At 34.6% G+C, this 121715-nt stretch overlaps 6 protein-coding genes, 2 non-coding genes and 1 pseudogene across 8 annotated transcripts; 2 read left to right on the top strand and 7 right to left on the bottom strand.

Annotated features, from left to right (window-relative positions):
• Nucleotides 1-24368: 24368 nt before the first annotated feature.
• Nucleotides 24369-30166, bottom strand: LOC110641199 (cationic peroxidase 1-like; annotated as a pseudogene).
• A 7015-nt stretch (nucleotides 30167-37181) lies between these two features.
• LOC110641187 (peroxidase 22.3-like) lies at nucleotides 37182-38604 on the bottom strand. The gene is made up of 3 exons (XM_021792822.2): nucleotides 38299-38604; nucleotides 37996-38190; nucleotides 37182-37879 (listed from the first exon to the last, which is right to left on the bottom strand). The coding sequence occupies exons 1-3, from the start codon at nucleotides 38515-38517 to the stop codon at nucleotides 37331-37333; spliced, it is 963 nt and encodes a 320-aa protein (XP_021648514.2). The 5' UTR covers nucleotides 38518-38604; the 3' UTR covers nucleotides 37182-37330.
• Nucleotides 38605-43314: 4710 nt separating this feature from the next.
• On the bottom strand, nucleotides 43315-44780 carry LOC110641201 (peroxidase 2-like). The gene is made up of 3 exons (XM_058143496.1): nucleotides 44494-44780; nucleotides 44196-44390; nucleotides 43315-44052 (listed from the first exon to the last, which is right to left on the bottom strand). Exons 1-3 carry the CDS (start codon nucleotides 44701-44703, stop codon nucleotides 43504-43506), a joined length of 954 nt encoding a protein of 317 aa, XP_057999479.1. The 5' UTR covers nucleotides 44704-44780; the 3' UTR covers nucleotides 43315-43503.
• Nucleotides 44781-48844: 4064 nt separating this feature from the next.
• Nucleotides 48845-49300, bottom strand: LOC131178429 (peroxidase RIP1-like). The gene has a single exon (XM_058143384.1). It carries the CDS (start codon nucleotides 49298-49300, stop codon nucleotides 48845-48847), a length of 456 nt encoding a protein of 151 aa, XP_057999367.1.
• Nucleotides 49301-51692: 2392 nt separating this feature from the next.
• Nucleotides 51693-53165, bottom strand: LOC131178546 (peroxidase 22.3-like). Its single transcript, XM_058143495.1, has 3 exons — nucleotides 52872-53165; nucleotides 52568-52762; nucleotides 51693-52451 (listed from the first exon to the last, which is right to left on the bottom strand). The coding sequence occupies exons 1-3, from the start codon at nucleotides 53088-53090 to the stop codon at nucleotides 51903-51905; spliced, it is 963 nt and encodes a 320-aa protein (XP_057999478.1). The 5' UTR covers nucleotides 53091-53165; the 3' UTR covers nucleotides 51693-51902.
• A 22929-nt stretch (nucleotides 53166-76094) lies between these two features.
• On the bottom strand, nucleotides 76095-77649 carry LOC131178545 (peroxidase 2-like). Its single transcript, XM_058143494.1, has 3 exons — nucleotides 77363-77649; nucleotides 77048-77242; nucleotides 76095-76904 (listed from the first exon to the last, which is right to left on the bottom strand). Exons 1-3 carry the CDS (start codon nucleotides 77570-77572, stop codon nucleotides 76356-76358), a joined length of 954 nt encoding a protein of 317 aa, XP_057999477.1. The 5' UTR covers nucleotides 77573-77649; the 3' UTR covers nucleotides 76095-76355.
• Nucleotides 77650-86067: 8418 nt separating this feature from the next.
• LOC131178934 (small nucleolar RNA R71) lies at nucleotides 86068-86175 on the top strand. Its single transcript, XR_009147941.1, has one exon. It is a non-coding gene; the product is annotated as a small nucleolar RNA R71 (small nucleolar RNA).
• Nucleotides 86176-100322: 14147 nt separating this feature from the next.
• On the top strand, nucleotides 100323-100429 carry LOC131178859 (small nucleolar RNA R71). The gene has a single exon (XR_009147867.1). It is a non-coding gene; the product is annotated as a small nucleolar RNA R71 (small nucleolar RNA).
• A 3935-nt stretch (nucleotides 100430-104364) lies between these two features.
• Nucleotides 104365-105874, bottom strand: LOC110649699 (peroxidase RIP1-like). The gene is made up of 3 exons (XM_021804379.2): nucleotides 105546-105874; nucleotides 105252-105446; nucleotides 104365-105150 (listed from the first exon to the last, which is right to left on the bottom strand). The coding sequence occupies exons 1-3, from the start codon at nucleotides 105762-105764 to the stop codon at nucleotides 104602-104604; spliced, it is 963 nt and encodes a 320-aa protein (XP_021660071.2). The 5' UTR covers nucleotides 105765-105874; the 3' UTR covers nucleotides 104365-104601.
• Nucleotides 105875-121715: the final 15841 nt, after the last annotated feature.

Here is a 121715-nt window from a genome sequence, read left to right as displayed (position 1 = left end):
CAAACCTTATGAGGAGAATGATAACCAGGAGGAGGATGCATATAAACCTCTTCTGTTAAATCACCATGAAGAAAAGCATTTTTGACATCCATCTGGAAAAGTTTCCATTTACGAACTGCAGCAATAGCTAAGAGACTGCAAATAGATGTTAATCGGGCCACTGGAGCAAAAGTTTCTTCATAGTTGATACCATACTCTTGAGTGTACCCTTTGGCTACTAAGCGAGCTTTGTAGCGTTCAATAATTCCATCAGAACGGGTCTGGATTTTGTAAATCCATTTGCAACCAATAGGGGTCTTGTTTGGTGGAAGATCAACTAAATCCCAAGTATGAGTTTTCTCTAAAGCACAAGTTAAATCGATCATAGCTTGCTGCCAAAGAGGGTCAGTACTTGCCTCATGATAAGAACGAGGCTCATGAAGGGTTGCAATAGTAGAGTAACAGTGAAAATCAGAAAGATAATGAGGAGTTTCTCTTACACGGGTAGAACGACGAAGAGTAGTGCTAGGAGGAGATGCAGGTGCAGGTACTGGATCAAAAACTAGTGCCGATTCAACAAGGGCAGGTGTAGTTGGGCTAATATTGAGCACATCACAATCACCCGGATCAGGACTTGGAAACAGCTCTTTGGAGGAGTCAGTGAAAAATAGAGAGTCAGTATTGACAAAGTGGTGAAATTTGGAAAGAGAAGAGAACATAGTATTTTCCCAAAAGGTAACATGACGAGAGATGCGTAACTTATTAGAAACAGGATCCCAACAACGATACCCTTTGTGTTCAATGCCATAACCAAGAAAACAACATAGACGAGCACGGGGTTCTAATTTGGTATGTTCATGAGGTTGTAAAAGAACAAAAGAAACACATCCAAAAGGTTTAAGGATGGAATAGTTTGGAGGTATCCAAACAACTTTTAAAAAGGAGATAAATTATGAAGAACCAAGGTAGGAAGACGATTAATAATATAAACAGCATGAAGAGCTGCTTCTCCCCAAAATTTTTCTGGACATGAGGCAGAAAGAAGAAGAGTACGTACAGAATCAAGAATATGGTGATGCTTGCGTTTGGCTCGCCCATTCTGTTGAGAGGTGTGAGGACAAGAACGTTGAACAACGGTGCCTTGTTGACTAAGAAACTGAAGTAAAGAAGAATCCCGATATTCCATGGCATTGTCTGTTCGGAGAATTTTAATGTCACAAGAGAACTGAGTTTTAATCATTTTTGCAAATGTGATGTAAATTTGTGATAACTCAGATCGATGTTTCAAAAAATATATCCAAGTAAACCGAGAATAATCATCAATAAATATTACAAAATAACAAAAACCATTTATTGAAGAAATAGGAGAAGGACCCCAAATGTCAGAATGAATTAAACCAAAAGGAGTGTCTGAAGTAGTATTATTATGAGAAAAATATAATGCAGGTTGTTTTGCAAGCTGACAATTTAAACAATTAAATGACTCAAACTTAGTAGACCCTAATAATCCACGAGAAATTAAAGGTTGAATTTTACTGGTAGAAGCATGACCAAGACGAAGATGCCATTGGTGAATCGAGGAATTAGGGATTGTAGCTGCAGACACAAATCTCTGAGGAAGATGTAAGCTCAAATAATCGACCCACTCTGCGACCCTCCCCAAGAATCTGTCCCGTTTGTGGATCCTGTACCTGGGCACCATGGTGAGAAAAAATAACATTTAATCCTTTTTCACACAACTGACCAACAGAAATAAGATTGAGTGCCAAATTAGGGATATAATAGGTGTCAAGGAGATGAAGATTTGAGGTAGACACATGACCAGTATGTGTGATGTTCATTTTAGTACCATTTGCAGTATGGATTGGTGGTAAGGAAGATATAGGTTTTGCAGAAGACAAGAATTTAAGATTAGTGGTCATATGATTACAACATGCAGAGTCAAAAAGCCAATAAGAATTACCCGGAGTGGCAGACATGGCAGCAGGAGAATTAGAAGAGATAACCTGTTTGAATAGTGCCTCAAGATCACTCATGGTGATGGCAGTAGAGCCCTCGATGCGACAACGGCGATGTGAGAGGAAGATCCAGGCTTTGAGACATTCTTGAATTTAGAATGCCCTCCTTTTGGTCTTGGAGGACGTGTGGGACAATATTCAAGAATATGACCGTAACCATGACAATATTTGCATTCTATAGTAGGACAATATGCAAAAGCATGACCAATTCGATTACAATTCTTACAGAGTTGATTGCCAGATTTCTGATGTGAGGATCGAGTAGTTGCAAGAGCAGCTTCAAATTGAGGAGTTTTATCCAAATTGAGACGAGTCTCTTCAAAAATAATCTCTTGAATAGCAGTTTCCAATGATGGGAGTGGATTTCGATGTAGTAGGGACGCTCGAACGGCCTCATATTCTGATCGAAGAGCCATTAGAACTTGAATGAGATGAAGATGATCTTCACTGATTTTGGCCTGAGATATTTGATTCCAAATAGGTTGGACTTGGGCAAGAAAATCATTCACAAATTGACCTGCTTCTTGTTTCAGATTATGAAGAGTAGTCCACAACTGATAATAGTGGGCAAGTCCAGTGGTCTGATATCGATTAGCCAAAAAATCCCAGATTTCTTTTGCAGAGTCATAATTAGCAAACTGGATGTGGATGGACGAGACAGAGGTATTGCGAAACCAGGTGATGATCTGATGATTTTTACTATCCCAATCCTCAAGACGGTCAGCAAATTTTGCATCAGTTTCATCGTTCTCTCTTGTCGGCGTAGTGATATCTCCGGTAACAATACGCCAAAGCTTGCGACCTATCAAAAAACTTTTCATTCCTTGAACCCAAAGATTATAGTTGGAACCAGTCAGAACTGTTGTAATAGGTTTTGAAATATCAGATTTCTCCATTGATAGCTGTCGACACCATATTTTGGCCGATCCCCAGAATCAATAAACTTTGAAACCGATCCCCAGTACTAAGTCTCCCTTTGACAGCTAACCACATTTCCGATCCCTCCTTGCTAGATAACCACATTTCCGATCCCTCCTTGCTAGATAACCACATTTCCGATCTCTCCTCACAAGGAATTGAATCAATGCTAAGTCCTCACATCAGTCTAAGCCTTACCGGTCTATTAAATCACTCACCGATCTCTCAAACCCTGTCGAATCTTCAGACCAGTCAAGTGTATTCCCGATCTGTGTTGATAAACACTAGGTCTTTGTTACCGATTTTATTGCCGATCTCCCTTTCAAAAGTTTAAGAATAATCAAAGGTTCCGTTCCGGTTTAATGATAATTCCGATCTTAAATGTTCAAGCCAAATTTCTAATTTTTACTCAAGTCCCGTTTAGAGTTGGTTCTCTACCGATCTCATACTCATTGTGTTTTCCCGATCTCTCACACTGAGGTTAATAATCACTTTCAGTTATTTCAACATACTCAGACAATCAAGTGTTTAATAATTTAGAAATTTTCCGATCACAACCATTCATCGGACAAAAGAGGCATTCCATTTCATTTCATTTCAAGAATTTGTACAAGTTATTCAGCTGGAGGATCACCCCCAGCCTGATCTACATTTTGCCCATCTCCCCTCTCACCCTCAGCCTCCTCCTCACTCTCCTCACCTTCATCCTCGGGAGCCAGGTTGGCCATCCAAGAGAAGTCCTCCTCAGGGTAACGCTTCTTGAGCTCAGCCAGGAGATCTCTGTGGGCTTTCACATAAGCACCGGCCACTCCTGTCACCATCTCTTCTTCTTTTGCCTTAAGCTCCTCAGTAAGTTGAGCGATGTGAGCAACTTCATCGGCCCGGAGCGCTTGTACTTCTTTAAGAGCATGATCCCGCTCAGCTAGAACATAAGCTTGCTCGACCAACTTGTCCTCATAATACTTCGATCGCCCCTCCTGCCCTGACAGATGATGACAGACTGCTAGTCCACTTCTTTCATGAGAGCCTCTCCGGGGCAGCCCTGAGGTGGTGCATTCAGTTGGACAGGAGCAAACTGCGCTCCTGGAAAGATTTGGCAGATGCTTTCTTGAAGCAGTATAAGTTTAATTGTGATGTGGCCCCCACAAGGAGGGACCTCCAGAACCTGGTACAGAAAGACAGGGAAAGCTTCAAGGAGTATGCCCAGAGATAGAGAGAAAAGGCGGCAGAAGTACACCCCTCGGTGACTGACAATGAACTATGTTCCCTGTTCATTGAGACATTGAAGGCCCCCTATTTCAATTTGATGATTGGGAACACTTCCAACAGCTTCTCTGACATCATCCAGGCCGGTGAAAGAATAGAGGCCAATTTAAGAATGGGACGACTGCAGGAGTTGACTGAGAACCCTGCAAAGAAGACTGTCAATTTTGGCAAGAAAAAGGAGGGTGATGTGCATTCCATCACCCGGCAAAATAATTACTCCCCACTTCCCCAAAATAACTACCGGCCATATCCTTCCCCTCATGGCCAAACCATCGCAAATATTCCGCCTCCTTTCTCGAATTATCCATACCCGCGCCCACAGTATCCCCCACCTACAAATTACCAACCTAGACCACCTCCTCCTCCTGCTCAACCGAGACCACCACAAAACAACCCAAGACCACCAAGGAACCCTGATCCTCCTCTTCCCCTCTCGCTCAGTGAAATATACCGATACCTTATCGGTATAAACCAAATTGTATCAGTTCCCCTGGACCCAATTCAGCCTCCATATCCCAGGTGGTATGATGCCACTGCCCGTTGTGAGTATCATGGAGGAGCACAAGGGCATTCAACTAACAACTGCGGGGCACTCAGAGGGAGAGTGCACGCTTTAATTCGTAATGGGTGGTTGAAGATTGAGGGAAATGGTTCCCTCCCCAATGTTACCTCAAACCCATTGCCCAATCATGATACAGGCAGTGGCGTGAATATGATAGAACCTGGGGATGAAAGCAAAGAATTCACCTGATGAACCATCCATTGATGTCATCCACCTGGATTCCTTGTATGAGGCTCTGGTCTCGCCAATAGCTGAGGGGCAAGAGCTAAACAACTGGACAGCAGAGGACATCCCTGTACTCAATTTCGAGTAAAGTACCTTTGGTTATCTACACTTGATCATTTTGTCCATGGTGGCAAGTGTAACTCTGTAAATGGACCTTTTTCTTATGGCATAAATATTAATAAATTAATAGCGTATTTTAAATCCAATTCTCTCTTTCTTTCCTTTTGAATTCCATCCTTATAATATGTTCTATTTTCATTCATTCAGGACCATTCATCAATTAACACCTAAAAATTCAATAGACTCAGAAATTCCTCTGGTTAATTTTGAAATCCCCATAACTGCCATTACTTCAAGTGAATCTGAGGAAGATCTTACAGAAGAAAGAGGTGAAAGGGATGAACCTTCCCTAGTGCCTTGCGGAGATGAAACACGCACCATAAACTTAGGCACTGAAGAAGTAAAAAGGGAACTTAAGGTAGTGGAGAGTGAAGAATTGGGAGATATGATCAGTTTGCTTAGAGAATTCCTGGACGTATTTTCCTGGATCTATGATGATATGGTTGGCTTGGACCCCCAGATAGTGGCACACAAAATTCCCCTTATTCCGGGGACAACCCCGGTGAAACAGAAACTAAGAAGAATGAATCCTGACACACTGCTCAAAGTTCGGGATGAAGTTAAGAAACAGTATGATGCTGGATTCCTGGAAGTAGTCAAATACCCCCAATGGATAACTAACGTTGTCCCGGTAATGAAGAAGGACGGGAGAGTTAGGGTGTGCGTTGATTACAGGGATCTTAATAGTGCAAGCTTAAAGGATGATTTCCCTCTCCCCCACATTGATGTGTTAGTAGACAATGCTGTGGGATTGGGCAGGTGTTCATGCATTGATGGGGCATCTGGGTACAATCAAATCCCAATGGATGAGGAAGACAAAGAGAAAACCGCTTTCATCACTCAATGGGGGGTATTTTGCTATCGGGTCATGCCTTTCGGGTTGAAGAATGCCGGCGCCACCTACCAACGCGCTATGGTCACATTATTCCACGATATGATGTATAAAGAAGTGGAGGTGTACGTGGATGATATGATCATCAAAGCTAGGGGAGAAGAGAGCCACGTGCAGGTGATGAGGAAAGTATTTGAGAGACTCAGGAAATATCAGTTGAAACTGAACCCTGCCAAATGTATATTCGGAGCTAGGTCAGGGAAATTGTTGGGATTCATAGTGAGCGAGAAGGGAATAGAGGTAGATCCAGACAAGGTTCGAGCTATTCAAGAGATGCCATCCCCAAGAACAGAAAGGGAGGTGCGCAGTTTCCTGGGGAAATTGAACTACATATCAAGATTTATTTCCAATCTCACCGCTAAGGCCGAGCCTATTTTTAGACTGCACCGAAAGAACAACACCACTCAATGGGATTCAGTTTGTCAAGAGGCTTTCGAGACAATCAAGCGGTATCTGTCAAGCCCACCAGTATTGGTTCCACCTGTATGGGAGGCCTCGATCTCAGATATGGCAGTCCAACAGGACTCGATGGGATGTGTTTTGGGACAACATGATGATACTGGCCGAAAGGAGAAGGCTATCTATTACCTGAGCAAAAAGTTCAATGATTGTGAGTCAAGGCACTCCTTCTTAGAAAAGACTTGCTGCGCATTAGCCTGGATAGCAAACCGCCTCAAACACTACATGTTGAATCACAAGACATGGCTCATCTCCAGGATGGATCCTATCAAATATGTATTCGAAAGCCCATTCGTGCCAGGTAGGATAGCCAAGTGGCAGGTCATACTCTCCCAATATGACATAGTCTATATGACCCGGAAAGCGGTGAAAGGTAGCGTGATCGCTGACCTCCTAGCAGAAAACCCTATCCAGGATTATGAAGCTCTGGATTTTGAGTTCCCTGATAAGCATATTAATGAAGTAGACTGCGAAGAAGAGGGGCCAACCGATGTATGGGAAATGTATTTCGACGGAGCTGTCAATTTGTCCGGTAATGGAGTTGGAGCTGTATTGATATCCCGGGATGGAAAACACTTTCCGATGGCTGTCAAGTTGAGATTTGACTGCACCAATAACGTCACGGAATACGAAGCTTGTGTGATGGGTCTACAGGCTGCCATCGAAATGAAAATCAGGAAGTTGGAAGTATACGGAGACTCAGCCCTGATTATTTATCAGGTCAAGGGAGAATGGCAAACTAAGGATCCGGTGATCCCTTTATCGTAAATACTTCATCGAGTGATTAAGAAATTCGAAGAAATCTCTTTCACTCATCTTAGTAGAGACAAGAATCAATTTGCTGATGCCTTAGCTACTCTAGCTGTTATGGCTCAAATCGAAGAAGGGCAGATGACTCAGATATTGAAGATTAAGGCAAGGAATGAGCCAGCTTATTGCTTCATGATTGAAGAAGAACCAGATGGTGAACCTTGGTATCATGACATCCTGGTCTACTGCAAAACCAGAGAATTCCCTTCGGGGGCAAGCAAGAACGAAAAGAGGATGATTCGGAGATTAGCATTGGGATACTTCCCCAGTGGAGAAACCCTATACAAGAGGAGCTCCAACGGCGGATTATTGAGATGTGTGGATGCAAAAGAGGCGAAGAAGATCCTTTTTGAGACTCATGAGGGAAATTGTGCAACCCATGCCAATTGGCACATGATGGCTAAGCAAATCATGCGACGTGGGTATTTTTGGACTACAATGGAAAAGGATTGCAACGAGTATTTCCGAAAGTACCATAAGTGTCAGATTTATGCGGATCCGATAAATGTGCCACCTCACAAGTTGTTCAACCTTGTCTCACCGTGGCCTTTCGCAATGTGGGGCATCGATGTGATTGGTCCCATCAACCCTAAGGCATCCAATGGGCACAGGTTTATCCTGGTAGCAATCGACTATTTTTCTAAATGGGTCGAAGCCACGTCATACGCCCATATTACACAGAACACGTTTCTCAAATTCCTCAGAAACAATATCATCTGCCGGCATGGTCTCCCCAATGAAATCGTCACTGACAACGCCAAGAATCTCAATGGTCCAAAGATTTAGAGATTGTGTGATCAATACAAAATCTGACATCTCAATTCTTCCCCATACCGTCCCCAGATGAATGGAGCTGTGGAAGCCGCAAACAAAAATCTCAAGAGGATAATCCAAAAAATGACAGTCACATATAGGGATTGGCATGATATGCTTCCCTACGCCCTTCACGCATACCGGAATTCTGTAAGAACCTCGACCGGGGCAACTCCATACTCACTGGTTTACGGGATGGAAGCAGTATTACCTATTGAAGCTAAAATTCCTTCCCTAAGGATTCTGAAGGAATCAGGGATTGATGAGTCAGAATGGATCCAGTCAAGGTTGGATCAGTTAAACTTGCTGGATGAGAAAAGGTTAACAGCAGCATGTCATGGGCATTTATACCAGAGGAGAATGGCTAAGGCATTTGACAAAAGCGTTCGCCCACGCGAATTCCAACTCGGGGACCTGGTTCTGAAGAAAGTGCTACCGAATCAAAACGATCCCCGGGGCAAATGATCACCAACCTACGAGGGACCCTATGTGGTTAAAAAGGCATTTTCTGGAGGAGCCTTGATCTTGACCCAAATGGACGGTAAAGAATTCCCAAGACCTGTGAATGCTGACACCGTCAAGAGATACTATGCCTAAAAAAAAAAAAAAAAAAAAAGGGGTAGGAGAGAAAACCCGAAAGGGCACTCCTAGCAAAATGTGTGAAAGAAGGCGAAAACCCCGAAGGGGCGCTTTCTGTAAAATGAGTGAAGGATGAAAACCCGAAAGGACGTCCTGAAAAAGCGAGCCTAAAAAAAAAAAAAAAGAAGAGGGGAACTAGGGGTGAAAACCCGAAAGGGCATCCCAAGAACCAAAAGGGAGAAATAAGGAATAAGGCAGGAAACCGAGGATGGAGAGGAAACTGTCACGGCACGAGGCTTCAGAGAACTTGAAATAATGGCAGTTAAGGGATTTCAAAGCCAACCACAAGGAATATGTGAGATCTATCCTTGTACCCTTTTCCTTTGAAACTCTATATTTGTTTTTATAATAAAGTCATACTTCGTTCCCTGTGTTTTTATCTTCCCTTTATACTCACTCTTTAACATTATCTTTCTGCAATCTCGTTATATAATGCGCTATTAATCAGTTAAAATTTTTGCCACAAGATTAAGATTTGACAATTAATAACCTCACGTACTTTACTATGAGATTTGCAGGGAATGAAAAAAAAAAAAAAAAAAAAAACTAGAGGTGAAAACCCGGAAGGGCGCTTCTAGTCATATAGACGAAGGGGAAGTGAAAACCCGCAAGGGCGCTTTTCGGAGAAAGTCAAAGAACAGAAAAGGGTCATTTGAAGAAATGGGGTCATAGGTCAAGTCTTGCAACTCGTCCTCCATTAATCATTGGCCTTCGGGATTCTGTTAAGTACACTTCATCGGGGAAGAACTTCTTGTGTCCGGATTAGGCTTGCTTTGTAAGTACAATTTACATTTCCTGTTATCAACCTCTAGTTCCTTGATCTAAGTTGATTTTAATTTCCTGCAATTTAAAATTCCTGCTATCAACCTCTGGTTCCTTGATCTAAGTTGATTTTAATTTCATGCAATTTAAAATTCCTGTTATCAACCTCTCGTTCCTTGATCTAAGTTGATTTTAATTTCATGCGATTTTAATTTCCTGTTATCAACCTCTGGTTCCTTGATCTAAGTTGATTTTAATTTCCTGCAATTTAATTTCCTGTTATCAACCTCTAGTTCCTTGATCTAAGTTGATTTTAATTTCCTGCAATTTAAATTTCCTGTTATCAACCTCTGGTTCCTTGATCTAAGTTGATTTTAATTTCCTGCAATTTAAAATTCCTGCTATCAACCTCTGGTTCCTTGATCTAAGTTGATTTTAATTTCATGCGATTTTAATTTCCTGTTATCAACCTCTGGTTCCTTGATCTAAGTTGATTTTAATTTCCTGCAATTTACATTTCCTGTTCTCAACCTCTGGTTCCTTGATCTAAGTTGATTTTAATTTCATGCAATTTAAAATTCCTGTTATCAATCTCTGGTTCCTTGATCTAAGTTGATTTTAATTTCCTGCAATTTAAAATTCCTGTTATCAACCTCTGGTTCCTTGATCTAAGTTGATTTTAATTTCATGCAATTTTAATTTCCTGTTATCAACCTCTGGTTCCTTGATCTAAGTTGATTTTAATTTCCTGCAATTTAATTTCCTGTTATCAACCTCTGGTTCCTTGATCTAAGTTGATTTTAATTTCATGCAATTTAATTTCCTGTTATCAACCTCTGGTTCCTTGATCTAAGTTGATTTTAATCTCATGCAATTTAAAATTCCTGCTATCAACCTTTGGTTCCTTTATCTAAGTTGATTTTAATTTCATGCGATTTTAATTTCCTGTTATCAACCTCTGGTTCCTTGATCTAAGTTGATTTTAATATCCTGCAATTTAAAATTCCTGCTATCAACCTCTGGTTCCTTGATCTAAGTTGATTTTAATTTCATGCAATTTAAAATTCCTGCTATCAACCTCTGGTTCCTTGATCTAAGTTGATTTTAATTTCATGCAATTTAAAATTCCTGCTATCAACCTCCGGTTCCTTGATCTAAGTTGATTTTAATTTCATGCGATTTTAATTTCCTGTTATCAACCTCTGGTTCCTTGATCTAAGTTGATTTTAATTTCCTGCAATTTAAAATTCCTGCTATCAACCTCTGGTTCCTTGATCTAAGTTGATTTTAATTTCATGCAATTTAAAATTCCTGCTATCAACCTCTGGTTCCTTGATCTAAGTTGATTTTAATTTCATGCGATTTTAATTTCCTGTTATCAACCTCTGGTTCCTTGATCTAAGTTGATTTTAATTTCCTGCAATTTAAAATTCCTACTATCAACCTCTAGTTTGTTGATCTAAGTTGATTTTAATTTCATGCAATTTAAAATTCCTGCTATCAACCTCTGGTTCCTTGATCTAAGTTGATTTTAATTTCATGCGATTTTAATTTCCTGCTATCAACCTCTGGTTCCTTGATCTAAGTTGATTTTAATTTCATGCGATTTTAATTTCCTGTTATCAACCTCTGGTTCCTTGATCTAAGTTGATTTTAATTTCCTGCAATTTAAAATTCCTGCTATCAACCTCTGGTTCCTTGATCTAAGTTGATTTTAATTTCATGCAATTTAAAATTCCTGCTATCAACCTCTGGTTCCTTGATCTAAGTTGATTTTAATTTCATGCAATTTAAAATTCCTGCTATTAACCTCTGGTTCCTTGATCTAAGTTGATTTTAATTTCATGCAATTTAAATTTCCTGTTATCAACCTCTGGTTCCTTGATCTAAGTTGATTTTAATTTCATGCAATTTAAATTTCCTGTTATCAACCTCTGTTTCCTTGATCTAAGTTGATTTTAATTTCATGCAATTTAAAATTCCTGTTATCAATCTCTAGTTCCTTGATCTAAGTTGATTCTAATTTCATGCGATTTTAATTTCCTGTTATCAACCTCTAGTTCCTTGATCTAAGTTGATTCCAATTTCCTGCAATTTACATTTCCTGTTATCAATCTCTGATTCCTTGATCCAAGTTGATTTTAATTTAACTTCTGTTGCCGATTTCTAGGTCACTAACTTAGGTATGCTTTAGTTCCCTAACCTCGAACACCTAATCGTCCAAAATACGGGTCTGAATCTTTACATAATTCCTACACGGGAAATTTTTCCCTTTAATAGAAATTATGTAAAGAGGGGCAGCTGTCGACACCATATTTTGGCTGATCCCCAGAATCAATAAACTTTGAAACCGATCCCCAGTACTAAGTCTCCCTTTGACAGCTAACCACATTTCCGATCCCTCCTTGCTAGATAACCACATTTCCGATCCCTCCTTGCTAGATAACCACATTTCCGATCTCTCCTCACAAGGAATTGAATCAATGCTAAGTCCTCACATCAGTCTAAGCCTTACCGGTCTATTAAATCACTCACCGATCTCTCAAACCTTATCGAATCTTCAGACCAGTCAAGTGTATTCCCGATCTCTGTTGACAAACACTAGGTCTTTGTTACCGATTTTATTGCCGATCTCCCTTTCAAAAGTTTAAGAATAATCAAAGGTTCCGTTCCGGTTTAATGATAATTCCGATCTTAAATGTTCAAGCCAAATTTCCAATTTTTACTCAAGTCCCGTTTAGCGTTGGTTCTCTACCGATCTCATGCTCATTGTGTTTTCCTGATCTCTCACACTGAGGTTAATAATCACTTTCAGTTATTTCAACATACTCAGATAATAAAGTGTTTAATAATTTAGAAATTTTCCGATCACAACCATTCATCGGACAAAAGAGGCATTCCATTTCATTTCATTTCAAGAATTTGTACAAGTTATTCAGCTGAAGGATCACCCCCAGCCTGTTCTACATTTTGCCCGTCTCCCCTCTCACCCTCAGCCTCCTCCTCACTCTCCTCACCTTCATCCTCGGGAGCCAGGTTGGCCATCCAAGAGAAGTCCTCCTCAGGGTAACGCTTCTTGAGCTCAGCCAGGAGATCTCTGTGGGCATTCACATAAGCACCGGCCACTCCTGTCACCATCTCTTCTTCTTTTGCCTTAAGCTCCTAAGTAAGTTGAGCGATGTGAGCAGCTTCATCGGCCCGGAGTGCTTGTACTTCTTTAAGAGCATGATCTCGCTCAGCTAGAACATGAGCTTGCTCGACCAGCTTGTCCTCATAATACTTTGATCATCCCTCAAGTTCAGATATGTAGTCCCGAGCGGATGATAGTTGGGATCGGAGGGAAGCTGCTTCATGACCTATCCTCTCGACCTCTTTACCCAGCCGATGCGCCTTCTCCCGGATCATGTGCTGATTCACCAAACACTCAACGTTCAAGCTCATAGATCTGGTCAAGATATCATCAAGGCTATCCGGAGACAGCCTATCCCGATCTTCTCGAAGGCAGATAGAGCATGCCAGCACTTTAGCAAAGCCCGGATTCTCTCGGACCGTTCGACTCTTCTCTAGTGAATTGAGTAGTACTTGAGCACCGCGAGAAAGGGGCCTCGCCTGTTGTTGGGAAGGACCCCCTTCCGCCCCCGAAGTAACTGGAGGAGGTGGAGGCGGCTCTTCTTGACGAGGAGGAGATCGGATCACTTCTACCTCGGGGATCGGCTGCCCCGAAGGCTGAGACGAGCCTTCTTGTATTTCCCCAGGCTCATGACCGGGCATTTGAAGCAGCTCGGATCGCTTCATCTCCCGCACCTTCCGGGAGATCTCCCTCTTTCGCTTCCAATTCTCCTTAGAAGCTTCGCCGCTTGCCATACCTGCACAGAGAATAGGTCAGTGAGATCGCTAAGGCCTAAGATCAGAGATCACAGAAAATACCCAGGCCGAGGTCAGAGAGTTGGAGCCCGCGATCTTCGCCGGTGATCAGCTGCATCGTCCAGTGATGCAGTTCGGCTGTCACTGCATCCAAATAAGAAAATTTATCCCTAGCTGCTTGATCTTTCAATTCCATCACCACGGCTCCCTCTTCCCTATTCAGGGCGAGATGCTTCGGATGCGAAGGGCCCAAATGTAGCCAGCTTCGAGGGAAGCCCTCGAAGTCGTTCGGAATTTTGCTCCTCAGAATAAAGAAGCGATTCTTCCAATTCTTCAGGGAGGAAGGCAGATTGGTAAAGAGCCCACAACGAGGCTTCGCCTGGAAGAACCAAGACTGCCGTCCTTTCTACGGTCAGCCTATGTAGTTCGGTAAATACTTTAGCTGTAGGATGGAGTCCCTTGGCACGGCAGAGCCCCCTGAAAGCCACCAGGATCCGCCATGAGTTCGGGTGAACTTGGGCGATGCACACTTGGTGAAATTTTAAGACCTCTTTGAAGAAATCGTCTAGAGGGAACCGTAGATCGGCTTTTAATTGTTCTTCGTAGACCATGATCATATCATTCTCTTCGAAGAAGTGATCGGCACGAAGATCGCCGTGGCACTTAATTAGCTCGTACGAATCAGGCCGAATGTTGTATTCTTGGCTAAACGATTGTAGGTCGGTTTCCTGAAGGATCGACGGTAGCTCGTCCATAGGAAGACTTTCCCTCCCTGAAGAATGTACATGCCTTGAAGATGTTGCTTGCCCCTGAACTGGGGCAGAGGCCCTAGCAGGTTCAGTCCGAACGCTCGGTCCGACCACCTCTACCTCATCGGATGACCACGAGACCTGAACGGAAGGGGGGCTTGCCGCTCTCTGACCCTCGGCGCCGCTCATTTTCAAAGGAAATAAAGAACTTAAACTAAAAGAAAGATCAAAGCCCTTACCGAAATCTGATCGGCGTCGGAAGAACTTGAGAAAACGAGAGAATTTTGAAGTTGTGAGCGAGAGACTGAAAATGACATACGGGAGCAACTGGCTAACCCCACCCCTATTTATACTCGTTCGAGCATTTAATGCTCACAATGTTCCAGGCACTGCATCCGGTAGCGGGACTCGCCAGCTATTCTGACACATCTCACGAATATTCCCAAGATTCCATGAAGAGATCGGTTAATTATAGAGCGGCAGATCAAGGTGTTTTGAATTACGGATCGGATAAGTGTCATTCAAATGAAGAATCAGATCGGGTAATCACATAAAAGATTGAAAAATAATTAATGCAATAATAATAATAAGATGATAATCGACAAAATAAAATCTTTATTTCCAAAAGATCGGATTACGTCATTTCGGTGATCTCTAGGGATCGGATTACACTAAAATTGGACTACATCATTTCGGTGATTTCTAGAGATCGGATTACATTGAAAATAAAATACATCATTTGGGCGATCTTTAGAGACCGGTGGAACATCCCATCTAAAGGGCCTATGTCAAAAGCCAACATTGTGGCTGATCCAAAGGGTGTCACCGACCAGAGCCGAGCCGCTGTCGGAACACCCAATGTGGAGGAAAGCCGCTGTCGGAACACCCAATGTGGTAAGAAGCCGAATAAACTTGGAAGAGCAACCGCCAAGGGTCGGCGGAACATTAGCAGTTTTCTCGGCCGAAATCGGTTCGCCGATTATACCGGTCGAACGACTCGAGATCGGCACGATCGAGGTCCGCGATCCAGATCGGTTAATTGGTCCAGTTCTCTCACCATTATCAGATAAGGTTATCACGATTATTCGATCACCGGGATCGTAAATTTTCAGTCGGGGAATAGAGAGGTCCATCGGAAAGGGATCAACAGCCACAATCGTGGCCGGAACTACTGCCGGAGCAGTTAGAACAGGAAAGTAAGAAGGAAGGGAGAAAAATCAAATAAGGAAAGTCTCTTCTGTCAGGGGTATATATAGGGGAAAATCGGGCATTTATTGCTAGGCAGAAAACGAAGCGGACACTTCGGGAATCGAGAGGAATTAATGCTTTGACCGGACCGGGCCTGATTAAGGGAAGGATTGGAATAATAGAGATCGGAAGATGGGAGACCAGTATGAAAGATCGAAAAAGGAGCGTATTAAGAGGATCAAAAAAGAGGAGAGATCGGAAAGCAAAGAGAATAAGACAAATCCCAATAACTATCGCCAGAATCAGAGCCGAGGTAGTTAAAGCGTTGCAGACAAGATCTCCACTGCACGCCTGAGAATCGCCCGCAATGCTGACAGGTGCCAGAGTATGTCATGACAGTCCTGTACATCTCAATCGCCACCGTTGATCCCACTTGTAAGGACGAGCCAGGAGCCCTTGGATCAAAGAGGAAGACGACAAGGCCAGCGCCTTTCATTCCCAGTCCTTGGATTGCCCAGGTCAGCAAAGTTTGGGACCGTCAGATTAGAAAAAGAAAAGGACAAATATTCTGGAGAGGATCTCAGCCGTTCATTTTAATTCTCTTTAATTCTCAAGCATCCGATCATGTCCTTTGAAATCTTGACCCTCCATCTCCCTCAAGATAAATCCTGACCCTTCACAGGGAGCACCCGGTCCCTATAAATACCTACATGAAAAACTGTTCGGGGGGAACAAAAAAAGAAAGAAGATTGTTACTATAGCGGAAGAACTCTGAAATTTAATTCAGATCGTTACTCTGCTTTCATAAGAAGAACTTTTGGAACCAGTTTCCTGAAGTGTTTTCTTAAAAAGATTTTGAACACCGAAACTCTTCATTTTCGGCTCGTTCATTATCCCGTAACGTTCACATTTTCATTTCCTTGTTATCTTCATTTTCCCTTCCATCGTCCATTTAAACTCGGGTACAAATCTGACTCGATTGAATTTAGAGAAGCACTCTTTGTTCCAAGGCGGACCTTAATCTCCCGGCTATCAACTCGCAATCTTATTGCTATTTGTCATCTCGTAGTTATTTCAATAGATTTGGCCCCCTTACAGGTAAGTGCTCATATTGCCGTTTTTATTAAGTGTTCGTTTTTATTTTACGCATTTCCATTATTCTTTTTATGTATGTAATTTTCTCCAAGTTCATATTGTGCTAAAAAAAAACCCAAAGAATGTTATTCCCGAGTTTACTTCTTTATTGATCAGTCTATTCTTTTCGTTAATCTTTGTTATTCCTAAATGCAAGTCTTCTAGTCCCTAGTAGCGCATAAGTGGTTGGATAAAACATAGGTAACTGTATTTTAAGGGTCTCTTTAAAAGAGAGGGTCTAAATAACACGTCAGGGAAATGGCAAAATTGAATTACTAGGCTGACGTAGAAGGCGATCCGGCATAACTCCATAAGGCGAAATAAAAACCAAATCTCAGATAAGTAAAATGGAACAGATAGGATACTAGTAAGGTGACCACATGGAAGGTCGATAAAATTCAGTCCGGCATCCCTTATTTAGTCATAAAGTACCAATGAGTTAAAAGAAGCCTTATTACAACCCTTGGCATCTTTGAATACTAGAACTCTTAAACTTAGGCTCTTATGATATATAGCTGTGATCAAATTTCGAAGGGATCGGAAGAGTCTTTATCCGAGTCCCATTAAAATAAAAGGAGATCGGAGGAGAGTTCTTACCCGGTTCTCAAACTAAAAATGTTAATAAATATTTAAAAGGAGATCGGAGGAGAGTTCTTATCCGGTTCTCAAACTAAAAATGTTAATAAATATTTAAAAGGAGATCGGAGGAGAGTTCTTACCCGGTTCTCAAACTAAAAACGTTAATAAATATTTAAAAGGAGATCGGAGGAGAGTTCTTATCCGATCCTCAAGCTAAAATTTTAATAAATATTTAAAAGAGATCGGAGGAGAGTCCTTATCCGATTCTCACTTAAAAACTTTAACAAACATTTAAAAGAGATCGGAGGAGAGTTCTTATCCGATTCTCAACCCAAAATTTTAATTAAAAGAGATCGGAGGAGAGTTCTTATCCGATTCTCAATCCAAAATTTTAAAAGTGATCGGAGAAGAGTTCTTATTCGATCCAAAATTCGAATCTTAATCTAAAAGAGATCGGAGGAGAGTTCTTATCCGATTCTCAAATTGAATTTTAACCAAATAGCCCCTTCAAACAAAATTAACACATAATAAAGAACTCACTAAGGTTGTCTCATTTACTTATGTATCCGGTAATCAATTTAGTGAAAAATCAAATATTCCTTTTGTTAAAAGGATTAACATTTCCATTCAAGCCCTCCTAACTAATTTATAAAGAATGCAAAGTTAAATCTACTTACTTATTAAGGATTTAGGTGGGTGCCTAACACCTTCCCCACCCGTTTACGGACCCCGAACTTAGAATCTCTGTTTTGAAGTGGTTCAATTTATCTTCACTGTCGCAAAGGGATTTCGCGGTCGCCTGGACGATCACTCACCGAAGTGGGAAAAGTGAGGAGTCGCCACCTTAGTTTTGAGGGAAACTAAAGAAAACCATTTGGGAAGATAAATTAAAAATGAAACCATTTCAAAACAGAGATTCTAGGTTCGGGGTCCGTAAACGGGTGGGGAAGGTGTTAGGCACCCCACCTCGTCCCTTAATAAGGGTAAGTAGATTTAATTTTGCGTTCTTTATAAATTAGTTAGGAGGGCTTGAATGGGAATGTTAATCCTTTTGGCTAAAGGAACATTTGATTTCTCACTGAATTTGGATCACCCAGATACACAAGTAAATGAGACCACCTTAGTGAATTGACGTTACGAATTTTTTAGTTCTGAGATTATTTTGCGTATGGGTTAAGATTTGGTGTGAGAATCGGATAAGAACTCTCCTCCTATCTCTTTTAAATTAAAATTTTGGGAGGGAGATCGGATAAGAACCCTCCTCTGATCTCCTCTAGACATTTATTAAAATTTGAGTTGGGACCGGATAAGAACTCTCCTCCGATCTCTATTTAATGGTTATTTATTAAAACTTTGAGTGGAGACCGGATAAGAACCCTCCTCCGATCTCTATTAAATGGTTATTTATTAAAACTCTGAATGGAGACCGGATAAGAACCCTCCTCCGATCTCTATTTAATAGTTATTAAAATTTTGAGTTGAGACCAGATAAGAACTCTCCTCCGATCTCTTTTAAATTAACAGGAGCCCGAAAGGGACTTTTCCGATCTCCCGGATTTTAATTTCAGCTACATGACATAAGAGCCTAAAGCTAAGGATTCTGGCATTCGAAGATGCTGGGGATAAGGCTTCTCGATACCTTTTGGCTAGATGGGGAAAACTAGACCTGATTTACCGACCTTTCATGTATTCATTTTACCAATATCTATTAATGATCGATCTATTCTGTTTTGTTTATTTTGGTTTTATTCCACTTTATGACCTCTTTGTCGAATTGCTGTTTATGTCAGCCTAATAGTTTGGCTATCTTCCTGACTCGTTATTCAGGTTCTTTCTTTTAAAAGGGATCCTTAAGTTGCAGTTACCTACGTCTTACCGGACCATTTACACGCTACTAGGAGCTAGAAAAACTTGCATTCAGAAACGACGAAGATTAATAAAATAACGGACTAATCACTAAAGAGATAGCTTGAGAGTAACATTCTTTTGAGTCCCTTTTGCACAAAATGAACTTGGAGATAATCACATACGTAAGAAGAACAAAGAAAGTGCGAAAAATTAATGTAAACACTTAGTAAAACAGCAATATGAGCTCTTACCTGTGAGGAGCCAATTTTACTGAAATAGCTATGGGGTGGCAAATAGAGATAAGACAGTAGACTGATTAGCTTGAGAGCCGATGTTCGTCGGGAAGTGAAGGGAGCTCAGCTAAAATATAATCAGATTAAGATAAAGCCGAGTGGAATGAAGTTTAGCTTAGACAGTGGGGATGAAAACAGAGATGATAAAGGGCTGAAAGTGAGGGTGTGACCAGATAATGAACAAACTGGAAATGTAGAGTTCCAGTATCCAGAATCCTTTTCAAGAAACACTTCAGAAAACTAGTTTTAAAAGTTTTTCCAATCAACACTTCAGAGTAGCGGAATAACAAACTAAATGAAGTTTTTAGAGTTCTTCCGCTATAATAACAGCCTCTCCCTTTTTGTCCGTCCGTCCTCTGAACAGTTTTTTCATGCTGGTATTTATAGGAATCGGGTGCTCCCCATGAAGGGTCAGGATTTATTTTGAGGGAGATGGAGGGTCAAGATTTCGAAGGACATGATCGGATGCCCAGGAATTAAAGAGAATCAAAATGAATGGCTGAGATCCCTCTTCAGAACGTTTGTCCTTTTCTTCTTTCAATCTGACGGTCCCAGATCTTCTTGTCCGGAACGATCTAAGGGCTAAGAGCGAAAGACGCTGGTATTGTTGTCTTCTCTCTTGATCCAAGGGTTCCGGGTTTGTCCTTATAAGTGAGATCAACGGTGGGGATTGGGATGTACAAAACTGTCACGACATACCCTGGCACCTATCAGCATTGCGAGCGATTCTTAGGCGTGCGGTGGAGATCTTGCCTGCAACGCTTTAACTACCTCGGCTCTGATTTTGACAACGGTTATTTGGGATTTGTCTTATTCCTTTTGTCTTCCGATCCCTCTTCTTTCTGATCTCTTTCACACGTTCTTTCTGATCTTTCATGCTGGTCTCCCATCTTCCGATCTATTATTCCGATCTTTCCCTTCCTTAGGTCCGGTCTGGTCAAAGCATTAATTGCCCATCGATTCCAGAAGCGTTCGCTTCGTTTTCTGCTCAGCAATAAATGCTCATTTTCACCTATATATACCCACAATGCGAGACATTTCCTTCATCTGATTTTCCTCTCTTCCTTCTTACTTTTCCTGTTCTAGCTGCTCCGGCGGAAGTTCCGACTACAACTGTGGCTTTGATCTTTTTCCGATGGACTTCTTTACTCACCGACTGAAAATTTACGATCCCGGTGATCGAATGACCTTAACTGATGATGGTGAGAGAACTGGATTTGACCGATCTGTATTGCGGACCGCGGTTGTACCGATCTCGAGTTGCTCAACTGAGTTCATTCGGCTTCTCATCACATTGGGTGTTCCGACAGCGGCTTTCCTCCACATTGGGTGTTAAATGGCGCCTCGGTTACGATGGTGACACCTTTGGATCAGTCACAATGTGACATTCCGATCCCTAGAGATCGCCCAAATGATGTATTTTGTTTTCAATGTAATCCGATCTCTAGAGATCACAGAAATGATGTGATCCAATTTTAATGTAATCCGATCCCTAGAGATCGCCCAAATGATGTAATCCGATCTTTTGAAAATAAAGACTTTATTTTGTCGGTTATCATCTTATTATTTTTGCATTGATTATTTTCCGATCTCTAATGTGATTATCCGATCTGGTTCTTTACCTGAATGACACTTAACTGATCCTTTATTCAAAATATTTAACTTATTATGCCGATCTCCAATTAACCGATCTCAGAACATTCGGATATTTGAGAGAAGTGTCAGAACAGCTGTCGAGTCCCACCAATCGATGCGTTGCCTAGAACCTCGCGAGCATTAAATGCTCGGACTAGTATAAATAGGGGTGGGAGGGTTAGCCAGTTGTTCTCTCATTCCATTTTTAATTCCCTGCTCACAACTTCGAAGTTCTCTCGTTTTCTCAAGTTCTTCCGACGCCGATCAGACTCCGGTAAGGGCTTTGATCTTCTTTTTTAGTTTAAGTTCTTTATTCCTTTTGAAAATGAGCGGTGCCGAAGGTCAGAGAGCGGCGAGCCCTCCTTCCATTCAGTTTTCATGGTCGTCCGATGAAGAAGAGGTAGTCGGGCCAAGCACGCAAACCGAACCCCCTAGGGGGCGGATCATACCATCAAGGCGTGCACCTGTTTCAGGGAGGGAGACTCTCCCTATAGATGAGCTACCGTCGGTTCTTCGAGTATCCGATCTGCAATCGTTTAGCCAAGAATACAACATTCGGCCTGATTCGTACGAGCTAATCAAGTGCCACGGCGATCTTCGTGTCGATCACTCCTTTGAAGAGAATGACATGGTTATGGTGTACGAGGAACAGTTAAAGGCCGGTCTTCGGTTCCCTCTAGATGACTTCTATAAGGAGGTCCTAAAACTTCACCGAGCATGCATTGCTCAAATTCATCCTAACTCGTGGCGGATCTTGGTAGCCTTTCGAGGTCTATGCCGAGCTAAGGGAATCAGACCTACGGCTAAGGTGTTCGCCGAACTGCACAGACTAACTCGTCGAAAGGATGACGAACACTGGTTCTTTCAGGCGAAGCCTCATTGCGGGCTCTTTTCCGATCTGCCCTCATCCCTTAAGAATTGGAAGAACCGTTTCTTCATTCTGAGGAGCAAAGATCCGAGCTGCTTTGAGGACTTCCCCCGTAGCTGGTGGTACCAGGGGCCTTTGCTTCCGAAGCATATTACCCTGAACCAGGAAGAAAGCTTAGTAGTGATGGATCTGAAGAGTCTGGCCGCCACTCAAAAGTATTCTTGTTTGGATGCGGTGACTGCCGAGTTGCATCATTAGACTATTCAACTGCTCACCGGCCAAGACCGCGAACTTCTGCTCCCTGACCTCGGCATTGGTATTTTCTATATCTCAGCTCTCAGGACCTTAGCGATCTCACTGACCTTTTCTTTGTGCAGGTATGGCGGGTGGTGAGGGTTCTAGGAAACGGAAGAAGGACAAAGAGATCTCCCGGAGAATAAAAGAGATGAAGCGTTCGGAAATGCTTCGAACACCTGGTCATGAATCTGGGGAAGTACAAGGGGACCTGCCGACCGCTGAAGCTGTCCGATCTCCTCCTAGATTAGAAGAGCAACCTCCGGCTCTTCCAGTTGTTCCAAGCACGGAAAGGGGGCCTTCTCAATCTTCTGGGAGGACCTCTTCTCGTGGCGCTCAAAAGCTAATCGAGTCCCTGAAGAATAACCGAACTGTTCGGGAGAACCCCGGTTTTGCCCAAGTCTTGGGGTCTTCCATCTTTCTTCTGGAGGATCGGGACAGGCTATCCTCGAACAGCCTTGATGATATCTTGACTTAATCCATGAGCCTGAACGTGGAGTGCCTGGTGAATCAGACCATGGTTTGGGAAAAGGTTCGTGCAGGTAAGGAGATCGGGAAGAAAAATCGAAGTGGCTTCCTCTGATCCCAACTCTCATCCGCTCAAGATTATATATCTCAAGTTGAGGGGCGGGCGAAGTTTTATGAGGACAGGGTGGCCGAACTGAATCTTGTTCTGGCTGAAAGGAATCGGGTTCTCGGAGAAGTCCAGGCGCTACAGGCCAACGAAGCTGCTCAGGTCGCCCAACTCATCGACGAGCTTAAAGAGAAAGACGGGGAGCTTAAGGAGAAAGATGAAGAGATGGTGACGGGAATAGCCGGGGCCTATGTGAATGCTCACAAGGACCTCTTGGCCGAACTCCAGAAGCGTTACCCAGGGGAGGACTTCTCTTGGATGGCCGAGCTGGCTCCTGAGGGCGACGATGAGGACAGTGAGGAGGAAGCCGAGGGTGGGAGAGAGAGTGAGCAAAATGTAAATCAGGCTGGGGGTGACCCTCCAGCTGAATAGCTTGTACAAAAAATGAAATGAAATGGGCTCTCTTTTGTTCAATGAATGGATGTGATTGGAAAATCTCTGAATTGCCTTAGTATTTGATTGTATGAGCATAGCGAAACAAGAACTAAATGCAATTATTAATCTAAGTATAAGAGATCGGAAAGCACAATAAGCATGAGATCAGTGGGGAAGAAATGCTGAATGGGACTTGATTAAAACTGAAAATTTAACTAACACTTAAGATTGGAATCCTTTTTAAACCGAACCAAAACCTTAACTCTTAAACTTTCGAATGGGAGATCGGCAATAAAACTGGTAGGAAAAGATCTAGTGCCAGTTCATTTATCAGGAATATACTTGACGGGCCCTGAGTTTCGACAATGGGTTTGAGAGATCGGTGAGCGCTAGACTGGTAAAGCTTTGACTGATGCGAGAACTTAACAATTTGATTTAATTCTTTGCGGGGAGAGATCGGAATTGTGACAGCCTATCAAAGAGGGATCGGAAATGTGATTAGCTGTCCGAAGGAGACTTAGTACCGGGGATCGGTTTCAAAGTTTTATTGATTTTGGGGATCGGTTTCAAAGTTTTATTGATTTTGGGGATCGGCCAAAATATGGTGTTGACATTCACAAATGGTTTTCTTTAGTTTCCCTCAAAATTAAAGTGGCGACTCCTCATTCTTTTCCACTTCGGTGAGGGTTCGTTCAGGCGACCGCAAAACACCTTGCGACAATAACAAGATGAGGAGAAAAAAAAAAGGTATAATAATAGGTATGAAAGAATGAACCAGAACAGGTTGTAGAGAGAGCAGAGAGACCCCAAAAACTAGAAATAAAAGCTTTATGGCTCTGATACCATGTTAGAAGAAAGAATACAAGTAATGAAGGAAAGAATTGTGTATTTGTCTGTGTCTCATTTACAGAGATATTACATCTATTTATACATGAGAATATGAACTAATTTGGACAAGAATAATAATTGCTATAATTATGCTACACAAATCTCCTATAATCATGCTAATTACTGTAATTATGCTACACAAATCTCCTATAATCATGCTAATTGTTGTAATTATGTTACACAAATCTCTTATAATCATACTAATTGCTGTAATTATGCTAACAATAATCATCACAAATTTTAGATCCATGCATCTGGTAAATGAAAAGGAGTTTCTTTTATTATTATTTTAAATAATTTCGAATTAATTTTGTATTTGATAAGTACAAGTACAGAATGGCAATGAATATTTGATAAATACAATTCAACAAATTCAACTTCCAAGGTTTTACTTTCTCTCCCAAGTATGTTGTTCAGAAGAAGAGATGGATAAAACCATATTTAAACTTAACAAATACTAAATCAAAGAATTGTGCAAAAATTAAAAAAAAAAATAAAGGAATATTATTCTCGTACTTCAGCAAAAAATTAAGTGGTGTCCAGAGAAAATTTCTCATCAGTTCACCATCTTGCAGTTCAAACGAACTTGACCTTGATTTCCAGTCAGTGGTTTTATATTGCCCATCTTAACCATAGAGTTGGCAAAATCATTCCAGAAAGCTGGCGCATTTGAGCTATAAGTATTCACAAGATTATCAGTAGAGCCACCATTGAAGAGTTATTGATCAGAGTGAAGAAGCCCTTTCTTATTTTTCAAGTTGGTGAAGTAAGCAATGTCAAAGCATGCAGGTGTTGGGTCTAGAGGTGCAAGGTTTCCATCACCTCCATTAGGTGGACAAGTTGATCTTTGCTTTTGTGCAAATTTTGGGTCAATATTAGTTTCATTGTAGATCCTATTCTTGAAGGCACCGCACTTTGAGAAACCTAGAGTATGGCCACCAGATAGCACAACAAGGTCTTTCTCGTCGAGACCTTGCTTCTTGAAGCCATTAATGAGCTCAAGAAGGTCTGCAAAAGGTGATGGGAGGTCGGTTTCATGCGGTCCTACTAGTCGTGGTGAGTCTCTCCTCCCCAGTTGCACCTCCCATGTTGGGCCACCAAGCTGCGCATTTTAAAAAGAAAAAAAATATTAAAACATTAACAATGGAGGAGATAATTTGCTTCTATTTGTGCTTAATTTCAATTCTTTCATGTCAATATATGCAAAGAATAGAAAATGGATTAATTAGATATATAGATATATACCGCAACTACTGTAATCGCGGTCAGAATGCTAAGATGTCTGCACAAGAGACCACTGCACCTCCACAGGCTTTGTCCACCTCTGACTTAATTTGATCGATAACTTCAAATCCCCTAGCAGAATTTGCATTAGGGAGGACATTCTTTTCACTGTCAATGGTGGGAGAAGGATCCAAAAGAATTGAAGCATCACAGCCCTATACAATAAAAACCCAATACAATTCATATAAAAAAAAAAAAAAAAACTAAATTTACGAAGAGAATTTTTCTCAACTATGTCTATATATATACATACATTAACAAAACAATCGTGGAAGTACAGACGCAATAAGGAAGCACCCATGCGTCGTTCTCTGTACACTGCAGCCTCAACAACTCTTTTGATAGTTGGTAAAGCATTGGGACTATTAGCATAATTACAACAATTAGTATGATTATAGGAGATTTGTGTAGTATAATTACAGTAATTAGCATGATTATAGGAGATTTGTGTAGCATAATTACAGCAATTATTATTCTTGTCTAAATTAGCTCATATTCTTATGTATAAATAGATGTAATATCTCTGTAAATATGACACAGAAAAATATACGATCCTTTCCTTCATTACTTGTATTCTTTCTTCTAACATGATATCAGAGCCGCAAAACTTTTATTTCTAGTTTCTGGGGTCTCTCTTCTCTCTCTACAACCTGTTCTGGTTCATTCTTTCATTCTTGTTATTATACCATTTTTTTTTCTCCTTATCTTGTTATGAATGGAGAAATATGATATTTCAAAACCTATAGCAACAGTTCTGACTAGTTCCAACTATAATCTTTGGGTTTAAGAAATGAAAAGTTTTTTGATAGGACGCAAGCTTTGGCGTATTGTTACCGGAGATATCACTACGCCGACAAGAGAGAACGATGAAACTGATGCAAAATTTGTTGACTGTCTTAAGGATTGGGATAGTAAAAATCATTAGATCATCACCTGGTGTCACAATACTTCTGTCTTATCCATCCACATCCAATTTGCTAATTATGACTCTGCAAAAAAAATCTAGGATTTTTTGGCTAATCGATATCAGACCACTGGACTTGCCCACTATTATCAGTTGTGGACTACTCTTCATAATTTGAAACAAGAAGCAGGTCAATGTGTGAATGATTTTCTTGCCCAGGTCCAACTCATTTGGAATCAAATATCTCAGGCCAAAATTAGTGAAGATCATCTTCATCTCATTCAAGTTCTAATGGCTCTTCGATCAGAATATGAGGCCGTTCGAGCGTTCCTGCTACATCGAAATCCACTCCCATCATTGGATACTTCTATTCAAGAGATTATTTTTGAAGAGACTCATCTCAATTTGGATAAAACTCCTCAATTTGAAACTGCTCTTGCAACAACTCGATCCTCACATTAGAAATCTGGCAATCAACTCTGTAAGAATTGTAATCAAATTGGTCATGCTTTTGCATATTGTCCTACTATAGAATGCATATATTGTCATGGTTACGGTCATATTCTTGAACATTGTCCCACACGCTCTCCAAGACCAAAAGGAGGGCATTCTAAATTCAAGAATGTTTCAAAGCCTGGATCTTCCTTTGTCACTGTTGTTGCTGCTATTGAGGGTTCTACTGCCATCACCATGAGTGATCTTGAGGCACTATTCAAACAGGTTATCTCTTCTAATTCTCTTGTTGCCATGTCTGCCACTTCGGGTAATTCTTATTGGCTTTTTGACTTTGCATGTTGCAATCATATGACTAGTAATTTTAAATTCTTATCTTCTGCAAAACCTGTATCTTCCTTACCACCAATCCATACTGCAAATGGTACTAAAATGAACATCACACATACTGGTCATGTGTCTACCTCAAATCTTCATCTCCCTGACACCTATTATATCCCAAATTTGGCACTCAATCTTATTTCTGTTGGTCAGTTATGTGAAAAAGGACTAAATGTTATTTTTTCTCCCCATGGTGTCCAGGTACAGGATCCACAAACGGCATAGATTCTTGGGGAGGGTCGCAGAGTGGGTTGATTATTTGAGCTTGCATCTTTACATCTTCCTCAGAGATTTATTGCTGCAGCTACAATCCCTAATTCCTCCATTCACCAATGGCATCTTCATCTTGGTCATGCTTCTGTCAGTAAAATTCAACCTTTAATTTCTCATGGATTATTAGGATCTACTAAGTTTGAGTCATTTAATTGTTTAAATTGTCAGCTTGCAAAATAACCTGCATTATCTTTTTCTCATAATAATACTACTTCAGACACTCCTTTTGGTTTAATTCATTCTGACATTTGGGGTCCTTCTCCTATTTCTTCAATAAATGGTTTTCGTTATTTTGTGATATTTATTGATGATTATTCTCAGTTTACTTGGATATATTTTTTGAAATACCGATCTGAGTTATCACAAATTTACATCACATTTGCAAAAATGATTAAAACTCAGTTCTCTTGTGACATTAAAATTCTCCGAACAGATAATGCCATGGAATATCAGGATTCTTCTTTACTTCAGTTTCTTAGTCAACAAGGCACCATTGTTCAACGTTCTTGTCCTCACACCTCTCAATAGAATGGGCGAGCCAAACGCAAGTATCGCCATATTCTTGATTCTGTACGTACTCTTCTTCTTTCTGCCACATGTCCAGAAAAATTTTGGGGAGAAGCAGCTCTTCATGCTGTTTATATTATTAACCGTCTTCCTACCTTGGTTCTTCATAATTTATCTCCTTTTGAAAAGTTGTTTGGACAACCTCCTGACTATTCCATCCTTAAACCTTTTGGATGTTTTTCTTTTGTTCTTTTACAACCTCATGAACATACCAAATTAGAACCCCATGCTCATTTATGTTGTTTTCTTGGTTATGACATTGAACACAAAGGGTATCATTGTTGGGATCCTATTTCTAATAAGTTACGCATCTCTCGTCATGTTACATTTTGGGACAATACTATGTTCTCTTCTCTTTCCAAATTTCATCACTCTGTCAATACTGACTCTCTATTTTTCACTGACTCCTCCAAAGAGCTGTTTCCAAGTCCTGATCCAGGTGATTGTGATGTGCTCAATATTAGCCCAACTACACCTGCCCCTATTGAATCTGCACCAGTTGTTGATCCAGTACCTGCGCCTGCATCTCCTCCTAGCACTACTCTTCGTCGTTCTACCCGTGTAAGAGAAACTCCTCATTATCTTTCTGATTTTCACTATTACTCTACTATTGCAACCCTTCATGAGCCTCGTTCTTATCGTGAGATAAGTACTGACCCTCTTTGGCAGCAAGCTATGAGCGATTTAACTTCGTGCTTTAGAAAACTCATACTTGGGATTTAGTTGATCTTCCACCAAACAAGACCCCTATTGGTTGTAAATGGATTTACAAAATCAAGACCCATTTTGATAGAACTATTGAACGCTACAAAACTCGCTTAGTAGCCAAAGGGTACACTCAAGAGTATGGTATCGACTATGAAGAACTTTTGCTCCAGTGGCCCGATTAACATCTATTCGCAGTCTCTTAGCTATTGCTGCAGTTCGTAAATGGAAACTTTTCCAGATCAATGTCAAAAATGCTTTTCTTCATGGTGATTTAATAGAAGAGGTTTATATGCATCCTCCTCCTGGTTATCATTCTCCTCATAAGGTTTGCAAACTTCGGCGAGCCTTATATGGATTAAAACAAGCTCCCAGGGCCTGGTTTGCCAAATTTAGTTCCACTCTTGCTCAACTTGGTTTTCTCTCTAGTCCACATGATTCTGCATTATTCACTCGCCGAACTAACATTGGTATTGTTCTTCTGTTACTTTATGTTGATGATATGATAATAACAGGAGATGATTCATCTGGTATTTCAGAGTTACAACATTATCTCAATCAACATTTTGAAATTAAAGACCTGGGTTTTCTCAGCTATTTTTTGGGTCTTGAAGTTTCTAAAAATTCTGATGGCTATTATCTATCTCAAGCCAAGTATGCATCCGACTTACTTTCTCGAGCAGGCATCACTGATAGCAAAACAGTATCAACCCCATTGGAGCTCAATTGCAAACTTACACCTCTTGATGGCACTCCTCTTGATGATCCTACTTTATATCGACAGCTTGTCGGGAGTCTTGTTTATCTCACAGTTACTTGACCTGATATTTCATATGTTGTTCATCTGGTCAGCCAGTTTATGTCTGCTCCTTGCTCAACTCATTTCTCTGCAGTACTTCGAATCCTTTGTTATATCAAAGGCACTCTTTTTCATGGTTTGCACTTTTTCGCTACCTCCTCCCTAGTATTATCTGGCTACTCTGATGCTGATTGGGCTAGTGATCTGACAGATCGTCGCTCTACAACTGGTTATTGTTTCTTCTTGGGTAATTCTCTTATCTCTTGGCGTAGCAAAAAACAAACTGTTATTGCACGTTCTAGCACAGAATCTGAATATCGTGCTCTTACTAATGCTACATCTGAATTACTTTGGTTACAGTGGTTATTAACTGATTTGGGTGTCACTCATTCTTCTGCCACAATGCTTCATTGCGATAATAGAAGTGTCATACTGATTTCTTATAATGATGTATTTCATGAGCGTACCAAATACATCGAAATTGATTGTCATTTTATACGTCATAATGTTGCTCATGGCACTATATGTTTGATTCCTGTCTCCTCTATCAGCCAAATCGCTGATATATTCACCAAAACGTATCCTCCAGCTCGCTTTTAGGATCTCTTAAGCAAACTCAAGTTGGCACCTATGCTACCACCTTGAGTTTGAGGGGGGGTGTTAGTATAATTAAAGCAATTAGCATGATTATAGGAGATTTGTGTAGTATAATTACAGCAATTAGCATGATTATAGGAGATTTGTATAGCATAATTACAACAATTATTATTCTTTTCTAAATTAGCTCATATTCTCATGTATAAATAGATGTAATATCTCTGTAAATATGACAAAGATAAATACACAATCATTTCCTTCATTACTTGTATTCTTTCTTCTAACAGGAACAAACTCCATTATAGTAAGAGGGAGTTAGTGAGGAAGAAGCTGTTGCAACGAGAACCAAAATAAGGTACCCACAAAGACGGAAGGTGCTACTTGAAGCCATTTGGTTAATTCTAACAGCGTACTATAGTGAACGTGTAAATGCTAATTCTGGATTCGAAGGCGAAAGATGTAGTGGTAGGTTTTGTGTGTCTAGTGGGCAAGGAGATATGGGTATATATATATATATAGATATGAAGAGCATATGTAAACTTGAGTTTGACTTGGGCGGTGGATGTGACTATGTCCATGCAAGGGAAGGGAATGAGTAGTAGGCATTGTTATGATTTGGTCTTTGTATATTCGCAAGTTGTGTAGGTAGTAAGAATTAGCTGCTCTATTTCGTTGAAACCCGCCAAGTTTCTCCACTTTATTAAGCCAGCCTAAACGCGTAAGCAATTGGAAATGCGTAATTATGACTTCTCAATTTTATATTAATGTTGTTAATTTAAGCCATATTGGTATCTAATGGGGCAATAATAAGTCCATTTATGGTGACATGTAAATGAATTGACATGCTTGCTCGTGTGACCTCAATAATTGACATTAGTCACAATTTTTACGAGGAGAGGCAATTAATATTGGCTAATTATTAGATACACATGAAATATTAAAAATAGTGCTCTCTCTTTAATAGAAAAGTGAGTCATCTCTGTAATATAGAAAGTGAGTCTTACATGATTATGAGAAATGATAGATATGCACTAGGTACACTTAATAATTTCTCATTAATATTTCTAAGCCTATTAGTGTATCTACTTTGATTAATGTTACAACTAATAAGTTAGCTTAATTATTAAGGGAGTTTAACTAAAAATATCAAATTATGATCATCTAAAGAGTCTTTTTTTTTTTTAAGATATAAATAGTTTATTTTTAATAAAAAAAAACTATGGGTTTCATATATACCAAAAACTAATAATTATAATAATTATTTTACATCATTGAGTCAATAGGTAAATGATCAATGTTTTTATTTCATAGTATAGTAAGGTTAAAGATTTGAATTCTAACAGCCTTCATCTCTATTAATTCCTAATGATTTTCGAAATGAAAACGATATAAATCATTTTACATTAACATCGCAATAGTAAACGTATAAACGTATATATTGTTAAATTTATCATCAGCCAATTCCATGTCAACCTTACGGGATGTCAGATTTAAATGTCAACGCATATATTGTTATTTTTTTCCTTATATATACGCATGCTAATAAATTTTTTTTCCAACGGTAATAACTTCATTAATATAAAAGAAATCAATACATTCAAATTGGTTAACCAACTTTATAGAATAATAAATCATTATAAATAGTAAGAGAATATAATGACCGTGTGTGTGTATATATATATATATATATATATATATATATATATATATATATATAATCTTTCTTTGCTAGAATAGGAAGCCCTATTTATTAATCCATAATTGATTAGTAATCAAATTCGAATTAAAAAAAATATAAATATCATTTTTTTTAGATAAAATAACATATTTTTAGGGATTCATACGATGCCTATTATTATTATTCTTTTAATCATTATTAGTCTAAACAAAGTTAGTTATATCTTTCTGGCTTTGAAATATTTGGTGAATGCATGTGTATGGGAAGATGAGATGCTCTAATTAATAAGATTTAGGGGCAGTATTGTTAGAACATGTCCCACATGAGAAAATCACGCTATTTCCAAATAGTCAACCAAAATTAATGATGAACTCAATTCAATATAAAATCGAAATATAAATATTTGGTACTCATATATTTAATAAATAGGTCTTATCTTGATATTACTTTTAAATAAATATTGGATGAAACCTTTTAGGGTTTTTTTTTTTTTTTTTTTTTTTAAAACCTGTCAGAGTTGATTTCATCAAACAACGTGTATCTATATACAGACACCATGATAATTGATACACATACATAATCCCACCCCTACAGCCCTACTCCTATATGTATATATATAAATTGAAGATACAGAATATATAATAGAATTCATCTATCAAATATATGAATATCATATATTTATATTATAAATTTGTCGCAGATCAGATCTAACAAAAACTTCTCATATAAAAATATGGCTTGAGAATAAGGAATGCATAAGCTAATTCTTGAGGTGGATAATTAAAATGTTGTGGGAATGCTTACTGTTGCAGTCCACGAAAATTTTTTGTGGGTATAAATTTGTAAAACATAAAATAAATGGGTCTGAGGTTTATTGGATATGAATCCATTGAAGACCCTCCAACGCTCAAATAAGAGTTAATATGAAAGAATAATATATCAAATTGATTAGGAAGAAGAATATATCTTCATAGATGATCTTATCTCTTTATATAGGATATAGATAATGGTTGGTTATAGTAAGTCAACTATATAATTATATGAATATTATTAACTAACATAATTATAAGATTATATTTCTATTTATAGTGCATAATTATAGGCATTTTTATATTTGGAAATCCTACTAATATTGTTTATCTTTAATCAATATTCTTTCCTTTTATTGAGTAAGTCTTACAGTGGTTGAATTGACTAAATGAATCTTATGGCTAAATCATTAAATATAATTAGACTCATAGGCTATTCGAAAACCTGAGTTACTGAGTCTATATATATATATATATATATATGTTTTGGGGAGCTACATCACTTACTTGTAGAAAGGAGGTGAACGGAAGCAGCAAGAGTAATTAATTAGTTTATTAAAGGATATGGCGATTGCTATAAAAATTAAGAGGTAGAGGTTATCACAAATGCCGAATTGATTGGCTAATTTCGTAACGTAGTTATTGCTAGGCAATATTATCTTTCAAGACCGTCATGTGGGTATGTTTACTTAATTTGATTTTGCAGGGCTTTAGTGGTGTAGCTTGTTCAAGTGATATTGTGTTGCCTAATTTTGAGCTTTTTCCCCATAGAATTAAGAAAATCCACCATATATATACCTGCAAAGATTGTTCTTAATTAACTACATTCTAATGTATTTATTTATCTAATTTATATATTATAGATAATTTAAAATTATGATGAGTTTTTCGAGCCAGTCATAGCTAACTATTTTCACTGGTGGTTATCTTTTTCTTTTTCTCTTTCTCTTTTGTTTTTTTTTTTGTTTTTTGTTTTTTGTGTTTTTCCTATAATCTCAAGATTTATATCCTTTTAGAATAAATTTATATTTATCCTCAATTTATTTTTATTGATAAATATGATTTTTGTCACCTAATTTAGTATGATTTAATGTCTTATCTTTTGTGAGAATTTGGTATATTTCCTCTTTTTGTGAGTATTTGTTGTTTCCTTTGTTTTTTAGATAGGAATACAATGATAACAAATATAAATTTTCCTTTCATAATAATATCAAAATTTGATTGTTTCTAGATTGGGTTCATAGAAAAATCTTGGAGTCAAATAGTGGTAAATTACCACCGAGTGAAACATGTTTCCCGCCGAATGACCAAATCAAATATTCTGTCAATAAGATTAACTCTTTTAAATTAAGATAATCGCTATTATATTTTATATAAATTACTTATTTTAAATTTTTTTATGTAAAATTATAGTAGTATAAAATTTTATATTTTAGAATTATATTCTGTATCCATTAAAATTTTATATTTTAGAATTATATTATGAATCCATTTAGTAAAAATTTTGCACCTTTTATTTTCTAAAAAAATTATGATATGATGAATATAAATGGGTGAACTCGGGTAATTGCTTTGATATTGATTATTAATTTAGTAGGTGAAATTGAAGTGTATATAATGCAATTAAGTCAATATTAATTTCAATTAAGTTCATAATTAATAGGATTTAGACACAAAGTTTCCAACTCTAAAAATATTTAGTGAGTGCTCATAGGTTTTTTAATTGATTACAACCAAACCAACATGGCAAACCGGCACATTCTTTGAAAATATGAAATTTAATTTAAAATAATATTTATTCTTGATTTAAATTATTCCATGACTTAAATTTATTTAATACTCACGACCTGTCATTACAAGAAACATGGTATGAATACAATCCAACAAGAAAATACTACTTGCTGTATCCTAAAATTAAAAATTAATTAATTAACACTTACAAAAAAACAATTAATTCAATTAACAGAGACTCTGTGCCATGCATATACCAGAGAATTAAGGATATATAATTTTCTCTAGCGTGCATGTATTATTTAGCATCAAAGTTGTAAAATAAATTCAACACTTCAAAAAAAAAAAAAATTATCTTCCGCAAATAGACAGCAATCACTTAGTTCACCTTCCTGCAGTTCAAACGAATTTGTCCTTTGTTTCCTGTCAGTGGTTTTATGTTTCCCATCTTAACCATAGACCTAGCAAAATTGGCAGAGAAAGCTTTGCCATTTGAGCTGTAAGTTTTTACTATACCATCAGTGGAGCCACTATTAAAAAGTTGATGATGCGAATGAAAAAGACCCTTTTTCTTGATCAAATTGGTAAAGTATGCAGTGTCAAATCGTGCAGGCGTTGGGTCAAGAGGAGATAGGGTCGAGTTGCCATCAGTGCGTGGACAAGTTGATCTTCGCTGTTGAGCAAATTTAGGGTCAATATTAGTTTCACTGTAGATTCGGTTCCCGAAGACAAAACATTGTGCAAACCCAATACTGTGGCCACCTGAGAGAGCAACAAGAGAGAGCAACAAGATCTCTCTCGTTGAGACCTTGGTTTTTGAAGTTGTTAATAAGTGCAGGAAGGTCCACAAATTTGCACAATCTTTCTTAATAATTTAATTCATGAAATTTTATTTTATTTACAATTTAATCACTATATTTTTAAAATTTAGACCTTATTAAATTAAAATTTTTTAAATTTAAATTATTAAAATATGAATTAATTATTTTAAGATCCTTAAAAATTTTAGTTAATTATAAAATTATTCATATATTTTATAAATTAATCCTTAAATATTATAACAATTAGAAAAAACCCTTATAACTTTGTAAAATGTTAATTATGTCATTATTATTTTAATAATATATAAATAATTATATATAGTTTTTAATTTATAATATTTTTAAATTATATTATATTATTATATATAAAAAAATAAAAAAAATGAATTTGGATGTAAATTGTTATTAAAATAAAACTTCAATAACTAAATTATTTTTATATTAAAAATAGAGTTAAAAATATTTTAGTATTTTTGCTAAATTTAATAAGGAATTAATCATAATTATAACAATAAGGAAGAACTAATTTGTAGGTTTAACCAAATCTCATTGATTAAATTACTAATAAAATAAAATTTTGGAGACTAAATTATTTTTATATTGAAATAGAATAAGGGCATTTTGGTTATCTATTCTAGAAATAACAGTAGCTTAATGGGTGGATCTTAATCTTGGTACTGGAGCTGATTTTCACACAAACTTTATTGGTAAATCGTTCTTATTGTGAGAGTTTTACCTGAATATAACTCTCGTCTCAAAGATAAATAAGTTTCATTTGCATGTATACAACGTGTTTAATAAAAAAAATAATTTGATAAAATTTAAATTCTTACATCTGTTTTTTTTTTTAAATTATTATTACAAATGTACCCACAAAGACAGAAAATGCTACTGAAGCCATTTGGTTAATTAATTCTATCAGCGTAGTATAGTGAATGTGTGAATGCAAATTCTGGACTCTTAAGGCGAATGATAAGGGTATGGATATAAGGGTATTTATATGAAGAGCATATGTAAACTTTAGGGTGACTTGGGCGGTGGATGTGACTGTTTCCATGCAAGGGAAGCGAATGAGTAGTGGGGATTGTTTTGATTTGGTCTTGTACATTTGCAAGTTGTGTAGCTAAGCAAGTGTAAAGTATTAGCTGCTATTCGTTGAAAGCCGCAAAGTTTATCCGCTTAAGTAAACCAACCTAAAGGCGTGATCAATTGAAAATGCATAATAATGACTTCTTAATTTTATATTAATGTTGTTAATTTAAGCTTTTTGGGGGAATAATAAGTCAATTTATGATAATGAATTGACATGCTAGCCCGTGTGAAGGATCTCAATAATTGACATTAGTCACAATTTTATGAGAAAGACAATTAATATTTCTAAACCTATTAGTGGATCCACTTTGAATATTACTGTTACAGCTAATAAGCTAGCTTAATTTTTAAGGGAGTTTAATTAAAAATATCAAATTCTGATCATACATAAAGAAAAGTAATTTCTCTTATTTTATGGGCAAAAAATTTTTTTATTTTTAAAAAAATAAAAAAATGGATTTTATATACTGAAAATTAATATATGATATTAATTATTTTACATAATTAAGTCAATATATACCTGTAAGGACTGTTCTTAATTATTTGCATTCTAATCTATACATCCATCTAATTTGTAAATGACACATTATTTAAAATTATGATAAATCATATGTATAATGTTAAATTCACATAATAAGCAAATTTTCAACGAATTAATATCAAAAAATAAATCAAACAGGAAAGAGATGAGACAGATACTACAAAACATATGAAGATAATGCCATTGGCACCATCATTGGTACAAGGGTATAAATCTAAAACAGCATCTGTTTTGAAAGGAGCTACTTCACAATGCAAAATACCATCAACTGCCAGAAATTAACGTACTCAAAACCAATTGTTATATATATATATATATATATATATATATATATATATAAGAACGATGAATTCAGGATGGTAACTAAGAACATTGTCACTGTTGATAAGATTTCCTTGCACTTTCCAACTTCGTCCGCCATTGTCTTCAATTTTCCTCTTTCAAATATCCATTGATCATTGGCAACTTACGGAAAGTTTTTGACCCCTGCCTTCCTGGCCTCACTATAGGGATAATAACATTTCACAGAGCCTAAATTGTTAAAAGAATTTGCAATCTCATCAACATAAGCAAATATATATGTATTGGTCGGATAACTATAAGTACTCTCAAAATTTTTGTGAGTGCTCAAAGGTTACTTAATAACTACCAAACCAACATGTCAAACTGGCACATTCTTTGAAAACATGAAATTTTTAAAATAATCTTTATTCTTGATTTGAATTATACCACAACTTAAATTGATTTAATACATACGACCTGTCATTACAAGAAACAAATGGGATGAGTGAAATCCAAAAAGAAAATACTATTTTTTTTTAGTAAATTGCAATCCAACACTTTGAAAAAATATTTTAATCTTCCACAAATAGACAGCAATCGCTCAGTTCACCTTCCTGCAGTTCGAACGAATTTGTCCTTCGTTTCCTGTCAGCGGTTTTATATTCCCCATCTTAATCATAGACCTAGCAAAATCGGCAGAAAAAGCTTTGGCATTTGAGCTGTAAGTGTTTACTAGACCATCAGTGGAGCCGCCATTAAAAAGTTGTTGATCCGAATGAAGAAGACCTCTTTTCTGTATTAAATTGGTGAAGTATGCAGTGTCAAATTGTGCAGGTGTTGGGTCCAGAGGCGATAGAGTCGAATTGCCACCAATGCTTGGGCAAGTTAATCTTCGCTGTTGTGCAAATTCAGGGTCAATATTAGTTTCATTGTAGATTCGGTTCCTGAAGACAAAACATTGTGCAAACCCTATAGTATGGCCACCAGAAAGAGCAACAAGGTCTCTTTCGTCGAGACCTTGGTTTTTGAAGTTGTTAATAAGTGCAGGAAGGTCCATAAATGGCGATGGGATGTCACTGTCTGCCTTTGCCCTGCTAGCGGTAGTTGAGTCTCTCCTCCCAAGTTCCACGTTCCATGTTGGCCCTCCAAGCTGCATATTTTTCATATATATTAGCCATCACTAATTGCCATAATTTAGGTTCTACTTTTATATATCATACATGTTTAATTTTCTGCAACAAGCATTAGAGATAATATAGCAATTACCGCAACTACAGAATCGCGGGCTACGACCGCCAAAACGTCTGCGCAGGAGACCACGGAGCAACCACACACTTCGTCCACTGCCTGCTTAATCTGGTCGATAACTTCAAATCCTCTAGCAGAGTTTAAGTTAGGGCGAGCATTCTTTTCACTGTCAATAGTGGGTGAAGGATCCAGAAGAATTGATGCATCACAGCCCTGCATGTATTACCATAAAAGCCAAATCATTAATAAATTATAATTAATAACTTGATTAATTATCATGAAATGATCAAATTTAAATGAGAAATTGGGAAAATGCAGTACATTAACAAAACAGTCGTGGAAATGCAGGCGTAGTAAAGAAGCACCCATCCGCTGTTCTTTGTACACTGCAGCCTCAACGAGTCGTTTAATGGTTGGTAAAGCTTCGGGACACACGCTGTCATAGTAATAAGGAGAAAGCGAAGATGAAGATACACTAGCAACAGCAGCAGCCAATATAATCAAGGCAGAAAGATAAAAGATGCCGCCATGCGAAGCCATGCTTATTGCTTAGTAATTGATGAATTGTGAACTCTGAAAAACTAAGGTGACAGCAAGGTATGTATGAGATTAGGGTGCTTCTTCCGTATTCATCAATGGTTGGTATTTATAGATAGGGAAAGACAAGAGTTTGGTTTCTTTTTCTTGGACTTGGCCAACTCCTAGATGGCTTAGCTTCTGAGAATCTAAGAGTTGCAAGAAACCTTCGGATTCTATCCATGGGGAAATATTAACTGTAGTTTTAAGGAATTGTTTGATCTGGTCATGTATTTTAAAATTTCTCCGTGTACAGACTGTCTAATGTCTGCCTTGATATGTTAACAACCTCTCATTTCTCCGCAATAAATAAATCTGAATTTGATAGATTGGAAATATAAAATTTTTGGCCACTTGTCTGGGCAGGTGAGCTTTTGTTAGAAGCAGCATCTCATCCACATTGATATGGTCAGCACATTCCTATACTACTAATTGATAGTGTCTTAAACAATGTATTTAGTAAGATCGCTGCATTAGAATCAGATAATGTAATGCAGCACATAAACGTCGACCAAAATTATAAATTAAGAAAGAAGAGAAGTTTAAATATATGCTAATAAACCTCCACTGGTTAATGGCTCCGAAGGAGTAGGTCAGTCATCCATATGTGAAATTTCCATAGCATTTGCTTCTCCAACAACTATTTTGTCATCAATTACATTTGCATAATGATTTTAAGGCATGACCAAGTAAAAATGATATTAATAAAATAAAAAAAAAAATATATATATATATATATATATATATATATATATATATATATATATATATATATATATATATTTTTGTTAAACATAATTATTCATCAACACTGCCATTAAGATATCATTAAGCTTAATTTATGCCTTCTTAATTCTTCTAAAACTTCTTATCTAAACTTAATCCACCATATATTCAATATATACACATATGAGATTCATATATTTAATGAGTATATCTCATCATACATTTTGTATTTTGAATCCATAATAAATAAAGTTTAGACAAAAAAAAAATCTTAATTTCTCTTAGGTTGAAGCCGCGTATTATTTATTGTTGAATTGTTTCTGGACAAAAGTTTGGGGTTGGCTATTAGTTGATTGCTTCTCAAGTAACTTCATTCTTGTTTATTCAAAACCTTGTCATGAAATTTTTATTTCTTTTTTTATTTTATTCTTTTGGGTTATGAGAGGGAGTGTCAATTCAAATACTACCCGACCAAATTACAGGCCTTGTTAGCTAATTTCTCTTCCAAAACTTGAACCAGTCATGCAGAACTCCTTAGTTCTACTGGCATGATAGCATATATACGAAGTTTGTTAGTATACCATATATGGACGGATGGATCAATAAAATTGTAGCAATTAGTTAATTGTTGACCCCGTGTAGCTCAAAATGAGCATTGATTTTGATGATAACAAAACTCAAACAGAATCTATCTAACCCAACTTTAAAGTGATGTGTAGATTCTTTGTCTTATTCCTAAAGTATCTTTGAAGTTGCATCTAAGGAGAAATGATACTCAAAGGCATTTCAAGACAAATTCAAAATGAGAAAAGAACAAGACTATGGAAGCCAAGACTCAAAGAAAAGGTATGAAAGGCATAGAGATTGAGTCTTAGGTCTTTTGTGAAAAGAATAGATGAGAACTTAGTCGAATGGAGCTCAAAAATGAAATTTTATTTTCTGATTACTTTTTCTCATCATGACCTTGGACACTACTATTGAAACATTTTTTTTAAGGTCTAAATCATTTTACATTGCAAGTTGAGACGTGCAGCTGTTGACTTAGTTTGCTAACTGATTTGCTAAAATTTTTAGTTTGCTAATGTGTTTGCTAAAAAATTAGTTTACTAACCAGTTTACTGACTGCTACCAATATTTCATTAGTTTACTAATTGATCAGAGCTGCTCAACTTCGCACAAAAGGATAAAATAACGGCCATTTTGTCTTGGGCAGTGTGTATAACGTTCCAAAAGGGTTTCAAACGGTCTAAAATGATTTGGGATTATAAATACACATTCTTTACTTCATTTGCACTTGATAAAAGCTTACATTTGAACTCCAACTTTGATTTTTCATTTATTGCTTTCATTCAAGAGCTTTAAAGTCTTTGAGCTACCATTGGCAAATCAACTCATCTCTTCTTTATAGTTTGATTTGTATTGAGTAAGAGTGAGTGTTGAAACATTAAATTGCATTTAAGAGAGGTTGTATAAGCACCTATTGAAGCTTGAGAGAGTAAGTGCTTGTGATAGCACTTGTGAAGGTTTCAAGCTACCTTGGTAAAAGCTTGGTGTTGAAAAGTTGTAAAGGGCTTTTGGTCTCTTGCCTTCAAAAGAGCAAATAGTGGAGAGAAGACTCAAAGAGGGTTCTTTGAGAGAGTGGATGTAGGCTAGTTAAGCCGAACCACTATAAAAATCGTTGTGTTTGATCTCTCTAACCTTGACCTCCTTATTTTTGTGCAATTTAAATTTTACTTTTTATACATGATATTGAATGTTGGTTGAATAGATTGAATTGATAAACTTGAGGACATATTAAGTGACTTGAGAAATTAGTTGTATATTGTATGATGCATGTTTTGTTAGATATTGCCATATACATTGATTGAGGCTTGAATTGCAACTTAGGAACACATTGTTGAAACACATATTACTTTCATTATATATATAGAAAAGCATCTAGTTGAACAAAGCCACAATTTTTTATTAGACTACAAGTAAGAGCCGAAAAATTGTTAAAGTCCAATTCACCCCCCTCTTGGACTGTTTTGGGACAACATTAATGCTGTTATATATTTGATTTAAGAGATCTCTTAATTTTTTTATTTTAAATTTTTTGTTACATAAAATGCTAAGGGTGTTTGGATAATTATTATCTTTATAACTTTTAAATCCCTGTTGATATTGTTTGGATACTTAAAAAGATTAGATTAACTTTTTATCTTATTAATATTTATACCTTCTTAGGGAGTTAAATATTGACCTTATGATCAATATCCAAATAGGTGAATTAAGATATTTATTAATCTTTAAAAAATAGAACCAATAACTGATGAGTAACTAATATAATATACTTCTGTAATTTATATCAGCTTTATTTTTAAAACTATTATTTAATTTTATTTTTTATTTAGAATATATTATTCTTTTACATGTAACTCAAAAATAAATATTATTAATATTATTTGATTTTATCTTTTTTATTTACAGTCTTAACACTTTAATTAATGTATTGCAATTTTGTTAAAATATTTTCTATTAATAATAAAAAATATAAAATATTTATTTATTATGAAAAAAATACACTTTTTTTATCTAAAAACTTAAAATTATAAGAATTTTTTTCTTTATCAACAATAACAACTACTTTATTATTTTTTAATTTTATAATTATATTTTTAAAATTATTTAATTATTTTTTAAAGAAATTTAATTACTTTCTTATTTCAATAGTATAATAAATAATATGATAAAAAAATCAATAAATAAATGATATAATATATTAAATTAATAACCATATTTATTTAATAATAACATAAATAATAAATTTATAATTTTATATTTATTTTAATAATAAAATAAATTATATGAAATATATTCTCATTAATAATTATATATATTAATAGCAACAATTAAATATAGTTTTACCAAATACTTAATATAAATCAGCTATCATTATTTACCAACTATCAACTATTAGCTAACAATAACTACTATCCATTAATATATATCAACTGTATTTAATAGTTAAACCAAACATACTCTGAGTTATCAAGTTGGGATTATTTTCTCTTGGCTGTCATGCCGAATAATGATTCATACTTGGGCTTGCTGTACATTCTCATGGCTAATCCAGTTAAATGTGGGCCTCTTTGAATTTTATTTTATTATTCTTTTGTGTATTAATAAAAATGAGCTTTCTTTTTCATTAATTATAGTAAAAGTATTCTCAAATTAATTTACAACTAATATGTATTAAGATTAATTTTTTAAAAGTGATATTAAGAGTGTATTTTCTATATTTTTCCAATGTATTTAATATTATTATTTCCAAAATTCTTTTACATAAAATTAAACTTTGATCGATAGAGAAAAAAAAAAAAACTCACATCTAATAATTAGAGTGGCTAGAATAACTTAATAGGTACTTTGCACTTACAAGTTAGAACATCAATTGCAAGCCTCACTTTAGAAAAGGAATCCTAGATCCCGAAAGTCAAGCAACATTATCATTCAAATTATTAAAAAGAAAATAAAATTACTATAGAGGGATAAGTATATATATATATATATATATATATTTCCAACAAAAAGAAAAGCATACATTTTAGCTTTAGCAAATGATTGGTGAAAATCATACCTAATCGCTTTCAAATACTGCTTGAACAAAGAAGCTTGAGGACGTCCACAAGCTTCTTTGTTCAAGCAGTATTTGAAAGCGAACGTCCACAAGCTTCTTTGTTCAAGCAGTATTTGAAAGCGATTAGGTATGATTTTCACCAATCATTTGCTAAAGCTAAAATGTATGCTTTTCTTTTTGTTGGATATATATATATATAGCTAGGCCAATCATATATATATGCTGACAGGGGTTTGAAGTAGTCCACTTACTTCATTAATAATAATAATAATAATCATCACAAATTTTATATCCATGCATCTGGTAAATGAAAAGGAGTTTCTTTTATTATTATTTTAAATAATATCGAATTAATTTTGTATTTGATAGTTACAAGTACACAATTGCAATGAATATTTGATAAATACAATTCGACAAATTCAACTTCCAAGGTTTTACTTTCTCTCCCAAGTATGTTGTTCAGAAGAACAGATGGACAAAACCATATTTAAACTTAACAAATACTAAATCAAAGAATTGTGCAAAAATAAATAAATAAATAAATAAAGGAATATTATTCTCGTCCTTCAGCAAAAAATTAAGTGGTGTCCAGAGAAAATTTCTCATCAGTTCACCATCTTGCAGTTCAAACGAACTTGGCCTTGATTTCCAGTCAGTGGTCTTATATTGCCCATCTTAACCATAGAGTTGGCAAAATCATTCCAGAAAGCTGGCGCATTTGAGCTATAAGTATTCACAAGATTATCAGTAGAGCCACCATTGAAGAGTTGTTGATCAGAGTGAAGAAGCCCTTTCTTATTTTTCAAGTTGGTGAAGTAAGCAAGGTCAAAGCGTGCAGGTGTTGGGTCTAGAGGTGCAAGGTTTCCATCACCTCCACTGGGAGGACAAGTTGATCTTCGCTTTTGTGCAAAATTTGGGTCAACATTAGTTTCATTGTAGATCCTATTCTTGAAGGCACCGCACTTTGAGAAACCTAAAGTATGGGCACCAGATAGCACAACAAGGTCTTTCTCGTCGAGACCTTGTTTCTTGAAGCCATTAATGAGCTCAGGAAGGTCTGCAAAAGGTGATGGGAGGTCAGTTTCCGCTGCGGTCCTACTAGCTGTGGTTGAGTCTCTCCTCCCCAGTTGCACCGCCCATGTTGGGCCACCAAGCTGCGCATTTTAAAAAGAAAAAAAATATTAAAACATTAACAATGGAGGAGATAATTTGCTTCTATTTGTGCTTAATTTCAATTCTTTCATGTCAATATATGCAAAGAATAGAAAATGGATTAATTAGGGATATAGATATATACCGCAACTACAGAATCGCGAGCTACAACTGCTAAGATGTCTGCACAAGAGACCACTGCACCTCCACAGGCTTTGTCCACCTCTGACTTAATTTGATCGATAACTTCAAATCCCCTAGCAGAATTTGCGTTAGGGAGGGCATTCTTTTCACTGTCAATGGTGGGAGAAGGATCCAAAAGAATTGAAGCATCACAGCCCTATACAAAAAAAACCCAATACAATTCATATATATATAAAAAAAAAAAAAAAACTAAATTTGCGAAGAGAATTTTTCTCAACTATGTCTATACATATACATACATTAACAAAACAGTCATGGAAGTGCAGACGCAATAAAGAAGCACCCATGCGTCGTTCTCTGTACACTGCAGCCTCAACAACTCTTTTGATAGTTGGTAAAGCATTGGGACAAACTCCATCATAGTAAGAGGGAGTTAGTGAGGAAGAAGCTGTTGCAACGAGAACCAAAAGAAGGTACCCACAAAGACTGAAGGTGCTACTTGAAGCCATTTGGTTAATTCTAACAGCGTACTATAGTGAACGTGTAAATGCTAATTCTGGATTCGAAGGAGAAAGATGTAGTGGTAGGTTTTGTGTGTCTCTTGGGCAAGGAGATATTGGTATATATATATAGATATGAAGAGCATATGTAAACTTGAGTTTGACTTGGGCGGTGGATGTGACTATGTCCATGCAAGGGAAGGGAATGAGCAGTAGGCATTGTTTTGATTTGGTCTTTGTATATTCGCAAGTTGTGTGGGTAGTAAGAATTAGCTGTGCTCTATTTCGTTGAAACCCGCCAAGTTTCTCCACTTTAGTAAGCCAGCCTAAACGCGTAAGCAATTGGAAATGCGTAATTATGACTTCTCAATTTTATATTAATGCTGTTAATTTAAGCCATATTGGTATCTTATGGGCCAATGATAAGTCCATTTATGCTGACATGTAAATGAATTGACATGCTTGCTCGTGTGACCTCAATAATTGACATTAGTCACAATTTTTAGGAGGAGAGGCGATCAATATTGGCTAATTATTAGATACACAAAAAATATTAAAAAATAGTACTCGCTCTTTAATAAAAAAGTGGATACTCTCTGTAATATAAAAAGTGAGTTTCATATAATTATGAGAGATGATAAATATGCACTAGGTACACTTAATAATTTCTCATTAATATTTCTAAGCCTATTAGTGTATCTACTTTGATCAATATTACAGCTAATAAGTTAGCTTAGTTATTAAGGGAGTTTAACTAAATATATCAAATTCTGATCATCTAAAGAGCCTTTTTTTTTTTAAGATATAAATAGTTTATTTTTAATAAAAAAAAATTATGGGTTTCATATATACCAAAAACTAATAATTATAATAATTATTTTACATAATTGAGTCAATAGGTAAATAATCCATGTTTTTATTTCATAGTACAGTAAGGTTAAAGATTCGAATTCTAACAGTCTTCATCTCTATTAATTCCTAATGATTTTCGAAATGAAAACGATATAAATCATTTTACATTAACATCGCAATAGTAAACGTATATATTGTTAAATTTATCATCAGCCAATTCCATGTCAACCTTACTGGATGTCAGATTTAAATGTCAACGCATATATTGTTATTTTTTTTCCTTATATATACGCATGCTAATAAATTTTTTTCCAACGGTAATAACTTCATTAATATAAAAGAAATCAATACATTCAAATTGGTTAACCAACTTTATAGAATAATAAATCATTATAAATAGTAAGAGAATATAATGACCGTGTGTGTGTGTATATATATATATATATATATAATCTTTCTTTGCTAGAATAGGAAGCCCTATTAATTAATCTATAATTAATTAGTAGTCAAATTCGAATTAAAAAAAATATAAATATAATTTTTTTTAGATAAAATAGCATATTTTTAGGGATTCATACGATGCCTATTATTATTATTCTTTTAATCATCATTAGTCTAAACAAAGTTAATTATATCTTTCTGGCTTTGAAATATTTGGTGAATGCATGTGTATGGGAAGATGAGATGCTCTAATTGATAAGATTTAGGGGCAGTATTGTTAGAACATGTCCTACATGAGAAAATCACGCCATTTCCAAATAGTCAACCAAAATTAATGATGAACTCAATTCAATATAAAATCGAATTATAAATATTTGGTACTCATATATTTAATAAATAGGTCTCATTTTAATATTATTTTTAAATAAATATTGGATGAAACCTTTTAGAGTCTTTTTTTTTTTTAAACCTTTCAGAGTTGATTTCATCAAACAATGTGTATCTATATACAGACACCATGATAATTGATACACATACATAATCCCACCCCTACAGCCCTACTCCTATATGTATTTATATAAATTTAAGATACAGAATATATAATAGAATTCATTTATTAAATATATGAATATCATATATTTATATTATAAATTTGTCGTAGATCAGATCTAACAAAAACTTCTCATATAAAAATATGGCTTGCGAATAAGGAATGCGTAAGCTAATTCTTGAGGTGGATAATTAAAATGTTGTGGGAATTGTTACTGTTGCAGTCCACGAAAATTTTTTGTGGGTATAAATTTGTAAAACATAAAATAAATGGGTCTGAGGTTTACTAGATATGGATCCAGTGAGGACCCTTCAATGCTCAAATAAGAGTTAATATGAAAGAATAATATATCAAATTGATTAGGAAGAAGAATATATTTTCATAGATGATCTTATCTCTTTATATAGGATATAGATAATAGTTGGTTATAGTAAGTCTATTATATAATTATATAAATATTATTAACTAGCATAATTATAGAATTATATTTCTATTTATAGTGCATAGTTTTAGGCATTTTTATATTTGGAAATTTTACTAATATTGTTTATCTTTAATCAATATTCTTTCCTTTTATTGAGTAAGTCTTACAGTGATTGAATTGACTAAATGAATCTTATGGCTAAATCATTAAATATGATTAGACTCATAGGCTATTCGAAAACCTGAGTTACTGAGTCTATATATATATATGCATGTTTTGGGGAGCTACATCACTTACTTGTAGAAAGGAGGTGAAGGGAAGCAGCAAGAGTAATTAATTAGTTTATTAAAGGATATGGCGATTGCTATAAAAATTAAGAGGTAGAGGTTATCACAAATGCCGAATTGATTGGCTAATTTCATAGCGTAGTTATTGCTAGGCAATATTTTCTTTCAAGACAGACATGTGGGTATGTTTACTTAATTTGATTTTGCAGGGCTTTAGTGGTGTAGCTTGTTCAAGTAATATTTTGTTGCCTAATTTTGAGCTTTTTCCCCATAGAATTAAGAAAATCCACCATATATATACCTGTAAAGATTGCTCTTAATTTACTACATTCTAATGTATTTATTTATCTAATTTATATATTGTAGATAATTTAAAATTACGATGAGTTTTTCGAGCCGGTCATTGCTAACTATTTTCACTAGTGATTACCTTTTTCTTTTTCTCTTTTTCTTTTGTTTTTTTTTATGTGTTTTTCCTATAATCTCAAGATTTATATCCTTTTAGAATAAATTTATATTTATCCTCAATTTATTTTTATCGATAAATATGATTTTTGTCACCTAATTTGGTATGATTTAATGTCTTATCTTTTGTGAGAATTTGGTATATTTCCTCTTTTTTGTGAGTTTTTGTTGTTTTTTTTGTTATTTAGAAAGGAATACAATGATAACAAATATAAATTTTCCCTTCATAATAATATCAAAATTTGATTGTTTCTAGATGGTTCATAGAAAAATCTTGGAGTCAAATAGTGGTAAATTACTACCGAGTGAAACATGCTTCCTGCCTGAATGATTAAATCAAATATTTTGTCAATAAGATTAACTCCTTTAAATTAAGATAATTGCTATTATATTTTATATAAATTACTTATTTTAAATTTTTTTATGTAAAATTATAGTAGTATAAAATTTTATATTTTAGAATTATATTTTGTATCCGTTAAAATTTTATATTTTAGAATTATATTATGTATCCATTTAGTGAAAATTTTATACTTTTATTTTCTAAAAAAATTATGATATGATGAATATAAATGGGTGAACTCGGGTAATTGCTTTGATATTGATTATTAATTTAGTAGGTGAAATTGAAGTGTATATAATGCAATTAAGTCAATATTAATTTCAATTAAGTTCATAATTAATAGGATTTAGACACAAAGTTTCCAACTCTAAAAATATTTAGTGAGTGCTCATAGGTTTTTTAATTGATTACAACCAAACCAACATGGCAAACCGGCACATTCTTTGAAAATATGAAATTTAATTTAAAATAATCTTTATTCTTGATTTAAATTATTCCATGACTTAAATTTATTTAATACTCACGACCTGTCATTACAAGAAACATGGTATGAATACAATCCAACAAGAAAATACTACTTGCTGTATCCTAAAATTAAAAATTAATTAATTAACACTTACAAAAAAACAATTAATTCAATTAACAGAGACTCTGTGCCATGCATATACCAGAGAATTAAGGATATATAATTTTCTCTAGCGTGCATGTATTATTTAGCATCAAAGTTGTAAAATAAATTCAACACTTCAAAAAAAAAAAATTATCTTCCGCAAATAGACAGCAATCACTTAGTTCACCTTCCTGCAGTTCAAACGAATTTGTCCTTTGTTTCCTGTCTGTGGTTTTATGTTTCCCATCTTAACCATAGACCTAGCAAAATTGGCAGAGAAAGCTTTGGCATTTGAGCTGTAAGTTTTTACTATACCATCAGTGGAGCCACCATTAAAAAGTTGATGATGCGAATGAAGAAGACCCTTTTTCTTGATCAAATTGGTAAAGTATGCAGTGTCAAATCGTGCAGGCGTTGGGTCAAGAGGAGATAGGGTCGAGTTGCCACCAGTGCGTGGACAAGTTGATCTTCGCTGTTGAGCAAATTTAGGGTCAATATTAGTTTCACTGTAGATTCGGTTCCCGAAGACAAAACATTGTGCAAACCCAATACTGTGGCCACCAGAGACAGCAACAAGGTCTCTCTCGTTGAGACCTTGGTTTTTGAAGTTGTTAATAAGTGCAGGAAGGTCCATAAATTTGCACAATCTTTCTTAATAATTTAATTCATGAAATTTTATTTTATTTACAATTTAATCGCTATATTTTTAAAATTTAGGCCTTATTAAATTAAAAAATTTTAAATTTAAATTATTAAAATATAAATTAATTATTTTAAGATCCTTAAAAATTTTGGTTAATTATAAAATTATTCATATATTTTACAAATTAATCCTTAAATATTATAACAATTATAAAAAAACTCTTATAACTTTGTAAAATGTTAATTATGTCATTATTATTTTAATAATATATAAATAATTATATATATTTATTAATTTATAATATTTTTAAATTATATTATATTATTATATATAAAAAATTAAAAAAATGAATTTGGATGTAAATTGTCATTAAAATAAAACTTCAATAACTAAATTATTTTTATATTAAAAATAGAGTTAAAAATATTTTAGTATTTTTGCTAAATTTAATAAGAAAATAATTGTAATTATAACAGTAAGGAAGGACTTGTAAGTTTATTAAAATGTCAAATGACTAAATTACTTTATTTTAAAATTATAAGAACTAATTTATAGGTTTAACTAAATCTTATTAATTAAATTATTAATAAAATAAAATTTTAGAGACTAAATTATTTTTATATTGAAATAGAATAAGGGCATTTGGTTATCTTTTCTAGAAATAACAGTAACTTAATGGGTGGATCTTAATCTTGGTAGTGGAGCTGATTTTCACACAAACTTTATTGGTAAGTCGTTCTTATTGTGAGAGTTTTACTTGAATATAACTCTCGTCTCAAAGATAAATACGTTTCATTTGCATGTATATAACGTGTTTAATAAAAAAAAAATAATTTGATAAAATTTAAATTCTTACATCTGTTTTTTTTTTTTTTTTAAATTATTATTACAAATGTACCCACAAAGACAGAAAATGCTACTGAAGCCATTTGGTTAATTAATTCTATCAGCGTAGTATAGTGAATGTGTGAATGCAAATTCTGGACTCTTAAGGCGAATGATAAGGGTATGGATATAAGGGTATTTATATGAAGAGCATATGTAAACTTTAGGGTGACTTGGACGGTGGATGTGACTGTTTCCATGCAAGGGAAGCGAATGAGTAGTGGGGATTGTTTTGATTTGGTCTTGTACATTTGCAAGTTGTGTAGCTAAGCAAGTGTAAAGTATTAGCTGCTATTCGTTGAAAGCCGCAAAGTTTATCCGCTTAAGTAAACCAACCTAAACGCGTGATCAATTGAAAATGCATAATAATGACTTCTTAATTTTATATTAATGTTGTTAATTTAAGCTTTTTGGGGGAATAATAAGTCAATTTATGATAATGAATTGACATGCTAGCCCGTGTGAAGGATCTCAATAATTGACATTAGTCACAATTTTATGAGAAAGACGATTAATATTTCTAAACCTATTAGTGGATCCACTTTGAATATTACTGTTACAGCTAATAATAAGATAGCTTAATTTTTAAGGGAGTTTAATTAAAAATATCAAATTCTGATCATACATAAAGAAAAGTAATTTCTCTTATTTTATGGGCAAAATTTTTTTTTATTTTTAATAAAATAAAAAAATGGATTTTATATACTGAAAATTAATATATGATATTAATTATTTTACATAATTAAGTCAATATATACCTGTAAGGACTGTTCTTAATTATTTACATTCTAATCTATACATCCATCTAATTTGTAAATGACACATTATTTAAAATTATGATAAATCATATGTATAATGTTAAATTCACATAATAAGCAAATTTTTAACGAATTAATATCAAAAAATAAATCAAACAGGAAAGAGATGAGACAGATACTACAAAACATATGAAGATAATGCCATTGGCACCATCATTAGTACAAGGGTATAAATCTAAAACAGCATCTGTTTTGAAAGAAGCTACTTCACAATGCAAAATACCATCAACTGCCAGAAACTAACGTACTCAAAACCAATTGTTATATATATATATATATATATATATATATATATATATATATATATATATATATATATATATATGTTAATCTGAGGCACGTAGAAGAATGATGAATTCAGGATGGTAACTAAGAACATTGTTACTGTTGATAAGATTTCCTTGCACTTTCCAACTTCGTCCGCCATTGTCTTCAATTTTCCTCTTTCAAATATCCATTGATCATTGGCAACTTACGGAAAGTTTTTGACCCCTGCCTTCCTGGCCTCACTATAGGGATAATAACATTTCACAGAGCCTAAATTGTTAAAAGAATTTGCAATCTCATCAACATAAGCAAATATATATGTATTGGTCGGATAACTACACGTACTCTCAAAATTTTTGTGAGTGCTCAAAGGTTACTTAATAACTACCAAACCAACATGTCAAACTGGCACATTCTTTGAAAACATGAAATTTTTAAAATAATCTTTATTCTTGATTTGAATTATTCCACAACTTAAATTGATTTAATACATACGACCTGTCATTACAAGAAACAAATGGGATGAGTGAAATCCAAAAAGAAAATACTATTTTTTTTTTAGTAAATTGCAATCCAACACTTTGAAAAAATATTGTAATCTTCCACAAATAGACAGCAATCGCTCAGTTCACCTTCCTGCAGTTCGAACGAATTTGTCCTTCGTTTCCTGTCAGCGGTTTTATATTCCCCATCTTAATCATAGACCTAGCAAAATCGGCAGAAAAAGCTTTGGCATTTGAGCTGTAAGTGTTTACTAGACCATCAGTGGAGCCGCCATTAAAAAGTTGTTGATCCGAATGAATAAGACCTCTTTTCTGTATTAAATTGGTGAAGTATGCAGTGTCAAATTGTGCAGGTGTTGGGTCCAGAGGCGATAGAGTCGAATTGCCACCAATGCTTGGGCAAGTTAATCTTCGCTGTTGTGCAAATTCAGGGTCAATATTAGTTTCATTGTAGATTCGGTTCCTGAAGACAAAACATTGTGCAAACCCTATAGTATGGCCACCCGAAAGAGCAACAAGGTCTCTTTCGTCGAGACCTTGGTTTTTGAAGTTGTTAATAAGTGCAGGAAGGTCCATAAATGGCGATGGGATGTCACTGTCTGCCTTTGCCCTGCTAGCGGTAGTTGAGTCTCTCCTCCCAAGTTCCACGTTCCATGTTGGCCCTCCAAGCTGCATATTTTTCATATATATTAGCCATCACTAATTGCCATAATTTAGGTTCTACTTTCATATATCATACATGTTTAATTTTCTGCAACAAGCATTAGAGATAATATAGCAATTACCGCAACTACAGAATCGCGGGCTACGACAGCCAAAACGTCTGCGCAGGAGACCACGGAGCAACCACACACTTCGTCCACTGCCTGCTTAATCTGGTCGATAACTTCAAATCCTCTAGCAGAGTTTAAATTAGGGCGAGCATTCTTTTCACTGTCAATAGTGGGTGAAGGATCCAGAAGAATTGATGCATCACAGCCCTGCATGTATTACCAATAAAAGCCAAATCATTAATAAATTATAATTAATAACTTGATTAATTATCATGAAATGATCAAATTTAAATGAGAAATTGGGAAAATGCAGTACATTAACAAAACAGTCGTGGAAATGCAGGCGTAGTAAAGAAGCACCCATCCGCTGTTCTTTGTACACTGCAGCCTCAACGAGTCGTTTAATGGTTGGTAAAGCTTCGGGACACACGCTGTCATAGTAATAAGGAGAAAGCGAAGATGAAGATACACTAGCAACAGCAGCAGCCAATATAATCAAGGCAGAAAGATAAAAGATGCCGCCATGCGAAGCCATGCTTATTGCTTAGTAATTGATGAATTGTGAACTCTGAAAAACTAAGGTGACAGCAAGGTATGTATGAGATTAGGGTGCTTCTTCCGTATTCATCAATGGTTGGTATTTATAGATAGGGAAAGACAAGAGTTTGGTTTCCTTTTCTTGGACTTGGCCAACTCCTAGATGGCTTAGCTTCTGAGAATCTAAGAGTTGCAAGAAACCTTCGGATTCTATCCATGGGGAAATATTAACTGTAGTTTTAAGGAATTGTTTGATCTGGTCATGTATTTTAAAATTTCTCCGTGTACAGACTGTCTAATGTCTGCCTTGTTATGTTAACAACCTCTCATTTCTCCGCAATAAATTAATCTGAATTTGATAGATTGGAAATATAAAATTTTTGGCCACTTGTCTAGGCAGGTGAGCTTTTGTTAGAAGCAGCATCTTATCCACATCGATATGGTCAGCACATTCCTATACTACTAATTGATAGTGTCTTAAACAATGTATTTAGTAAGATCGCTGCATTATAATCAGATAATGTAATGCAGCACATAAACGTCGACCAAAATTATAAATTAAGAAAGAAGAGAAGTTTTAATATATGCTAATAAACCTCCACTGGTTAATGGCTCCGAAGGAGTAGGTCAGTCATCCATATGTGAAATTTCCATAGCATTTGCTTCTCCAACAACTATTTTGTCATCAATTACATTTGCATAATGATTTTAAGGCATGACCAAGTAAAAATGATATTAATAAAATAAATATATATATATATATATATTGTTAAACATAATTATTCATCAACACTGCCATTAAGATATCATTAAGCTTAATTTATGCCTTTTTAATTCTTCTAAAAATTCTTATCTAAACTTAATCCACCATATATTCAATATATACACATATGAGATTCATATATTTAATGAGTATATCTCATCATACATTTTATATTTTGAATCCATAATAAATAAAGTTTAGACAAAAAAAAAAATCTTAATTTCTCTTAGGTTGAAGCCGCGTATTATTTATTGTTGAATTGTTTCTGGACAAAAGTTTGGGGTTGGCTATTAGTTGATTGCTTCTCAAGTAACTTCATTCTTGTTTATTCAAAACCTTGTCATGAAATTTTTATTTCTTTTTTTATTTTATTCTTTTGGGTTATGAGAGGGAGTGTCAATTCAAATACTACCCGACCAAATTACAGGCCTTGTTAGCTAATTTCTCTTCCAAAACTTGAACCAGTCATGCAAAACTCCTTAGTTCTATTGGCATGATAGCATATATACGAAGTTTGTTAGTATACCATATATGGACGGATGGATCAATAAAATTGCAGCAATTAGTTAATTGGTGACCCCGTGTAGCTCAAAATGAGCATTGATTTTGATGATAACAAAACTCAAATAAAATCTATCTAACCCAACTTTAAAGTGATGTGTAGATTTTTTGTCTTATTCCTAAAGTAACTTTGAAGTTGCATCTAAGGAGAAAGGATACTCAAAGGCATTTCAAGACAAATTCAAAATGAGAAAAGAACAAGACTATGGAAGCCAAGACTCAAAGAAAATGTATGAAAGGCATAGTATTAGAGATTGAGTCTTAGGTCTTTTGTGAAAAGAATAAATGAGAACTTAGTCGAATGGAGCTCAAAAATGAAATTTTATTTTCTGATTACTTTTTCTCATCATGACCTTGGACATTACTATTGAAACATTTTACATTGCAAGTTGAGACGTGCAGCTGTTGATTTAGTTTGCTAGCTGGTTTGCTAAAATTTTTAGTTTGCTAATGTGTTTGCTAAAAAAATTAGTTTACTAATCAGTTTACTGACTGCTACCAATATTTCATTAGTTTACTAATTGATCAGAGCTGCTCAACTTCGCACAAAAGGACAAAATAACGGCCATTTTGTCTTGGGAAGTGTGAATAACGTTCCAAAAGGGTTTCAAACAGTGTAAAATGATTTGAGACTATAAATACACCTTCTTTACTTCATTTACACTTGATGAAAGCTTACATTTGAACTCCAACTTTGATTTTTCATTTATTGCTTTCATTCAAGAGCTTTAAAGTCTTTGAGCTACCATTGGCAAATCAACTCATCTCTTCTTTATAGTTTGATTTGTATTGAGTAAGAGTGAGTGTTGAAACATTAAATTGCATTTAAGAGAGGTTGTACAAGCACCTATTGAAGCTTGAGAGAGTAAGTGCTTGTGATAGCACTTGTGAAGGTTTCAAGCTACCTTGGTAAAAGCTTGGTGTTGAAAAGTTGTAAAGGGCTTTTGGTCTCTTGCCTTCAAAAGAGCAAATAGTGGAGAGAAGACTCAAAGAGGGTTCTTTGAGAGAGTGGATGTAGGCTAGTTAAGCCGAACCTCTATAAAAATAGTTGTGTTTGATCTCTCTAACCTTGACCTCCTTATTTTTGTGCAATTTAAATTTTACTTTTTATACATGATATTGAATGTTGGTTGAATAGATTGAATTGATAAACTTGAGGACATATTGAGTGACTTGAGAAATTAGTTGTATATTGTATGATACATGTTTTGTTAGATATTGCCATATACATTGATTGAGGCTTGAATTGTAACTTAGGAACACATTGTTGAAATACATATTACTTTCATTATATATATAGAAAAGCATCTAGTTGAATAAAGCCACAATTTTTCATTAGGCTACAAGCAAGAGCCGAAAAATTGTTAAAGTCCAATTCACCCCCCTCTTGGACTGTTTTGGGACAACAAATTGGTATCAGAGCCTGGGTTCTCTTGCTTAGGGTGTTACAACCTTAGAGTGATCCATAATGGCTGGTTCATCTAGCAATACTGCCGGTATACCCGCACCATTAGCTGAAGGCTACTCAATCACTAGACCACCACTCTTCAATGGCACTAATTATTCATTTTGGAAAGTAAGAATGAGAAATTTCATACAATCTATAGATATTGATGCATGGAAAATTATTAAAAATGGTCCACATGTTCCTCAAAAGAATGGTCCAGGAACTACAAAAGTTCCAAAACTTGAAGATGAATATGATGACAATGATTGGAAGAAAATTTTCTATAAATGCTAAAGCTATTAATATTTTGCATTGCTCACTTGACCTTAATGAATACAATCGTATTTCAGGATGTCAATCTGCTAAGGAAATTTGGGATAAGCTTGAAGTCACTTATGAAGGAACTGATGTCGTCAAAGAGTCCAAAGCAAACCTTCTTATTCGAGATTATGAGCTATTTGAAATGAGGCCAGGAGAATCAATTGCGAATATGAGTACAAGGTTTACTGATCTTGTAAATCTTCTCAAAGCGCTTGGTAAAAAATTTGAGGAAGCTGAACTTGTGAAGAAAATTCTTAGATCACTTCCAAAATCTTGGGAAGCAAAACAACAGTTATCCAAGATACCAAGGATTTCAAAACATTCACTTATGATGAACTCATTGGATCTCTCATTGCACATGAAATGGTATATAAAAAAGATAAAGTTGAAAATGAGCAAAAGAAGAAGAAAAGCATTGCTCTCAAGTCAAACAAGGATGAAGATAAGAAGAAAGGAGTTGCATTCAAAGTTGACTCAAGTTACAACTCAAGTGCTTCAAGTGATGATGATGATGAAATGGCTATGCTTGCAAGAAAATTCAAAAGAGCTTTCAAGAAGGGAGGAAGCAAATACAAGAAATTCTTGAAAAAGTATACTCCCAAGGATAAACACTTCAGGGATTCAAAAGAAGAAATTGTATGTTATGAGTGTCACAAACCTGGACATATCAAGCCCAAATGTCCATTACTCAAAAAGAAGAAAGGAAAAGAAGATAGGAGCAAGAAAGCTATGAAAGTAGTATGGAGCAACAATGAAGAATCTTCAAATGATGAATCAAGTGACAAAGAAACTGCTCTTCTTTGTATGATGGCACTTGAAGAGAAAGTCGAGAGTTCACAAAAGGAAGAAGAAAGTGACAATGAGGTTGTTTCAAAGGGATGAAGGAAAGTGATAAATGGTATATAGATAGTGGTTGTTCAAAGCACATGACCGGTGAAAAGGACAAGTTTTCAGAAATTACAATGAAAGATGGAGGATATGTAAAATTTGGAGATAAAGGGAAAGGAAAAATAATTGGAAATGACACAATTGGAACCAAACCTTGTATTGAAGATGTGTCGCTTGTTGAAGGTTTGAAATACAACTTGCTAAGTGTAAGCCAACTCTGTGATAAAGGTTTTGAGATAAAGTTTACTTCTTCTCTATGTACAATCAATAACTTAGATAATGATACATTGTTCATTGCCAATAGATCTAATAATGTTTACTTGCTTGACATGAATAATTTTGAAACTAATCATGGTACATGTCTAGTATCTCTTGATAACTCTAGTTATTTGTGGCATAGAAGACTGGGTCATGCAAGCATGCATACACTCTCAAAATTATCTCAGAAAGAACTTGTTAATGGTCTTCCTAAGATTAATTATGAAATGAATTTCAATGTAGAGCACGTGCACTAGGAAAGCATACTAGAGCATCTTTTAAATCTAAAAATATTGTGTCTACCACTAGGCCACTAGAATTGCTTCATCTTGATTTATTTGGACCCGTAACTCCAACTAGTCTTGGTGGGAAGTCATATGCTTTAGTTATTGTTGATGACTATTCAAGATATACATGGACATTTTTCCTTGCTCACAAAGATGAAACTTTTGAAAAATTCACCTCTTTTAGTAAAATGGTTCAAAATGAAAAAGGCTTTTGCATCTCATCTATAAGAAGTGACCATGGAACTGAATTTGAAAATCATTTATTTGAGAAGTATTGTGATAAATATGGAATCAACCATAATTTTTCAGCTCCTAGAACACCACAACAAAATGGAGTTGTAGAAAGAAAAAATAGGACTTTATAAGAAATGACTAGAACTATGTTGAATGAAAATAATTTGCCAAAGTACTATTGGGCTGAAGCTGTTAATACATCTTGCTATGTGTTGAATAGAGTTTTGATTAGACCAATTTTGAAAAAGACCCCCTTTGAGCTGTGGAAAGGAAGAAAACCAAATATCTCATATTTCAAAGCATTTGGTTGTAAGTGCTATATTTTAAATAACAAGAAGGATAACTTGAAAAAATTTGATGCTAAATCCGATGAAGGAATCTTTCTTGGGTATTCAACATAGAGTAAAGCCTATAAAGTGTTCAATAGAAGAACTTTAGTTATTAAGAAAACCATTCATGTTTTGTTTGATGAGACTAACCCTTCTATCGAAAGGAAAAATGTTTGTGATGATAATAATGAGCTGGTTTTTGGAAAAGAAAATATAATATCAAGTCAAGAAATGGAACAAATTGATGAAAAAGATGAAGAAACTCAAGGAGAAACTACAATAGATGTCCATGATGCCAATGAAGATCAAATCAATGAAGAAATGCCAAATTTGGAAGAATTACAAGTAAATGAGCCCCAACATGAAGATTTACCTAAAGAATGGAGATTCCATAGAAATCATCCCCAAGAAGACATTATTGATGATCCATCTCAGAGGATGATAACTAGAGCACAATTGAGAAGATATTTTGGTAATGTTGCTTTTGTTTCACAAATTGAACCTAAATGTTTTGAAGATGCTCAAAATGATGAAAGTTGGATTCTTGCCATGCAAGAAGAACTAAATCAATTTGAGAGAAATAAAGTTTGGAATTTAGTGCCTAAACCAAAAATCATTCAATAATTGGTACTAAATGGGTTTTAGAAATAAAATGGATGAAAAAGGCAATGTTGTTAGAAACAAAGCTAGACTAGTGGCTCAAGACTACAACCAAGATGAAGGGATTGATTTTGATGAAACATTTGCTCCAGTTGCTAGAATTGAAGCTATTAGAATGTTGTGTGCCTTTGCATGTTACAAGGATTTTATGCTTTATCAAATGGATGTCAAGAGTGCATTTTTAAATGGTTATATTAATGAGGAAGTGTATGTTGCACAACCTCCAGGCTTTGAAAATCATGAGCATCCAAATCATGTTTATAAACTTACTAAAGCCTTATATGGTTTAAAACAAGCTCCTAGAGCATGGTATGAAAGGCTTAGTAAATTCCTTTTACAAAATGATTTTCAAAGAGGCAAAGTGGATACAACACTTTTTATTAAGAAACATCATAATGATATGCTCATTGTGCAAATTTATGTTGATGATATAATTTTTGGTGCTACTAATGAATCTCTTTGCAAGAAATTTTCTAAGATTATGCAGAATGAATTTGAAATGAGCATGATGGGTGAGCTCACATTTTTTCTTGGACTTCAAATTAAGCAAATGAAAGATGGCATCTTCATAAATCAATCAAAGTACATCAAGGATATGCTAAAGAAATTTAAAATGGAAGATTTGAAGAGCATGGGCACTCCTATGAGTTCAACAATAAAAATGGACAATGATAAAAAAGGTAAAAAGTGGATACCAAGCTTTATAGAGGTATGATTGGCTCTCTTTTGTACCTTACTGCATCTAGACCAGACATACACTTTAGTGTTTGCATGTGTGCAAGATTTCAATCATGTCCTAAAGAATCCCATCTAAGTGCAGTTAAAAGGATCTTTAGATATCTCATTGGCACACACTCAATTGGTTTATGGTATCCAAAATGTGAATCATTTAATCTTGTTGGTTATAGTGATTCCGATTTTGCTGGAAGTAGATTGGATAGAAAAAGCACTTCAGGTACTTGTCAATTTCTTGGTCTTGCACTAGTTTCTTGGCACAGTAAGAAACAAACTTCAGTAGCTTTATCTACAGCTGAGGCAGAATATATAGTCATTGGTAGTTGTGTTGCTCAAATTTTATGGATGAAACAACAATTGGAAGATTTTGGTTTAAAATATAATCTTGTTCCAATTAGATGTGACAACACAAGTGCCATAAACTTGATCAAAAATCTAGTCCAACATTCAAGAACAAAACATATTGAGATCAGACATCATTTTATTAGAGATCATGTTCAAAATGGAAATATCAAAATAGAGTTTGTTGCCTCTGAAAATCAACTTGCTGACATTTTTACAAAACTACTTAATGAAGAAAACTTTTGTAAAATTAGAAGAGAAATTGGTATGTGTGAACCACTTGCTTGAGTGATCTGCTATGATATAAGGTTGCTGAGAAATTTTTAAAGAACATTAGCTAACTTGTTTGTGTACTCGAGAAATCAGTTTACTAAGTTGTATGCTAATGTTACGTGACTAAAATTAGTTTGCTATATCGTGTATTGTTCAAATTTCAAACCAAAAGGTGATTGTGCTTGAAATTCTCTGCGTGTCCAGCAGTGCACTTATCTTTTCACATTTGATATCACATTCTCAGTGCTGTGTCAGACATATAGAAATATATATTTGTGCATATAAAGATAGATAGACTTGTTTGAAATAATAATAATAATAAAAAAAAGAAAACAGGCTCAGATAAAGTACACTGGAATAGAAAAGCGCGGGACTCAAGAGAACTTAAATCCTCTGCCACACGAAACCGTCACCCTCTCTCTCCTCTGCATTGATTCACGACATTTCACCTCCAAAACAAACCCATTTTCTTTCCGGCAAAACAAACCCATTCTCATCTATCCGCTCATCTCTCTCTTCTCTTCTTCGTTCTTCACTTACCGAAAAGCCATTGTCAGATTTCACCATTTTTTTTATGTTGATGGCTCGCGCAAAACGCAAATCCCCTGTTGCTGCTGCTGCTTCGTCATCCTCATCAGCCTCCGACGATATCCCTGTCGCCACATTATGAAAGAAATTGAAGGGAAAGAAGAACTTACCTGAATCGAAATCAACCAGTGCATATTCCGACCCATCCACGCCTGTCGAACCCATTGTGTCAGCACCAGAAAAGAAAAAGAAGCGAAAAATGCGAGGGATTGGTACCCAACGCAAAAATGGTGCTTCCAAATCTTTGGGTTCAGTGGACAAGGCATTGCTAGATTGTAAATTTGTCAAATGGGAGTACTTTGGACAGGTAAATTTTCAATTCAAAGAACTTTTTGAGTTTCAAGGATGGATGGATGTTTGTGAATGTACAAATGAGTATTACCCTAGACTTGTTCAAGATTTTTATAGGACTTTAAGAACAGTTGATGATGAGGACAAATTTGAGGTTGTTTTGAATGACAGTGTATATGGTGTCTCTGTTGAAATGATAGCTACGGCTTTGAACTTGCCTAATGATGGAAATAAAATTTCCACACATAAGGATGTTGCTAGGGTGGCAGGCTTTAATTTGGTTGAATTTGAAAATGAAGTATTCCCTGCTAACACTGCCACACATGAAAAGTCCACTAGCACAAAAGCTTTTCAACATATCAAAATCATTCACAGTATGGTGAACTACATTTTCTGTCCCAAATCTGGTAGCTATGGTTATTTGAGTCACCTAGACATGTGTATTATGTGGCACATTGTTAACAAAGTAAGGATGAATTTGGCTTATTTGATTTTCAAAAACATGTGCAAAGCTTATGGGATTGGAAAACTGCCTTATGCACATCTCTTGACTGCTGTGTTTAGAGAGCTGAATATAAATGTCTCTAGGGAAAGTTCTAGGACTGATTTGATTGTGCTTAGAGAAATTCACTCTGACACTGATGGAAGAAAGAAAAGGTTTGAAAAGGGTGGTTCTTCCTCAGCTAAGGTAGGTTCTGATTCTACAAATGAATTTATGAGTGAGCTTCAAGGGCTAAAAGCTGCTGTTAATGATCAGTTTAGTTCAACTCATCAGTCCATTGAACTTTTGAGAAAATTTATGGATGTGGTTGACTACAAAGTGAGTCACCGCTTACTCAAAATGAGGAATTAAAAAGGCTAATTGTGGATCTTCAAGAGCCAAGGAAATCTGGTTTCCCAACTAAAGTTAAGGCTGCTACTCAAGTCTCTGCTGATCAGGGTGAAAGTAATAAGGTTGGTGAGTCTCCAGCTGGTGTGGCACATGAAAGTGACCAAGTAGCTGAACCTGAGCTTGAACCTGCAGTAGAAGCCCCTGTTGATCATGCTAGTGGACAAGTCATTGAACCTGAAATTGGTTCTACAACTGGTATACCTACTGAGCCTGATAGTGAAAAGGTTGTAGAACCTGAAGGTGAGCTGCCTGTTGAACCTCCAAGCGCACCACCTGTTGAACTCCGCCGCCCCTCTACGCAGCAATAAGAAGCCTCTCTAAAGGATCACCAAGCTAGTGCTCCATCTCAACTCTCTACAGCTGCTGTCCCTGCAGCCAAGAAAGGTAGAAAAAGAACCAAGTCGACCGTGTCAAATCCATATCAGTCACTAGCTGCCACTCTTCAACCACCATCTGATGAAGATGAGCCATAGAAGGATGAACAATTGGTTGTCCAAGAATCTCAGCCTCCTGCTGCTAAACCCACCAGGAAGAAGTTGGTGCCTTCCAAATCCACTCGAAGGAGCAAAAGACTTAAATGATTCCCATCTAATCTGGATTTTTAGTTTTCTATTTGCATTTTTAGTTTACTAGTCTGTTTGCTACTATGGGTTTTTAGTTTGCTACTGTTCACCTTACTGCATTTAAATTTGGGCTAACATGATTCTTTTTGGGTTATTTTCTCCTATTTCCTTTTTGATTGATGACAAAAAGGGGGAGAATAGGATGGATATGGTTATATGTGTTTATACTTGTGTTGATGGACATGGATATGTGTTGATACTTGTGTTAATGGATATGGATATTATGTGAATAGGTGTTTAAAGGATGGATGTGTTGATACTTAGATATGTGTTTATACTTGTGACAAATGGAAATGCTTTTTGAGAATATTGTGAACATGCTTTATAGCATAAACTCAGGGGGAGCTTATGTACAGAAAATAGATTTCTTGGAAATTATGTGCATATATTTAGGGGGAGCATTTTCAGCATACTATACTGCTTGGATTTACATACTCACATAAACTTTCACACACTTTTATTTTTTATTGTTGACTCAATTGAGTTTTGTCATTATCAAAAGGGGGAGATTGTTGACCCCGTTGATGCATACATTTTGCATAGTCATTTAGGTTTAATTTCATAGCCATTTTATTTGATTATTAGTCAATTTTTAGCTAATTTCATTAGTTAATTAGTTAGTTTTTCATAATTGTCAATTATAGATTAATTTGTAATTTTTACTTTGTTTTGTAGGAAAAATGGTGTTTTGGAAGGACTAAAAAGAAATTTTGCCATTGAGGAGTTATCTCTACAGCCAAAGATGTCAAAAACAAGTTTTAAAGTTGAAATATGCATTGGCCAAATTGCGCATAACTTGCCGCATAAGCCATACAGATCTGCATAAGGAGAAAAATCACTGTTCCAATACCTGCCGAATTGTGCATAAGGAGAGTGCATGGCTTATGCAGATTCATGCCCCCTTATGCAATCTCACGGAATTGTGCATAACCTATGCACCTGGTCATGCAGCCGCATAAGTGAGCAGAAACCAGCCGAATCAGATAAGGGACTGCATGACTTATGCAGTCCCACAAAGATTTCATTAATGAGCTGGCAAAAGATTTCCTCAGAAAATCCCTCCTAAAACACACTATTTTAGGGCTCCATGTCAGAAAATGCTATAAATAGCCTTATTTCCCATTTTAGAAAAGAGGACAAGAAGAAAAGGAATAAAAGGGAGAGGAGAGGCAGCAGCTGAAGAGACACAATCATTTTCCACACCATTTCCAACCAGATTTGGGGATTTCTTTCTTTTCTTACATTTTTCCTACATTTCTAGTGTTGAGCTTTTTGTTTCTTAGCTTAGATTAAAGCTTTATTTCCATATAAACTTAGAATATCTTGTAAATATTATGGGTAGTGAGTAGTTTTAATTAGATTCTGGAGTAAGGGTTGTAATATTTGAGATATTTTGTGGATTTTGATTGGGTAATCCATATTTTGTGGTCTTAATGAGTTTTATTCATTTCTTGTGTGCTTAATGACATGCTTAGTGTAGGATCCCATTAAGTGATGTTCTTAATCCATGGTTGAGGCACCGAAAGGAGAAGGCCTTGTGATAGATAATCAAGGAATTGGACTTAATTAACTTAGATTTATAAATAGACTAAGGATTAAGAGGATTCACAGATTAATTAAAGAACCTAATGGGTCTTAATTAACTCTAACTCCATGAAAGTAGGATTAGATTGATTAAGACACTCTTTGTCTCACTCGAAAGGGTATTCAAAGGATTTAAGAATTAATCTCCTTAAAACCCGTAAGTTCCACAAGATGGGATAACCAATTTGAAATCCCAAAATAGCTCGAATATGAAATCCCGAACTCCAATCTGAAGGAACGGAAGCGTGAAAAACACAAGTTTATACCATTGAATTCAAAAATTTTCACCTAGGGTCACATGCATCATGCAAGATTTATTTTTATCTATTTGATTTCAATGATAAACAACATATTAAAACTCTTTTAATATGTTTTTGGATCTGTATTTGCCATTAAAGATTTTAAAATTAATCAGATTAATTTTAGAACCCTAGATTAAATCAAGAACGATTACACTAACCTCTTGATGCCTTTGCGGCGTGTCTGCGCCTTTGAGATTCGTCTTCAGACACGGATGTTGTCCTCTAGCTTGTCCACACCAAGAACACCTATGGCAGCCCTTGAATAGCTTCTAAAGCTTTTTCTATTAATTAGAAAATCAAGTTACGCCTTTTAAGAGATTAAAGATGTAAACAGACACTAGAAACAATTTCTAGTGTTCTTAATTCAAGAGATTGATGGCTAATCTCTTTGAATTGATAAGAGATGAAGAAGAAGAGATGAAAACCCTCAAAGTGGCGTGACAAAGGAGTGTGGCTGCTGGTTGTGTTTTATTTTTCTCATAACAACACTTATATAGCTAGGTTAACACATTAAACCCTTGCCACATGTCACCCTTTGATTAGCTCTAGGTTTAAGTGACCCAATCACATTGTGCCAAGTGTCAAACCTATATTTAATCTTGATTTTAATCATCTTACATGATTAAAAAAATATTTGGCAAGCTTATGTGTATTCCCATGTGTCACCATCTCATGGTGCCACGTGTCACACTGCAAAATGACCAAAATGCCCCTGTGTCTTAATTTTGAGTTCTTAACCCAAAATAATTATTTTCTTCTTCTAATTAATTTATATCAAATATAAATTAATTAATTAATCTCTATTAATTAATTTCTCATTAATTAAATTCATATTTAAACACTTTAAATATAAATTTAATTTATACTACACATCCAATAATCTAGATTTGGTTTCAAGTCATGCTAGGGACTTTGCAATTTAATTGCAAACCAAACCTATTTAATTAATCAATTAAACTCTTTAATTAATTAATTAAATCATATTTAAATAGGTGATAACTTGTGTATGTGTGTGACTTACTAGGCTCATCACTAATTGGCAATGAGACATGATATCAACTCTTAATATCATCAGAACTCTTTCTTACCATAAATGATTTCTCTAAATCATTTTATGAATCTCATAGACCATGGTTAACACCTAGCATAGCATGCCATGGCCACCCAATTAGTAATAAGGTTTACCTTAAATGAACCTATAATCATATGTTACCATGCACTAGAATCTCTACATTTACAAAATCCCAACTAAAGCTGGAGTCATGGTTTATGTCAAACTCCATTTGCTATGAATATTATGTTCTCTTTTAATTCCAGTTCTTGATTAAAAAGATTTTCTCATCAGAAACTCTTTTCTGAATAAATCTATCTTTCTTGGCCAGGAACTTGAAACATCAAGAACAATTAAATGAACATAGGATTTTATCTCTATTTACTTAGAGGAACAGATTCCATCTTGATCAACACCTACCTCCATATATAACTAGTAGGAGCCAATACATGCCCATATACCCATACACAGTACAAGTATGAAAGCAGTATCAAACTCAAACTACCTATATACAAGATAACTGTGCTATCTCAGGTCTAAAGATTATATGCACTGATATGATTTATGACAAAATATTGACAAGAGTAAACTCCATGTGCTTGTCATAAGTGTCACTGGTTCGGCCTACTTATCATTTATAAGTGCCTATCATGTTTGTCATATGGCATGAGACTCACCATTCCATCTTATTTATATCTCATATAAATAACTTGGGAACAAACATGAATACAATCTTTCTGGATAAGTCATGTCCTTATTATGAAGTATCCTCGATTGTGAACCTATTTATGATACTTTGTGCTAGAAATATTGTCACTCATATTCTTAACAACTTAAGAATAATATTTCTAACAAAATATCAATAGACCTTTTCTATTACACATGAATATATTATATAAATGTAAAAGTGGAAATGCCAATTATTAATAAAATATGTACAAGATACATACTAAATGATATGCTCTAGGGCATACTACTAACAATCTCCCACTAGCACTAAAGCCATTCATTACAATATCTTAGACCTATCTTCTCAAGATGTCGGTCTAATCGAGTCCGTGATATAGGCTTAGTGAATGGATCACCGGATTTTCACCGATGCTATTTTCTGCATGGCTAAATCGCCTTGCCCAACTATATCTCCGATAATGTGGTAGTGCCTTTCTATGTGTTTGGATTTTGGGTGAGACCTTAGTTCCTTAGCTCAGTATGACTACTCCATTGTTGTCACAAAGGTAATGGAACCGCTGACTCAATGGAAGGAACTACCGTAAGTTCTGTCACGAACTTCTTTATCAAAATAGCTTCCTCTCGCAAAGATCCGATGCAAAGAATATACTCACCTCTGTAGTGGAATCTGCAATCGTGCTCGCTTGGAACTCTTCCAACCGATCGCACCTCCATTACAAATAAACACATATCTAGAGGTAGACTTTCTATCATCAATATCCGATTGGAAATCGAATCGTGATAACCATCCAATTGCAAGTCTCCACCTCCATAAATCAAGAATAAATCCTTAGTTCTTCTCAAGTACTTAAGGATATTCTTGATGACTATCCAGTTGTTCCAAACCTGATTGGATTGATACCGCTAGTCAAACTAACAAAGATATGCGATATCCAAATTTAGTACACAACATTACATACATTATACTTCCAATAGCAAGCATATGGAATCCTCGCCATCTTATCTCTTTCTTCGTGTGTCTTTGGAGACATCTCTTTAGAAAGATGGATACCATGTCTCACTGGTAATAATCCTCTCTTGGAATCAAGCATGTTAAACCTCTTTAACACCTTTTCCAAGTATAGACTTTGGGATAAACCAATTATTCATTTCGCTCTATCTCTATAGATGCGAATCCCAAGAATATAGGTTGCCTCCCCTAAGTCTTTCATGGAGAATGTATTTGACAACCATACCTTTATAGTCGTCAACATACCTGTGTCATTACCCATCAACAATATGTCATCCACATATAAGACAAGGAAAGTGATAGCACTGTCACTAACCTTCTTATATACACATGGCTCATCCTCATTTTTGATAAAACCAAAGGATTTAATGGCTTCATCAAAACGGATGTTCCAACTCCTCGAAGCTTGTTTCAACCCATAAATGGATCGCTTTAGCTTGCATACCTTGGAACCATCTTGGGATTCAAAACCCTTAGGTTGTTCCATAAAAATGTTTTCTTCAATGTATCCATTGAGAAAAGCTGTTTTGACATCCATCTGCCAAATCTCATAATCATAGTACGCAGCTATTGCTAATAAAATCCTAATTGATTTAAGCATGGCAACAGGTGAGAAAGTCTCCTCATAGTTGATTCCTTGCCTTTGGCGAAACCCTTTCGCTACTAGCCTTGCTTTATAGGTCTCTACCTTTCCATCAGAACCAATTTTCTTCTTGAAAACCCATTTGTTCCCTATAGGTACAATACCTTCTGTGGGTCAACAAGATCCCAAACTTGATTCTTATACGTGGAATCAATCTCGGATTTCATAGCATCAATCCATTTTGAAGAGTCTATATCTGATATAGCTTCTTCATAGGTAAGTGGATCATCTCCATGATCTACTTCTTCATGAGTAGACAACTCTTGTTCTTCTTCATGAAGAAAACCATATCTCACTGGTGGGTGAGATACCCTGGTTGTTCTACGAGGAACAGCTGTAGATGTTTCATCAACGGGTATAGGTTAACTAGATGGATCTATATCCATCTGATCTGTTGGTTGGTCAGAATTCTCCAATTCTAACTCTATTTGCCTTCCTTTGCCTCCTTCTTGGACAAATTGTTGTTCAAGAAATGTGGCATCTCTACTTATCACAACTTTTGTGAAGTAGGCAAATAAAATAATATCCAAAACTATCTTTTGGATATCCAACAAATCGACCTTTTCTCGATCCGGTCTCCAATTTATCGTTGTTCACTTTTTTGATATAAGCTGGACAACCCCAAATCTTAACATGCTTAAGACTTGGTTTTCGTCCATGCCATATCTCATAAGGTGTGAAAGAAACTGATTTTGATGGAATCCTATTCAGAATATACAAAGCTGATTCTAATGCAAATCCCCAAAAGGAGATTGGCATATCAGTATAGCTCATCATACTACGTACCATATCCAATAGGGTACGATTTCTCCTTTTAGAAACACCATTCACCGTATGCTCTCGGAGGAGTCACCGAGAAAAATGTCATGCTCTCTCAAGTATTCATCAAATTCAAGACTCAAATATTCACCTCCACGATCCGATCAAGAGCTTTAATATTCTTTCCTGTTTGATTTTCTACTTCAGATTTAAATTCTTTGAACTTTTCAAAAGATTCATGTTTGTATTTCATCAAATACAAATACCCAAACCTTGATTTATCATCAGTAAAGGTAATAAAATAATGAAAGCCCCATTTAGCCATTTCTTTAAATGGACCACATACATCACTATGTATTAGCTCCAAAATATTTTCAGCTCTTAGCCCCTGTCCAACAAAGGGAGATCTAGTCATTTTTCCCCAAGGCAAGATTCACAAGTTGGAGTAGGCTCAGAGTCCAATAAGGATAGAATCCCCATTTTCTCCAATTTTGTAATCCTATCTTCCGCAACATGACATAACCTTAAGTGCCAAATATATTTTGAACTTGAGTTGGTTTTCACCACGCATTGCATTCATTTAGATTGCTATACTCGCCAAGGAAACACTTTCATCGGCAATGGAAACACTTTCCTATTGGCAATGGAAACACTTTCCTTTGCCTTCATCAGCTTTAGTCTTCCTTTTCTGTTTAGCTATTTTCTTAGAAGGATCAGGAATCTGAGGTTTCTTTTTCTTATTGCCCTTCTTCTTGTTGGACTTTCCAGTAGAAGAAGATGCAACCAAAGCTACCTCTTTTCCTTTATTGCCTGGCATATTCTTTTGGGCAATAACCAGCATGTTGAGTAAACCAGCTAAGGTGCATTCCTGTCTAGTCATATGGAAATTTGTCACAAAATTCCCAAAAGACTCAGGAAGGGACTGAAGGATCAAATCCGTCTGTAGTTGAAAATCCATGTTAAAGTCAAGATGTTCCAACTGCTCAATCATCCGAATCATCTTGTGGACATGATCCCCAACATTCTGTCCCTCAGACTTCCTCATACGGAATAGCTGTCTAGATATCTCATACCTAGCATTCCTGCTGTGCTCACCATACAACTCTTGTAGGTGAAGGAGGATCTCACTCGCACTCTGCATGTTCTCATGTTGCTTCTGTAACTCATTACTCATGGAAGCAAGCATGTAACACTTAGCTCTCATATCATGCTCCTTCCACTTGTCCAAAGTTTCATGTTCCTCTTGTGTGGCCTCTGGAGGTAAGGGACCAGGAACATTTGAATCTAGAACATATCCTATATGTTCAAGGTTCAGGACAAGTTTCAAATTTCTTAGCCAATTAGACAAATTAGGTCCTGTCAACCTATTGTGATCAAGTATGCTTGCAAGGATATTGGATGGTGGTGGTTGTTTTGTGATCATTTTTATCAGAAAATTAACTGCAGAAAATAACCAGACTAATTAGTAAATGTATCATGTAATTAACCAAAATGATTATGGTCTTTTAATCAAATTGGTCGTCCCACTAACTTAGCGAATCCTACACTTCCAAAGTAGAAAACGGAAATCCTAGTTGGATGGATTTCTAGTGGGTGATTGAATTCTTATAATTCTATTGATCATCCTCAGGTACATCCATTATTGGAATTACAATAAACTATAAGTGAGCAACTCTTTGCCTATCACATCTCATGTGAGGTTCAATCCTTTACCTAGCCCCTAATGCTCAAAATCTCAGGTACATCCATTATTGACTTATCTTGCATTAGTTAAGTTGATCCCATTGAGCCAGTAATTATGCAAATAATTTTAATGTCCTCAGGTACATCCAATATTGGCCACTAAACCATTTACATATTTACAACATCTCATGCTTAACAATTATTCTTAAGAAAATCTCTTAAATAAATTGCATCTTATGCAACTATTTAAAATTTCTTAAAATAATTGCCCCAATGGAGGGCCTATGTTATAATTACTTTAATTATAGCATTTCCAACTTAATCATTTGTTTGGAAGATTTTATAGTCATTCTATTTACTATTAAGATCTCACTTTGCACATTATCCATTTAGCATGCATATATCATATAATTGCATACATTCCCATACATCTCATGCATTCATGGATAAGCAGTAAATATGGTATGATTATGGACTTTCTAAGGGATTCAATTCTGAGCCACCAAGAATTGAATCAGGGCATTCCTAGGTGCATTTCATTCATTCATTTTACAAGAGTTGCTGAAGGAGTACATAATCAACACTTGATCTTGAATTCCTCCCACTGGTCCCACCAATGCTCTTGACCTCCTTGAACTTCTTGCAATCCAATATTACATAGTAATCCTTGGCATACCAAGGCGAATTTACAAGAACTTAAATAAATGAAATTACAACCCAAAAATTATTACAAACTTAATAATACATGCCCAAAATAAATTAAAATAAATTAATTAATTTATAATCCCAAAGAAACATAAAAGAAATAAATCCAATCACATTGGTCTTTTATAGTCCATGATCATCCATCATGCATATCACTATTTAACAATTAAATAAAACATACATACTTAAATTAAATTGAATATCTCATATTCAACTTAAAAATTCAGATTTGAATATGATTCAAATAAATTTAAAAATTCAGATTTGAATCTCATTCAAACAAATTTAAAAATTCAGATTTGAATCACATTCAAACAACTTTAAAAATTCAGATTTGAATCACATTCAAACATTTTTTAAAAAATCAGATTTGAATCACATTCAAATATTTTTTAAAAAATCAGATCTGAATTTTATTCAATCAATTTTAAAAAATCAGATTTAAATATGATTCAAATAACTTTAAAAATTCAGATTTGAATCACATTCAAACAACTTTTAAAATTCAGATTTGAATCACATTCAAACAATTTTTAAAATTCTGATTTGAATCATAATTTAATTGTGTGATAAAAATTCTAATTAAACAATTTAATTAGACATAAAATGGATCTTAAATCATACAACAATTGCACATTCACCATCCATTTACCTTTGCACACTATTGTGATGCATCAACCATGCACACCATGGTGTTCATCATTTGTGCCGCCACTTTAACTTTGCAACCAGCAATAAACTCTTGATCTCATGATCAAACACACAATTAAATCATATAAACATCAATCTAAATGGCAAATATAGTGGCTCTGATACCAATTGAAGGAACGGAAGCGTGAAAAACACAAGTTTATACCATTGAATTCAAAAATTTTCACCTAGGGTCACATGCATCATGCAAGATTTATTTTTATCTATTTGATTTCAATGATAAACAACATATTAAAACTCTTTTAAGATGGTTTGGATCTGTATTTGCTATTTAAGATTTTAAAATTAATCAGATTAATTTTAGAACCCTAGATTAAATCAAGAACGATTACACTAACCTCTTGATGCAATCGCAATGGTTCGCCTTTGAGATTCGTCTTCAGGACACCAGATGTTGTCTCTCTAGCTTGTCCACACCAAGAACACCTATGGCAGCCCTTGAATAGCTTCTAAAGCTTTTTCTATTAATTAGAAAATCAAGTTCTGCCTTTTAAGAGATTAAAGATGTAAACAGGACACTAGAAACAATTTCTAGTGTTCTTAATTCAAGAGATTGATGGCTAATCTCTTTGAATTGATAAGAGATGAAGAAGAAGAGATGAAAACCCTCAAAGTGGCGTGACAAAGGAGTGTGGCTGCTGGTTGTGTTTTATTTTTCTCATAACAACACTTATATAGCTAGGTTAACACATTAAACCCTTGCCACATGTCACCCTTTGATTAGCTCTAGGTTTAAGTGACCCAATCACATTGTGCCAAGTGTCAAACCTATATTTAATCTTGATTTTAATCATCTTACATGATTAAAAAAAATATTTGGCAAGCTTATGTGTATTCCCATGTGTCACCATCTCATGGTGCCACGTGTCACACTGCAAAATGACCAAAATGCCCCTGTGTCTTAATTTTGAGTTCTTAACCCAAAATAATTATTTTCTTCTTCTAATTAATTTATATCAAATATAAATTAATTAATTAATCTCTATTAATTAATTTCTCATTAATTAAATTCATATTTAAACACTTTAAATATAAATTTAATTTATACTACACATCCAATAATCTAGATTTGGTTTCAAGTCATGCTAGGGACTTTACAATTTAATTACAAACCAAACATATTTAATTAATCAATTAAACTCTTTAATTAATTAATTAAATCATATTTAAATAGGTGATAACTTATGTATGTGTGTGACTTACTAGGCTCATCACTAATTGGCAATGAGACATGATATCAACTCTTAATATCATTAGAACTCTTTCTTACCATAAATGATTTCTCTAAATCATTTTATGAACCTCATAGACCATGGTTAACACCTAGCATAGCATGCCATGGCCACCCAATTAGTAATAAGGTTTACCTTAAATGAATCTATAATCATATGTTACCATGCACTAGAATCTCTCTGTTACAAAATCCCAACTAAAGCTGGAGTCATGGTTTATGTCAAACTCCATTTGCTATGAATATTATGTTCTCTTTTAATTCCAGTTCTTGATTAAAAAGATTTTCTCATCAGAAACTCTTTCTCGAATAAATCTATCTGTCTGGCCAGAACTTGAAACATCAAGAACAATTAAATGAACATAGGATTTTATCTCTATTTACTTAGAGGAACAGATTCCATCTTGATCAATACCTACCTCCATATATAACTAGTAGGAGCCAACACATGCCCATATACCCATACACAGACAAGTATGAAAGCAAAGATCAAACTCAAACTACCTATATACAAGATAACTGTGCTATCTCAGGTCTAAAGATTATATGCACTTATATGATTTATGACAAAATATTGACAAGAGTAAACTCCATGTGCTTGTCATAAGTGTCACTGGTTCGGCCTACTTATCATTTATAAGTGCCTATCATGTTTGTCATATGGCATGAGACTCACCATTCCATCTTATTTATATATCATATAAATAACTTGGGAACAAACATGAATACAATCTTTCTGGATAAGTCATGTCCTTATTATGAAGTATCCTCGATTGTGAACCTATTTATGATACTTTGTGCTAGAAATATTGTCACTCATATTCTTAACAACTTAAGAATAATATTTCTAACAAAATATCAATGGACCTTTTCTATTACACATGAATATATTATATAAACAGAAAAGTGGAAATGCCATTTATTAATAAAATATGTACAAGATACATACTAAATGATATGCTCTAGGGCATACTACTAACATGATCAATATCCAAATAGGTGAATTAAGATATTTATTAATCTTTAAAAAATAGAACCGATAACTGATGAGTAACTAATATAATATACTTCTGTAATTTATATCAGCTTTATTTTTAAAACTATTATTTAATTTTATTTTTTATTTAGAATATATTATTCTTTTACATGTAACTCAAAAATAAATATTATTAATATTATTTGATTTTATCTTTTTTATTTACAGTCTTAACACTTTAATTAATGTATTGCAATTTAGTTAAAATATTTTCTATTAATAATAAAAAATATAAAATATTTATTTATTATGAAAAAAATACACTTTTTTTTATCTAAAAACTTAAAATTATAAGATTTTTTTCTTTATCAACAATAACAACTATTTTATTATTTTTTAATTTTATAATTATATTTTTAAAATTATTTAATTATTTTTTAAAGAAATTTAATTACTTTCTTATTTCAATAGTATAATAAATAATATGATAAAAAAATCAATAAATAAATGATATAATATATTAAATTAATAACCATATTTATTTAATAATAACATAAATAATAAATTTATAATTTTATATTTATTTTAATAATAAAATAAATTATATGAAATATATTCTCATTAATAATTATAGATATTAATAGCAACAATTAAATATAGTTTTACCAAATACTTAATATAAATCAGCTATCATTATTTACCAATTATCAACTATCAGCTAACAATAATTGCTATCCATTAATATATATCAGCTGTATTTAATAGTTAAACCAAATATACTTTGAGTTGTCAAGTTGGGATTATTTTCTCTTGGCTGTCATGCCGAATAATGATTCATACTTGGGCTTGCTGTACATTCTCATGGCTAATCCAGTTAAATGTGGGCCTCTTTGAATTTTATTTTATTATTCTTTTGTGTATTAATAAAAATGAGCTTTCTTTTTCATTAATTATAGTAAAAGTATTCTCAAATTAATTTATAACTAATTAAATATGTATTAAGATTAATTTTTTAAAAGTGATATTAAGAGTGTATTTTCTATATTTTTCCAATGTATTTAATATTATTATTTCCAAAATTGTTTTACATAAAATTAAACTTTGATCGATAGAGAAAAAAAAAAAAAAAAAAACTCACTTCTAATAATTAGAGTGGCTAGAATAACTTAAATAGGTACTTTGCACTTACAAGTTAGAACATCAATTGCAAGCCTCACTTTAGAAAAGGAATCCTAGATCCCGAAAGTCAAGCAACATTATCATTCAAATTATTAAAAAGAAAATATAATTACTATAGAGGGATAAGTGTATATATATATATATATATATATATATATATTTCCAACAAAAAGAAAAGCATACATTTTAGCTTTAGCAAATGATTGGTGAAAATCATACCTAATCGCTTTCAAATACTGCTTGAACAAAGAAGCTTAGGACGTTAAATACTGCTTGAACAAGAAGCTTGTTCAAGCAGTATTTGAAAGCGAACGTCCACAAGCTTCTTTGTTCAAGCAGTATTTGAAAGCGATTAGGTATGATTTTCACCAATCATTTGCTAAAGCTAAAATGTATGCTTTTCTTTTTGTTGGAAATATATATATATATATATATATATATATATAGCTAGGCCAATCATATATATATGCTGACAGGGGTTTGAAGTAGTCCACTTACTTCATTAATAATAATAATAATCATCACAAATTTTATATCCATGCATCTGGTAAATGAAAAGGAGTTTCTTTTATTATTATTTTAAATAATATCGAATTAATTTTGTATTTGATAGTTACAAGTACACAATTGCAATGAATATTTGATAAATACAATTCGACAAATTCAACTTCCAAGGTTTTACTTTCTCTCCCAAGTACAAGCTTCTTTGTTCAAGCAGTATTTGAAAGCGAACGTCCACAAGCTTCTTTGTTCAAGCAGTATTTGAAAGCGATTAGGTATGATTTTCACCAATCATTTGCTAAAGCTAAAATGTATGCTTTTCTTTTTGTTGGATATATATATATATATATAGCTAGGCCAATCATATATATATGCTGACAGGGGTTTGAAGTAGTCCACTTACTTCATTAATAATAATAATAATCATCACAAATTTTATATCCATGCATCTGGTAAATGAAAAGGAGTTTCTTTTATTATTATTTTAAATAATATCGAATTAATTTTGTATTTGATAGTTACAAGTACACAATTGCAATGAATATTTGATAAATACAATTCGACAAATTCAACTTCCAAGGTTTTACTTTCTCTCCCAAGTATGTTGTTCAGAAGAACAGATGGACAAAACCATATTTAAACTTAACAAATACTAAATCAAAGAATTGTGCAATAAATAAATAAATAAAGGAATATTATTCTCGTCCTTCAGCAAAAAATTAAGTGGTGTCCAGAGAAAATTTCTCATCAGTTCACCATCTTGCAGTTCAAACGAACTTGGCCTTGATTTCCAGTCAGTGGTTTTATATTGCCCATCTTAACCATAGAGTTGGCAAAATCATTCCAGAAAGCTGGCGCATTTGAGCTATAAGTATTCACAAGATTATCAGTAGAGCCACCATTGAAGAGTTGTTGATCAGAGTGAAGAAGCCCTTTCTTATTTTTCAAGTTGGTGAAGTAAGCAAGGTCAAAGCGTGCAGGTGTTGGGTCTAGAGGTGCAAGGTTTCCATCACCTCCATTGGGTGGACAAGTTGATCTTCGCTTTTGTGCAAAATTTGGGTCAACATTAGTTTCATTGTAGATCCTATTCTTGAAGGCACCGCACTTTGAGAAACCTAAAGTATGGGCACCAGATAGCACAACAAGGTCTTTCTCGTCGAGACCTTGTTTCTTGAAGCCATTAATGAGCTCAGGAAGGTCTGCAAAAGGTGATGGGAGGTCAGTTTCCGCTGCGGTCCTACTAGCTGTGGTTGAGTCTCTCCTCCCCAGTTGCACCGCCCATGTTGGGCCACCAAGCTGCGCATTTTAAAAAGAAAAAAAATTTTAAAGCATTAACAATGGAGGAGATAATTTGCTTCTATTTGTGCTTAATTTCAATTTTTTCATGTCAATATATGCAAAGAATAGAAAATGGATTAATTAGATATATAGATGTATACCGCAACTACAGAATCGCGAGCTACAACTGCTAAGATGTCTGCACAAGAGACCACTGCACCTCCACAGGCTTTGTCCACCTCTGACTTAATTTGATCGATAACTTCAAATCCCCTAGCAGAATTTGCGTTAGGGAGGGCATTCTTTTCACTGTCAATGGTGGGAGAAGGATCCAAAAGAATTGAAGCATCACAGCCCTATACAAAAAAAACCCAATACAATTCATATATATATATAAAAAAATAAAAAATAAAAAAAAAAAAAAAACTAAATTTGCGAAGAGAATTTTTCTCAACTAGGTCTATATATATACATACATTAACAAAACAGTCATGGAAGTGCAGACGCAATAAAGAAGCACCCATGCGTCGTTCTCTGTACACTGCAGCCTCAACAACTCTTTTGATAGTTGGTAAAGCATTGGGACAAACTCCATCATAGTAAGAGGGAGTTAGTGAGGAAGAAGCTGTTGCAACGAGAACCAAAAGAAGGTACCCACAAAGACTGAAGGTGCTACTTGAAGCCATTTGGTTAATTCTAACAGCGTACTATAGTGAACGTGTAAATGCTAATTCTGGATTCGAAGGAGAAAGATGTAGTGGTAGGTTTTGTGTGTCTCTTGGGCAAGGAGATATGGGTATATATATATAGATATGAAGAGCATATGTAAACTTGAGTTTGACTTGGGCAGTGGATGTGACTATGTCCATGCAAGGGAAGGGAATGAGCAGTAGGCATTGTTTTGATTTGGTCTTTGTATATTCGCAAGTTGTGTAGGTAGTAAGAATTAGCTGTGCTCTATTTCGTTGAAACCCGCCAAGTTTCTCCACTTTAGTAAGCCAGCCTAAACGCGTAAGCAATTGGAAATGCGTAATTATGACTTCTCAATTTTATATTAATGCTGTTAATTTAAGCCATATTGGTATCTTATGGGCCAATAATAAGTCCATTTATGCTGACATGTAAATGAATTGACATGCTTGCTCGTGTGACCTCAATAATTGACATTAGTCACAATTTTTAGGAGGAGAGGCAATTAATATTGGCTAATTATTAGATACACAGAAAGTATCAAAAAAATAGTGCTCGCTCTTTAATAAAAAAGTGGATACTCTCTGTAATATAAAAAGTGTGTTTCATATAATTATGAGAGATGATAAATATGCACTAGATATATTTAATAATTTCTCATTAATACTTCTAAGCCTATTAGTGTATCTACTTTGATCAATATTACAGCTAATAAGTTAGCTTAGTTATTAAGGGAGTTTAACTAAATATATCAAATTCTGATCATCTAAAGAGCTTTTTTTTTTTTAGATATAAATAGTTTATTTTTAATAAAAAAAAATTATGGGTTTCATATATACCAAAAACTAATAATTATAATAATTATTTTACATAATTGAGTCAATAGGTAAATAATCAATGTTTTTATTTCATAGTACAGTAAGGTTAACGATTCGAATTCTAACAGCCTTCATCTCTATTTAATTCCTAATGATTTTCGAAATGAAAACGATATAAATCATTTTACATTAACATCGCAATACTAAACGTATAAACGTATATATTGTTAAATTTATCATCAGCCAATTCCATGTCAACCTTACGGGATGTCAGATTTAAATGTCAACGCATATATTGTTTTTTTTTTTCCTTATATATACGCATGCTAATAAATTTTTTTCCAACAGTAATAACTTCATGATGCGTCCCAACCGCAAGCGCACGGGTCGTACAAGTAATATAGAAAAGATATCGATCCCACGAGGAGTTGTGTTAATGATTGAATTTTCGATATAAAAGTTGACTAAATTGAAGTATTCATGAAATTAAAATAATGAATTAATGGGTAATGGAGTACGAAATCTAAATGTGCAAATTTAATATTCTATTCAACAATGTATTAATTAAACTAAAATTGCATCAAATTGAAATAAGCAAGTTCAAATATGGCAATATTTAAAATGGCAAATGATTAAATTCGATTAGAAATTAACAATGGTAAAAAGGCGATTCCGGAGTTCGGGATTTCATATTCAAGCTATTTTGGGATTTTCCCTAGCTAGCCCAATCCATGAAATTTATGGGTTTAAAGGAGATTAATTCTAAAATCCTTTGAAAACTCTTTCGAGTGAGACAAAGAGTGCCTTAATTAACTTAATCCTACTTTCGTGGAGTTAAAATTAACCAAGACCCATTAGGTTCTTTAATCAATCTATTAAAACCCTCTTAACCCTTAGTCTATTTCTAGATCTAAGTTAATTAAGTCCAATTTCTTGATTAACTATCACTTGGTTTTCTCCTTTCAGTGCTTCAACCAAGGATTAAGAACATAACTTAATGGGGCCCTTCATTAAGCATGTGAATAAGCACACAAGAAATGGATTAAACCTCATAAATTCATTAAATTGGGACTAACCCAGTTCAAATCCACAAAAATAACTAAAATATTTCATCCCTTACTCCGAATCAAAAGTAAACTACTCACTATCCATAATGCTTACAAGATATGATGAGTTTAAATGGAAATAAAGCTTTAATCTAAGCTAAGAAGTAAGAAATTAAACACTAGAAATGTAGAAAAATGTAAAGGAAGGAAGAAATCTGCAAATCTTGGTTAAAAATGGTGTGGAAGGTGAAAATGACTCCTCAAATTCTGCCTCTCTTCTCCTCTTCTTCTTTTCTCCTTGCCTCCCTTCTAAAATGAGAAAATGGGACTATTTATAGCATTTTTCTGACATGGAGCCCTAAAATGGTATGTTCTAGGAGGAATTATTTGAGGGAATCTCCTGCCAGCTCATTAATGAACTCTTCATGGGACTGCATAAGTGGACTGCATAAGTTATGCAGTCCATTATCTGATTTCTGCAGGTCACTTATGCATGACTTGGTGCATAGGTTATGCACAATTTCGTGAATGTGCATAAGGGAGGCGAGAATGTGCATAAGCTATGCGATCTCCTTATGCACATTTCGCTGGTTCTGAACGATGATCTTTCTCCTTATGCAGATCTGCATAGCTTATGCGACAAGTTATGCAGTTTGGTCAATGCATATTTCAGCTTGAAAACTTGTTTTTGACATCTTTTTGCTGTAGAAGACACTCCTCAATGGCAAAATTCTCTTTAGTCCTTCAAAAACACCATTTTTCCTACAAAACAAAGTAAAAATTACAAATTAATCCAAAATTGACAATTATGGAAAACTAACTAAATAACTAATGAAATTAGCTAAAAGTGACTAATAATCAAATAAAATAGCTATGAAATTAAACCTAAATGATTATGCAAAATGTATGCATCAAATACCCCCAAACTCAAGCTTTTGCTTGTCCTCAAGCAAACTTTAAAATAAAATGCAAAAAATTTTTAGGGGTGCCTTATCCAAAGAACTATGAAAATTACCTATTAAAGTAACTTAACACACCTTCAGCCATACCAGCAATCCATATACCCATCCTTTAAAATGCAAAGAATCTAATGCTTATCCAAGCTTTCACCGCTTAGCCATCAAGTCAATTATCATTCAAAATCCCCAAACCAACAAATCAAAAGAGATAGTCATGCTCAAAAAGAATTCTAGGACAATTGATAACCAAAGTATCTCAACATGGAATGATAGAATTGAATGAATAGATGAATAGTTTTCCAATCCCATAGGCAAATTCCCTACTCCTATCTCCACTAATGTAGCAAGTACTATCAAGAGATCAAAGGTCTTTTTAGGGATGTAATGAGGCCATGGGGTTTAAAATGAGGCTAAGAAGAAAGATGGGTAAAAAGTATTCAAAGCATGATAATATTTTCAATTTTTAAACATAAGGTACACTTCTTATTTTATTATAATTTTTTTCTTTTTCTTCTTTTTTTCTTTTTTTTTTTTTGTATATATGGAGGAGAGAAGTACACAATGAGAATTGTCAAGTGCTAGCATAGTTTACAAAACACATAAAAATGGAGGGACATTTTGATACTTTAGACTTGTATTTTGCATTTTCTTTTGATGATTGTCCCTAAAAATGCCACCCCCAAACTCATTTCTTTTAATACTTTGGGTGGATTTCTTTTATTTTGAATGGCAATAGTGAAAAGCACATATACTAGCACTTTTACAAGATGACAAGCACTTCTTCTCCCTTTTTTTTGTATATTTTTTCTTTTTTTTATTTTATTTTATTTTTATTTTTTAGAAAGTGTACCTAATATTCAATATTATTCTCATGAAAAGGGTTGGAGTGTTTGGTTCATTGGCTAGGTAGCAATAAGGATTTCAAGAAAAATTAGGGATAAAAAGGCTCAAAGGGGTTTTCAAAGGTCAATTTTAATTAGGAAAAAGGGCCAAAGGTTTAAAATGAGAAGGTTTAAATCAAAGAATGCCTAATCATCTCTCTTTTCAAGTATAAGCTGATATTTCGCCTTGAAAGGTTTAGAAAATTTGTTCTAGGATTGGTGAGACATCATTTGACTACCTTATATCCAATAACTCCCTCTAAACACTCCAATCTCTAAAGGACTAGTTGGGTGGCTTTTTGGCTAAGAAGATATAGGCAAGGGATAGACACTTCAAAACTTTGCACCTCTTAGGAAACTTTCAATCCACAAACCCAACTAAAGGTAAGTCAAATCACTCTCATAGGCAACTTTTCAATACTCAAGGGATTTGGCAAAAGATTTTAATGCATGATGCATGATTCCTAAAAATGAGCAATGCATTAACTAAATGGAAGAAGTCTATTTGTGTGCAAAGTGTATAATTTCTAAGTGATGTATAATGTGTGTGTAAATGTGTTATGTATATGTATGTATGGATGTATATGTAAAATATTTACAATATATGTAAATGAAATGGGATGAGATGTTCCTATACTCAAAATGTAAAAAAAATGAAGCAAAAATCAAAATGAATGTGCACCCCCAAACTCAAAATTAGACATTGTCCTCAATGTCTCAAGTAGTGCATTATCAAAATTCAAAGTAAAGAGAAATTACCAGGAATTGTGAAATTTAAGAGCAAAAGGAAAGAGTTACCTGGTATAGAGCAGATGAAAATTCAAGGAATAATGGTGATGCATAAGAGGCTGTACAGGTTATGCAGAGTAAAGTGCTGTCCAAAACATGTGCATAAGTAGGGTGCATAAGCCGTGCGGTTCTGCATGAGTGGCAATAAGGGTTGCATAGGCTATGTAAAATATTTGCAAAATTTTTTTTTTTTTTTTTTTTTTTTTTTTTTTTTTTTTGTCATGCGGAAGTGCATAAGTTATGCACTCTCCTTATGCAAGTTTCGGTGACCCTTGAAATTTTGAGGAGCGAAGTCATGCGGGAGTGCATAAGTTATGCACTCCCCTTATGCAAGTTTCGGCAGAAGTGGTTGTTCAGAAAATCGGGTCATGCAGAAGTGCATAGGTTATGCACTCTGCTCATGCACTGTTCGGCAATTTTTGGAATTTTGGTTGGTGGTCATGCAGATGTGCATAAGCTATGCACTCTGCTTATGCACTCTGCGGTGGGTTTTGAAATTCAGAATCTTTGGTTATGCAGAAGTGCATAGGCTATGCACATTGCTTATGCAGGTCTCGGCAACTTTGATTTTTCTGTGTTGCTGGTCATGCAGAAGTGCATAGGTTATGCACTCTGCTTATGCACTGTTCGGCAATTTTTGGAATTTTGGTTGGTGGTCATGCAGATGTGCATAAGCTATGCACTCTGCTTATGCACTCTGCGGTGGGTTTTGAAATTCAGAATCTTTGGTTATGCAGAAGTGCATAGGCTATGCACATTGCTTATGCAGGTCTCGGCAACTTTGGTTTTTCTGTGTTGCTGGTCATGCAGAAGTGCATAGGTTATGCACTCTGCTTATGCACCCCTCGGCAAGTTTGAATTTTTTGGAGTTTCTGGTCATGCGGAAGTGCATAACTTATGCACCTTCCTTATGCACCCTTCGGCAGAATTGGAGTTTTGGATTTTTGGTTATGCAGAAGTGCATAAGTCATGCACTCTCCTTATGCAAACTTCGGCAGAGAGAGAAAATGAAGGATTTGAAGTTATGCAAATGTGCATAAGTCATGCACTCACCTTATGCAAGGTTTGACAGATATGAAATTTGACAAAATGAGGTTATGCAGAGTTGCATAAGCTATGCACTCTCCTTATGCACTTGCAATAAAGGTAAAAAATGGCAAGAATTGTGGTTATGCAGGATTGCATAAGCTATGCAGTTGCTTATGCACAATTCAACAAAATTAAGATTGCAAAGAAACATGATTTGCAAGTGTGAAAAATACCCTAAAATGAAGAAATATAATTCCATGAAGCATAAACCATGAGAAGTTTCACCAAAAACACATCAATATATACAAAGTATATCAAAAAGGCATCACACAAGCATGTAAAAATGGATCCTACATAAAAGACCTTTGAGAACTATGCCATTTTAAGACAAATTCTGCAAATCAACATTTAGCACATAAAACTCCATAAAATTTGCATGAAGTTGCATCTAACCACAAATGATGAAATGAAGTTTCCAAGTTTTGCCAAGAAAATGCAGCATTTTTACCTTGAATCCTACAACCCAAAGAAGCTCAAAACTGCAAAAATGACTCACTTACCACCATATTAAGATTAAAATCACACATACTTAAAAGTCTCACACCCAACCTCACCAAAAACACAAGCCATCTGCTGCAAACACCCTCTTTCTGCAGAATTTCTTCTTCTCTCTGCATAAACAGATTGCGGCTCAAGGGCCAGAATCTATCTGCTGCAGACTTTTCCTTTTCTGCAGATTGCATTTTTCCTCTGCAATAACCAGATTGCGACTCCCAATAGTTCACTGACCTTTCTTCATTGATATACATCTACAAGGGACAAGATTTAATAATGTCAAAAATTGAATTTGAGGAAATTTAAGATAAAAACAAAATTAATGAAAATGAAAGTAAATCAACAAAAGCAAAATAAAAGGACTTGGGATGCCTCCCAAGAGCGCTAATTTATAGTCCTTAGCTAGACTCTTTTCATGTTTCATGGTGGCTGAAATTGGAATTTGTTGCCTCTGTTTCCAATAGGTGCTTCAATGAATCTATACTTCATTTTCTTTCCATCACATGAGAAGATCCTTGTTGCTTTGTCTAAAAATCCGACCATTTCTTTCTTGACAACCTTTGGTGCATCTTTTTCTTTGAGAGATGGTTGCTTTACTTCACTTTTCTCCACTTGCTCAACTTGAAAGATTGGTGCCATAGGACAAGGTGGATTACTATTCAAATCTTGTGCAAATGCAGCCTCTTTTGGATTTTCATCATTGATACTCCCTTCATGGATAAGACAACTTTCAAGAGAAGCCTTCGGATAGCTCTTTCTAAAGTGCTCTTTTACTAACTCATCAACTATATCAATTCTCAAACAAGAGTCTACATCTTCATGTTGCTTCTTCTTATCATTGCCAATATTGAAGACTAACTGATCCTCTCCGATTCTAAGAGTAAGCTTTTCACCTTTCACGTCAATCAAAGCACCAGCTGTAGCTAGGAAAGGCCTCCCCAAAATGATTGGGATATTAGAATCCTCTTCCATGTCCAAGATGACAAAGTCAACAGGTATATAGAATTTCCCAACCTTCAGAGGCACATTCTCCAAAATCCCTTCAGGATACTTAATTGATCTGTCAGCTAACTGAAGAGAAATGTAGGTTGGCTTAAGATCTCCCATATTGAGTTTCTCATAAATGGAGAGGGGCATAAGGCTAACACTAGCCCCTAAATCACATAAAGCTTTTACAGAACATGATTCCCCAATGTGGCATGGAATTGAAAAACTCCCTGGATCCTTGAGCTTTGGAGGAAGTTTCCTTTGGAGGATAGCACTGCATTCCTCAGTTAAGGCTACAGTCTCATAATCTTCAAGTCTTCTTTTGTTTGAGAGAATTTCTTTCAAAAACTTAGCATAAGAAGGCATTTGGGAAAGAGCATCGATAAAGGGCACATTTATATATAGCTTCTTCAAAACCTCTAAGAACTTCCCAAATTGCTTATCAAGCTTGGCTTTTTGAAATCTCTGTGGAAAGGGAAGCTGTGGCTTGTAAGGCTCTGGAGGTATATATTTCTCTTCTTTCTCTCCAACCTCCTCTTTACCTTTTCTTGCACTCCCTTTTTCACTCTTTTGTTTTCATCTCCTCAAAATCTTCCTCATTTTCTCTCTTTTCAACTTTTCACTCTTCTCATTATGCACTATTTTACCACTCCTCAGTGTGATGGCATGACATTGCTCCCTTGGATTTTCTGTTTGACTATGAAGTTTCCCCAGAGAATTGGTACTTGATGAGCATGCTTGTTGTGCAATCTGATTTTCCAAAGATCCTATTGTGTGTTTGCATTTGTTCCAGCCTTGCTTTCATCTCTCTCAACTCTTCATCACGCTTAATTTGATTAGCAAGAATTTGTTGTAATAAAGCCTCGTGGTGGAACTTTGTTCTTCTTTGTCTTGGTAAAGGTGCAGATTTGCATTCTTTTCTGAAAACTAGGTGGTGGTTGCCTAGGTTGTTGGTATTGATGCTCTTGTTGTTGTGATGGAAAGTTACGAGTTGAAGCTTGATTTTGCTGATTCTCCCATGAAAAATTGGGATGATTCCTCCAAGCATATGAAGGATAATCTACTCCACGACTCATTGTTCCTTCCGCATAAGTAACTTGTTGAGAACTTCCAGAGCATGATGATGAACCGACTAGCATACTTAAATCCTCCATTTTCTTAGCAAGGACATTAGTGAGTGCATCAAATTTGGCATTGATCATGTTGAATGGATCAAGCTCATACATTCCAAAGAACTTGCCTTTTTGAGTTGGAGTTGACCCTCTTGGACTACTCCATAGATGGTATTCTTTGCTATTTTCTCTAATAACTCATAAGCTTCATCTTCATGCTTAATGATGAATTCCCCTCCAGTTTGAGCATCAATGATTCCTCTGATAGCAGAAGTGACATTTGTGTAAAAATTCTGGTTTATCATCCATTTAGGAATGGCATGATGTGGACATTGTCTCTCCAACTCCTTCCATCTCATCCATGACTCATAAAGAGTCTCATCTTCTCTTGGTCTAAAAGCAATCATTTGATTCCTCAACTCTTGAGTTTTTCCAGGTGGAAAGTATTGGGCAAGAAATACATCAGTGAGCTGCTCCCAATTTGTAATTGAGTTGTGAGGTAAAGAATCAAGCCAATCCAATGCTCTATCTTTCAAAGAGAATGGAAACAATTTTAGCCTTCTGCATCATCGAGATACTCCAGTTGTTTTTGCATGTCACAAATCATAGCAAACTTCTTGGATGTGTGTGTGGATTTTCGAAGGATGACCCCAAATTGAGAATTCTGAATCATTTGAAGGACTCCAAAATCCATCTTGTAACTATTTACATCAATTCTTGGTCTTGCTATGCTCTCTCTCAAGTCATCAAAACGAGGAAAAGCATGATCCATCATACTTCCCCTAGGCACGTTTGCATTAACAACTTCTTCTCCTTGGGCTTCATTTTCATTGTTTTGACCATTTCCAGCATTACCAACACCAATTCTAATTCTTTCATCAGCCATGTCTGCTTCTAATTCAGTTTCTATCAAGGCTTCTTTTCTTTTTCTGGTTTCTTTCTTGTTGGCCTTACAAAATTTCTCAATTTCAGGGTTGAATAATAAGGATGTATCACTTGTGCTTCTAGCTCTTCTCATAAAAGATTAAGAGTACCTGAAAAAGAACAAACAAACACAAAATGAAAAGATAACAGAGATAAAACTAAAAAACAACTAAAATAATCAAGAATTCAATCTTAAACAAACAACTCCCCGGCAACGGCGCCAAAAACTTGATGCGTCCCAACCGCAAGCGCACGGGTCGTACAAGTAATATAGAAAAGATATCGATCCCACGAGGAGTTGTGTTAATGATTGAATTTTCGATATAAAAGTTGACTAAATTGAAGTATTCATGAAATTAAAATAATGAATTAATGGGTAATGGAGTACGAAATCTAAATGTGCAAATTTAATATTCTATTCAACAATGTATTAATTAAACTAAAATTGCATCAAATTGAAATAAGCAAGTTCAAATATGGCAATATTTAAAATGGCAAATGATTAAATTCGATTAGAAATTAACAATGGTAAAAAGGCGATTCAGGAGTTCGGGATTTCATATTCAAGCTATTTTGGGATTTTCCCTAGCTAGCCCAATCCATGAAATTTATGGGTTTAAAGGAGATTAATTCTAAAATCCTTTGAAAACTCTTTCGAGTGAGACAAAGAGTGCCTTAATTAACTTAATCCTACTTTCGTGGAGTTAAAATTAACCAAGACCCATTAGGTTCTTTAATCAATCTATTAAAACCCTCTTAACCCTTAGTCTATTTCTAGATCTAAGTTAATTAAGTCCAATTTCTTGATTAACTATCAGTTGGTTTTCTCATTTCTGCTTCAACCAAGGATTAAGAACATAACTTAATGGGGCCCTTCATTAAGCATGTGAATAAGCACACAAGAAATGGATTAAACCTCATAAATTCATTAAATTGGGACTAACACAGTTCAAATCCACAAAAATAACTAAAATATTTCAGCCCTTACTCCTGAATCATAAGTAAACTACTCTCTATGCATATTGCTTACTAGATATTATGAGTTTAAATGGAAATAAAGCTTTAATCTAAGCTAAGAAGTAAGAAATTAAACACTAGAAATGTAGAAAAATGTAAAGGAAGGAAGAAATCTGCAAATCTTGGTTAAAAATGGTGTGGAAGGTGAAAATGACTCCTCAAATTCTGCCTCTCTTCTCCTCTTCTTCTTTTCTCCTTGCCTCCCTTCTAAAATGAGAAAATGGGACTATTTATAGCATTTTTCTGACATGGAGCCCTAAAATGGTATGTTCTAGGAGGACTTATTTGAGGGAATCTCACGCCTCATTAATGAACTCTTCATGGATTGCATAAGTGGATCGCATAAGTTATGCATCCCTTATGCGATTTCAGCTGATTCTGGGTCACTTATGGTCGCATGACTTGGTGCATAGGTTATGCACAATTTCGTGAATGTGCATAAGGGAGGCGAGAATGTGCATAAGCTATGCACTCCTTATGCACATTTCGCCGGTTCTGGAACGATGATCTTTCTCCTTATGCAGATCTGCATAGCTTATGCGACAAGTTATGCACGCTTGGTCAATGCATATTTCAGCTTGAAAACTTGTTTTTGACATCTTTTTGCTGTAGAAGACACTCCTCAATGGCAAAATTCTCTTTAGTCCTTCAAAAACACCATTTTTCCTACAAAACAAAGTAAAAATTACAAATTAATCCAAAATTGACAATTATGGAAAACTAACTAAATAACTAATGAAATTAGCTAAAAGTGACTAATAATCAAATAAAATAGCTATGAAATTAAACCTAAATGATTATGCAAAATGTATGCATCACTTCATTAATATAAAAGAAATCAATACATTCAAATTGGTTAACCAACTTTATAGAATAATAAATCATTATAAATAGTAAGAGAATATAATGACCGTGTGTGTATATATATATATATAATCTTTCTTTGCTAGAATAGGAAGCCCTATTAATTAATCTATAATTAATTAGTAGTCAAATTCGAATTAAAAAAAATATAAATATAATTTTTTTTAGATAAATAGCATATTTTTAGGGATTCATACGATGCCTATTATTATTATTCTTTTAATCATCATTAGTCTAAACAAAGTTAATTATATCTTTCTGGCTTTGAAATATTTGGTGAATGCATGTGTATGGGAAGATGAGATGCTCTAATTAATAAGATTTAGGGGCAGTATTGTTAGAACATGTCCTACATGAGAAAATCACGCTATTTCCAAATAGTCAACCAAAATTAATGATTAACTCAATTCAATATAAAATCGAAATATAAATATTTGGTACTCATATATTTAATAAATAGGTCTTATTTTGATATTACTTTTAAATAAATATTGGATGAAACCTTTTATAGTTTTATTTTTTTTAAGCCTTTCAGAGTTGATTTCATCAAACAATGTGTATCTATATACAAACACCATGATAATTGATACACATACAGAATCCCACCCCTACAGCCCTACTCCTATATGTATATATATAAATTCAAGATACAGAATATATAATAGAATTCATTTATTAAATATATGAATATCATATATTTATATTATAAATTTGTCGTAGATCAGATCTAACAAAAACTTCTCATATAAAAATATGGCTTGGGAATAAGGAATATGTAAGCTAATTCTTGAGGTGAATAATTAAAATGTTGTGGGAATGCTTACTGTTGCAGTCCACGAAAATTTCTTATGGGTATAGATTTGTAAAATAGAAAATAAATGGGTCTGAGGTTTACTAGATATGGATCCAGTAAGGACCATCCAACGCTCAAATAATATGAGAGAATAATATATCAAATTGATTAGGAAGAAGAATATATTTTCATAGATGATCTTATCTCTTTATATAGGATATAGATAATGGTTGGTTATAGTAAGTCAACTATATAATTATATGAATATTATTAACTTGCATAATTATAGGATTATATTTCTATTTATAGTGCATAGTTATAGGCATTTTTATATTTGGAAATCCAACTAATATTGTTTATCTTTAATCAATATTCTTTCCTTTTATTGAGTAAGTCTTACAGTGGTTGAATTGACTAAATGAATCTTATGGCTAAATCATTAAATATGATTAGACTCATAGGCTATTCGAAAACCTGAGTTACTGAGTCTATATATATATATATATATATATATGTTTTGGGGAGCTACATCACTTACTTGTAGAAAGGAGGTGAAGGGAAGCAGTAAGAGTAATTAATTAGTTTATTAAAGGATATGGCGATTGCTATAAAAATTAAGAGGTAGAGGTTATCACAAATGCCGAATTGATTGGCTAATTTCGTAACGTAGTTATTGCTAGGCAATATTATCTTTCAAGACCGTCATGTGGGTTGTTCAAGTAATATTGTGTTGCCTAATTTTGAGCTTTTCCTCATAGAGTTAAGAAAATCCACCATATATATGCCTGTAAAGATGATGCATACATTTTGCATAATCATTTAGGTTTAATTTCATAGCCATTTTATTTGATTATTAGTCACTTTTAGCTAATTTCATTAGTTATTTAGTTAGTTTTTCATAATTGCCAATTTTGGATTAATTTGTAATTTTTACTTTGTTTTGTAGGAAAAATGGTGTTTTTGAAGGACTAAAAAGAAATTTTACTTTTGAGGAATGATTTCTGCAGCCAAAGATGTCAAAAACAAGTTTCAAAGTTGAAGTATGCATTTGCCAAATTGCGCATAACTTGCCGCATAAGTTATGCATATCTGCATAAGGAGAAGAAACATTGTTCCAATACCCGCCGAATTGTGCATAAGTTGCCGCATAACTTATGCAGATTCGTGCCTCCCTTATGCAGCCTCACAGAATTGTGCATAACTTATGCGCTTGGTCATGCAGTTTCGCATAAGAGAGCCAGAAACCAGCCGAAAACTGCATAAGGGACTGCATAACTTATGCAGTCCCACAAAGACTTCATTAATGAGCTGGCAGAAGATTCCCTCAGAAAATCTCACCTTAAACACACCATTTTAGGGCTCCATGTCAGAAAAAGTTATAAATAGCCCCATATCCCATTTTAGAAGGGAGGAGGAAAGGGAGGAAGAAAAGGAAAAGGAAGAGGGCAGCAGCTGAAGAGTCAAAAACGTCTCCCACACCATTTCCAACCAGATTTGGAGATTTCTTTCCTTTCTTGCATATTTCTTACCTTTCTTGTATTGGGTTTCTTTAGTTTTAGTTTATTTTCATGATCTATTTCCTCTTTTACTTAGAATTTCTTGTATTAAATATGGATTGTGAGTAGTTTTCTTTGATTCTGGAGTAATTGATGTGGCCCAACCGCAAGTGCACGGGTCGTACAAGTAGTATAGAAAAAAGATATCGTTCCCACGAGGAGTTGTGTTAATGATTGAATTTTTGATATAAAAAGTTGACTAATTGAACTATCTTTGAAATTAAAGTAACAAATTGATGGGTATTTGAGTATGAAATCTATATGTGCAAAATCAAAAATCTATCCAAAAATGTATTAATTAAACTAAAATTGCATCAAATTGAAATAAGCAAGTTCAAATATGGCAATATTTAAAATGGCAAGTAATAAAATTCAATTAGAAATTGACAATGATAAAAAAGCGATTCCGGAGTTCGGGATTTCATATTCGAGCTATTTTGGGATTTTTAAATTGGTTATCCAATCTTGTGAAACTTACGGGTTTTAAGGAGATTAATTCTTAAATCCTTTGAATACCCTTTCGAGTGAGACAAAGAGTGCCTTAATCAATCTAATCCTACTTTCGTGGAGTTAGAGTTAATTAAGACCCATTAGGTTCTTTAATTAATCTGTGAATCCTCTTAATCCTTAGTCTATTTCTAGATCTAAGTTAATTAAGTCAAATTTCTTGATTATCTATTACAAGGCCTTCTCCTTTCGGTGCCTCAACCATGGATTAAGAACATCACTTAATGGGATCCTACACTAAGCATGTCATTAAGCACACAAGAAATGAATAAAACTCATTAAGACCACAAAATATGGATTACCCAATCAAAATCCACAAAATATCTCAAATATTACAACCCTTACTCCAGAATCTAAATAAACTACTCACTACCCATAATGCTTACAAGATATTCTAAGTTTAAATGGAAATAAAGCTTTAATCTAAGCTAAGAAACAAAAAAACTAAACACTAGAAATGTAGGAAAAATGTAAGAAAAGAAAGAAATCTCCAAATCTGATTGGAAATGGTGTGGAAGGTGAATGTGACCCTTCAGCTGCTACCATTTCCTTCCTTTTTTTCTTCCTTGCTTTTCTGCCTCCCCCTCCAAAATGGGAAATGAGGCTATTTATAGCATTTTCTGACATGGAGCCCTAAAATGGTGTGTTTTAGGAGGGATTTTCTGAGGGAATCTTCTGCCAGCTCATTAATGAAACCTTTGTGGGACTGCATAAGTGGACTGCATAAGTTATGCAATCCCTTATGCAATTTTCGGCTGGTTCTGGCTCACTTATGCAAAACTGCATAACCAGGTGCATGGGTTATGCACAATTCCGTGAGATTGCATAAGGGGGCGTGAATCTGCATAAGCCATGCACTCTCCTTATGCACAATTCGGCAGGTATTGGAACAGTGATTTTCCTCCTTATGCAGATTTGTATGGCTTATGTGGCAAGTTATGCTCAATTTGGCTAATGCATATTTCAACTTTGAAACTTGTTTTTGGCATCTTTGGCTGTAGAAGTCACTCCTCAATGGCAAAATTTCTCTTCAGTCCTTCAAAAACACCATTTTTCCTACAAAACAAAGTAAAAATTACAAATTAATTCAAAATTGACAATTATGAAAAACTAACTAAATAACTAATGAAATTAGCTAAAAATGACTAATAATCAAATAAAATGGCTATGAAATTAAACCTAAATGATTATGCAAAATGTATGCATCAAATACCCCCAAACTCAAGCTTTTGCTTGTCCTCAAGCAAATTTTAAAATGTGATGCAAAAATTTTTAGGGGTGCCTTATCCAAAGAGCTATGAAAATCACCTATTAAAATAACTTAACACACCTTTAGCCATACCAGCAATCCATATACCCATCCTTCAAAATGCAAAGAATCTAATGCTTATCCAAGCTTTCGCCGCTTAGCCATCAAGTCAATTATCATTCAAAATCCCCAAACCAACCAATCAAAGGAGAGAGTCATGCTCAAAAGGAATTCTAGGACCATCAATAACCAAAGTGTCTCTATATAGAATGATGGAATTAAATGAATGAATGGATAATTTTCCAATCCCATAGGCAAATTCCCTACTCTTATCTCCACTAATGTAGCAAGTACTATCAAGAGATCAAAGGTCTTTTTAGGGATGTGATGGGGCTATGGGGTTCAAAATGAGGCTAAGAAGAAAAATGGGTGAAAAGGGTTCAAAGCATGAGAATATTTTCAATTTTGAAACATAAGGTACACTTTATTATTTTATTATATTTTTTCTTTTATATATATATATTTTTTTTTCTTTTATATATATATATATATATATATATATATATATATATATATATATATATATATATATATATGGGGGAGAGAAATACACAATGAGGATTGTCAAGTGCTAGCATAGTTTACAAAACACATAAAAATGGAGGGACATTTTAATTCTTTAAACTTGTATCTTGCATTTTCTTTTGATGATTGTCCCTAAAATTTTCCACCCCCAAACTCATTTCTTTTAATACTTTGGGTGGATTTCTTTCATTTTGAATGACAATGGTGAAAAGCACATATACTAGCACTTTTACAAGATGACAAGCATTTCTTCTCCCTTTTATTGTATTTTTTTTTCTTTTTCTTTTTTTTTTCTTTTTTTTTATGTACCTAATGTTGTAAATAATTATTCTCATGAAAAGGGTTGGAGTGTTTGGTTCATTGGCTAGGTAGCAATAAGGGATTCAAGAAAAATTAGGATAAAAATACTCAAAAGGGGTTTGCAAGGGTCAATTTTAATTGGGAAAAAGGCCAAAGGTTTAAAATGAGACGTTTTAAATCAAAGAATGCCTAATCATCTCTCTTTTCAAGTACAAGCTGGTATTTCGCCTTGAAATGTTTAGAAAATTTGTTCTAGGATTGTTGAGACATCATTTGACTTCCTTATATCCAATAACTCCCTCTAAACATTCTAATCTCTAAAGGACTAGTTGGGTGGCTTTTTGGCTAAGAAGATATAGGCAAGGGATAGACACTTCAAAACCTTGCACCTCTTAGGAAACTTTCAATCCACAAACCCAACTAAAAGGGTGAGTCAAATCATTCTCATAGGCAACTTTTTAATACTCAAGGGATTTGACAAAAAATTTTAATGCATGATGCATGATTCCTAAAAATGAACAATGTATTAACTAAATGGAGGAAGTCTATTTGTGTGCAATGTGTACAATTTCTAAGTGATGTATAACGTGTGTGTAAATGTATGTATGGATGTATATGTAAAATATTTATAGTATATGTAAATGGAATGGGATGAGATGCTCCTATACTCAAAATGTAAAAAAAATGAAGCAAAAATCAAAATGTGCACCCCCAAACTCAAAATTTGACATTGTCCTCAATGTCTCAAGTAGTGCAGCATTAAAACTCAAAGTAAAGAGTAGTTACCAGGGATTGTGAAATTTAAGAGCAAAAAGAAAGAGTTACCTGGTATAGAGCAGATGAGAATTCAAGGGATAATGGTGATGCATAAGAAGCTGCACAGGTTATGCAAAATAAAGTGCTGTCTAGAACAGGTGCATAAGGAAGGTGCATAAGCTGTGCGGTTCTGCATAAGTGGCAATAAGGACTGCACAGGCTATGCAAAATATTTGCATGAGGGTATTCATAGCCTATGCAGTATATTCAAAAGCTGCTGCATGATGATGAGCAAGGGAAAAATGTGCAACCACCAGTAGAAGCATCCAAATATATACAGAGTATGGACAAATATGCACAAAAGGGCAGTAAAGGCAATGAAAATCAAAGAAAAACTAATGTAATAGCTAGCCAATAAAACTTCAAGAAAAATAGAATTCAAAACAAACTAAAATTTTTTCAACATATTTACAAAGAAAAACTCCTACAAGTTTGAACAAAAGTAAAACAGAAACTAGTCTAATTCTATTATTTTGCCCTTGTCCAAAGAAGTTGCTAAGGGTTGTCAGTTGTCATTCTTTGTCGAAATGATGGTGCTGGAGGAGGTGATGGAGGTGGAGGAGGCATTCCCAGAAAAACCATGAGTTGCTTCATCATCTCCTTTAATTCTTTCTGCTTGTCTCTGGTTTCCATGACAAGGTCAAATAGTTGATCATGACGATCCTTGAGGGTATCAAGACCAGTGTCAAGCTTCCTATCCACAAAATATATATCATCACTAAGCCTTTCAAGATAAGTGAATAAGGCTTTAGTGTTGAAGGCAGGAGGGGCTGTGGATGAAGAGGGTTCAGCTGCAGGAGGTGTAGGTTGTGCAGAATCTGCTGGGAAGTCCTGTGCAGGCTGAGAGGGTGGTGTAGGTTCAGCAGAATGCTGTGGGACTGGTGGGACAGGTTGGGCTTCTGGTTGTGCAGTGGGTTCAGTTTCTGCTACTGGTTGTGCAGTGTCAGAATGTGGCAAACTGAATCCAGTTTTGGAGAGGTGTGTGGCATCAAAGTATAAAGTATCTGAAAGTGCTGGAATTGGATGCTCTTCCGGATTAAAACCAAAATGCTTGGCTATGACAGTTATGAGCCCACCCAAGACAATGTCACCTATGGATTTGGTGGCAATATGCAACACATGCTCACAAAAGAAGTAACCAGGAGAAACTTTAACCTTGTGAAAAGCGCACCATAGCATGAATAATTTAGATTTCCAACAGCACCAGAACTAGTCCCTTTGCCCAAGATAGTGCTAGCAATGAGCCTATGAATAAACCTAAGTGCAGGGTCTAGTATTTGAGAGATTTTGGATCTGCCAGCAGAAAAAGTCTGAGGTTGGTTTGTGATAATTCTCCAAAATTGAGCAGCATTCCAAATACCTTTGTTTGCTACCTCTACCCCAGTATATGGTACTCTAAATAGCCCATCAATTGTAAACCCAAGAATGCTATGAAATTGGTCCAATGATAACTCTCTATTTTGCCCCAAACATCTAAATTTCATAGTTGGCTTAAAATCTACATCATGCAATTTCAGAGTGGCAGAGAATGAGGAAATAAATTCCAAAACTAAAACTGGATAAACAATTTCTTGCTTATGCACAAATTCCATCCAACCCATACCATCAAGATAGGCAACCACATTGTCAAATAAACCAAGTGATTGGAGAGAGTCTGCAGAAATATACCTAGTGGGTTGCACCCTCCTTCCCTTAAGTCTCTTGTTGCTTTGTGAGTTACATCATGAAGGGACCAAGATAGTTTTGAATATACCTGCAGAACAATTTCTTGCTGACATTTGCTTTTTGCTGGAAGAGGGTGATTTGGCTTGTGTGGAGGCTGAAGTTTTTGGGTTTTTGGGTGGAGGTTCTGACATTGGGGTGGTGGGTGGTTCTTTACGCTTTGAGAGAGGAGGTACAAAAGCTATGGGTCGAGTGGATTTCGACCTAATTTTCCTCTTGTAAATGGCTGTGGGAGGTGGTGGAGGTGTTTCTTGTGGAGGGGAATCGGGGTTGGGAGGCCGCATTGACAATGGCGAAACTTGGAGAGGGGAGGTTGGAGGGGAATGGGGAGGCGACTCCATTGGTTCCCGATAGTGAGGATGGAGGAGATGAGGGCAGAAATGAAAAATGCAAGGAGGAATTAGGGTTTATGCGGCGAAAATACGAGTGAAGAAGAAGGGGAGAGGAAGAGTTATGCCGGAATAAGGGTCGTGGGGGGGGAAAAAGGGAATGAACTGGGATATCGTGAAGTGGAGGTGGGAAAATGATGCCGAAAACAAATTTTGATTTGAACAGGGCATGTGTTAAGGCTGCATAAGTGAAAAGAGAGTGTGCATAACTTATGCACTCTCTTATGCATGTTTCAGTGGGTGATAAAAAAGTGTGAAAAACTGATTATGCAAGAGTGCATAGCCTATGCACTAACTTATGCAAGTTTCGGCCTGTTTTGGATTTCAGAAAAATAGGTCATGCAGAAGTGCATAAGTCATGCACTTTCCTTATGCAGGTCTCGGCAAGTTCTGGAATTCAGGGAGAGTGGTTATGCAGAAGTGCATAAGTCATGCACTCTGCTTATGCACCTCTCGGCAGGTTTTGAAATTCAGAGTTAGTGGTTATGCAGAAGTGCATAAGTCATGTACTCTGCTTATGCACCTCTCGGCAAGTTTTGGTTTTCAGAATTTGTGGTCATGCAGTTGTGCATAAGCTATGCACTCTGCTTATGCACCTCTCGGCAAGTTTTGGATTTCAGAGAGTTCGGTCATGCGGAAGTGCATAAGTTATGCACCCTGCTTATGCACCTCTCAGTAGGTTTTGAAATTCAGAGTTTTTGGTCATGCGGAAGTGCATAAGTTATGCACTCCCCTTATGCAGATTTCGGTGGAAAGAGAAAATGCAGGATTTGAAGTCATGCAAATGTGCATAAGTCATGCACACACTTATGCAAGTCTCGGTAGGTATGAAATTTGACAAAAATGTGGCTATGTAGAGTTGCATAAGCTATGCACTATCTTATGCAGTTTGCAACAGAGGTGAAAAATGGCAAGAATTTTGGTTATGCAGGATTGCATAAGCTATGCAGTTACTTATGCACAATTCAACAAGATGGAGAGAACAATTGAAAATGATTTGCAAGTGTGAAAAATACCCTAAAATGAAGAAATATAATTCTATGAAGCATAAATCATAAGAAATTGTCACCAAAAACACATCAATATATACAAAATCCATCAAAATTACATCACACATGCTTGTAAAAGTGAATCCTGCATAAAAGGCATTTGTGACCCATGCCATTTGAATCCTGCATAAAAGGCATTTGTGACCCATGCCATTTTGACTCAAATTCTGCAAATCAACATTTAGCACATTCAAACTCAATAAAATCTGCATAAAGTTGCATTTATCCATAAATGAGAATGGACTCCCCAAGTTATGCCAAGAAAATGCAGCATATCCACCTTAAATCTCACAACCCAAATAAGCTCAAAACTACAAAGATGACCCACTTACCACCATATTAACATTAAAAGCACAAATACTTAAAAGTTACACACCCAACCTCACCAAGAACATAAGTCATCTGCTGCAGACCCTTCTTTGCTGCAAAATTTCATTTTTTTTCTTTCTCTCTGCATAAACCAGGAAGCAAACCTGCACAGGTTATGCAGCAAAAATCAATCAATTTTGGGAGAGTTGAGGGATAAAATATCAGTTAAGGGTCACTACCCAGCAGTTCACCAGCCTTCCTCTATTGAAATACATCTACAAGGGACAAGATTCAGCAATGTCAAAAATTGAATTTGGAGATTTAAGATAAAAAACAAAAGCAATGTAAATAAAAGTAAATCAACAAAAAGGAAAAAAAAAAAGAACTTGGGATGCCTCCCAAGAGCGCTAATTTATGGTCCTTAGCTTGACCCTTTTCATGCTTCATGGTGGCTGGAATTGGAATTTATTGCCTCTGTTTCCAATAGGTGCTTCAATGAATCTATACTTTATTTTCTTTCCATCACATGAGAAGATTCTTGTTGCTTTGTCTAAAAATCCAACCATTTCTTTCTTGACGACCTTTGGTGCATGTTTTTCTTTGAGAGATGGTTGTTTTACTTCACTTTTCTCCACTTGCTCAACTTGAAAGATTGGTGCCATAGGACAAGGTGGATTACTATTCGAATGTTGTGCAAATGCAGCCTCTTTTGGATTTTCATCATTGATACTCCTTTCATGGATAAGACAACTTTCAAGAGAAGCCTTCGGATAGCTCTTTCTAAAGTACTCTTTTACTAACTCATCAACCATATTAATTCTCAAACAAGAGTCTACATCTTCATGTTGCTTCTTCTTATCATTGCCAATGTTGAAGACTAAATGATCCTCTCCGACTCTGAGAGTAAGCTTTTCACCTTTCACGTCAATCAAAGCACCAGCTGTAGCTAGGAAAGGCCGCCCCAAAATGATTGGGATATTAGAATCCTCTTCCATGTCCAAGATGACAAAGTCAACAGGTATGTAGAATTTCCCAACCTTCAAAGGCACATTCTCCAAAATCCCTTCAGGATACTTAATTGATCTGTCAGCTAACTGAAGAGAAATGTGGGTTGGCTTAAGATCTCCCATGTTGAGCTTCTCATAGATGGAGAGGGGCATAAGGCTTACACTAGCCCCTAAATCACATAAAGCTTTTATAGAACACGATTCCTCAATGTGGCATGGAATTGAAAAACTCCCTGGATCCTTCAGCTTTGGGGGAAGTTTCCTTTGGAGGATAGCACTACATTCTTCAGTTAAGGCTACAGTCTCATAATCTTCAAGTCTCCTCTTATTTGAGAGGATTTCTTTTAAGAATTTTGCATAAGAGGGCATTTGTGAAAGAGCATCAATAAAAGGCACATTTATGTATAGCTTCTTCAAAACCTCTAAGAACTTCCCAAATTGCTTATCAAGCTTGGCTTTTTGAAATCTCTGTGGAAAGGGAAGCTGTGGCTTGTAAGGCTCTGGAGGTATGTATTTCTCTTCTTTCTCTTTTCTTGCACTCTCTTTCTTTTCACTCTCTTGTTTTTCATTTTCATCAACATCTTCCTCATTTTCTCTCTTCTCGCTTTTTTCACTCTTCTCATTATGCACTATTTTACCACTTCTCAGTGTAATGGCATGACATTGCTCTTTTGGGTTTTCCAGTTGACTTGGAAGTTTTCCAAAAGACTTGGTACCTGAGGAAGATGCTTATTGTGCAATTTGATTTTCCAGCATTCTGTTATGTGTTTACATCTGTTCTAGCCTTGCTTTCATCTCTCTCATCTCCTCATCATGCTTAGTTTGGTTAGCAAGAATCTGTTGTAATAAAGCTTATGTGGTAGAACTTTGTTCTTGCTGTTTTGGTGGAGGATTCATATTTTTCTATTGAAAATTAGGCAATGGTTGCCTATTTTGCTGATATGGAATTCCTTGTTGCTGTTGTGGTTGAAAATTCTGATTTGGAACTTGACTTTGATGATTTCCCCATGAAAAGTTGGGATGATTCCTCCAAGTTGGATTATAAGTTTGAGAATAAGGATTCCCCATTTGTTTGTTTCCTTAATTACCAACATATGCAGCTTGCTCTCCATATTCTACTCCACAGCTGGTAGTTCCTTCTGCATAAGCAACTTGTTGTGAACTTCCAGATGATGATGATGAACTAACCAACATACTCAAATCTTCCATCTTCTTAGCCAAGACATTTGTAAGTGCATCAAACTTTGCATTAATCATGTTGAATGGATCAAGGTCATACATTCCAGCAGCTTGCCTCTTTTGAGATGGAGTTGGTCCTCTTGGACTACTCCAAAGATGAGTATTCTTTGCAATTTTCTCCAATAGCTCATAAGCTTCATCTTCATGCTTCATAATAAATTCTCCTCCTGTTTGAGCATCAATAATTCCTCTAATTGCAAGAGTGACATTGGTGTAAAAATTCTGATTTATCATCCATTTTGGAATGGCATGATGTGGGCATTGTCTCTCCAATTCTTTCCATCTCATCCATGATTCATAAAGAGTTTCATCTTCTCTTGGTCTGAAAGCTGTCATTTGATTCCTCAATTCTTGAGTTTTTCCAGGTGGAAAATATTGTGCAAGAAATGCATCAGTGAGTTCCTCCCAATTTGTAATGGAGTTGTGAGGTAAAGAATCAAGCCAATCCAATGCTCTATCTTTCAAAGAGAATGGGAATAGCTTCAATCTTGCTGCATCATCAGACACTCCAGGTTGTTTTTGCATATCACAAATCATAGCAAACTTCTTCAGATGTGTGTGTGGATTTTCAGAAGGATGTCCTCCGAATTGAGAATTTTGAATCATTTGAAGAACTCCAAAATCCATCTTATAACTATTTGCATCAATTCTTGGTCTTGCTATGCTCTCTCTCAAGTCATCAAAATGAGGAAAAGCATGATCCATCATACCTCCCCTGGGTACATTAGCATTTACAACCTCTTCACCTTGGGCTGCATTTTCGTTGTTTCGATCATTTCCAGCATTACCACCACCAATTCTAATTCTTTCATCAGCCATGTCTGCTTCAATTTCAGTTTCTCTCAAAGCTTCTTTCCTTTTTCTGGTTTCTTTCTTGTTGGCTTTACAAAATTTCTCAATTTCAGGATTAAATAGTAAGGATGTGTCACTTGTGCTTCTAGCACTTCTCATAAAAGATTAAAAGTACCTGAAAAAGAACAAACAAACAAACACAAAATGAAAATATAACAAAGATAAAACTAAAAACGACTAAAATAATTAAGAATTCAATCTTAAACAAACAACTCCCCGGCAACGGCGCCAAAAACTTGATGTGGCCCAACCGCAAGTGCATGGGTCGTACAAGTAGTATAGAAAAAAGATATCGTTCCCACGAGGAGTTGTGTTAATGATTGAATTTTTGATATAAAAAGTTGACTAAATTGAACTATCTTTGAAATTAAAGTAACAAATTGATGGGTATTTGAGTATGAAATCTATATGTGCAAAATCAAAAATCTATCCAAAAATGTATTAATTAAACTAAAATTGCATCAAATTGAAATAAGCAAGTTCAAATATGGCAATATTTAAAATGGCAAGTAATAAAATTCAATTAGAAATTGACAATGATAAAAAGGCGATTCCGGAGTTCGGGATTTCATATTCGAGCTATTTTGGGATTTTTAAATTGGTTATCCAATCTTGTGGAACTTACGGGTTTTAAGGAGATTAATTCTTAAATCCTTTGAATACCCTTTCGAGTGAGACAAAGAGTGCCTTAATCAATCTAATCCTACTTTCGTGGAGTTAGAGTTAATTAAGACCCATTAGGTTCTTTAATTAATCTGTGAATCCTCTTAATCCTTAGTCTATTTCTAGATCTAAGTTAATTAAGTCCAATTTCTTGATTATCTATCACAAGGCCTTCTCCTTTCGGTGCCTCAACCATGGATTAAGAACATCACTTAATGGGATCCTACACTAAGCATGTCATTAAGCACACAAGAAATGAATAAAACTCATTAAGACCACAAAATATGGATTACCCAATCAAAATCCACAAAATATCTCAAATATTACAACCCTTACTCCAGAATCTAAATAAACTACTCACTACCCATAATGCTTACAAGATATTCTAAGTTTAAATGGAAATAAAGCTTTAATCTTAGCTAAGAAACAAAAAACTAAACACTAGAAATGTAGGAAAAATGTAAGAAAAGAAAGAAATCTCCAAATTTGATTGGAAATGGTGTGGAAGGTGAATGTGACCCTTCAGCTGCTGCCCTTTCCTTCCTCTTTTTCTTCCTTGCTTTTTTGCTTCCCCCTCCAAAATGGGAAATGAGGCTATTTATAGCATTTTCTGACATGGAGCCCTAAAATGGTGTGTTTTAGGAGGGATTTTCTGAGGGAATCTTCTGCCAGCTCATTAATGAAACCTTTGTGAGACTGCATAAGTGGATTGCATAAGTTATGCAGTCCCTTATGCGATTTCACTGTTCAGCTCACTTATGCAAAACTGCATGACCAGGTGCATGGGTTATGCACAATTCCGTGAGATTGCATAAGGGGGAGTGAATCTGCATAAGCCATGCACTCTCCTTATGCACAATTCGGCAGGTATTGGAACAGTGATTTTCCTCCTTATGCAGATCTGCATGGCTTATGCGGCAAGTTATGCACAATTTGGCTAATGCATATTTCAACTTTGAAACTTGTTTTTGGCATCTTTGGCTGTAGAAGTCACTCCTCAATGGCAAAATTTCTCTTCAGTCCTTCAAAAACACCATTTTTCCTACAAAATAAAGTAAAAATTACAAATTAATCCAAAATTGACAATTATGAAAAACTAACTAAATAACTAATGAAATTAGCTAAAAATGACTAATAATCAAATAAAATGGCTATGAAATTAAACCTAAATGATTATGCAAAATGTATGCATCAGTAAGGGATGTAATATTTTAGTTATTTTTATGGATTTGAACTGGGTTAGTCCCAATTTAATGAATTTATGAGGTTTAATCCATTTCTTGTGTGTTTATTCACATGCTTAATGAAGAGCCCCATTAAGTTATGTTCTTAATCCTTGGTTGAAGCACCGAAAGGAGAAAACCAAGTGATAGTTAATCAAGAAATTGGACTTAATTAACTTAGATCTAGAAATAGACTAAGGGTTAAGAGGGTTTTAATAGATTAATTAAAGAACCTAATGGGTCTTGGTTAATTTTAACTCTACGAAAGTAGGATTAAGTTAATTAAGGCACTCTTTGTCTCACTCGAAAGAGTTTTGAATTGATTTTAGAATTAATCTCCTTTAAACCCATAAATTTCATGGATTGGGCTAGCTAGGGAAAATCCCAAAATGACTTAAATATGAACCCTTAACTCCAGAATCGTCTTTCATCAATTATTGCTTAGAATTTTACTTTTGAGTGTTTAGTTTAATCTCATTTTATTAATTTTCATTATTATCAATTTCTTTATTTTGCGAATTATTAAATTAGTCATTATTTGAATTTAGTTTTGCATTTTCATACCTTATGCTTCAAATTCCTAAATTTCTTTTATTAATTTGATTAAAATACAATTTTAACATATTTTATTTTACATCAAAAATTCAATCATTAACACAACTCCTCGTGGGAACGATATCTTTTTCTATACTACTTGAACGACCCGTGCACTTGCGGTTGGGACACATCAAAAGATTGTTCTTAATTAACTACATTCTAATGTATTTATTTATATAATTTATAAATTACTGATAATTTAAAATTATGATATGAGTTTTTTGAGCTAGTCATCGCTAACTATTTTCACTGGTAGTTACCTTTTTATTTTTCTCTTTCTCTTTTGTTTTTTTATGTGTTTTTTCTATAATCTCAAGATTTATATCCTTTTAGAATAAATTTATATTTATCTTCAATTTATTTTTATTAATAAATATGATTTTTGTCACCTAATTTGGTAAGATTTAATGTCTTATCTTTTGTGAGAATTTGGTATATTTCCTCTTTTTTGTGAGTATTTGTTGTTTGCTTTGTTATTTAGATAGGAATACAATGATAACAAATATAAATTTTCTCTTCATAATAATATCAGAATTTGATTGTTTCTAGATTGGGTTCATAGAAAACTTGGAGTCAAATAATAGTAAATTACCACTGAGTGAAGCATGTTTCCCACCGAATGGCCAAATCAAATATTCTGTTAATAAGATTAGCTCTTTTAAATTAAGATAATCACTATTATATTTTATATAAATGACTTATTTTAAATTTTTTGATGCAAAATTATAGTAGTATAAATAATAGGATTTAGACAAAAAGTTTCCAACTCTAAAAATATTTAGTGAGTGCTCATAGGTTATTTAATTGATTACCACCAAACCAACATGGCAAACCGGCACATTCTTTGAAAATATGAAATTTAATTTAAAATAATCTTTATTCTTGATTTAAATTATTCCATGACTTAAATTTATTTAATACTCACGGCCTGTCATTACAAGAAACATGGGATGAATAAAATCCAACAAGAAAATACTACTTGCTGTATCCTAAAATTAAAAATTAATTAATTAACACTTACAAAAAACAATTAATTCAATTAACAGACACTCAGTGCCATGCATATACCAGAGAATTAAGGCTATATAATTTTCTCTAGCGTGCATGTATTATTTAGCATCAAAGTTGTAAAATAAATTCAACACTTCAAAAAAAAAAAATTATCTTCCGCAAATAGACAGCAATCACTTAGTTCACCTTCCTGCAGTTCAAACGAATTTGTCCTTTGTTTCCTGTCAGTGGTTTTATGTTTCCCATCTTAACCATAGACCTAGCAAAATCGGCAGAGAAAGCTTTGGCATTTGAGCTGTAAGTTTTTACTATACCATCAGTGGAGCCACCATTAAAAAGTTGTTGATCCGAATGAAGAAGACCCTTTTTCTTGATCAAATTGGTGAAGTATGCAGTGTCAAATCGTGCAGGCGTTGGATCAAGAGGAGATAGGGTCGAGTTGCCACCAATGCGTGGACAAGTTGATCTTCGCTGTTGAGCAAATTTAGGGTCAATATTAGTTTCACTGTAGATTCGGTTCCTGAAGACAAAACATTGTGCAAACCCAATACTGTGGCCACCAGAGAGAGCAACAAGGTCTTTCTCGTTGAGACCTTGGTTTTTGAAGTTGTTAATAAGTGCAGGAAGGTCCATAAATGGAGATGGGATGTCACTGTCTGCTTTTGCCCTGCTAGCCGTAGTTGCGTCTCTCCTCCCAAGTTTCACTTTCCACGTTGGTCCTCCTAACTGCATATTTTTCATATATATTAGCCATCACTAATAGCCATAATTTAAGTTCTGTACATGTTTAATTTTCTGCAAGATGCAATAGAGATAAAAGCAATTACCGCAACTACAGAATCGCGAGCTACAACAGCCAAAATGTCTGCGCAGGAGACCACTGGGCGACCACACACTTCGTCCACTGCCTGCTTTATCTGGTCGATAACTTCAAATCCTCTGGCAGAGTTTAAATTAGGGCGAGCATTCTTTTCACTGTCAATAGTGGGTGAAGGATCCAGAAGAATTGATGCATCACAGCCCTGCAAGTATTACCAATAAAAGCCAAATCATTAATAAATTAACTTGATTAATTGTCATGAAATGATCAAATTTAAGTGAGAAATCGGGAAAAGCAGTACATTAACAAAACAGTCGTGGAAATGCAGTCGTAGCAAAGAAGCACCCATCCGTTGTTCTCTGTATACTGCAGCCTCAACGAGTCGTTTAATAGTTGGTAAAGCTTCGGGACACACTCTGTCATAGTAATAAGGAGAAAGTGAAGATGAAGCTACTGTTGCAGCAGCAGCTGCCAATATAATCAAGGCAGAAAGATAGAAGACGCTGCCACTCGAGGCCATGCTTATTGCTTCGTAATTGATGAATTGTGAACTCTAAAAAACTAATGCGATAGCTAGGTGTACTGAGATTTGGGTGCTTTTTCTGGCTTCATTGTTGGTTTGTATTTATAGATATGGAAAGACAAGAGTTGGGTTTCTTTTCCTTGGACTTGGCCAACTACTAGATGGCTTAGCTTCTGAGAAGCTAAGAGTTGCAAGAAACCTTGGGACTCTGTCGTCTATGGGAAATATTAATCGTAGTGTTAAGGAATTGTTTGATCCGGTCATATACAGACTGTCTAATGTCTGCCTTGATATGTTTATTAATCATTACAACTCTCATTTCTCCATAATAAATTACTCTCGATTATTTTCAATTTGAGAGATTGGAGATAGAAAATTTTTCGCTGGGCAGGTGAGCTATTGTTAGAAGCAGTATCTCATCCACATTGATATGGTCAACAGATTCCTAATACAAATTGATAGTGTCCTTAAGTAATGTATTTGGAAAGATCGCTGCATTATAATTAGATAATATAATACATCACACAAAAGTTGACCTTTTTTTTTTTAGGGAAAACAAAAGGTCCACCAAAATTATAAATTAAAGGAGAAGAGAAATTGTAATATATGCTAATTCAGCTCCATCGGTTAATTGGCTGAATTATTCCGATGGAGTAGGTTGGTCAATACCATTTTCTTGTCCAACAAGTAATTTGTGATCATGGACATTTATGTATTGTTGATTTTTAAGCATGACGGAGTAAAAATATTATTAATAAAAATAATAAAAGAGTATCATCGTGAAAATTCAAACTCATATAAAAATAAATTTAATAATTATTAAATTAAATATTTATATTTAAATTTATATATTCATTATATTTATTTTAATTAATTTTACATAAATCTACATATAAATTTATGATTTAATGGTTATTAAATTCATTTTTATATAACAGACCAACTAATATTAAATGCCCTATAATAAAAAGGCTATATAATAGTATACATCAACACTGCAATTAAGATTTCTTTTTAAAAAAAAAAACTGCAATTAAGATGTGATTCAAGCTTTCTGCCCTCTTAATTAGTTCCTATGAGCTGGAACCGCGTATCATTTATTGTTAAATTGTTTAAGTACATGGAAAGTTTGTTGTCGGGTATTAGTTGATTACTTCTCAAGTAACTTCATTCTTGTTCATTACAAATCGTCAAAACCTTGCCATAAAATCTTTATTTCTTTATTTATTTATTTATTTATTTATTTTGTTTTTTACGAGAGGAAGTATCCATACACTACCCGACCAAATTATAAGCAAATTTTTCTGAAGTTAATTATATATGTCCAAAACGTAAACCTGTCTTGCAGAGCTGCTTATTTCTAGTGGCACAACAACATACAAAGTTTGTGAGAGCACTTTTAAAAAGTTTTAATTGTAAAGTTTTATGCATAACTGGTATTGCTGCATGTTCTTTTATTTTTTTTTAAACGAAAGAAGATAATATACCATAATTAAAAGTCCTTTTTTAGTGATTTTTAGCGTTGAAAAAGGCAGTATCAAAAGTTGTTGGGTAGTTCAATCAGTAGAAAAATTAACCATTAAGGTCTCCAGACATGGGACAATTAGCTTTTAGTAATTCTGCAGATGAAGGATCTATATGGGTTGTTAGGGTACAGAACAGCCTCAGGGTTTTGTTTGTCGATCGTAAAGGTTTCTTTTTGGCTAGAAAAGTTTCGTTCTCTCATTTTTGGTTTCCATTGATTTTGTGCTTTCTACATAGGGCGGATACTTCATTATTTGTTTTTTCTGGCATTGATGCAATTTTTCTGTTGAAGTATTGAAGATACCATTGTTGCTGATCATTATTGATCAATTTATTGCTAAATTGCAACGTAAATTCATGTTTGAGACATGGATACCTTGCATTATTTTATGGGGATGGAGGTCAATATCAAGGATCCTACATTGGTGATTTCATGTGGAATAATTTATATAAAATGACAAGTCCATAATAAATAAACAATGAGTATATATAGTGGGTTCCATACAATGGCGAAGTCACGTCTTTTTCGTGTTTTATTATTTTTTTTTTTTTTCATTTTTCATTATTTACAAGTCCTATAGATTAATTTAAGACTTAAAAAAATATATATTTTAAAGGATTTGTCCCCTTCTATCCCCTTCTAATTTATTACTCTTGATAATATTAAAGACATATTTTATTGATGTGAAGTCTAGTTGTGAATTTTTCAAATATGATCAAAATTGGTGATCTTGTTGATAAAATGGCAAAATAAAGAAGCATATTTCGTATTTATTAACTTATAAACTTATAATTTTAACTCAAGTCTTGCCTGTTGCAATTGCTTCTGTTGAAAGGGCTTTTTCCACAATAAAAATTATGAAGGATCCATTACGTAATAGAATTAGAGATAATATATTATAAACTGTTTAATCACAAATATTGAAGAAGATAATTTTTATAAAGTTGACAATGAAATTGTTATGCAATTTTATAAAGGTATAAGACTCACAAAGTACAACTGTGATTCTACTTTTATAATTTTAGTCAATGTAAAAAATATTATAGATGTTTGATATTAATTAGTTACTTCATTGAAATTTTTTTTACGCTATAAATCTTTTTACTTTTATGAAAAATAAAAAATTTACCCCTTTATTTAAAATCCTAACTTCACTACTGGCTAAAAAACAATAAATAAAAATAAATAATATAATCGTGTATTATCATTAATATCACATATTCACTTGGAATATTAGCTTATTCTGATCAATGACCTACTACAAAAAAACCAGCATGAAATTAAAATTGCAGGCCCCTATTCCATTCACCACATTCCAAAAAAATTATTCCATGCAACTGTTATATATATAATGAATAGATCTTAATACCCTATCCATCTATTTTTATCAATTATCTAAGTTTTTTCATGGTGATTTAAAAATCAATTAAATCACTTAAATTATAATAAAATACTCTTAATTTGATTAAAATTATCATTTTTCTCATTCAATTAAGAAAAAGAGAGAGGTGATAAAATAAATCTTAGTAAATTATAAAAATAATTATTATATTTAATAGATATGAGAATAAAATTAAAAGAAATTAATTAATACTACTTAATTTTCTCAAAATGATAAATATTTTGTACAAATCAATTTCTAAAAAATAATAAATAAAAATAATCAATAAAATAATTGGTTATGATGGAATCCACCGTTATTAATAACCATAAACAGTTGTACATATCATAATTGTATTTTTAAAATTTCTCCAACCTTAACCGTGTATATAATTTCGATAGTTCATTGAGAATGGTGAGCAGTGCAAACTAATTATAAAGGCATTGGAATGTGCCACAGCGTAATCAATATCCTTTAAGCATTCCTCAACACAAATTGTATTTTTAATTCTTGTTTTGCTATAAAATGAAAATGGAATTTAAATATTAATTGTGGATTGAATTTTAAATTAAATAAGATGAAAGAGCTTTCTAAAAAAATAATAATAATAATGGTGAGTGGATTTTAAAATAGAAGCATCAAGAGATAAAGAGTTACACAGTGATAAGTTAAAAAGAGGCATTTGAAGTCTCACTTAGTTTAAGATTTCTACTATAATTTAGATTTTTTAATTTTTATTTAATTTTGATTTGTTATTTCTAATTTTTTTAGGACTTTAAAATATTATTCCTAATTAGTTTAAGTTTTTTAAATTATTTTCCTATTAGATGAGATTAAGATTTAGATTTTTATAAATATCCGATCTATTTTCATTATGTATAAATTTTCAGATTTATCAAATGCAGGTTTCCTCCTCATAGAGTTGTCGTTGCTTTATTTTATCTTAGACTTTGAATTGAGTATTGTGTTTATCTTAAGGTCTTACTGTCACGACCCAACCTATAAGCCGGACCGACACTAGAATCTGAACCGACATAAAGCCTCCAAGGCCCGTAGTAAACCTTACTGTTCCCAAACTCATGATTAGGCCCACAATTTAGGCTCAACATACATATAAAATAATTTAAATTAAACTATTATAATTTTATTTCGGGCCAACTTAACCCAATAATTATCAGAAACTCAAATTAGGGGAGCCCAGTTCAACCCTATTACATCATTTACAAACTATTTAAAAATCATAAAAAAATTTCATTCATTAATACAAAAACTTAAATTCATACAGTACTTAACAAGATTAATGCTATTACTAGTACATGCGGAGTTCTAAATTACAAATTTAGAGAATAATAAATACAATTAAGTAATTATTGATAACCTACGAGAAAAAAACCAGGTTATTCTGAAAAAAAAGGTCTCCTCCTGTAGTCTGAAAAAATATGGTGAACAAAAGTAAGCGTTCGACTCAGAGAGTAAAATACTAATTTTAAGTATAATTTCTATAGCTATCTAAAACTAACGCATCCTAAAGAGTGGAATACAATACCATTGTAATTTTCATACTATTACATCATAACAGCAAAAAGATAATTTGGAGCACTCATACACCCAATCATATTTAAAAAGTATATATACAGGAGTTGATCCCCTATACAGCTCTCTTAATCTAACCTCTGCCAGCGATTGTCTCTCAAGCCGGACTTTCGCTTAATAAACCAAATGCGGGGGCCAGCGAGATCATCTCGAGCTGTGCCTACCCCGACTTATCCATAAATGATCGGGTCCCAGCGAGTGAAGCTCCAGCCACATCTACCCGTCCTGTCCATAACCCATATTACACACCACACGCACACTAACACATGCACGCTGCTCCAAATTACCATAAAACAACATCTATGGCACTTCATCAATTAAGAATGCAATATAAAATATGCCTGGTGTTTAACTACATAGATATATATATATTTATAAGTGATGCATGGGCATGCCAGAATATATAATAATATTGAAATTATAATTAAAATTAATATTTTACTCACAATACACCAAAGGCTATTGTGGCTGTTGGGTGGAAGAAAATAGCTGGCCTCAATCACTTAGATAATTATATTATAGATTTATTAGTACTAATTCAAAAGAAGACTCTAAAGAGACAACAAACAGCCTAATTTATGTTAGAAATCCGGTAGAGTTTTCCCTATATCTGAAACCTAACCAACCTACAAAATGGTTCAAATAACACTTCTAAACTCGACCATATCTCATCATCATTATATGGTCCCTCCAGGGCCCTCCAAACCAGGCATAATCGCAACATCGGACAACTCAACTATAAGATTTCAAAACTAATATTTTTCAAAAAAACTATCCAAATTAACTTTAAAAATTCTATAAACTTCCCCGTAGTCCTTAACAATATTATAAGGCTATTGCAAAAGGAATCATAATTTTTTGATCATCCACGAATATTTTATGAATTTTATTCTAACCCAATACAAGGCAAAAATTGAGCAATATAGAGTTCGGGTTTACCTATGCTAAATCTGACACCTGGAACACGTCAAGAACGTCTGAAAATGCTAGGATTGACCATAATATCGATCACGTTTTGAGACGGACCGTCGAGCAACCGGATCTAGCTGAAAATGTGGTCCCAATGCCAGTGAGCTATCATCGATCCGATTGCACCAAGCGATCTTGACCGTCTGATTATCACCTTCTTCAAACGGTGTCCGATCAAAGCGGGACCGGTCCTATCTCGAAGATTTCACCATTTTGAGTCCATCGGTGGTCTCGGATCGTCGATCCAAAGGTCGGATCGCCGGAAAAATGACCGAAAAGCCGCTGCCACTATTTTCTCTCTTCTCAAAACCCACTACTGCCACCGCCTACTCCACTGGTTTTTTGCTTCCCATGGTCGCCGAAGCATGCTGGACATCTGGTCTTCACTAGTCGGCGATGGGCTGGTCATTGGCCAGAGCAAAAGAAGAAAGAAAATATAAAAAGAAAGGGAGAGAAGGAGAGACGGGAAAAATTGAAGGGAGAGGGGGCTCTGTTCAACGTTTCAAAATTTTTGATTTTTGATTTTTGATTTTTTTTTTCAAATCCCTCCTGCATATATATAACTTTTACTTTTATTATTATTATTATTTTCCCCCTCTGTTGGATATCCAATCAATGTACTCTTTTCTTTTTTTATTATTTTTTAATTTTTAATTTTATTGAAATCCCTAAACTTTTCTTGTTTGTTCACAAAGGTCCCTAATCTTTCTTTAATATATTTAAATTGATAATAATAACAATGTTAATAATAATAATAATAAGTAAATTAATGACCACTAAATCAATTGTTAATAATATAAAATAATATTTTATTAAAAATTTAATATGGATGTTTAAAACTAGTCATATAAATAAATAATAATAATAATGATAAAAATAATAATACATATAAAAATAATACCCATTTAACAAAAATTATCATTGTAAAATATTAATTTAAATTCATGAATAAAATATCAATAAATTATTAGCTCAATAAAAGAAAAATAATAGTAATAATAATAATAATAATATATTTATTAAAAAAATTGAGTTGTTACATTCTTTCCCCATAAGAAAAATTTGTCCCCAAATTTTCAAATAAACTGAGGATAAAGAAAAAAATATTATTAGAACAAGTGCGATCATTACTCCTCTAGCTATACAGCGATTGGTAAAACATTTATTTTTCAAACTCTTCGTATATTATAGATGATATTCTACTGCTATCTAATTCTACTATAGTGTCCTAACTGTCATCATCTCTTCCTAGAGGGCTCTTATTTTGTAACTATTCATTGGCCTTTTTTTTTTCTGACATCTCAAGTATTCGCTATGCCTCACTACTCTTGACTTGATGTCTCATAACTTCAATCAACTTGGTGGTTAGCTCTCTTACATTGTGCCCTAACATGTCTCTTAGGGATTTTTGTCCTTATTCTTCCTTTTTTAACAATTTCTGTTTTCCAAGGACATGACTTATGTTCCTTATCCTAAAGCATCCTATGAGAAGCTTTCCTGTAGCACCTAACTTAGGCATCTTGTTCGATATCTTTACTTGTCTTATGACCTCAGTGGTCAACACCTGTGCATCTTTTATGATACTTCGAATTTCCACTTTACTTTGAGTCATAACTAAGGTCCTTGGACCAACTCCTGTCTGTTTTATGCATCTAGTCATATGGAGTTCCCTCCAAGTGCTAAGTATACCTTACATCATCTATCAACATTGGAAAGTGAATTGGGTCCCTTCTTCTATGTGACAAAAGTGTTTGTGTTCCCTGACAACCTAGTTAACGCGACCTTTTCATTTCCCACTCCTTCTCTAGAATGAAAGTCCTAAAGCTTCTGATTGTGTGACATACTCTCTGACACATTGGCACTTAGATCGAGGCTCTACTACTCCCTTAATCTATCATCTCACTATAACTTGTTTTAAACATCCCTTAGTGTGTCCTTAACATACTTATTCCTCCTTATTCTCATCATTGTAACCAACTCTACCAAGCTTTCTTCCTATCATTTAGATTTTATCCACTTCATATTCCTGTTTCTGTTATTATTGATATCTTTTCAACCTGCTGTACTTATTCTTTAACCTTTGTCCTATCTCATTCTTATACTTTTTCCTTCAAGGATGTCCATCCCATCATCAATTTTAATCTATTTTTTATTTCTTAGTCCTATCTTGATTACTAGTTTCATCACTTCCGAAATTCTAATCGTACGATTGGCTCCTACTAGCATATCTTTCACATTATGTAATACCTATGATTGACCATAGAAAATTCTTCTTGTATCTTCTTTTCCAACTTGACCATCAGAAGTTATCATTCCCTATCACCCTTTGTAGGAAATCGCTCATCATGGTTAGATAGGAGCCCTTGAAACTATAAGTTCCACTCAAACTAGCATGGCTGTGGGAAATATATGCTATGCCATAATTCCAGATAAGATACTTCACGTGTTCATTGTCCTTAATATAATTACATATACTGCCCACAGCTCTCCAAACTTCAGCCTTAAATTTACCCATCAACAATAATTTCATCAATTGAAACTTGTCCACAAATAGTTCTTCCTCCAGCTTATAGTTTAGATGGGTTGCAAGCCCTAGTATCTAACTCAATTTAACTCCTATCACTACTCTGATCGTCCTTTCATACTTAACATTAAGTACACACTTGTCGTCATTTCCTTTTAAGGAGAATGTATACGGGCTGGAGCCTAATAAATTCTTAAATACTGGGTCACCTCAACACAATTTTCCTTGCTTATGTAGTCTTCTAAGGCCAAAATCACGAACTAAACTTGAAGAGAAAGAGAAATCTCCTTCTACAATCATCAGCACACTACTGTCTGTAGAATAATGTTCAACCCATGTCTCTTGGTCTTTTTCTTGACATTTCATCATCTCCTAGCACAATTGTGCTCTACCTATAAGTTATCATCCACATGAACCCTTTGCTATATCATTGTCCTTCCTGACATAATATTTTATAATTTATTAACTTTACTTATACTCAATCTATGATTCATACCTACCATCATTTATATTGTGCCCTAAACTTTTGTTGAATCCTGAAAGATTTCTCTCACTAATAGATTCTTCTAACACTAATTCCACCCTTACCTATGGTCATTAATTTGATTCTTGAACTTTCTAGTGTTTTATGACTACCTATACTTGTCGCTTTTCATTCTACCCCTACTGTTGTTCTGTCATTATTATTTCACTGCAAAGTGATTCTGTTGATCACACTAAAGACGTTTGCCTGACATTCATAATGAACCTCTAACTACCTTCTCACCATCTAAAAAGTCTAACCTAAAGCCTATGTGTCATTATCAACCATACTTTCCTCTCATCATACCTATTTAATTCATTAGATTGACTTTTATTCAACTTACTAAGTACTAACTTCTTTTCTCTGCCTGATTGGATAGCTCATAATACCATTGCACACCTTCTAGTTTTTGCTCATTATTATTGCATTCCTCGCCTAATCTTCTTGATACTGCTAACAAGTTAAAGGAATCTTGCCCCATTGCTATCCACTCCACTTTAGGAATAGGGAATGGATAGAGTATGATCCAATCATGCAACTCCAAGCTCTATATTCTAGCCCCTAGCACTACCTCAACTACATCATGCTATGAGTACCCCATTACTAGATTCCATACCTCCATCACTATTCTTACTAATGTGGTCCCATTTTGGGTTCTCCATCTTTGTCATTTACCTTGTCAAAAATAACACTTAGCCTACCCTATATCTTAACCTTGTTCTTTTTATTCTGCGCCCTTCAAGTTGTCCTTTCATTTATTTCTTTTATTTTACCCAAAATAGAGCTAGACTATTCTATCCCTGTTTCCATTCTTCTTTCTAGCAAGACAGTTGTACTTGCTAACTATATCTTTCAGAGTCTTTGCCAGGTTATCACATATCTATGCTACTCAGATTTGATCCTTTGACCACTCTAGCTAGTACTTCCACTGACATTTAGATTATGTTGCATCTGCAATCAATTATCCAAATTTTCATTATGCACTTTCTCTATCCACTGGCCTTTTATGATTTATCTTCGCTAATTTATTACTCTTAACATTATTATAATTAGATTATACTATTATTTTGAACAATATGAAGTTAGGAAGGAACTCAGGAAATTGCAGTCATACATTTATTGTGTGATCTCTATTCTTATCCTTTAGCCTCCATAATACCCTTACTACCTCGAGAATTGATTCTGCAGCAATTTTATTTTATTTTATTTATTTATTTATTTATTTATTTATTTATTTATTTATTTTATTTCTTTCCATGTTTACTCAATTAGCCAAAATTTAAGATACTAGGCACCCAAACCCGTCATTCAATTCAAAGGTTTCACATCCATCATGATCTGATCATTTATGGTTCATATAATGGAACTTGTATCCTCTCCAGGATACCTGAGCTAACTACTCTCTACCACACTCTACAGTCCCATTTGGGGCACTATTTTATTGGTCACCATCATTAGTAATAAACCCCTATATCTCTTGAAAGAATAAGACCGCTTTATGTCATAACTGACTGCAAAAAAGGTACTACATCTACCATCTTGCCGTAACCATGTCTGGTTATCTGCTCTCTTATCATACTGCAAACCCCTTAAAGTGTCATTTCATAGGCTATGAACATCATCCATAGTATCCTGTCTCCTTTAGGGGAGAAAATTCGTACCCTGCGCCCTGCTGCTACACAACGAAGATACTGTTTTTTTTTTCACTAAACTTTAGGCAAAAGGCCTATTGCAATGCCAAAACTATCTAAGACCCCATATCAAAGACTAAATGGCCTCACCCTGTAGGTGTTACCTTTAATTTATGACTATACTAAAACCTCTAGTATTTCAGCAATTCTTGATGTAACTGAAGCTCATGCTAAGGTAACTGAGTCACTGACTCTAGCTACCTTATAACTGTGACCCTTCGATATTCTAGCTCTAGGGTTTCAAATCTCTACCTAGGATTTCCAAACTCTGTTGCAGTAATAGAACCCTATTCTGGCATAACTGTACCAAAACAGAGACTGTCTGCAAACATCTTCATCATGAGCACCACAGGGAAGCATGCAGCTCTACACAATAATCTCATATCGGTACTATAATCTGCAGATTACAGTACAAACATCGAGAATATTGCAGAGTTACTACGGTACGTCCCACATACTAGATTTCCCGAATCTCTCATCTCTCTTGAATTCACTAATACTATACATTTACTTTGATGGGGTATCCACTGATGACTACAAGTAGTGGTGCCCTCGCTCCCATCTAAGGCAACTATATTGCCAAAAATCATATTTATGTCCTCGTGCCTTGCACCATATAGGCACGACACTTAAACCCATACTGATAAAAACATAGCATTTCTTGGAGTACGTATTTCTATGGTAGACCTCAATATGTCTGCTAAATCTATTTCACATCACCATGTACTTCACAAAATCGAGGTGCTAAACTGAAGCACTCTTATACTACCCGAGGAATAACACAGAATCTAAAAGCAAGGAATTACAGAAGAAGATAAAATAGAATCCTTTACTCCGCATGTAATATCCTAACAAGACTCCTTTTACACTCCCAAGTATATTCTTTCCCATGAATCTGGAGCCTAAGCTCTGATACTACATTTGTCACGACCCAACCTATGGGCCAGACCGGTACTAGGACCTGGGCTGGCATAAACCCCCAAGGCCCGTAGTAAGCCTTACTGTTCCCAAACTAATGACCAGGCCCACAATTTAGGCCCAAAATGCAAATAAAATAATTTAAATTAAACTATTATAATTTTATTTCGGGCCAACTTAACCCAATAATTATCAGAAACTCATATTAGGGGAGCCCAACTCAACCCTGTTATATCATTTACAAACTATTTAAAAATCATAAAAAATTTTCATTCATTAATAACAAAACTTAAATTCATACAGTCCCTAACAAGATTAATGCTACTGCTAGTACATGCGGAGTTCTAAATTACAAATTTAGAGAATAATAAATACAATTAAGTAATTATTGATAACTTGCAAGAAAAGAAGTAGGTTATTATGAAAAAAAAAGGTCTCCTCCTGTAGCCTGGAAAAATAGGTTGAACAGGAGTGAGCGTTCGACTCAGAGAGTAAAATACTAATTTTAAGTATAATTTCTATAGCTATCTAAAACTAATGCATCCTAAAGAGTGGAATGCAACACCATCATAATTCTCATACAATCACATCATAATAGCAAAAAGGTAATTTGGAGCACTAACACGCCCAATTATATTCAAACAGTGCATATACGGAAGCTGATCCCCTATACAGCTCTCTTAATTCAACCTCTATTAGCGAGTATCTCTCAAGCCGGACTTTCGCTTAATAAACAAAATGTGGGGGCCAGCGAGATCTTCTTGAGCCGTGCCTACCCCGACTTATCCATAAAGGATCGAGTCCCAACGAGTGAAGCTCCAGCCGCGTTTATCCATCCTGTCCATAACCCATATCACACACCACATGCATGCTACTCCAAATTACCATAAAACAATATCCATGGCACTTCATCAATTAAGAATGCAATATAAAACATATCTGGCGTTTAACTACATAGATATATATATCTATAAGTGATACATGGGCATACCGGAATATATAATAATATTGAAATTATAATTAAAATTAATATTTTACTCACAGTACACCAAAGTCTATTGTGACTGTTGGGTGAAAGAAAACAGCTGACCTCAATCTCCTAGATAATTATATTATAGATTTATTAGTACTAATTCAAAATAAGACTCCAAAGAGACAACAGACAGCCTAATTCATGTCAGAAATCTGACAGAATTTCTCCTATATTTGAAACCTAACCAACCTGTAAAATAGTTCAAATAACACTTCTAAACTCAATCCATATCTCATCATCATTATATGGCCCCTCCTGGGCCCTCCAAACCAGGCATAATCGCAATATTAGACAACTTAACTATAAGATTTCAAAACTAATATTTTTCAAAAAAACTATCCAAATTAACTTTAAAAATTCTATAAACTTGCCCCGTGGTCCTTAACAATATTATAAGGCTATTGCAAAAGGAATCATAATTTTCTGATCATCCACGAATATTTTATGAATTTTATTCTAACTCAGTACAAGGCAAAAATTGAGCAATATAGAGTTCGGATTTACCTATGCTAAATTTGATACCTGGAACGCATCCAGAACATCTAAAAATGCTAGAATTGACCATAATATTGATCACGTTCTAAAACGGGCCGTCGGGCAATCGGATCTGGCTGAAAATGCGGTCCCGATGCAAGTGAGTTGTTCTCGATCCGATTGCACCAAGCGATCTTGACCGTCCGATTATCGCCTTTTTCAAACAGTGTTCGATCTGAGCGGGGCCAATTCTATCGTGAAGATTTCACCGTCTTGAGTCCATCGGTGGTCTCGGATCGTCGATCTAACGGTTGGATAGACGGAAAAACGATCGGAAAGCCACTGCCACTATTTTCTCTCTCTTCTCAAAACCCACTACTGCCACCGCCTACTCCACTGGTTTTTGGCTTCCCATGGTCGTCGGAGCATGCTGGACATCTTGTCTTCACTAGTCGGCGGTGGGTTGGTCATTGGCCGAAGCAAAAGAAGAAAGAAAATATAAAAAGAAAGGGAGAGAAGGAGAGACAGGAAAAAATGGAAGGGAGAGGGGGCTCTGTTCAACGTTTCAAAATTTTTTATTTGTTTTATTTTTTTTAAAATCCCTCCTGCAAAGTGTCCTTTCAACTTATATATATATAACTTTTACTTTTATTATATTTTTTTTCCTCTGCTGGACGTCCCATTAGTGCACTCTTTTCTTTTTTTTTTTTATTTTTTAACTTTTAATTTTATTGAAATCCCTAAACTTTTCTTGTTTGTTCACATAGGTCCCTAATCTTTCTTTAATACATTTAAATTGATAATAATAACAATGTTAATAATAATAATAATAATAAGTAAATTAATGACCACTAAATCAATTGTTAATCATATAAAATAATATTTTATTAAACATTTAATATGGATGTTTAAAACTAGTCATATAAATAATAATAATAATAATGATAAAAATAATAATACATGTAAAAATAATATCCATTTAACAAAAATTACCATTGTAAAATATTAATTTAAATTCATGAATAAAATATCAATAAATTATTAGCTCAATAAAAGAAAAGTAATAATAATAAAAATATATTTATTAAAAAAATTGGGTTGTCACACTTAGATTAGATCTTATTTATTTTCAAAAGTTTGATCGTGTGTCAATTTTTTTCTATGGTGCACGCTACGTCAAGTGGTATTAGAGCTTTCACCCTTATTGCAAAGACCAATAATGGTAGTAGTGATGGCAATTAACCTCATGATGGTAATCAAGGGTTACCGAGTACTTAGAGAGTAATTGAAGAGCATCCAAATTCTCTAACAGAAATTACATAGCAATTGCAAGTGATCCAAGGGCAATTACAAACTAGAGCAAATGGTGGAAATAGGAATCAAGTACCTATCAAAGCCGGTGGAGACCGTGGAGTTAACCTTATTAGAGCTGAACTTCATCTTATTCTTATCAATCCAAGAAGACGAGCCATGATGGATGATGGTACAAGCGATGATGAGGAGATGGACTTTGGGTTTATTGCATGCCAAGGACAAGGAAGAGGTGGCCATAATTTCTAACAATAGCATAGGAGGGATGATAAGTTAAAATTGAAGATAGATATCCCTACCTTTAGTGGAGATCTTGATATTAAAGGTTTCCTTGATTGGTTAATTAAAGTATATCGTTTCTTTGAGTATGCTGAAATTTCAGAGGAGCGAAAGGTAGAATTGGTGTCCTATAGATTAAAGGGAGGAGATTTTGATGTGGCCCAACCGCAAGTGCACGGGTCGTTCAAGTAGTATAGAAAAAGATATCGTTCCTACGAGGAGTTGTGTTAATGATTGAATTTTTGATATAAAATAAAATATGTTAAAATTGTATTTTAATCAAATTAATAAAAGAAATTTAGGAATTTGAAGCATAAGGTATGAAAATGCAAAACTAAATTCAAACAATGACTAATTTAATAATTCACAAAATAAAGAAATTGATAATAATGAAAATTAATAAAATGAGATTAAACTAAACACTCAAAAGTAAAATTCCAAGCAATAATTGATGAAAGAAGATTCTAGAGTTAAGGGTTCATATTTAAGTCATTTTGGGATTTTCCCTAGCTAGCCCCATGAAATTTATGGGTTTAAAGGAGATTAATTCTAAAATCCCTTGAAAACTCTTTCGAATGAGACAAAGAGTGCCTTGATTAACTTAATCCTACTTTCATAGAGTTAAAATTAACCAAGACCCATTAGGTTCTTTAATCAATCTATTAAAACCCTCTTAACCCTTAGTCTATTTCTAGATCTAAGTTAATTAAGTCCAATTTCTTGATTAACTATCACTTGATTTTCTCCTTTCGGTGCTTCAACCAAGGATTAAGAACATAACTTAATGGGGCCCTTCATTAAGCATGTGAATAAGCACACAAGAAATGGATTAAACCTCATAAATTCATTAAATTGGGACTAACCCAGTTTAAATCCACAAAAATAACTAAAATATTACATCTCTTACTCCAGAATCAAAGAAAACTACTCACAGTCCATGTTTAATACAAGAAATTCTAAGTAAAAGAGGAAATAAATCATGAAAATAAACTAAAACTAAAGAAACCCGATACAAGAAATGTAGGAAATATGCTAGAAAGGAAAGAAAACTCCAAATCTGGTTGGAAATGGTGTGGGAGGCGTTTGTGACCCTTCAGCTGCTGCTCTCTTCTCTCCCCTTTCTTCTTTTTTTCTTCCCCCTCTCTAAAATGGGGAATGGGGCTATTTATAACATTTTCTGACATGAAGCCCTAAAATGGTGTGTTTGAGGAGAGATTTTCTGAGGGAATCTTCTGCCAGCTCATTAATGAAATCTTTGTGGGACTGCATAAGTGGATTGCATAAGTCATGCAGTCCCTTATGCAGTTTTCGGCTGGTTTCTGGCTCACTTATGTGAAACTGCATGACCAAGCGCATAGGTTATGCACAATTCCGTGAGATTGCATAAGGGAGGCGTGAATCTGCATAAGCCATGCACTCTCCTTATGCACAATTCGGCAGGTATTGGAACAGTGATTCTTCTCCTTATGCAGATCTGCATAACTTATGCGGCAAGTTATGCGCAATTTGGCCAATGCATATTTCAACTTTGAAACTTGTTTTTGACATCTTTGGCTGTAGAGATCACTCCTCAATGGCAAAATTTCTTTTTAGTCCTTCCAAAAACACCATTTTTCCTACAAAACAAAGTAAAAATTACAAATTAATCCAAAATTGATAATTATGAAAAACTAATTAAATAACTAATGAAATTAGCTAAAAGTGACTAATAATCAAATAAAATGGCT

The sequence above is a fragment of the Hevea brasiliensis genome, chromosome 3 (genome assembly GCF_030052815.1).
Source record: "Hevea brasiliensis isolate MT/VB/25A 57/8 chromosome 3, ASM3005281v1, whole genome shotgun sequence".
NCBI classification, from domain to species: domain Eukaryota; kingdom Viridiplantae; phylum Streptophyta; class Magnoliopsida; order Malpighiales; family Euphorbiaceae; genus Hevea; species Hevea brasiliensis.
This window is presented reverse-complemented; position numbering and strand designations above follow the sequence as displayed.

Bases quoted from the DNA above. Each gene is read 5' to 3' on its own strand.
- LOC110641201 (XM_058143496.1), bottom strand. From the start codon at position 44,703: ATGGCTTCAAGTAGCACCTTCAGTCTTTGTGGGTACCTTCTTTTGGTT. The intron at 44,391-44,493 runs GTATGTATATGT...TTTTTTGTATAG, and splicing joins TCCATGACTGTTTTGTTAAT to GGCTGTGATGCTTCAATTCT. The intron at 44,053-44,195 runs GTATATATCTAT...TAAAATGCGCAG, and splicing joins CTCGCGATTCTGTAGTTGCG to CTTGGTGGCCCAACATGGGC.
- LOC131178546 (XM_058143495.1), bottom strand. From the start codon at position 53,090: ATGGCTTCGCATGGCGGCATCTTTTATCTTTCTGCCTTGATTATATTG. The intron at 52,763-52,871 runs GTACTGCATTTT...TAATACATGCAG, and splicing joins TCCACGACTGTTTTGTTAAT to GGCTGTGATGCATCAATTCT. The intron at 52,452-52,567 runs GTAATTGCTATA...AAAAATATGCAG, and splicing joins CCCGCGATTCTGTAGTTGCG to CTTGGAGGGCCAACATGGAA.
- LOC110649699 (XM_021804379.2), bottom strand. From the start codon at position 105,764: ATGGCCTCGAGTGGCAGCGTCTTCTATCTTTCTGCCTTGATTATATTG. The intron at 105,447-105,545 runs GTACTGCTTTTC...TAATACTTGCAG, and splicing joins TCCACGACTGTTTTGTTAAT to GGCTGTGATGCATCAATTCT. The intron at 105,151-105,251 runs GTAATTGCTTTT...AAAAATATGCAG, and splicing joins CTCGCGATTCTGTAGTTGCG to TTAGGAGGACCAACGTGGAA.
- LOC131178429 (XM_058143384.1), bottom strand. From the start codon at position 49,300: ATGGACCTTCCTGCACTTATTAACAACTTCAAAAACCAAGGTCTCAAC.
- LOC131178545 (XM_058143494.1), bottom strand. From the start codon at position 77,572: ATGGCTTCAAGTAGCACCTTCAGTCTTTGTGGGTACCTTCTTTTGGTT. The intron at 77,243-77,362 runs GTATGTATATAT...TTTTTTGTATAG, and splicing joins TCCATGACTGTTTTGTTAAT to GGCTGTGATGCTTCAATTCT. The intron at 76,905-77,047 runs GTATACATCTAT...TAAAATGCGCAG, and splicing joins CTCGCGATTCTGTAGTTGCG to CTTGGTGGCCCAACATGGGC.
- LOC110641187 (XM_021792822.2), bottom strand. From the start codon at position 38,517: ATGGCTTCGCATGGCGGCATCTTTTATCTTTCTGCCTTGATTATATTG. The intron at 38,191-38,298 runs GTACTGCATTTT...TAATACATGCAG, and splicing joins TCCACGACTGTTTTGTTAAT to GGCTGTGATGCATCAATTCT. The intron at 37,880-37,995 runs GTAATTGCTATA...AAAAATATGCAG, and splicing joins CCCGCGATTCTGTAGTTGCG to CTTGGAGGGCCAACATGGAA.